This window comes from Nuphar pumila, chromosome 12, assembly GCF_984573655.1.
Source record: "Nuphar pumila chromosome 12, dmNupPumi1.hap1.1, whole genome shotgun sequence".
Taxonomy (NCBI): Eukaryota; Viridiplantae; Streptophyta; class Magnoliopsida; order Nymphaeales; family Nymphaeaceae; genus Nuphar; species Nuphar pumila.
Genome location: NC_143260.1, coordinates 2,895,751 through 3,000,411, shown reverse-complemented (window position 1 = coordinate 3,000,411; position 104,661 = coordinate 2,895,751). Strand labels below are relative to the sequence as shown.

Genomic DNA, 104,661 nt, shown 5'->3' with positions numbered 1-104,661 from the left:
GCTGCTGTAAAATACAAATAACATTAGCATTAATATGCTGGGTTTTATGAAAAGAAATTCCAACTGCATAAGTAAATTTAACAACATTAATGTTAACAAGCTAGGTTTTATAGGTTTTGTAAAATAAAATAAAAAATCCAACTGCAAATAGTTCAAGCTGATGAAATCAAAATCATCGTCAACTACTGGGTTTATGAGAAATAATTCTAAATCAAAATCAATGTCAGCTGTGGTGTTTTATGAAAAAAAAAATATTTCCAATGGTAGCATGACAGATTCCCTACTTAAAAATGAAGCACCCAACATTCCATTTACAATAACTATACCAATAATTACCCATGAAAACTAAAGAAATGCAAATCCTTAAGGCCATAACCAGTTTCAAGAAAATTCCGTTTTTAGCAACATGCTTAACCACAATCTAGAACAAAACACCAATAACAACTTAAACTACACATGGTACTACCTAAGAGAGCGGAGGAAAAAAGACCTATCGATTTTCCTAAAACATCAAGAAAAATTCTGAGTTTTCGCTGCAACCTCACGAAATTTTCAATCCACATGAGCTCTGCATGGTTCCTGCTTCCACCAGCGTCTCTCACACTGTCCAAACAACAACAATCTCGCCCCTCTATGATTGTGGATTCATACAAATCTTCCACACTTTTTGGTTTTCAAACGTGAGGAAGGAGAAGAATAGGCGGTGGCTCGATCTCAGCTAAAAAAAAATTGGCATAGATGAGGAGAGAATGGGAGAAGAACCCGAAGAAGGTAAGGTGAGAAAAAAGATAGAAGGAAAAAAAAAGGTTGTGTGCTTAGTGAAAACTAGAGAAGAGAGAGGGAGAGCTGGTCATAAGGCTTTTTAAACACTAAGTCGTCTGTGTCACGGGCCTATTTTCTTCAATAGGCCAGCGCAGCGTGACAATCCTTTCTTACCGTTGCAAGCCTACTTGTCAGCTCGCTTGCCAGTCGCGGAAGCTTATAATCAGAGTGCAAGAGAGAATGGAAGAAGAAAAATTACAATCACAACGAAGGTGAACAAACTAAAAAGTTCAACGCATTTAATTCATTCACAATTTTGCCCGAGGGCTATTACAGTTCAAGTATACGGGCTGTCCCTCCGGGGTTTTGATTCACCTTAATCGGGCAGCTTACATCAGACTTAATAAAAGCAAAACAGACTCTAAGCGCAACTTTATAATGTAAGTCGCAAGAGAACATGCTCCCCCCTTCAAATCATGCATTGTTCTCGGCGACATCTGTTTCATGGTAAGCCCTGATTTCAATCGGGTAGTGGTTGTTCATTTGGAATGCAGACTCCCACGTTGGTTCCATTGTTTCCTCCCACTGCACTAGATATTTCTTCGCTTCACCCAAGTAGTTGACCTTGTGACGAAGGATCTTACTGAGGTGCTTCTCGGCCCGTTGTGTTGTCGGGGCCCTCTGCATGATGAGAGCGCATTGTATCACACTGTGTTTCGGGTCTCTATCGTCAGGATGGAGCTACTTGAGGTTGCACACGTGGAACACCTGATGCACCTTGAAGTTTGGAAGCAACACTAGCTTGTACGCCAGCTTGCTCACCTTCTTTGTGATGGTGAAGGGTCCTTCATACTTTCTGAGTAGTCCACGATGTCGCCTACCGAAGATGCTTGTGCACCCTGGATATAACTTCACCAACACTTGGAACTCAGCGGCCCGACGATGCTTGTCCGCCCACTTCTTCATTCTCTTTACCACCTTGTGTAAGAATGTCTTCGCCAACTCATTCTGCTCGTGTCAATCGCGAACAAACTGATAGGCGAAGGATGAATTTTCCTTTTCTTGTGCGGCAAGAGTGTGCGAGATCAGTGACTGCTGCCCCGTGGCTATCTCAAACGAGGTATAGCCTGAAAACTCACTTTTCTAAAGATTGTAACAAAACTATGCCACATCAAAGAGCTTCACCCAATTTTTTTGATTGGCACCAACAAAGTGCCTAAGGTACTGCTCAAGTATCTCGTTGATGCGCTATGTCTGCGGATGGAAGCTTGTTAAAAATAACAAATCAGAGTCAAGTAGTCGAAATACTTTACGTAAGAACTTGCACATGAAGCGAGTATCATGATCGCTCACAATGCTCCTTAGTATGCCCCAGTGTTTCACCACATGCTTTACAAACAACTCTATAGGGCACTCCTTCGAAACTGAGATGAAGGTGACATACTTTGAGAAATGATCTACCATAACCAGGATGGAACTGAGGCCCTCTACATTTGGCAAACCAACAATGAAGCTCATGGAGATGCTGTCCCAAGAAAGATTTGGAATTGATAGAGGCTCAAAGAGACCGACAACCTTCTGGTTTGTCCCCTTATCTAGCTGGCAGATGAGGCATGTTTGCACATACCCCTCCATGTCGTCCTTCATCTGAGGCCAATAGTAGCCGCGCTCAAGGAGTGCTAAGGTCCGCTCCTAACCAGGATGGCCGGCCCATAGTGTATCATAGCACTCCTTAAGCAATTCTCGATGGAGGCTTCCTCACCGCGGTACGAAGATGCATCCCCCTTTTATCACGAGGAGGTCATCCTGTAGCCAAAATCGCTGAGTCTTCCCTGCATGCGCTAGAGAAATAAGGTGTTATGTTGTCGGATCCTGCTGCGTCCCTTCGCGGATGTGGCTCAACAATGCGCTATCCAAATACACTTCAGAAGGCTCTGCGTACGCAGCTACCAGTTCAGTCTTGCGGCTCAAGGCATCCGCAACAGCGTTGGTCTTTCCAACCTTATACTCCAAGGCAAAGTTGAACTCAGCCAAAAATATCTGCCACCGAGCTTGTTTAAGCGTCAGCTTCTTCTGTGTCTAAAAATAGCTTATGGCCACATTGTCTGTCTTGACGACGAACTCGACACCCAAAGGTAGTGCTGCCAGGTCCTAAGGTAATACACGATGACAGTCATCTCACGTTCGTGCACCGTGTAATGTCTCTCTGCATCCTTCAGCTTCCGACTCTCATATGCAATCGGATGACCCTCATGCATAATAACTCCGCTGATGGCAAAGTCTGAGGCGTCTGTGTGGTCCTCAAAGGGTTTTGAGTGATCAGGCAGTCACAACACTGACTCCCTCACTAAGGCTTTCTTTAAGCCATCGAAGGCATCTTGGCACACACCTGTCCAGAGTCATACTCGATTCTTCTTTAACAAATCTGTGAGAGGCACAACAATAAGGGAACAAACTTTGATGAAACACCAATAATAGTTTGCCAAACCAAGGAATGACTGCAACTCTGACACTTTGCTTGACGGAACCCATTCCTGTATGGCCCTTATCTTCTGCCTATCCATATGCAACACATCATGCCCCACAACGTGGCCAAGGAAGTTGATATCCTCCTGCTCGAAGAGACACTTCTCTCGTTTGACACAGAGGTCATTCTCCTTTAGCACCTGAAACACTATTCACAAGTGCCCAACATATTCCTCCATGTTGTTGTTATAGATCACGATATCATCAAGGTAAACTACCACAAACTTGTCTAAGTAAGGGTAAAAGATCTGGTTCATTAAAGTCGTGAATGTGGCTGGGGCATTTGTCAACCCGAATGACATTACTAAGAATTTGTAAGCACAATACCGGGTGACGCAAGTTATCTTCGGCTCATCACCTTCAGCAATCCTCACCTGCCAGTAACCTAATCGCAGATCTAACTTAGAAAAGATACGAGCACTGCCTAGCTGATTGAACAAATCCGTTATCAGTGACAATGGGTACTTATTCTTCACTATGACAGTGTTCAAAGCACGATAATCCCCACATAACTGTTTGGAGCTGTCATATTTTATCTAAAAAATGACTTGGGCGTCAAATGGGGCTTTCGATAGACAAACAATGTCTGCATCCAATATCTCATCTAGCTGCCTGCGCAGCTCCTTCAGCTCAACTGACCCCATGCGGTATGAAACCATTGCGGGAGGCTTTGCTCCCAAGGTCAACTCAATCTTGTGGTCGACCTCACATCTTGGTAGAAGATGCTTTGACAATTCCGGAGGCATCACCCCCCAAAACTCCTCCAACAGTGGGGCTAGGGCTGGCGGCACTACTGCTTCTACCTTCCCTTCTTCTACACACAACAACTAAGAATGTCTGCTCTCTATGCTTGACACCCTTCTTCAGTTGCATCGTCAATAACACTGAAGACTTATTTTTTTGCGTAAGACACTACACTGTGTGGGACAAGTTTGGTCTCATAATCATCAATGTGCTAAACTTTGACAACATCATAACATTTTAGCTCCGCAGAAAATTCATACCCAGAATCATCTTGAAATCGTCTAGGGGCACCACAAAAAAGTTGGCTTTGTCGGCCCAACTCTCCACTTGGATAGCCACATCTCTTGCTTCACCAAGGACGGGCTTGGCCTCAGAGTTTACTGTTTTGATGGTCCTCTGCTTTAGCCCGAGCTTCAAGCCCAATTGCTTTGTCTTTTTCTGTGAGACAAAGTTGTGTGTGGCCCTAGAGTCTACCATAGCTGAAGTAGACTTTTCATTTGTAATGACTTCGAGATACATCAGTTCTTTGCTAATCTGCATGTTCTCAATTGTGCAACTTCTAGCTACGTTGATTAATCGTATGGCTCTCATCCACGGTTGCATAGCCTCAGTATCGCTACATTCTGCCTGCGCAGTGTTGGCTTGCTCGTCGTCCTTCACGAGCAGCACTTTGGGCACTGCCTGGCGATATGTCTATCTCCACAGAACCAGCATGCCACAACTGCACTCTTGTTGTTCTTGTTGTTATACTTTGGGTAGTTTTGTTTCTTGTTGGATTGATGGCGTGTCGATGCTTCACCTTTGTCATCGCGTTGCTCGTCCTTCTTGCCTCCGTGGTCAGGCTTCTTCTCAACTTTGATTGATGGGGTGAAAGGCTTGCGTTGAGTGTCAACTAAGCGCTCGGTTGTCACATATGCATCTTCCAAAATACGGGGGTTGCTCATTTTCACTTCAGAATGTGCCCATGACTGAAATCTCATAATGAACCAGTTGAGCTTGTCGTCTTCTGACATGTTAGGCACCTCCAGCATAAGCTTCTAGAACGTTCTGACATAGTCTTACAACGAACCAGTATGTTTAAGTTTGCGAACCATCTGGTACGTCTGTCTCTACGCATTCTTCAACATGAAGTAGTTGTGCAGCTTCATTTTGAAGTCGTCAAAGGTGTCTATCACGCATTGACCCCTCTTCATGTCACTGCGCTTCCGCCTCCACCAAGTGATAACATCTTCATCGAGTAGAGTTGCTGCAACTTTAATCCTCAGATCTTCAATAATCACATTTTGGATATCCAAGTAGTCTTCTACTTGGAACAAGAAGTTGTCAATGGCCTTGCTGTCACGAGAACCATTGAATTTTCTGGGTCTTGACACATCAATCCTTGATGACCTCTCACATTTTCGTCATTCAGGATCACTGTCCGCTGCAACGTGCGGTTCTCCAACTGAAGCTCCCCTACTTTAGTTTGCAAGTCGGTCACTATTGTCGTCAACGAAGTGACTTGTTTTACCAACAAGTTTACCTGCTCTTGCAGGCTCACCACCACATCATTCAGTCCACCGAATGATTCAATTGCGCATGAAATCGCTTGTTCGTGCGAAGTCACATCCTCCACCAACCTGTTGACAGTTGCAGCCAACTCCTCTTGGCCCTGAGGTGAACCCATCTCCTCACCTTCGGCAATTGCCTTGCCTTTGGTGTTGTGCAAGTTTTGATAAGGTGTCACGATGTCTTGCTCACAAATCGCAGTCTGTCGGCGAGTTTGTCAACACTGACTCTGGGGTTCCTTCCCCAACACTAGAACGGGCTCTGGTACCACTTGTCACGAGCCTATTTCCTTAAATAGGCCAACATTGCGTAACGATCCTTCCTTACCGCTACCGCCGCAAGCCTACTGGTCAACTCGCTTGCCAGTCGTGGAAGCTTGTAATCAGAGTACAAAAGAGTAAGTGAGAATGAAGAGAAAAGAATTGCAATCACAAGAAACAATTACAACAAGAGTGAACAAAAGAAAACTCAATGCATTTAATTCATTCACAATTTTGCTTGAGGGCTATTACAGTTCAAGTATACAAGTTCAAGTATACAGGCTGCCACTTCGAAGTATTGATTTACTTGAACCAGACTCAAAAAAACCAAAACAAACTCTAAATGCAACTTTATAATGTAAGTCAAGATTTTTTTTTAAACTTTAGGTGGTTATTTCCACTTTTAACAAAGGTTTAAAAAGGGGCATAGGTTGCGCCAGCTGGCCTTACCCAAAAGATGATAATGCCCTTCACAAACCTCAATTTCCATATTACCCATTTATACCCATTTTGACCTTAATAAATTTAAAATTTTCGATACTATCCTAAATCCCAAAAAAACACCTCATATATATAAATTAAAAGCTTATAATTCTTACAAAATTACAAGGGTGTTACAAATCCCATATCGGAATTATCGTCTCGGATGTACGGTCAAACTCGCCGAGTTTCGATTCATAAACTATGATCCTTATTTTCCAAGGGAATTCCTTGGGGGTCACTAGTCGATACGATTAGAAGTCTTTCGAGAAAACCCATCTCAGAATGAGCGTCTCGGATGGATGGTACTCGATGGAAATGGTGATGGCTATGAGGAGGAGGTAGATGACGATGTTGGTGATGATTGGGTGACATTTTTCTGTTTGGTTTTTTCCCTTCGTCACGTGATCTCTGTACTCCGGTGACAGGTGCAACAATTCGGGGTTTGGTTAGATTTTGGGGGGAATCTGCGATTTTGGGTGGTGATGACGATTTCAGGGGCTTTCAAATCAATTGGATCCCAGAAACGGCGCAGGCGTGGTGAGAAGAAGGAAAACACGGTTTTGGGTGACGGTGGCAATGACGATGGTGGCGACGAACTCACGCTCGCCAAGTTTTTTGAGGGACGAAAGCTCGAGAAATCGTGGGGAAATGGCTCTACTGTTGGGATTTCTCGAGTTTCTAGGGAAGATAAGCTTGAAAATGGGAGTAAGAAAATGGAAGTTAGCGGTTCAAACGGTGGTGATGGTGATGATGACGATGATGACGATGATGATGATGATAGGTTGCCACTTTCCCAAGTTTGTGCAGAACTCGGGTTCAAGAGGAGGCGTGAAACTAGTCTGAATCGTAGCGTTTCGAGTGAGAAAAAGAAAATTAAGGTCTTGAATAACCAAGAAGAAGGTGGTGGTAGAGATTACGATGGATTTTCGGTTTCTCAAGTTTCCTTTGAACCGGATGGGGAAAAGAAGATGAGGGAGTTTGATCTCAACTGTGTATTTGAGGATGAGGAAGTTGGTGTTCTTTCTCAAAATTTTGCAGACTCTGGATGCGAAGAAGTGCAGGGGCATAGTTTGGAGCCTCTGGTTTCGCGTGAGGAAATTAGTCTTCCAGGGGAAACGAAGAAGAAGAAGAAGAAAAGGAAGAAGGAAAACGAATATGTGGTTCCTGGAGGGACCCATAATTGCGCGGCATCTACGGAGAAGCCGGACGCGGAAGATGGATTGGTCATGAAGGTAAAGCAAAATTTTGCATGTATGAATTGGAAGAAGAGATATGCTTCTGCATATGCTCATGGTGAGGTTTTAGGAAATAAGAAGAAAGAGAGCGATTATGGTATGCTGAGACTCAGGCCAGGTGATGTTGTTTGGGCAAATTTATCATCATCAACATGGTGGCCTGGTTGGATTTGTAAGATACACAGATTTAGGATCTTGGTCTCCTTTTTCGGCAGGGATAATGTTTACTGGCTACGCATCTCTGAAGTTCTTCTGTTCAAAGAGAATTACGTCGAGAAGTCGAAAAATGCGAGGGGTCAATTGAAGGCTGCAATTGAGGGCGCTTTGGAAGAGTTGGGCAGGAGGGCAGCATTAGGTTTGACGTGTTGGTGTGAGGGATTGGTCAAGTTTACTGAAGATGAGAAATATGCTGTTGTTGATGTTCCTGGGTACAGCAAGCCTGGTCATTATACACATGAGCAAATAATCAGTGCAAGAGGTGAGTTTCTGCCTCTGGAGATGCTCAGTTTTCTTCAGAAGATCGCTGTTTCTGTTTTCATCGAAGAATCGGAAACTGTTGGCGCAACCAGAGCAATTGCTCAGGCTAATGCGTACAGGCGTTTTGTGTCAAATGCTCCGGATTGGATTCACAGGGAGACAATGAAGCTTGCAGAACCAGACTATGTTGATGAAGATAATGAAGGTAACTTGAGAAGCACACTGGATGAACTCTTTGGTTGCATAAGTTTGATAGTTTCATGGTGATCTTTTATGTGGAATACTAGTTCTTTTGTTGCTGCTTTACTGTTTCTTGTTTCCCCAAATCGATTTTTCTCCGCGATTTATTAACAACATCTTTCTGGGTTTATCTTTGTTTGTATTTGTTGTGGATTTTATTCTCTATATTGAATTCGTTATTTTGTTGCCCTGAAAAATAGTAATATAAGATCTACGAAATTGCTGTATGAAGTTACTTGGTTAAATTTGTTTTATCAGGTGAGTTGGAAGACCCACATGCTAACAGTCCGGCAGAAAGGGAAATTTGTTGCAAGGCTCAAGAAAGTCGCAATAATCTGATGGTCGAAGAAGTAGCTGAAGAAGAGGAAAAAGACACGGAGGAGGAGGAAGAACACGAAGAAGAAGAAGAAGAAGGAACTAAGAACAGTTTGATGGTTGAAGAGGAGGAGGAAAGAGACATGGAGGAGCAGGAGGAAGAAGGAACTAAGAACACTTTGATGGTCGACGAAGAAAGGGAAGAAGAGAAGGATGAAGTAGAAGACAGACCCCTGCATGAGGAAGAATTTCACTTACCTGATTTATATGCAAAATCAAATGTTGGTTTGTGTATGGAAGAGCCTTATGCAAAAACAAGCAAAAATACAACTTTGCACGAAGAGATTGAAGGCATTGGAGAAAACATAGAGCAAGATCAATTGGATTTGGATATCTGTATCACAAATGAAATGGAATTTAGCATGATTTGCGTGGATCATGAATGCGAGCCTCAAGATTCTGGAGGACTTGAACGCACTGATGTAGATGTTAAATCAAATTCAGGTGATGGGGAGTCTGATTTTGAGCATAGGACCAATGTTGCATCCCATACAGCTAATGAGTTCGCATTAAACTGTCAGGACTACATTTCCGTTGAGGCCAGCATGCCATCTCTTCTTGAAACATTAACGCATTTGCGTTGCCTTGCATTGGACCCTTCCTCTGGGGCAGAGAGTGCTGAATTTGTATTCAAAGCATTTTTGACGCACAGAGCTGTAACTTTTCTGAATATTTCCAATTTGAAAAGCTTGGTTGGCACCTCAGGTCGTCATTGTAGATTTGTTGACAGTTTAGCCCAAAAGACCAGTGTGGTCCCTTCAGCACCTGTTTCAGACCCAGGAAATGATACCACCAATGTTCATAGTGATAAGGAAGATGGCATTGACACTGGTAGAATTTCTCATGAAAGAGACAAAGTCAACAGTCTTTCCAGTTATGCTGTTCCTAATGATGACATGGGAAGCAGATTTGGTCAGCATAGGACCAGTGTGGCATCCCATACAGCTAGTGAGTTGACATTAAATCCTCAAGACTGCATTTCTGCTGAGACCAGCATGCCATCTCTACATGAGGCTTTATCACATTTATGCTGCCTTGCTTTGGACACTTCCTACGGGGCAGAGATTGTGGGTTTTGTATTCAAAGCATTCATGAGGCACAGAGCTGCAACTTTTCTGAATATTTCTAATTTGAAAATCTTGGTAGGCACCTCGGATCGTCATTGTAGATTTGTTGACAGTGCTGCCCAAAAGACCAGTGCGGTCCCTTCAGCATCCGTTTCAGACCCAGGAAATGATACCACCAATGTTCGTTTTGATAAGGAAGATAGCATTGGCATCAGTAGAATTCCTCATGAAAGAGACAAAGTCAAAAGTGTTTCCAGTTCTAATGTTCCTAACAATGACTTGGTAAGCAGATTTGGTCAGCGTAGGACAAATGTGGCATCCCATTCGGGTAAGGAGTTGACATTAAATCCTCAGGACAGTGTTTCTGTTGAGACCAGCATGCCATCCCTACATGAGACATTGACACGTTTGCGCTGCCTTGCATTGGACCCTTTCCATGGGGCAGCGACTGCAACTTTTGAACTCAAAGCATTCTTGAGGCACAGAGATCTAACTTTTCTGAATATTTCCAATCTGAAATCCTTAGAAGGCAGCTTGGATCATCATTGTACATTTGGCAACAGTTCAGACCGAAAGGCCACTGTGGTCCCTCCAGTGTCTGGTTCAGTCTCACAAAATGGTACCACCAATATTATTCATCACGATAAGAGAAATAGTGTTGGCGTTGGTAAAATTCCTTGTGAAAGATCTGAAGTTAAAAGTGTTGCCAGTTCTACTGTTCCTTGCCATGAGTTGGATCAGCATTTGCTGTCCAGTCTTTCTTGTGACTCACAGAAGACTCAGGCTTTTGTATCTTCAATCAAACACATGGAAGATCCTTCACTGTCAAGCAATTCATTCACCACCATCAATAGGAAGCAAATTTCAGCATCCAATGAGGTGCATGTAGCAAATACTGCTTTAAATTGGAAGCCTGCTGTGGGAGATGATGATAGAGTAAAAGATGATATTGATCAGGGTCTGCCAGGGGAAATGAATTGCGGGACTTCAGCAGAACCAGAACACACTGCTGGCTTTTCTCTGGAAGAATCAGGTGTAGACGGAAGTACCAATTTCATCTCCCCTGTGATAACTGCTTCTGCTGTGACTTCCAGCATAGTATTGTTTCATGCTACAACGTATACTCATCAACTGGTGGATGAAGTCACCCAAGATGACTGCTCGAAGATTAAACATAAAGATACAAGTGCAGACAGTGGATTGACAATAGTGTCAGCTGATCAGCGTGACTTTGATGATGCCAATGGAAGGTGTAAATTAAGATCAAGTGCTCAAAGGCAACCTTGCAGTTCTATCTTGGTGACACCTCTTGGTGAAATGTTCAAGTTCTTATGTTGCCTTGCGTGTGATCCATTTTATGGTGGACAGCATTTAAATTCTGTGAGACGAGCTTTCTTGAGGTATAGAGTAGCTTCATACCACAATGTCAATGTTTTGGATTCTGTAGATTATAGATGTGGGATAGGCAACAATCATGACGACTCACTGTCTCAGACATCATTGAAAAAACTTCGGCATGATGGTGCTGGTGCTACAGATAGAGTTCCAGATAAGAGCCACAGAGCAAGAAATAAACCTCCAGAAGATGTCATCAACTTGGGAAACCAAGGCTCCTCTAGTCTAATGACTTCTCCAAATCTCCAAGCTAATGATTCTAGATGTATGCAGGTTGTGAGTGTCATCAACCAGTCCTTATCTCACACTGATTTAATGGCCAGGGACTGTTCTGGGAACAGCTTTCCCCAAAAGAGGAAAGCTGATGAAATCTCCCCAGACAATCCATTGTTGGCACCTCTTGATGAAATGTTCAAGTTCTTGTGTTGCCTTGCACGTGATCCATTTAATGGTGGACAGCGTTTAAATTCTGTGAGACGAGCTTTCTTGAGGTATAGAGTAGCTTCATACCACAATATCAATGTTTTGGATTCTGTAGATTATAGATGTGGGATAGGCAACAGTCATGACAACTCACTGTCTCAGATGTCATTGAAAAAACTTCGGCATGACGGTGCTGGTGCTACAGATAGAGTTCGAGATAAGAGCCACAGGGAAAGAAATAAGCCTCCAGAAGATTTCATCAACTTGGGCAACCAAGGCTCCTCTAGTCAAATCACTTCTCCAGATCCCCAAGCTAATGATTCTAGATGTATGCAGGGCGTGAGTGTCATCAACCAGTCCATATCTCATACTGATTTAATGGCCAGGGATCGTTCTGGGAACAGCTTTCCCCCAAAGAAGAAAGTTGATGAAATCTCCCCAGGCAATCCATTGTCGAAGCTTAAAAAGCCTGATGATTTATGTTCATTAGGTAAGTGGTACGCAAGTCCCTTGACAATGGAGGGTGCAGGCAGAAGTGCTAATGCTGTGAAGATATTGGTGGGAGATCGACATAAAAGCACCATTAATGAGAAGCAATCTTCTAGGTCTCCTGAAAGTCAGCAACATGGTTCTCCCTTGACGATGGACAGTTCAGGCAGAAGCATTAATGCTGTGAAGATACTGGTGGAAGATCAAAATAAGATCACTATTAATGAGAAGCATTCTTCTAGGTCTCCGAAAAGTCAGGAACTTGGTTCTCCCTTGACAATGGATGGTTCAAGAAGAAATGCTAATGCTGTGACGACATTGGTGGGAGATCAAAAGAAAAACACCATTAATGAGAAGCAATCTTCTAGGTCTCCTCAAAGTCAGGAACATGGTTCATGGCTGCATATGAAATTTCCGAAGAATTTTAAGCTTCCTTCTAAAGAGGAGTTGATGAAGACATTCAGAAGATTTAGGCCGTTGGATTGTTCACAAACCAGGGTTTTTTTTTATACAGGTTCTGGCCAGGTGTTTTTTCGAAGACATGCTGATGCTGAAGCTGCTTATCAATTTGCGAGGAATAAAGTCTTGTTTGGTCAGGCCAGTGTTAGATTCTGGATCAGTAGGTCTGTAAAACGAGTACATGAAGCTCAAGCATCAAACTGCGTTGATAGTATCAGAAAGCCTGAGCGCAGGGAAAATGGGAATGGTGCTCTAAATTCATATATAAGCAGGCTACAGTCAAGAGGTTATGATAATGTCTATGGGCTGCAATCGACACCTAATTCCAATCTCAAATCATGTCTGAGAAAGCTCAATGGACAGGACCAGAAGGATCAGAGGAAACCTTCAAAAGTGTCATTCTCAGTGATGAATAAAACCTGCTCACCAGCAGAAAATATTGTGAACAATGACGCATCCTTTACATTACCTAGTAATCAGGTTATGACAAAGGAGGCCGATATTTATCAGCAAATGTTAGTGCTTCTTTTGAAGGAATGTGAGCAACTAACGAGCAGAATAAGAGACTCTTTGGGACCCGAGTCATATTATGGACTCCTTATCCATGAACTCAGAAGCTCCTTCCAAAGGCCTGATGAATAATTTCTTAAGCATTGATAAGATGCTTCAAGGTATGACGCCCATCTCTTTTACATGGCATTTCGTGAATATGGCCTATTTCTGCGCAATCATAAGTTCATCATACTAACCAATCGATGGAGCAAGATTTTTATACGAGTCAAAGCAGATTTTAACCAATTGTTCAAGTGATGTCTGTATTTCTTCCAACAAGCAGAAAACGTACTTCTGCTGAAACATGACCTTAAGAGAGGGACAGGGGGACAACCATGGCACTTGAGTTGTCAATGGACAGGATAAGGGTGGATTTGGACGGCCATCATATGGGTTGATGCTCGTGGTGATTATGTTCAATTTTTGTAACTGATTGATTCCATCTTGCTTTTTTCCTTTTTCCTGGATCTCATGTACCATTTACTATTTGAGGGATGATGCCCATATATACCATATCACTAAACTGCCTTCATTGAAGAATTCAAGGAAAATTGCTGAGTTGGTGATAGAGAAAGATTGGTCACATGAACTATGTTTAGCTTGAGAAAAATTTTTACAGGTCCTTGGTGCATGTGGAACTAGATACTTTGTGCTATTTTCTCTTTAAGATCACATAGAACAGCAGCATTTTTTCGCATTGGCAGGTCTCCAGTTGGTAAAACCCTTAAAGTCCTGCCTGCCTACTGAGGAGTGCACTCAGCTTTGACTCTGCGGCAAGCACACCCTCTGTGTTTTCGAACTCATGATGTCCCTTCAGCTTGGTTCACAGATCAACCCTACAAGATGAGTGGAACCTCTTGTGGGCAGCACAGCTGCATTTTTACTGTGCCCTGAACCAGTATAAGAAATCTCTCAGCAGTTTTAAAAGGTTTTAAAACCGTCCGTTCTTTGGCCGTTGTTCTAACCATGATCAAATATATGATTGCACACAGTTGAGTAAAATGAATAATTTCCATCTTATTCTTCACCAGAATTATTCCATGATGGTGAAATCATAGCAACCCCCTCATCTTTGATCTGAGCTGGAGCTTGGCTCGATTCTCCGCTCAATTGAATTACTGGTTCATGCATGAATTGCTCAAAGTTTTCATCTTTAGCTGTGGGGTTGAAGTGGGTCAGGCTGGGTCCAAGTCACCAGTGTACTGGATCCAAGCTGATTTTAATTAGGCAAGGTCTCTCTCTCTCTCCAACGTATTTCGCAGAGACACTGTTATAGGACACGATATGATAGACACACTATGACATGTTTAAACATTATTTTATAATTTTGATAACCTTTAATAATATATTAAATGCACGTTTATATATTAGAATATAATAAATGTTTTTATTAGACTACCAAAAAAAGTTAAATTAATGAAAAACTTAATTCTTCTTGTCCTAATTTTTTTAAAAGTTTGGTTTGTCTTGTTCTCACATCAACTCATTTGGGTACGGATTTTAATCGGAACTTGGGTTTGGTATGAAATTTCACAAATCATATCCGGCTTTATATAATCATGAGACCTTTTGGGTCCGACCCAGATTCTAAGAACCTTTTTATCACCAAACCCTGACTCTATAAGGTTTGGTATGGGTCAGGTTTGGGTCAAACCCGTCTCATTGACAACCTAACCGTTGGGCTTTATGGGTGGGCGGAATTGGGTTGGTTCCTAGGATCGATCAGATCGGGTCTGTGCACCTACTTTGTCCAACTGAGCCCGAGAATGTTGTTGGCATGTGCTGTTTCTCGGCATGTGCCTGTAGTTCCAACTTCTTCTGGAGCATAAGAGGTCAGCGTTCTGGAACCTTCGAGTCCTTTCCTCTTCTGTGAAAACTTTTATAAGGGGAGCCTTCGGACCAACTTTCCCAATCGGTTGTAATCCTCTCCCTGAGTTGTTGCTTTGTTCGGTTGCTTGAGAGATGAGGTATGTCCCATATCCATTCTTGAATGCCCATTTGCTTTCTTGCACCAATGGATTCATTCTGGTGCCTGTGTTCATTTCTTATACATAGGCTTGTTATTAGAATGATCTTGCTCGGGTCGTTAACAATAGCTTGATTGATGTCGGTGTTTGAGTTTCTCTCTGTATCAAACTTTTTTTTGTGAAATTTGTAGTTTAGCTTCTTTTTTGAGGTGGGTCGTCTAGTTTTGTTTTGTTCTCTTCAGTGTTGATGGTGGACTTCTGTTCAGATTCATAATATTGGTTTAGCCTGTAAAATCTTTTTCTGCACATTGAGTCGAAAGTTTATGGTCAGAAAGTGGTTCTTCTTCTCTCTTCCTTTTTCTTTGTTAGACCTGTTCTTGGGAGTTTCGTTATGCTATTATTCATGCTTACTTTTAGGTTTCTTCTAGATTCTCTTCTTTTTGTCCCCTGCCCAAAAATGGTGATCTTCCACAAGAAATCGTGGACTGTCTCTGGATAACCCAAATGAGACCTCAAGAAGTCGTGGACTCTCTCTCTGGATAACCCAAATGAGACTTCACTTATTCAGACCAAATCAGGACACTTATAAATCTACCGAATATTTGTTAATTATCGATTTTGATAAGAACTATCAAAAACGATAATTGATGATTATCTTAGTTGTTTTGTAACAATGTATTATCAACAATTGTATATATATGATTATAAATAGAATACTCAACCTCTCGGTGAACAAGAGACCAAAATCTCGAGTTTATTATCCTGTTGGCTATTCTTTCTTGGTATCAAGCCTACGTTGTTACAACGAGTTTTCAATGGCTTCCTCATTACCCCTTTATTCCTCTATGACCCAGTGGAATGCTATTGTCAGTCTTGTCTCGATAAAACTAAATCGGGAAATCTACTTGTTGTGGAGATTTCAGTTCGAATAGGTCATGATCAGTCAGGACTTCCTCAAGTTTGTCGACGGCTCCTCTCCTCAATCAGATTCTTTCATTACTGCGACAGATGGATGTAAGATAGAGAATCCAAATTATCCTATTTGGATTTGCTTCGATCAGCGGGATCAAAGCTACTCTATCTGAAACTATTCTCAGTCAAATCATACGAACAAAAACAGCTTGTGAAGCCTAGCTTGTTCTAGAAAAATCATATGGGTTTCAATCCCTTTTGAGACTCATGATTCTGAAGAAAGACTTGACCTTTATTAAGAAAAAAAAAGTATGGATATGTTGTCTTATCTTGATTGCATAAAGTTTTTAGCCAACTCACTTTTAGTCGTCAATCACCCCGTAGAAGATGAAAAATTAGTTCAAATTACTTTAAACGGTCTTCTTCTCGAATACAAAAGCTTTGTGACCTCAGGCACCACTAATTCGGTACTATATACCTTCACATATTTATATGATCTACTTATTAATCAGGAAAAACGTGTGCTTCTAACTCATATCAAGCTTCCTGAAACATCAAAACTCCAGTAAACTGCCTTCAGGGGTTGAGGTCGTGGCTGCAGTTTTAATCGAGTCTGTGATAGGGGATAAGGAAGAAATTCCTCTCCAAATACGTTTAATAGTAACCCTGCATCCCAACCTCAAGGTGGTCGTGGGGTAGTTACTTGTCAATATTGCGAAAAACGTGGACATACAGCTAAAACGTGTTGGGATATGTCTAAAGCTATTTCTGTCATGTCTCTTCAGCAATCCATTGATGACTATTGGTATCCTGACACTGGTGCTACGAATCATCTTACCATGGATGACCAACAATTCTCTCAAAAATCACAATATCATGAGAGTGAACAAATTATGGTGGGTAATGGTAAGATGATTCATATCTCCCACACTGGTAATCTTATTCTGAATTCTCAAGGCTCTGCCTTTGATTTAAAAAATGTTCTTCATGTTTTTGCTATTATGAAGAACTTTTTGTCTGTGGGCAAATTTACTGAAGATAATGATTATATTTTTTAATTCACTCCTTTTGAATTTCTTGTCAAGGATCGTCAGATAGACAAGATTCATCTACAGGGACCAAAATCCAACGCGGGAATCTAGCCAATTAAATTGGATGCCCATATGCAAGTGGCAGCATATGTAGACAAAGTGGCTTCTTTTGATGCTTGATACAAACGTCTTGGACATGCAAATAAGAAGAGTGTTTCTTACAACTTTAGTCATGCTATTTCTGTTAATAAAAATAACAAAATAAAGGTGTGTGAAAGTTGTCTTGTTGGCAAAGCTCACAAGCTTCCTTTTGAACACTCTTTTTTCTCTATGACATCTCTACTTGAACTTCTCCGTGCTGATGTCTGGGGCGCTAGGATTTCACATTTATCTTCTCATAATGGATGATTTTTCTTGTTTCTCATGGCTCTTTCCATTGCATACTAAATCTTAAGTGTTTGAGTGTTTTAAAGTTTTAAAGCATGTCAACCACAACTCTTCATCTACATTTTTCAATTTGATAATGGAGGCAAATTTACCAGTTGTGAATTTGAAATTTTTTTACAGGACCAAGGAATACTTTTATCGGTTTTTGTGCCTGCATACTCCGGAACAGAATGGGCTCGTTGAACGCAAACATCGCCATGTTGTTGAAACCGGGCTCAGTCTCCTACATACTTCCTCTTTGCCATATTCTTTTTGGGTAGATGCCTTTCGCATTACAGTTTACATCATTAATCACCTTTCAACTCTAGTACTTAATCGTAAGTCTCCCTACGAGCTTCTTTTTCACAAACCGGTCGACTATCATCATCTCCGTGTCTTTGGTGCCCGCTAACACTCTATCGTACCTTAAAATTTCAACCCAAGACTAATCCATGTACCTTTCTTGGCTATGCCTCTCGCCATAAGGGTTATCTTTGCTTTGACCCGTCTCACAATCGCACCTATATTTCTTGTCATGTTTACTTTGACGAATCTATTCTTGGAACCATATCTTCGTCTGCTTGTACTTCCTCACTCAATCTTTTCAAATGGGGTCTCTCTCTCACCGTCGTCCTACCTCCTCCGGATTCACCTCATCCGCTTCCTTCCAATTCGTCAGCTCTACCTGATATTCTCATATCTCCTGCCTGCACCTTCCCTTACTATAAATCCAGTCTCCGTTGTTGGCCCACCAGATTCTTCTTCACCACTGCCCTCTTCCTCCGCTCTTCCTGATTTCGTCATAAATCGCATGTCTGACAATAGCCCACCCCATGATCACTCTCTATGACCAACTCTCTTAAACCCCGTGCATTCACCACTATCTGCTATCCTCTCTCTCTTGCCTAATTTAGCTCTTTTTTACTCACACCCGAACCTACATCGTTTAAACAGGCTAATGTCGACCCCAAGTGGCGCACGGCCATGCAAGATGAGTTTAATGTATTCCAACTTAATCACACTTGGCACCTTGTTCCTCCTCTTCCTCACTACAATATCATTAGCTCCAAATGAGTTTCAGATTAAACAACATTGTAGCTCGCTACAAAGCTCGCCTCTTTGCTAAGGGCTTTCACCAAGAAGAAGGCATCGATTTTTTTCAGACTTTTAGTCTAGTTGTGAAACCTACTACCATCCACGTGGTTCTTGCTCTTGCGGTTTCATATGATTGGCTGATACATCAATTGTATTTTAATAATACCTTTTGAAATTGTCTCATTTCTGAAGATATTTATATGGCACAACCTTCAGGTTTTGAAGACCATTCTCATCCCAATCATGTATGCAAGTTGGATTGAGCCTTGTATGGTCTCAAACAGGCTCCGCGTGCCTGGTACCAACGTCTCAGCTCTTATCTTCAATCTCGAGGATTTCAGATCTCTCTCTCTCTGATATATCATTATTTATTTTTCAGGATCGCGGCTTGGTTTTTTATGTACTGGTTTATGTTGATGATATCATCATCACAGGCAGCTCCAAACTTGCCATCAAGCAGTTGATTCAGCATCTTAGTCTTGCTTTCTCCATTAAAGATCTCGGGCGCCTAAACTATTTCTTGGGTATTGAAGTTCATTATGCTTCCTCAGGTCTTTTCCTTTGTCAGCGCACTTATGCACTCAATCTACTTCGTCGTGCATCTATGGCTAATGCGAAGCCGATCTCCACTCCTCTGAGCTCCACCACTCAGCTATCTAAGGATGATGCTCCTTTCCATGACTCTACTCTATATCGAAGTATCATGGGCGGTCTTCAATACCTCACCATCACAAGGCCTGACATTGCCTTTGCAGTCAATAAAGTTTGTCAATTCATGCATCAACCCCCAGTTACCCACTGGTCTGCCATCAAACACACCCTTCTCTATCTCAAGGACACCATTCAGCATGGACTGTTTTTCTCACGGTCTTCATCTCTTCAGCTCAACGCCTTCTCTGATGTTGATTCGGCCGGTAACTTGATGACCGCAAGTCTACAAGTGGCTTTGTTGTCTTTCTGAGTTCTAATTTGGTTTCTTGGTCTTCTCACAAGCAACGGACCGTAGCTTGATCCAGCACTGAAGCCGAGTACAAGTCTCTCGCCTGCACCCGTCTGATCTTCTTTGGCTCAAGTCTCTTCTAACTAAACTTGGCTTTGTTCCCTCTTCACCTACTCTTTGGTGTGATAATATTTGTACTTTATATCTTGCAGTAAATCTGGTTTTTCATGCTCGCACCAAACACATTGAAATTGGTTTTCATTTTGTCTGGTACCATGTGCAAAAAGGTCATCTTCAAGTTCAATTCGTTGCCTCATCTGACCAGCTGGTTGATGGGCTCATTAAGCTTTTTTCATTTTTGCGGTTTATTTTTATTCGTGACAAGCTCAACGTCGTTGACCCCACGTTGAGCTTGCAGGGGCATGATAAGAATATGGTTATGACTTCCACAAGAAATCGTGGACTCTCTCTGGATAACCCAAATGGGACCTCAAGAAGTCGTGGACTCTCTGGATAACCCAAATGAGACTTCACGTATTCAGACTAAATCAAGACACTTATGAATCTATCGAATATTTGTTAATTATCGTTTTTTATAAGAACTATCGAAAACGATAATCCGATGTTATCGTTTTTGGTAATTCTACCAAAAACGATAATTGATTATTATCTTAGCTGAGGGTTAGCTTAGTTGTTTTGTAACTGTGTATTATCAACAATTGTACATATATGATTATAAATAGAATACTCGACCTCTCGGTGAATAAGAAAGCAAAATCTCGAGTTTATGAATTATGATCCTGTTGGCTATTCTTTCAAATGGTGATATTGGTACAACTAGTCGAGGTTTTGCCTTTTTGTTCACTTGTGTTCTTTCGAGTATGCTTTTGTGGTACCGATTCTTTCAGAATCAATCCATTGTTTGTGTTCAAAATGGTAGTCTCAAGTGTATCTGTTTGACTATAAAAAAAAAGTGTGTATCTGTTTGAGGCCATCTGACAGTTTGAATTAGGAGTTACTGTTTTTTCTTTCTTTCTTCCATTTGTTTGACTGCCTCTTTGTTTTCTTCTTTTGGATTCTCCTTTCCTACTTTTCCATCTCTCTCTCTCTCTCTCTCTCTCTCTCTCTCTCTCTCTCACACACACACACACACACACACACACATAGTGGCAATGGTCCATGTGACATTATTTGTAGCTGTGCTGTATTTTGAAAATATCAGGATTTTTACAGTGCCGAGAAAATATGATATTAAAAAATAGTTTTTGTAATATATATATATATATATATATATATATATGCTGATTTTTTCAAGATTTTTTCTAGAAAAAAAGTTTTTTTTTTCAAAATATTGCAAGAGTTTCTCTTACCAAGATTTTCCTGAGGGCGAGATTTGGGACATTAGTTTGTAGTTGTAACTTTCTTAACCAGAGTATCGAATGATCTAATTATATGCAAGACCATTCCTTTGCGAATTGGATTCCATGAAAAACAACAAAAAAGAAGAAAATGCTGTTCTTAAGTATTATTTAATAATATCTATGAATCATTTCTCTTAGATATGATAAATAACCAGTGTAATTCAGCTGGGACTCTTTAGTAAATATATAAATTGGTCAGACGGAAGTTGTAGCTCTAGATAGAGAGGAATGGAGAAATAGGACTCACAAAATCTGACCCCATATAGTTGGGATAAGGCTTGATGTCAGATGAAAGCTGATTTGGTTGTGATTCTGGTACCATATGTAAGATGATCAGACCTAGAGGTAGTAGACAGGGTGGTGGACAAGGGTAGAAGCCCAAAACAGGTACATCTCAAGAAAATTTGGCAGGACCATCTGCTAAGTGCTAACTAATTCTCAAGGTTGAGCTTATTTTTTGAACTGCTTGCTATGTAAATCTGTGGATTATTCAAGGTGTGACTATCACAATATTTTACATATGATTACTGCATGTTATTATGTTTCTGTTTTGTATAATGTTGTATTCGGGAATATGTTATGAAGAACGGAAAGTTTGACTAGCACGTGTGTTTTTCAGATAACAGGTGATAGAAAATCTACTTATTTTTATCTTTTAATGCAGTCGCCATCCTTCAGTGAAATGGGCACAACGATCTGATAAGATTTATATCAGCTGTTGAGCTGCCTGATGCAAAGGATGTGAAGCTCAAACTTGAACCTGAGGGGAGATTTGTATTTTCTGCCACTAAGGAGAATGTTCCCTATGAAATAGATCTTGAGTTGTTTAACAAAGTGAATGTTGAGGTATAGTGAACATATTTCGCTACCAGTTGCTGTTTTTACACGATTTTCACCTCGATTAGCAATTGCTTGTGTGTGCTATGGAACTTGTTTTTTTTTTTGACATTTGCATGGAGAAACCACCCCCAGGATCAAAGACCTAGCTGCACTGGCTCTGCCTGCCTCCTAGCTGCACTGGCTCTGCCTGCCTTACTTACTATCACTGTTCTTGCAGCATAAGACTCTGTGGGAGTTGCCATGCTTCTGCTTGTGCAAAGGGTGACGCCCATGGGATGCTTAGCGGCTTAGGCCCCATTCCACTACACCAAACCCCTTTGGGGTGCTAGGGAACTTAGGCAGATTGAGATTGTTGTACAGACGAGTTAATAAATTATTGCAGGAAAGCAAGGCCAGTGTTGGCATGAGGAGCATCATCTATGTGATACAGAAGGCTGAGAAGAAATGGTGGAGCAGGCTGATAAAGCAGGAAGGCAAACCGCCTGTGTTCCTCAAAGTGGACTGGGGACAAGTGGATTGATGAAGATGATGAGAAAGGTGTGACTTTCTTGCCTTGATTTCTTATGATTTCTCCTTTTTTTATAAAATTAGTTTTGTTACGTTGCCTGCCATATAATTTTTTCTTTCAGGTGGAGCTGACATTGACTTTGGTGACATGGATTTCTCGGTATGTTCTTGATGCTGATCCTTATCGAATGAAGCATGTAGATCACATCTGTACAGTAAAAAAAAAGAACTAAACTAAACAAGAGAGAGAGAGAGAGAGATGGCATTAATTTAGTTCTTTAATCAGTTAGTTGCCTCTCTCTATCTTTGTGCTGCAGAAGCTGGGCATGGGTGATGACGATTTTGACATGGATCTGCACAAGGATGATGAAGGTACTTGCTTATCCTGACCCTCCATCATCTTCTAATGCAACAGGCTATGTAACACCATCCTAGGGGGTGGGTTCCATCACCTGTGCCCCTTCTCGAAGATGGAAGTGCCAAATATGGTCCTTGTCAGTCCAACGTCTACACCAGTGTGGTTGGAGTTTCATTTGGATTGCATAAATGTATAGGGGCATTTAATTGCAGACAGCAATGTCTGTAGGTTGCTGCTGTCCGCACCCCACACACCCTTCACAAACAACAGATGCGGGGACACTTGGAACCCAGGCATCCCACGGTGTACCACCCTCCCCCCTGGAGCCATGGTGTCTGGAACACCTGGGACGAAAACCAAAAAAAAGTGGACCATTTGAGACAAAAACTCACCTTGTCCAGGACACTTCTCATCCTGACCAGACAGTCCTGACCAGACAGTCCTGACCAGACAGTCCTGTCCATGCAATAAAATAGGCTCTGTAGAAACTACCTGAACTGATTCTTTTCTACAAAAGAGTTTTTCGATTAATTTGATGGTGATATTTGGAGTGCAGAAAAGCAAGCGGAAGACAAGGAGACCAAGCTGGAACCTGTTTCATCGGCTACTGTGGAAGCTAAGGCTTGACTGCTTTGCAGGAAACCAAAGAAAGAGATGATTTTTTTACTTTTTGATGCTTTATACATCTAGGATGCTTGCTATGGTGTAAAGAATCCTGTTATAATTTAAATCCCACCAGGTAGAGCAGTTAAACCGCAGTTGCCTGTTTCTGGAATCCTCAAAAAATTGTGAATGGAAAGTTTACTTTTCTAGCAAGAATTGTACTTCAGTTGAGACAATTTTTCTAAATCCTCACTTCTTGCATCCACTTCTTACTATATTGATTAGAGGATAAAACATTATGAAGCATGAATTTACAAGGTTCATTGAAAAAGGAAAAATCTACAAGGGTCATGAAGGCTACAGAAAGAAAAGTAGCTGTAGCTGTCAGTGGAGATGAGAGCAAGATATAAATAGACCTTTGAGGGAAATTTTACAAGGAAAAACTAGCCAATTCCTAGAGGCGCCTTTGTGATTGACCCTGTTTTGTTAAGCCATTTTCCTCCTGATCCTCGAGCAAACTTTGAGCATGTGGCAGATGATCAACTTACTCCATATAAGTTAGCCTTCTGTTATAGAGTAAATAGACATGAGATTGAAGAAAACGAGCACCATCCATTCACCTCCTTTACATCACTGTGTTGTCACGCTTTTCGCGAGGTTCCGAGGTTGGTCAACGTCAAATCCCCGAAGAACAGTGAGATGGTAAGCTAGTAGCTGCCAGAAAAGATCAGAGATATAAGATGATGTCCAGATAAACACTAAAGCAGAACAAAAATACAAGTAAATGAATGCAAACAGAAATAATAGGTTTATACTTTGAAGCAATGAAAAAGAATGATGAAACCGCATCCAAGAAATAGGCTCATACAATCTAGAAACTGCAACATGATCTAAAGACAATCAAGTCGACCAACACTCTCTTGTTACACCTTGAATTCAACACAAATATGTGTAGACTTTTGTGCTTTGGATGATCTAAATAACTGCAATTATTTGGAAGTATCAACGCACTAACAATCTAAGAAAACTGCAAAAGGTTCCCGAGGAAATTGATTTCTCAAACTAGCTCATAGAAAACGTCTTAACACATCTGCTGAGGTGAAAATCAAGTTACCAGCGCTAGAGAGGGTGATCCACTGTGTGGACATGCACAAGGAGGCAAAATCAAGTTCGAGAACAAGACACTGAACCAGAGCTCAACCACTTTGGGGTATTGAGGTGCTCAAAAAGCATCTCTAACAGGTCCCTTGAAGAACAGACAATGCACACAGAAGAGTTGAAATTTTGCAAGCCATGTTTAAAATGGGTAAAATGTGATCTAGACTTAGCCACAGATACTATGAATGGGATCGCAGCAAATAGTAAACCACCTGACTGGGCAACCATTAATAGCTCTAAAATGTCTAGGTGACGCATGTGTATGCTACAGGTGCAGCCTTGAGAAAGCTTTATCAAATGCGCACACACACACAAGGAGACAGTGGTGGAGGTTTGAAATCAACGGTATCCAGTCGGGGTTCATGTCTAAGTAGATATATAGGTTATAGTTGTAGACTACCAAATACCAAATGCATAGCATCAATCTAGACTCTTGATTCAGTCTCTTGGTTGGGCACATACAGAGCAGGAAAAGGTAGATGATGTGAAAGATAATATAGATTGCAAATAGAATCAAGAAATACCTGCAATGGTATGATATTGACCACAGACTGAAGGCAGTCCTCAACCTCAGGTACTTCAATAATCCTGCATGACCCACTTGGGCACACCAATGAAGCATCTCCCTTAGAGCACATCACTATCAGGCGACCTTTTCGTGCATGAAGTTGTTGGATAACAGACTGCTGCTTGCTGAAGAAGAAAAATAATCAAGCAAATGGAAAAGCACAACTTAATAGAAAGATCTAAAATATTCAGTCATGAAACAAAGTTAAAACATAAGGTAAGCACCACATGTACCAATGATAACTAAATTACTAAAGCAGGAAAAAAAATTGATAATTGTGAATCATAAAAAGAAGTTACGACCTGAAGCAAGCATCGCGTGTGGCGATGACAAATATGGGAAGAGTTTCATCCACTAATGCCAATGGTCCATGTTTCATTTCCCCTGCAAGTATTCCTTCACTGTGCATAAGTGCCACCTCTTTTACTTTGAGAGCACCTTCCAGTGCCGTAGCATAGTTATAGCCCCGGCCAAACAAAAGGAGTGATTGTTCATCAATCAATAACTTTGCAAGGTCCTTCATTTCATCATCTAGTTGCAGCACCTCCTTGACTTTGTCTGTCACCAAGCCAGAAACAGTCAGCTTCAATCACATACTCCAAGTTCTTTGTTGCAACAAACGATCAATTAAGTTAAGGTCTCAGAATTAGACTCTTGCTTTTGACATTTTCTCTTTCCTTTTTTGTAAAGAAAACTCTGGTCTCATTGAGTCACAATTGATCAATACCAAAATACTTCTACTAAGAGGCGGAAGAATCTGACCTGTTCTTGATACCAACTACTGTCCTCTGGTCTTGAATCTTATCCAATTTTTAAAAACAAAACTGAGGATACAGATATCAAGATCTTTGCATAGTGGGATGGGGCCTAGGCCGCTAAGCAGGCGGTCTAGGTTCAAATCCCATGGGCGCCACCCCTTGTGCAAGCCAAAGCACGGCGACTCCCTGGGGGCAAGGAGTAAGCCCACGGAGTTTTACGTTGCCAGGACAGTGATCATTAAGTATGGCAGGCAGAGCCAGCGCGGCTAGGTCTCTGATCCTGGGGCGGTTTCTTCGTGTAAATGTCAAAAAAAGGTATCAAGATCTTTAATATCAAACAAAACCCAAATGATTACTGATGTAATGAAGACTAAAATGATGAGAGAATCTACAGCAACATACTTGGCAAATCAAATAAACCATCAATGATGGCCTCTCTTCTTGGTTTGTTTGATATTGAGTCATCTCCAATTGCTAAAGCCAGCATATTCATTACTACTATCTGGCTGGTGTATGCCTGCTCAGTTGGGTGAAGTAATTAGAGAAACAATTGAAAAAGGACACCACGGTGTGTGCATATCATGAAAAATAAATACCGTAGTGTGTGCTCAGTCTGGCTGGCTGGTGTATGCATATCATGAAAAATAAATACCTTAGTACTAGCGACTCCAATCTCAGCACCAGCATTTATGTGGACACCACAGTGTGTGTTTCTGGCAATGGCACTGCCTACAGTATTTGTTATACCAACACATAGCGCACCATTGTTTTTTGCATAATCAAGTGCAAGGAGTGTGTCTGCAGTTTCCCCTGACTGACTGACAAATACTGCAGTATCCTCTCTATATATTGGACCTTGTCTGTCCAACAGATCACTTGCAATTTCCATGGTAACAGGAACACCTTTTTTACAAGAAAATGCTCAGTTAGCAGAATGAATAGCCCAGAAGAACCATATATGCATGTTTAATAGCAGTAAGCATAAAATTGCCTGAAAGTTCTTCCACAAATGGTCTAGCTGCTAAAGCTGCATTATAGCTTGTACCACAACCAATGAAAACGATGCGGCGGCTCCTCCTAATCGTCTTCAGGTGATCCTTAAGTCCACCCAGAAGAATACCCTTTGCTTTGCCTGACCCTTCTTTTATGAGTCTTCCACGCATTGTGGTATTAAGAGACTCTGGCTGTTCATGAATCTCCTTTTGCATAAAGTGCTCGTAATTCCCCTTTTTTATTTGTTCAACTTCCATTTCGAGAACAGATAGTGCTCTTTCAACTGAAGCAGGTCGAGGAAGGCCACCAGCAACTTTGGCCTTATCAGAGTCATACTTGAGAATGGAAATGCCTCCATCCTGACAATCATGTATATCCAAATGGATTTTCAATCTGTGGTTTAGACATGTAGAAGCAAAATGCAAGGCCACAACAATATACAGGAGAACCAAAATAACACATAAATCAAGTGATGCTCCACATAACTCGGATCATATTATGGTAAGGCTGGTGGGGACGAACAATAAAATATGACAATGATGACAAGATTGATAAGCAGCATCATACCTTGAGATGTAAAACTTCATCATCCTCGATCACCAAAACTTCTTTTGTATGTTCAATCAGAGCATTGGTATCACTTGAGAGAAACAGCTCTTTTGGAATGTCATTCTTTCTAAGGAATTTGGCATCATGGAATGGGGTTCCACTGTTTACATCTTCCTTGAATTCCTGTGGGTGGATATTTGATACAAACACCTATTCGTAATTGGAAAATATATGTTGCACAAAGAAATGACATTTTCTAGAGTGATAACAATTTGATTGAATGGTACATGAAGTTACAATATCTGCAACGAGACAAAATATGTGCCTTTGATGTTGGGGAACTATATGTTTGTCCCCTTTGACATGTTTCATTCACAGACATCCAACACGGAATGGATTTACAATTGAATTATACACAGTGAAGCTTTCTTACAGCTAACCCTAATAGCCTATGTTACAGTAGAAAACAAAGCAACCACAAGAAAATATTGCCACTACGCCAAATACGAAAAATGAACCTATATTTATCAAATTCAATCAGATGTGAGTAAAAGCTACCCTAGAAGTGCCACTCTCGGCCCGAACTTGTGAGTTAACTATCAGAACCAGCAAACTCCAATTTCTGTGAGCACATAGGTCAGAACATCCGCTTCAGCTAATATTCCCGATCTGACTTAAATTGAAACAGTATCATGTGATAAATAAACATTAAAATGCCCCATGATATATATAAAACAACAAAAAGTAAGCATCTTGAGCTGTCATCTGTTTTCTCACAAAGGAAAAACATATGATTAAATAGCTGGATTGGTGGAGTTGCACCGTGTCAACCAAAGGAACTTAGGTTTAAACCCCATAAGGAAATTTCACAGCTTGCATAACTAGACCCAAAATATTACTGTAAAACCACCCGACGAATTCGTCGGGTGGGGAAGGTAAAAAAAAAGGGAAAAGGGGATCCAGTGAAAGAGGAAGATGGTTCCTCAACCGTCTCCCTCTATCACCGTGAACGGTGCGCGGGGGTTGAGGGTTATCCTCACCCACTGTGAGAGCTCTCACGGTGTGCCTCCAGGCCCCCTCAATACACAGAGAGCGAGAGAGAGGGTGAGAAGAAAAAAAATGAGAGACAACATGAGAAAAAGAGAGATTTGCAGAGGAAGTGAGAAGGGCTTACCGGAGCTCGGCGGCGGCGACTACCATAGGTACGCAGTCCCCTTTTTCTCCTTTCTTGTTCGATTAGAAGGCCGGCAGCCATGGTTGTCAGCAAGTTGCAAAAAAAAAAAAACAGAGACAACAAAGCCGATAGCCATGTTGCCAAGAGAGAGAGAGAGAGAGTAGATTCTGGTTGTCGGCCCCTCTGCAGCAGAGAGGGGAAGGTCGGGAAGGAGTTGTGCCCCTTCCACCTTATACCCTGTTACCGATTTGGGTTGGTACCCAGACCGAACCAGGCAGTCTGGATCACACCCAGTTCGAACCAAGTAAAAAAAAAGGGTCGGTCGAACCGGTCTAGACTAAACTGGTCTGACTCGGTCGTACCGAATCGGACTGGGTGTGAACCCAGACTAGGTCGGTTCTGACCAAGACCGACTTGGCCCGATTCAGTCCAAACCAAGTCTGGTCAACTATTTTGGACTCGACTCGGTTGACCGAACCGATTCTGACTAAATCAGACTGAATCGGGTCTGACAGGGTCTCAGTTCCCTGCTTTGATTTGGTAATGATATGAACCAGACTGGATCTTGATCCAGTTCGATCCAATCAGTCTAGACTGATCCAAATTGAATTGTATGGCATTGCATATTATTATTGATGTTGTATATTTGCATGTTTAAAAATGTTTAAAAATGTTTAAAAATGTAGTTCTTGACTGTGAACATGATATGCATAAAATGACCATGCATGATATTATTGTAATGAAATGATTATATACACACGTTAGTCGTGATATATCATGCATATTATAAAGAGATTTTTTTATGATAACATATATATATTATAATCTCCAAATAACATGCATTGTGATGAGATTGTTATTAGCCTTGAGTCCCTTGAATCTGGTCATGTCATGTGAATTTTATATTAAGATTAGCATGCTTAGCCCCTTAAATCCCTAAAGTAATGACCTGTGGAAAGAGCTACCTAGTTCACGACCAGAGTGCAGCCACCATGAAGAGTGGGTCACCGGTGATTTAACGACGTAGAGACTCAACCTCGTTGCATGATTAATATGATACAAAGTGTAAACCATTGAGAATAAGATCAGTCGTGATTATTGTAATGAGATATGCGGAAATACAAATAGTGCAATAAACACTTGCTAGCCAAGTCCACAAAGGGACAACACATACACAAGAGGCAAAAATATAAAAGTCTCTTTATTGAAAGAGAGAGAGCTCTCAAGCATGAAGAAAATACAAAAGGGTTCACCCCTATTTATACAAAAGAAATGAGAGGAAGGGAGGCCACAAGGACTCAAAAGGAGAGCCACAAAAGGGGGCTCCCATGGAGTCGTTGGGGGCCCCAACGACTCTATGGTGGGGCCCCTTAAGTGGCTTAAAGAAATTAAAAAATAAATTAATTATAGAAAATAAAAAAGAAAGAAAAACAAGTACCCCTGTCGAGTACTGTGTGAAATGACCATAATACCCCTATCAGGTATTATGGTGTATTTGAAGAAATACACACACACACACATATATATATATATATATATATATATATATTTATTTATTTAACACCCCCCCATCCTTTACGGGGAGATGACAGAAAGTTTGTTAAGAAGAAACATGAAGCGGGGAGCGGGAAGAGCTTTAGTAAAGAAGTCCGTCAGCTGATATTCCGAAGTGACATATGGAAGAGTAATTGTTCCTCGTAAAAATTTATCCCGAACATAATGACAGTCCATCTCGATATGTTTGGTGCGCTCATGGAAGGTGTGATTGCTTGCAATATATATGGCACTCTTGTTGTCACAACATAACTTTGAAGCTTCAGCAATATCAACCTCCATGTCATTGAGAAGATTGTGAAGTCAAACTAGTTTCATTGTTGTGGTTGTTATAGCCTGATATTCAGCTTCAGTAGAAGATAGTGAGACTTTCTGTTGCTTCTTGCATCTCCAAGCAATTAAGGAATCTCCTAAAAATACACAAAACCGATAGTTGAGATTCTATTATTAGGGTTACCTCCCCAATCTGCATCAGTATAAGCAAGAAGGATTAATGAGGAAGATGAGAATAGAAATAGTTCTTTATTTATAGTGTTTTTGATGTATCAGATGACCCGAAGTACGACGCTCATATGCACAGTTATAAGAGCATGCTGAAATTGACTTGCAGAGTGAACCGCATGAGCGAAGTCTGGTCTGGTGATGGTTAGGTAAGTGAGAGATCCAATGAGTTGTCTGTAGGGTGTGGGATCTTCCAGAAGAACCCCGTCCTCTAACCTTAATTTGGCATTAATAACCTCTGGAGTCTCTACCTTTTTATCATCTGAAATGCCAGACTTGGTATATATATCTGCAGCAAGCTTCATTTGTAACAAAATATATCCTCTATGAGAATATGCAACTTCAATACCAAAAAAATATCTAAGGAAGCCTAAATCAGACATGCCAAAATTAATTTTCCACATGGTTTTAACATCAACAATACTATTTTGATCATTTTCATTGATAATCATGTAATCGACATAAAGCAATAAGATAACAATGCTAGTACATGCACTTTTAACAAAGAGAGCAATGTCAGTATAACATGAGTGAAATCCTAATTTAACCATGATATCACTAAAACGATCATACCAAGTCTTGGGGGCTTGTTTAAGACGATATAAGGCTTTTAAGAGTTTAAGACTTTGACCTTGTCCAATATTAATTCCAGGTGATGGATTCATATATACTTCTTCATTTAAATTCTCATTTAGAAAAGCATTTTTCACGTCAAGTTGATATATAGGTCATTTTTTGGTTGATGTGACAGTTATTAGAGTTCTGACACTAGTCATTCAGGCTACAGGAACAAATGTTTCCTCATAGTCGATTCCATATTCTTGTGAATATCCCATTGCTACGAACCTGACTTTATATCTTTCTAAGGATCCATCGCTTTTAGTTTTAACTTTAAAGACCCAGCGACATTCAATAGGTTTTTTATGCGGAGGGAGTTTGACTATTTCTCAAGTATTAACCTTTTTTTAGCGCATCTAATGCTATTTTCATTGCTTCAACCCAATGTGGTAGAGTTTTAGCTTGATTATGGTGAGCGGGTTCATAATATGAATGTAAGGTTATCAAACATGCTCGATAATTGGGTGCTAAAGACTCATGAGCTACAAACCTATTAGGGGGTATTAATTCTCTAGAAGAGTGCCGAATGGGGGGCTCTTTTGAAGATTCAGAAATTTGAGAGTATTTTTCGAAGGCACTAATAGGCCTTCCTTGATTTCTCCGGGTTTTAACATTAATATTTTCATTACTAGCACCATCACTTGACGGTGACACATCAAGATTGGACACATCACAAGTGTCTTCTATGCTTTCAAGATGATTCATAGAATCATCATTTATGTCATCAATAAGATCATATAAAAACATATAATCACTTTCATTTGATTTTTTCATTTTTTCAAAACCATTCACATCTTCTAAGAAAGTTACATCTTTTGAAACATATAGCTTGTCATTTTTTAAATCAAAACACCTATAGCCTTTTTTATTTTCCCCATAACCTAGAAAAATACATTTAATTGCCTTTAAAAACAACTTATCTCTCTTATGCAAGAGAACGAAGCATTTACAACCAAAAATACGAAGATGATTGAAATCCAGAGAGAATTTAAAAAGTTTTTCATAAGGAAAGGCATTCTTTAATTTTGAGGAAGGCATTCTATTGATTAGGTATGTTGAGGTTAAGACGGCTTCAGCCCAATTTTTTTTTGGAATATTTCTAGAGACAATCAATGTTCTAGTGGTTTCTATAATATGCCTATGTTTTCTTTCCGCTAGTTCGTTTTGTTGTGGAGTTCTATGACATGATTTTTGGTGACAAATTCTATTTTGAGTTAAATAATTTTGGATAAATATTCACCACCGGAATTGGTTCTTAAAGTAGATATATTACTTTGAAATTGATTTTGAATTTTTATATAAAATTCTTTAAAGAAGGAAAACACTTTTGATTTGTGACTAAGAAAATAGATCCAAACATATCGAGTAAAGTCATCGATGAAAGTGATATAGTAGGAGTAACCCCCTTTAGACATGACCGGAGATGGTCCCCAAACATCCGAGTGCACCAATTCAAAGGGTCTTGAAGAGAGAAAAGTTCTAGTTGCAAAAGGAATAGACTTCATTTTTCCAAAAATACAATCTTTGAAATTAATGTCTTTTTCCTTACAAAATTTGTTTTCAAACGGAAAAAGATACATTTTTTAATAGCTTGGATGACCAAGCCTTTTATGCCAAGTTTCAATATTTTTTTCTTGGACATAAGAACAAAAATAGTTTGTAGGAAGGTTTAGATGATCCATATAGTAGAGGTCCCCCTTCATATGGCCTTGCCCAATCCGCTTCCCGGACCGGAGATCCTGCATAAAGCAAACATTAGATGAAAAATATATTTCATATCCATGGTCGGCAATTTGGGAGATCGAAGAAAAGTTTAAATTTAGTTTTGGGACAACTCTAACTTTTAGAACAAAAAGATTTTGAGAATTTTTTGAGTTTAGAGTTCCAGTACTAGAGATTTTCAAAAAAGTTTCATCGGCCGTAGAAACACAAGAGCCTTTTAAATTGGTGCAAACATCGACTAAGGCATTTTTATGAGGGGATATATGAAAAGATGCTCCAGAGTCTAAGATCCAAGAATACGTATCCGGTGATGATGTAGACGCAATGGCCGCACCCAATGTGGAGGAAGTAGCTTTAAGGATTCGTTGAAGAGCCATGGATATTTGACCAAGGGTCTCTTTGAGATCACCATTCTTGCCTTTATCTTCTTTGGTGGTAGATTCTTTAAGAGAAGCCACCTTAGGTTTGAAAGTTCCATTGAGCTTTAGGCAAGCGGGTTTGATGTGACCCGGCTCATAGCAATGATGACAAACAATCATTTTTCTTCCTTCATTGTAGTTTCCTTGTTTACCGAAGTGAGGAGGTTTATAGGTTTTTACATTGTTGTCTGGTTTGGATACGGCAAGCACTTCATCAACATTCTTACTCATGTCAAGTTGTGTTTCTTCTTGAGTGATTTCGGCAATGGCATCTTCTATTGGAGGAAAGATAGATCTATGAAGAAGTAATGACCTCACTTGCTCAAGTTCGGGACGTAACCCAAATAAGAATTGAAACAATCGATTTTGTTCGATTTGCTTTTGTCTTAATTCAACATCTTCCATAGCAACCCATTTTGGCTCTAAAAGAGCCAACTCATCCCATAGTGGATTTAAAACACTATAGTAATCTTGAATACTTAATCACCTTGTTTGGTGGTTCTAATTTTTTCTTGCAAAAAATATGCTCTTGCAAGATCCTTTTGGGTATACATACCCTTCATAAAAAACCAAGCCTCATTGGCCCGGCGAAATTAAGCTATATTAACACATACCTTGAGTTCGACATTGTTCATTAACCAAGCAAGGATTTTTGTGTGATTGTTTTCCCAATCTTCAACTTCTTTTTGATGATTTTTAATGGCTTTGAGGCGAGCATCTCCTTCAAGAACCTTTTCTTGGCCACCTTCGATCTTTGTGAGCTCCAATCTAGGTTCTAGAATAGAACCCATAACGTACCCCCAAAGTTTCTTACCTTTGAGGTTGTTCTCTATAGCCGAAGCCCACATCATGTAGTTCTTTCCATTGAGTTTGAAGGATAAGTCAATTTTTGCTTCCATAATGCCACCAAGAAGTGACAAACGGGAGACAATAGATGAGAAATATACGTACCACGCTTTTTTCTCTAAGAACCGATGGGCTCTGATACCATGTAATGAGATATGCAAAAATACAAAGAGTGCAATAAGCACTTGCAATGTCTTACAATGGACAAACAAAAGAGACAATAGCCAAGTTCACAAAAAGACAACACATTCACAAGCCTTGAGATAGGCAAAAATATAAAAGTCTCTTTATTGAAAGAAAGAGAGCTCTCAAGCATAAAGAAAATACAAAGGGGTTCACCCTTATTTATACTGTAGAAGATGAACCGAACCTGAGAGAGAGAGAGAGAGGGAGAGAGAGAGGGAGAGAGAGAGAGAGAGACGGCTGTGCAAAGAAAACAGAAAACTACAATCCTCATTAGGGCTTCTCTCTATATTAAATAGAGAGAGGCAAAACAAAGAAATTACAACTAAGACCTTATGAAAAAAGTATTTCAGAAAACCTCTAATAAGGAACAACTTAACCTAAAAACCACCTATTCTCAACACTCCCCCTCAAGCTGGAGCATAGATATCTATCATGCTCAGCTTGTCACAGCATCTGGAAAAATTAGGCCTAGCAAGAGGCTTTGTAAACATATCTGCAACTTGGTCTTCAGACTTTAGGTATTTTGTAGTGATATGACCAGCTTGAATCATATCTCTTACATAGTGACAATCAACCTCAATGTGCTTTGTTCTCTCATGAAAGACAGGATTGTTTGCTATATATGTTGCCGCTTTGTTATCACACATCATGGTCATTGGAGAGGAAACCTTCACCTGGAGATCATTAAGAACAGTGCGAACCCATATCAATTCAGCAGTTGTTTGGGCCATAGCCCGATATTCTGATTCTGCACTCGACCTGGAAACCACATTTTGTTTCTTACTTCTCCATGAAATCAAGTTGTCTCCCAGAAACACACAGAATCCTGTGGTAGACTTTCTATCTACTACAGATCAAGCATAGTCAGCATCAGAATAAGCTACTATCTCCAGAGTTCCACCTTTCTTGAACAATAACCCCTTTCCAGGAGAGGATTTTAGATATCTGAGAATCATTATGGCTGCATTCCAGTGTACCTCAGTTGGTTTGTCCATGAACTGGCTAACTTTGCTTACTGCTAAAGCAATATCTGGTATGGTCACAGTTACATATAGTAACTTCCCTACTAGGGAGGGATAGCGTTTGCTATCAACAGGTTTTGACCCTTCTTCAACCAACTGAACTTTATGGTCCATGGGAATATTTGTTGGTTTAGCTTCCAACATGCCTGTTTCCTTTAATAAGTCAAGAACATACTTCCGTTGAGACAGAACCATCCCTTCACGGCTTCTAGCAACTTCTATGCCCAGAAAATACCTGAGTGAACCAAGGTCTTTTGTAACAAAGTGTTTGTGAAGATGAGCTTTTGTGGCTTCAATAGCTTTCACATCATCTCCTGTAAGAATGATGTCATCCACATATACTACCATAACAACGATGCCAGAGCTAGTTTTCTTTATAAAAAGAGTATGATCTGCTGCTGATCTGTTAAAACCAAAGCTTGACATCACTTCAAACAACTTTTGAAACCATGCACGAGGACTTTGTTTCAAGCCATAAATCGCCTTTCTCAATTTGCACACCTTATGACACTCCCCCTCAACCTCAAAACCTGGAGGTTGTTGCATGTAAACGGTCTCGGAGAGATCCCCATAAAGAAATGCATTTTTCACATCTAATTGACACAAGTTCCAGCCATGCTGAACAGCTACTGAGAGAACAAGATGGATGGTACCCATCCGTGCAACAGGAGAAAACGTTTCAAAGAAGTCAATTCCATATGTCTGGGTATATCCTTTCGCGACTAATCTGTCCTTGTACCTTTCAATAGAACCATCAGATTTGTACTTTATTGTATATACCCATTTACAACCAACAATGTCAGCATCTGCTGGGGAATCAACTAGATCCCAAGTATGCTGAGATACCAAAGCCTTCATTTCTTCTTGCATAGCCATCTTCCAGCGATTATCAAGTGCTGCCTGCTGATAGTTCAGAGGAATGGTTTCAGCAGACAAGGCTGAAATAAAAGACTTCATCTTATGTCCAATTCTGGCATGGGGGACAAAATGAGCTATGGGATATAAGGTGCATTGTCTTGTCCCTTTTCGTAGAGCAATAGGCCTGTTATCATCATCCTGAAGAACACTATTGTCAGTAGAACTTACCTCAGGAGAAGAAGAAGATGAAGGCTCTTGCGGAAGTGGAGCTCTACGCACATATACCAATGGAGGATTATTAAATCTGGAAGAGGATGAAGTTTGGTTCGGTAAGGAGGGCACAGATTCCAAAGGAAAAGGAGGTATAGGTAATGGAAAAGACTCAGCTGGATCAACCTGCAGCGGAGAACCGGAACTAGAGTAATATGGAGAGGATTCCAGGAAAGATACGTCTGCACTGACATACTCTCGGCGAGAAATATGATCATAACATCGATAGCCCTTCTGATTTTTCGGATAACCAATAAATATGCATTTTGTAGCTTGAGCTGCTAATTTATCACGGTCAGGGCCAAGTTTATGAACAAAACAGACACATCCAAATGTTTTTGGTGAGAAAGAAAAAAGTGGGGCATTAGGTTTTAGGATATGTAATGGAATTTGATCACCCACAGAAGACGAAGGCATGCGGTTGATCAGATAGCAAGCAGTGGTAATCGCATCACCCCAGTATGACGCAGGAACATTGGATTGAATCATAATGGTCCTTGCAACATCAAGGAGGTGCCGATGTTTTCGCTCAGCCACCCCATTTTGTTGAGATGTATAGGCACAGGAAGTTTGGGGTTGGATGCCATGATCTTGGTAAAATTGTAACAGATCTTTTGATTTAAACTCAAGAGCATTATCAGTGCGAACAATCTTGACACTAGATTCAAACTGAGTTTTTATTTCAAGAATTAGGGATTTGATAAGACTTGGAACATCAGATCGTTCTTTTATTAAAAATACCCATGATAACTTAGAGAAATCATCAACAATAACAAGATAATACCGACACTGAGTCCTAGTGGGAATCTTACTAGGACCCCATACATCTGCATGAAGAAGTTCAAAAACTTTATTACTCGACTGACTCTGACTCAAAGGGAACGAACTTCGATGATGCTTGCCCAACTGACATGCTTCACACTGAAATGATGTGGTGGAAGGAATCTGAGGAAAGACCGACCGAAGCTTTGACAATGAAGGATGACCAAGACGACGATGCCACTGAACAGGGCTGAATGAATGGTCCAATGCAGCATGAACAGAACCCATTGGATGATGTAGGTAGTAAATTCTATTTTCTTCATAGCCTCCACCAATCTTCTTCCCCGTCAGCAAATCCTGAAAATGACAACCCATTGGATCAAATATTACTCTACAATTTTGTTCTTTTATAAGGCAACTAACAGAAAGTAAACTTTGAGGAAAGTTTGGAGCATGAAGTGCATTTTTCAACTGTAATGAGGAGGATATAGAAATATTTCCCTGACCAACAACCGGGGAGGAGCTCCCATCGGCTAATGAGACTCCAAGTTGAGCCTTAATGACCTTTAGATCTGAAAAAACACGAGAATTTCCACACAAATGTCTGGATGCACCAGAGTCAATAACCCACTTACTATCATTCGGATGAAGATGATTCCCAGTTGAATAGGCAATACCAGCTACAGGAGAACTGGAACTCAAAGGTCGGAGAGCAATCAACTCATCATATTCCGCACGACTAAGAGTGATATTATTTTCATTTGCAGTGATATTATCTTGTGCATTAGTTGCCTCAATAGTAGTAACATGAGCTTTAGGATTATATGACTTTGATGCAGAAGAGAGTGGCCGACCATGCTTATCCCAACAACGATCTTCTAAATGACTAGATTTTCCACAGAATGTACATTGAAGCTTTCCTCTGCCTCCCATACCACGTCCACGTCCTCGTCCTCTGATATTCTGAATATTTCCACGGCCATAACTAGATGGGGCAACAAGAGCAGATGTCTGAGTCACAGGCTGAGATTGTGGCAGAGATATCGCAAGTCTACTCAGACGATTGTAAGCGTCAGCAAGAGTGGGAACATCTGAACCAGTCAACATTTGAACTTTTGCAACCGAAAAATCTGAAGAGAGACTTGTAAGAAAACGAGCAACCATGGTTTGTTCTTGATGATCCTTTTGCTTCGAGCAACACAAAGGCCGGTGAGCATTAAGTCTTTCAAACGCAGCTTTGACAGAGGCATAGTACTGGGCCAAGGTCTGATCTCCCTGTTGCAAGTTATATATTTCCTGTTCGACTTGTAGGACACGACTCACATTCGTTTCTTGTGAGTATGTATCACGAAGATTGTCCCACATTAGTTTGGCTGTATTATAGTAGATCAATCCATCTGCAATATGGGGTTCGACACTGTTCATGATCCACGACATAACTATGTCATTATCTTCATCCCAAGTAACATATTTTCCCAATTTCTCAATGGGTTCGCCTTCCAACAAAATATGTTTTCGACGATGTCCAGATACCGACATCATAAAAGTTCTGGACCACCTCGCATAGTTGGTTTCATTCAACCTAACAGAAGAGCCATACGAGAAGGGGTTGGCAAACGCCTTATACTCCCCAATATGTTCCATTTTGGAATCACCTTTCGACGTTTCAGCCATACCAAAAAAAAACTCACTTGAACAACAAGTGTTCAAAAAAAAAATTCTTCAACTCAGCAGGAAACCACTCCTGCTGTTCCACAACATAAAGATCAATCCAGCATGAAATCACATTTGCTATTTTCCATGACAGAAGAGTAACTTCAACACTCGACACAACAGGGAGTTAAAAAAAAATTCAGTTGCTGTAGTTACCACAAAAATTCCGATCCTTGCTGCACCCAAAGACATCACCACACATGATAAAATGCAGTCGCAAGACACACTGTTAACCAAAACTTGCTGTTCTCCAACATATACGACATGACATCCAGTAAATATCACACAAAATCAGCTTCTGCAAGAACTCAACACTTACGGCCACAAAAAAAAATAAATTCTGCTGCTCCCAAACAGCAGGAACACACCTCGACGAGAATTCAGCACTCACGACAACAGAAAAAAAATTCTGTTATTTCCACCCATCAGGAATATCCTTCGACACCTCATGAACCAACACACAACTCGTCATAGCAGCAGGAAGACTCGGCACCACCAGGTCGCAGCAAACTCCCAACAGCGTAGGTATTCACGAGGAGAGAAAACAAAAGAAAACAAGGAGATACGACACCCACAACAGGCATCCACGACGAGCACGAGGAGATACGACCCCCACAGCAGGCATCCACACCCAGCAGATGATACGACACCCACAGCAGATGATACGACACCCACAGCAGGCATCCACGACCAGCAGAATGCCAAAAAAAAATATTTAAAGTGCTGACCTGATTAGATCATTACTCAGCGTGATCGAAGTTTGATCATGATCATGAAAGCCTCCATGAATCGACTGAGATCTGGTACAGCACGATCACACCCACGTCACAGTCGATATCTCGATCACGCTCCCACTTCACAGTCGATCACGTTCCCACGATCGGCTGTGGCTTTGATACCATGTAGAAGATGAACCGAACCTGAGAGAGAGAGAGAGAGAGAGAGAGAGAGAGAGACGGTTGTGCAAAGAAAACAGAAAACTACAATCCTCATTAGGGCTTCTCTCTATATTAAATAGAGAGAGGCAAAACAAAGAAATTACAACTAAGACCTTATGAAAAAAGTATTTCAGAAAACCTCTAATAAGGAACAACTTAACCTAAAAACCACCTATTCTCAACATATACAAAAGAAATGAGAGGAAGGGAGGTCACAGACTCAAAATGAGAGCCACAAAAGGGGGCTCCCATGGAGTCGTTGGGAGCCCCCAACGACTCTATGGTGGGGCCCCTTAAGTGGCTTAAAGAAATTAAAAAATAAAATAATTACAGAAAATAAAAAAGGAAGAAAAACAAGTACCCCTATCGGGTACTGTGTGAAATGACCATAATACCCCTATCAAGTATTGTGGTGTATTTGAAGAAATATATATATATATTAACAATTATTTCACGATAGCACTCGTGGGAGAACGAGTGAAACATGAGTTTGAGACTAAGGTTCAATATAATGTACTTAAAATATAACTGAAGGATTATATTCACACAATATCTGGGACTCTAGATAACCACGGATGGTTGAGAGTTATTATGGTTAGAATGTAGCATGAACCATGCCAAATTTGACTTTAAGCCTGACCTCCTGACGCTAATAAAAATAGCGGAAGCACCAATAATCCAAAGTGAAAGAATGAAACCCTAATCTACAGTGAGAGAAGAGAAGAGAGGGAGAGAGAAATTCTAGATGAAAGGAGGGTTCAGTCCATCGTGACTGCCCTCTCATTCTATTTAAAATAAAGTGTAAACATTAGGGTACGAAAATACCCTTTTACAAAATGATAATTTACAATACATGAACTGGATCTGGACCCGATCCATTATACAAATGGATCGGGTCAGACATACAATGAAGATAATAATGTCTTCTTTTCAGCCTCCCTCAAGTTGTGCATGGTGTTGGACCATGAACAACTTGTTCTTCAAAAACCAAAATCTATCATTTGTTAACCCTTTAGTGAGGATATCAGCAACTTGTTCTTTTGTTGACACATACATGGGCTCAATCTCTTTGTCTTCAACCTTTTTCCTAATAAAATGTTGATCTATTTCAATGTGCTTTGCTCGACTATGGTGAATGGGATTGAATGACATGTTGATGGCACTTTGATTGTCACACAGCAACAGTGATCGAGCAATCGGCTCTCCCATTTCAGTCAGAAGATGTCTTATCCATGTACCCTCGGCCGTGGCAGTGGCCATCGATCTGTATTCGGCCTCAGTGCTCGATCTAGCAACCGCCTTTTGTTTTCTACTGCTCCAGGATACCAAGTTTGGCCCAATGAAGCTGCAATAACCGGATACTGATCGTCGTTCGTCTGGATCCCCCGCCCAATCAACATTAGCATAAGTAATAATCTCATGGCCCCCACCTGGATCTAATTCTTCCTTGCCTTTGTATACCAGCCCATCACCCACTGTACCCTTTAGGTAGCGAAGTATACGTTTGACTGCCTCCATATGTGACACACGAGGTTCATGCATAAATTGGGATACCTGATTAACCGAATATACTATGTCAGGTCTAGTAAAAGTCAGGTATTGCAACATGCCAACTAAACTGCGATACTTAGTGGGATCTCCATATATATCCCCTTCTTGCAAACTCAATTTCTGATGAATGACACTTGGGGTTGTTAACGGCTTACAATCTGTCATGCCTGCTCTGCCGAGAATGTCCAGCGTATATTTGTGTTGAGTAAGGGTAAGTGTATCATTCTTGTTATCAACTTCTACCCCAAGAAAATATCGCAGCTCTCCCAAATCTTTCATCTTAAATCTCTGATTTAATAACTTCTTCACCTGCTCAATGTGGCTTTTACAATTCCCTGTGATGATGATATCATCTACATATATCAACAGAAGAGTAGTAACTCCTTGTTCATTGTGAATGAATAATGAGTAATCCAGAAGAGACCTAGAAAAGCCATGCCGTTGTATTTCTAGAGAAAAACTGTCGAACCAGGAACGAGAAGCTTGTTTCAAACCATAGAGTGCTCTCTTTAATTTGCATACATATTTTTTGGCGTCTCGTTCTGCATACCCAGTGGGTTGTTCCATGTAGACCTCTTCTTTTAAATCCCCGTGCAGAAAAGCATTTTTTACATCCAGCTGACTCAATGTCCATCCATGTTTAATGGCTAGACTCAACACAATACGAATAGTCCCCATCTTAACAACAGGACTAAAAGTTTCATCAAAGTCTTGGCCTTCCTCTTGTGTGAATCCCTTGGCTACAAGTCGAGCCTTGTACCTTTCGATGCTCCCATCTGGTTTATATTTTATCTTGTACACCCATTTTGACCCAACGACATTTCTGTTCAGTGGTCTAGGCACAATCTCCCATGTACCACATTCATGTAAGGCCTCCATTTCTTCATTCATTGCTTCTACCCATCTTCTAGAGCTCGCAGCTTGATAGAACATAAGAGGCTCATCCTCTTTACTTATGGATGTCAAGAATAACTGAAAATCCATTGAAATTTTTTATAACTTACCCACCTGTCAAGCGGATGTCGAATCCGTGAAGATCTTCTGATATCCATTGGCTGCGAAACGGATGATCCAGATGGATCCGTGTTCGTACAAGGAATGAATGAGGGCTATTTCTCTCGCCGAGTGTACACAATTCCCTTATACCTTGTTGGCTCCAAGTCATATGTGACAGTTTCCTTCGTTTGAGTCTCATTGGCTGAATCCTCATATGGCTCATTTTGACTGCAATTTTCTGGACAGTCTACTGTACCGTTGGAGAAGAGTTCTGAATTTAACCATGGGTAGTATACCTCAATGCTGGAGCTTGAGTTATCAGTATCTACCATAGTTGAATTAGTATCCTGATCGGCAAAGTTCATTTCATCGAAAATAACATTCCTTGATATTTTGACACGCTTACTCAGGGGATCATAGCACCTGTACCCTTTGTAATCTTCTGCATATCCTATAAACCTGCATTTCAAAGCCTTATCTTGGAACTTGTGCCTGAGAGAGCTATCAATGTGCACATAACAAACAGACCCAAACACACATAATTCATGATAATCAAGTTGTATGCCAAAAAGCGAGAAGTATGGTGACTTATTTTCTAAGATATTCATGGGCAAGCGATTTATCACATGAACTGTGGAGTGGAAAGCCTCAGTCCATAATGATAATGGGAGATTGCTCCCGTGCATCATGTTCATCGCAGTCTCAACAATATGTCGATGCTTCCTCTCAGCAATCCCATTTTGTTGAGGTGTATGAGGGCAAGACACTCTTCTCTTTATCCCATTATGTTGAAGAAAATTAACAAAATCACTCGAGGAGAATTCACCTCCTCCATCACACTGAAAATTAAGAATGTTGATAGAGAAATGATTTTGAACAAAAGAGTGAAATTTCTGGAACAATCCAAAAACTTCTGATTTGTGCTTCATAAAGAATATCCAAGTGTAACATGAGTAACTATCAATGAAAATAAGATAGTATTTACTGCCAGAAAAAGAAGTAATTGGAGCAGGACCCCAGACATCTGAACAAATGACCTCAAATGGCCTTGAAGCTCTTTTATTAATGGAAGCAAAAGGTAAAACATGACTCTTACATAGATGACAGCTAGAACATTTTGTATCAACGACTTCTGAACTCAGACTGGACTTAGGAATAAGATTATTCATGACAAGTTTTTCAATGAAATGACGACCACAATGGCCAAGACGACTATGCCAAAGTCTTGGCTTATTACTTTCAGAAACATTAAATATAAAATCAGAATCAAAGACTTGACGTTGGTGAGGCTTCAAGGATGAATAGTTGGAATGAATGAATGAAGGATCTTCTTGGAAGATGTACATGTTGCCCCATCGTTGTCCTTCAGCGAATATCCTCCTCGTGCGAAGATCCTTGACATAAACAGAAGAGGGAGTAAATTCAACTAAAGCATTAGCATCATCAACAAGTTTTGAGACAGAAACAATGTTCTTTTGAATATTAGGAGCATGGATGACACTTGGAAGTTTAAGAGAGGATTTTGACATGTGTATAATGGCATTTCCAGTATGTGAGATGGCATGATGGGATCCATCTCCTGTGACTATGCTATTCTTTCCAACATAAGGTGTAAGAGTCAAGAGCTTACCTACATCACCTGTAACATGAGTAGTTGCTCCGGAGTCGACATACCAAATTCCTTTGTCATTTTGCTTCATATTTAATCCTGCCAAAGCTGCCAACAGTAACTCTTTTACTTCTCCATCCCTTTTAGCCTCTGCTTGTGGAGCTTTCCCTTTGTTTTGGGGATTAAACCAACAATTCGCTTTAATGTGCCCTTTCTTGTTGCATAGGAAACAGGTGGGAATGGGTCGTTGTCCCTGGACATTGGGTGTTGAAAGAATGCCACGACCTCCATAGTTATTTCTCCCTTGGCCTCCTTTTCCTCGAAAGGAACTTCCTCTACCTCGACCATAACTCATTCCCATAGCCAGCACATCTTGTGTCCCGGAATTCCCATGGGAGGTTTCAGAGGAACCTTTCAGATTCATCTCATATTGCAATAATTTTGCACGAAGATCTTCAAACTTTGGAAGTTCTGGTAGACATAGTAAGGTTGTCGTCATAACATGATAGTCTGGCCCCAATCCACTCAAGGTTTGTTGTACTTTATCTTTTTCACTGACAAGACACCCAACAACCGCCAACTGATCTGTGATGCCTTTCATTTTATTCAGGTATTCCATAATAGACATGGAATCTTTCTTCAGCATTTGAAATTCTCGCTTAAGAAACATGATTCTTGCCTCAGAAATTTGTGAATATGTTTGAACTAACATATCCCACAGTTCATTTGCCGAACAATCATCAGGAAGAGCAATAAGGACCTCCTGTGAAAGAGTTGAAGTGATGTATGCCACTAGTGATTGATCTCTCTTCATCCAAGCAACATATTCTGGATTCTTGTGAAGAACAACAGATTGTTCTCCTTTATCGTCCGCATTTTCTTGCGAAAGGAATTCTGGAGGCGATAGGACTGATCCATCCAAGTGACCAGAGAGGTCCTGACTCTTTATAAACGGAATAATCTGTCTTTTCCAGGTTAAGAAATTGCAGTTATTCAATTTTTCAGAAACTAGTTGACCAAGAAAACTTGAGGACAGGCATGATTGCACGTGAGTAAATTCCATTTGATGAATATGATTGAACTGACACTTAGGTAAAACAAAGAACTCGGCTAACTTCTTCAGATTAGGAAAGACAGATGGCTGCTAGCAGACAGTTCTCTTTAGAATCAACAAAAGATGCAAAGTAGAAGAAAGAAAATTACAGATTGACAGGGATTAGCAGGTAGCAGGAAAACACATATTCAATGCAGGGAAAATCAGCAAGAAAAACAGCAGGAGGAAATCACAGATCAAGAGAGGTAGATTGGCAATGATTAGCAGAAATTAACTGTAGGAAAAACAACAAGAGAACAGCAGAAATTAACCACGGATAGAGAGATGATCGAATTTTCACAAAGGAAAAGGGGAACCTGATTTTATTAGACACAGATTTTGTTGACAGAAACACACAGATGAAGGTTCCAGAATCACGCTGGGTATTCACGTTGATTCACGACCAGACATTCTCCACTGGGTATTCACGCTGAGTATTCACACCCAGATCCACGCAGATAGCTGATGCAGATCCACGCTGGGTTCTCTTCACACAGACTCACGCAGATGCACGCTGTGCTTTCTTCACGCAGATTCACACAGATCCATGCCCTGCTCTGATACCATGAAAGAATGAAACCCTAATCTACAGTGAGAGAAGAGAAGAGAGGGAGAGAGAAATTCCAGATGAAAGGAGGGTTCAGTCCATCGTGACTGCCCTCTCATTCTATTTAAAATAAAGTGTAAACATTAGGGTACGAAAATACCCTTTTACAAAATGATAATTTACAATACATGAACTGGATCTGGACCCGATCCATTATACAAATGGATCGGGTCAGACATACAATGAAGATAATAATGTCTTCTTTTCACAAAGAACTCTTTAAAAGAGCCAAACAAAGAGCCAAGAACACAAGCACGTAAAGTGCACAAAGAACCCACTAAGGGGTAAAATGCCTAAAAGGCAAAAATGTATTGAAGAGACTCGAGAGAGATAAAGTGGGCTGAAAAATCCTTACCACACAAGAGGGAGAGCCCTCTTTTTATAGAGGAAAAAAGGAGAGAGAGGGACCACTTGGGGCTCCCTTCTAGTCGTTGGGAGCCCCAACGACTAGATGGTGGGGCCCCTAGTGGTCCAATTACAAGGTTTAAAAAAGAAAAAGAAAAAGAAAAAAGATAAAAAGAAAAAAAAGTAAAAGTAAAAAAAGTATAGAATAATTACAAAAATACCTCTATCAGGTATTTGAATGTACAATGAGAAAATAAATAGTATATATGTATATATATACATATATGTATATATATACTTATATACTTTATATATATATATATACACATTTTAACACGCCTCCTCAAACTTTACGGGGAAAAGACCGAAAGTTTGCCAAGAAGAAACATAAAACGCGGAGTTGGAAGTGCTTTGATGAAGAAGTCAGTCAACTGATATTCTGAAGTAACATATGGTAGTGTGATGGTTCCTATGAGAAATTCGTCTTGAACATAGTGGCAATCAATTTCAATATGCTTGGTACGCTCGTGGAATGTATGATTGCTTCGATGTAAATCGCGCTCTTGTTATCACAACACATCTTGGTGGAAGAAGAAATGAGGATGCCCATGTCATAGAGGAAACTTCTAAGCTACACAATTTCCATAGTTGTCATCGTCATGGCCCGATATTCAGCTTCAGTGGATGATAGAGAAACTTTTTGTTGCTTCTTACATCTCTACGAAATAAGGGATTCACCTAAAAAAATGCAAAAACCAGTAGTTGAGATTCGATCATTAGGATTTTCACCCTCTGAATTAGTATAAGCAATTAATTCAAGAGATGAAGAAGAGGATAAGAAAAGCCCTTTGGAGATGGTGTTCTTGATATATCGCAGAATTCGCATCACGACCGCCATGTAAACTGTATTAGGAGCATGCTGAAATTGACTTGCAGCATGAACCGCGTGAGCAATATCCAGACGGGTGATGGATAAGTAAGGGACTCAATCAATTGCCGATAGGGGGTAGGATCCTTAAGAAGAACGTCGTCCTTAAGTCTCAACTTTGCATTTATAACTTTAGGAGTTTCAACTTTCTTTTTATCTGAAACTCCGAATTTGATACAAATGTCTGTTGCTAATTTCATTTGAAATAGAATGTATCCTCGAGGAGAATACGTCACTTCAATACTTAAAAAATATCTCAAAAACCCCAAGTCAGACATATCAAAAGTTTTCTTTAACATAGACTTAACATCATTTACTCCATTTTTGTCACTTCTAGTGATGATCATATCATCAACATACAGAAGTAGAATAACAATGGAGTCACCTGTTTTCTTAACAAAAAGAGCAGTGTCAGTATAACAAGAAATAAAACCCAAATTGATTAATACATTACTAAACTTGTCATACCAAGTTTTGGGAGTTTGCTTAAGACTATATAATGCTTTTTTTAATTTCAAAATTTTACCATTTAAATTCATGCCAGGAGGTGGTTCCATATAAACTTCTTCACCCATATCTCCATTTAAAAAGGCATTCTTGATATCAAGTTGAAAAATGGGCTATTTTTTAATAGAGCCTATTGTAATAAGGGCTCAAACACTAGTCATTCGAGCAACAGGGGCAAAAGTCTCGTCATAATCCACCCCATATTCTGTTAAAATATGATATGCGTATGGATCTGGATCCAGATCCATACGCACGTTATGTTTTAACACATGCACAATGCCATTTCATTAATGGCATTCCTGTAAACTTCATGTTATCTCAGCTATCGTATTTTTTCCCTATTTATAAAGTTTAGGGCTGGGAGGTTGGGTTAACGAGCGCCGCCCCCAGCCATTGTGAATCTCCCTCCTCTCTCTCTCTCTCTCTCTCTCTCTCTCTCTCTCTTCCTATTTTCTGCAGGTTGTTGAACCCTACACAGAATCTTATATGGTATCAGAGCTGCAGGTTGCGGAACCCTACCAGACGTGTGTTCAGCGAGATCTGAAGATTTCTGAAGGAACAGTTTTGATACACCTCTTCGTCCATTCTTCTTCCTTCCTTGGTAAATTATGCACTCGTTCATTCTGATTTCTCTCCTTTTCTGATTCTTATTCATCCACCTTGCCTGATTCTTAACGTCTGCAGCACTCGTTAAATGTGAAAACACGTCTGCAGTTTTCACAGTACTCGTTATTATCACCATTTGTCTCTCCTTTTCTGATTCTTATTCATTCTGATTTTTAACGTCTGCAGCACTCGTTAAATGTGAAAACACGTCTGCAGTTTTCACAGTACTCGTTAAATGTGAAAACACGTCTTCAGTTTTCACATTTAACACCTCTTCGACATCAACGATTGCAGTTTCCCTCTTTGATTGCAGTTTTCTTTTCTATTATTGTTTCATGTTTTCTGTGCGACGCCTATAGGCACGTTATAACAGTCTACAATCTCGACCAAAAAAAAAGGGTTTTATTAGTATCACGGGTGCATCCCTTATTAAAGTTCCATTGATTGATTAAATGATCTTCAATTTTCTTTTCTTTCTCTTCATTCGTCTTGTTCGTTTATTCGTTGTTCCATTGATATGGATTACTCTTCGTCATCCACCTTGTCCTCCGGTCCCTCTGCAAATTTCTTGAGTCAGCTTGTTACAGAAAAACTTACTCACTCTAATTTTTTGACCTGGAAGAGACAAATACTTCCTTTTATACAGAGTCAGGATCTCGATGAACATCTGGATGGTTTGGTTCCTATACCACCACGGTTTATTTTGCAGGAAACCACCAATGAGAAGAGTGACACCATTACCATTTCCTTTAAGAATCCAGAGTATACAGCCTGGAGGAAGCGGGATCAGTCTTTGGTTGCTTATATTACGTCAACACTATCTCAAGAAGTGTTGGTTACTCTTTCAGATGATTGCACTACGGCGGATCTGTGGAGTAAGTTGTCTCAGACATACTCTCAGATATCAGAAACTCGAGTTATGTACTTAAAAAATGAGTTTCAAAGTTTGAAGAAAGGCTCCATGTCTGTCATGGAATACATAGGCCGCTTGAAGAGTATTACTGACCAATTGACGGTTATTGGAAGTGCTATTTCAGATAAAGATAAAGTTCAACAACTCCTCAATGGATTGGGCCCTGATTTTGACATGTTTACCACAGCTTTGTCATGCCTTCCTCACTTGCCTACCTTTGACGATCTTCAAGTGAAACTTCTCCAGCATGAGATGATTATGAAACAAAGAGCAGAAGGAAATGAATCAGTTCGTTCTCATTCAGTTTTGGCCATGGACACTTCTGTCGGTTTTGGATGAGGAAATGGAGGGCATCAAGGAGGTAGAGGCCGCAGACGTTTTGGGCAGGGACGTCGTGGTATTTTGCCTACACCTAATATTTTTGGTGTTTTTAATACAGGGAATCAGAGGAGAGTGCCCACTTGTTTCTTATGTAACAAAAGAGGACATGTGAAAGCTGATTGTTGGTTTAATCTACAAAATAGAGGAAAAATAAACAAAATTGAAAATAAGTTAGTTACTACTGTGGACACGAAAGCGCCACCTACAGATATGCAACAACTTTTGTTATCAACATTGTCACAGATGACGATCAAGCAAAATGAACAAGGCGAGTGGTATGTTGATTCCGGCGCTGCCACTCATGTTACGGGTAATGTCGGTAAGTTATCTCACTTATTGCCTTATTCTGAAAAAGGTAGTATAGTTACGGGAGATGGAACTTATCACTCCATTAGTCATACTGGCAGTGCACATATCCCTATGTCAGAGTCCTCACTTCACTTGTCCAATGTTCTCCTTACGCCTAATATTAAAAAGAACATTGTTTCTGTAGCTAAACTTGTTGACGATATGAATTCTTCCGTCGAATTTACTCCCTCTTCTGTTTATGTTAAGGATCTACGAATGAAGGAGACGTTCGCTAAGGGTGAGCGACAAGGAAACGTGTACGTCTTCAAGGAGATTCCCTCAATGAAGTCGTCCAAGCATTCTTCAGTGTCTTCACCTTCAGCCCCAGTCCTCCAGTTGAAGTCGTCCAAGCATTCTTCAGTGTCTTCACCTTCAGAGTCTTTGTTTTTCCCTTCGTTGGAAGTTTTTAACACATCTCATTGTAATAAGCCAGATATTTGGCACAGTCGTTTGGGCCACTGTAGTCGGGGCTTCGTTGAAAGTCTTGTATATGATGGTCTTCTTCCAGAGTCTAGTTTATGTTCTTTTTTAGATAATAATAAATGTTCCTCATGCGAACTCTGCAAAAGCCATGTTCTTCCATTTCATATTATTAATAAAAGGGCTTCAAAGCCATTTGAGATTATTTGTTCCGACGTTTGGGGACCCGCACCTATTCCTTCTCTTTCCGGTAGTCGTTATTATGTTATCTTTATTGATTCTTATTCCCGTTATACTTGGATATATTTCTTGAAACATAAGCATGAAGTTTTTCAACTATTTCGGGAATTCCATTCGATGGACAAAACAAAGTTTTCCTATGATATTGTGCATTTACAATGTGATGGTGGTGGCGAGTATTCATCAAACGAGTTTATTGCCTTTCTTCGAGATAAAGGAATAAGTCGATAGGTTTCTTGCCCTCATACCCCTCAACAAAATGTGGTTGTGGAAAGGAAACACAGGCATATTGTCGAGAGTGCGATGAGCATGTTACATGATAGCAATGTGCCCGTTAGTCTCTGGACAGAAGTTTTTCATACATCTGTTCATGTCATAAATCGTCTTCCTATGGCACTTCTGGATCAACACTCTCCATATTATACTTTATTTAGGCAACATCTCTCTTATGATGAGTTGCGTGTTTTTTGTTGTGTATGTTATGTACATATTGATTCATCTCTGCGAAATAAGTTTCAGGACAAGGCCGTTAAGTGCAGATTTGTTGGGTATGCGGATGAATACAAAGGCTATCGATGCTATGATCCTACTACAAAACGTATTAGGACCTCTAGGAATGTTGTTTTTGATGAACAAAATTTTCAGGTAAATGACTCTGAAGCGTTGTCATCTCGAGAAGTAGAGGTATATGATCCATGGATGAGCGCAGATCTTTTTGCTAATACAGGAGAAACATGTCAGGTGAATTGTCCTTCTTTTGGCTTGAGCAGGGGGGTTGGATGACTCACAGATGCGTGTTGAACCATCTCCAGTAAAACCAACCCCAATAGAACGCTTCTCTGGACATATATACACTAGACGGGACAAAAATATAAAGCAAAGGAATGTGGAAAGCATCGCTAATGATCCGGCTCAAAGGCCATCACGCATTAGGCATCCTATTCAACGATGGGTGAGTTATGAGACCTTTTCTCTTGATTTCCAGTTGTTTATGTCTCAGCTCACAAAACATGATGAACCCACTTGTTTTAATCAAGCTCTTCAATCTCGTCATTGGACTGAAGCTATGAATGAAGAAATGGAAGCACTTCATGAGTGCCAGACTTGGGAAATAGTACCTCGGCCAGAAGGAAAGAATGTAGTTGGCTCAAAATGGGTTTATAAAACAAAGTATAAGCCTGGCGGAAGTATTGGCAGATATAAAGCGCGACTTGTTGCTCGAGGATTCACACAACAATATGGTGAAGATTACGATGAAACTTTTAGTCTAGTCGTCAAAATGGGTACAATTTGTGTCATCATATCCCTAGCCATCAACCGAGGATGGAGGCTTAGCCAGATGGATGTTCAAAATGCATTCTTGCATGGAACTTTAAAGAAAGAAGTGTATATGGAGCAACCTCCTGGTTATGCCGAAAAGGATCCTACTGCCTGGGTGTGCAAACTAAGAAAATCTCTGTATGGGTTGAAACAGGCGTCCCGTTCTTGGTTTGAAAGTTTCTCTATGCAAATTCAAAGCTATGGTTTTAGAAGATACTTTCTGGACCACTCACTCTTCATTTACCAAAAGACAGGCATCGTTATTCTTCTTATATATGTTGATGACATTATGATCACTAGGAGCTCAGATAATCATGTGCAAGACGTGAAGCAGTTTTTAATGAAAACTTTCAAGATGAAAGATTTAGGGGAGTTGAGGTACTTCCTTGGTGTGGAAGTTGACAGGCAACAAGACACATTGACACTCATGCAACAAAAATACACTTTTGATCTTCTAGAAAGAGCCGGGATGACGAATTGCAAACCAGTCAGCACTCCGAGTGTATTACATCAAAGGCTGAGCTCTGAAGATGGCCATCTTTGTGTCAACCCAACAACGTATAGAAGTCTTGTGGTGATGCTGTAGTACTTGACCTTTACCAGACCTGATATAGTTTATGTTGTCAATCAGGTATCCCAGTTTATGCATGCTCCAACGGAAGGTCATATAGAAGCTGTCAAGCGCATTCTACGATATTTAAAAGGAACTATAGGAGATGGTCTTGTTTATCGCAAGAACAATAACCTGCATAGAGGGCATGAACTCATCACTTATACAGACGCAGATTGGGCAGGGGATCCAGATGAGAGACAATCTGTCTCTGGATATTGTGTATATATTGGACACAATTTAGTGTCCTGGAGCAGCAGAAAACAAAAGGCAGTGGCACGGTCGAGTACAGAGGCTGAATACAGGTCGATGGCTGCAGGCACGGCAGATGCTACATGGATTAGACACTTATTGAGTGATCTTGGAGAGACAATTATTCGATCATTTCTTCTATGTGACAATCAAAGCGCAATAAACATTGCATGTAATCTTATTCAGCATAGCAGAACGAAGCACATTGAGATTGATCAACATTTTATACGGCAGAAAGTCGAGATAAAGGAGATAGAACTACGTCATGTTCGAACAGAAGATCAAGTGGCAGACTTGTTTACCAAGGGGTTAACAGGACATCAATTTTGGCTATTGAAGAGCAAGTTGTACATGCTCCAAGACCACGTACAACTTGAGGAAGGATGTTAAAATATGATATGCGTATGGATCTGGATCCAGATCCATACGCACGTTATGTTTTAACACATGCACAATGCCATTTCATTAATGACATTCTTGTAAATTTCATGTTATCTCAGCTATCGTATTTTTTCCCTATTTATAAAGTTTAGGGCTGGGAGGTTGGGTTAACGAGCGCCGCCCCCAGCCATTGTGAATCTCCCTCCTCTCTCTCTCTTTTCCTATTTTCTGCAAGTTGCTGAACCCTACACAGAATCTTATATATTCTTGGGCATATCCTTTGGCTATTAATCGAGCCTTAAATCTTTCTAAAGAACCATCACTTTTAGTTTTTACTTTGAAAACCCATCTACATCCAATGGCCTTCTTGCCATTAGGGGGATCAATGATTTCCCAAGTTTGTGCTTTATTAAGTGCATTAAGTTCAAGTTTCATTGCTTCATTCCAATGGGCATATTGTTTGGCATCATTATAATGGAATGGTTCAAGGAAAGAATGAAGAGCTAACAAACAAGCTCGAAAATTTGGAGAAAAAGAATCATAAGATACAAATATATTAGGTATTTTACAAATACGATTTGATCTCCTTTGAGAAGATTTTTCTAATGATTTGTTTTGAGAGAATTTTTCAAGGGCACAAGGAAGATTATTTTCATTTCTTCTAGTATAAACTTGTGTATGACTTGTTAGATTTTCATTTAGGTTTTCATGTAGATCATGTTGCTCATCATTTTGAGGTTCAATATGATCCTCAATGGCAGCTTCAGGAGGTTCAATAGTTTCAACATGATTGTATATGCATTTTTTTTGAGGTAACAAATCAAACAAAAAAGAATAATCAACATTTTCATTTAGGTTATGCAAAAAACCATTTTCTTCTTCTAGAAAAGTGATGTCTTTTGAGATATAAAGTTTGTTATTTAATAGGTCAAAACAGCGGTAACCTTTTTGTTTTTTGCCATATCCTAAGAAAATACATTCAATTGCTCTTGAAGAAAGTTTATCGTTTTTGTGAGTTAGAACAAAACACTTACATCAAAAAACTCTTAGTCTTTTATAGTCGTGAGACATATTATAAAGTTTTTCAAACGAAGAAAGATTTTTCAAAGAAGACGATGGTGTTCTATTAATTAAATATGTTGAAGTCAAAACAGCTTCGGCCCAAAAGGATTTTGGAATATTTTTGGAAACTAATAGAGTTATTGTTGTCTCTATTATGTGTCAATGCTTTCTTTTCGCAAGACCATTTTGTTGCGAAGTGTTTGGACAAGAACGTTGATGAAAAATCTCATTTTCTTTCAAATAGCTTTGAAAATCATTGGACATGTATTCACCTCCCGAGTCAGATCTAAGAATGGACAGGTTTCTTAAAAATTGATTTTTAACCATTGCATGAAATTCTTTAAAAAAAAAGAAAACCTCATATTTACGGTTTAGGAAGTAAATCCATGTAAATCGAGTAAAATCGTCAATAAAGACAACGTAATATGAGAAACCTCCTTTAGATACAACAGGAGAGGGACCCCATACATCGAAATGAACAAGTTCGAACGGCCGTGTGAGAACATAATTTCTTTGAGGAAATGGAATAGCTTTAGATTTCCCAAAAATGCAATCTTTACAAGTCATGTATTTGTCTTTACAAGTATTGTCCAAAAAAGAAAAAAGAGACATCTTTAAAAAGTTTGGATGACCAAGTCTTTTATGCCAAACTTCAATACTTTTGACATTTATAAAATTACAAAATAACTTTAGATGGAAGAGTAAAAAAATCTATAAAATAAATATCACCCCGCCTATGGCCTTGCCCAATCAGCTTCCCTAACTGGAGATCCTGCACGGGTGCAATCTTTAGGTGAGAAAGAGACTTGGCAACCATGATCGGTAATTTGAGACACCGAAAAAATATTTAAGTTAACTTTTGGAACAACTCTTACTTTAGGAACAAAAAACTTTTGAGAGGATTTCAAGTCAAGTGTTCCAATACTTTCAATTTTTAAAGATGTCCCATCGGTCGTTGAAACATACAAAGATATAGGGTCAAAAAAAACATTTGAAAGAGAATTTTTATGAGATGTCATATGAAAAGAAGCATCGGAGTCTAGTATCCACATACCTGGAGGTGATGATGAGTAGGCAATGGCGACTCCAGAAGTTGATGTTGAAGAAGTCTTCAGAAGATGTTGGAGGACTTCGAAAATTTGGCAAATAGTTTCTTTGATATCTCCTCCATTGATATTTCTTCTTCCTTCTTTGGAGTGTTTTCTCCAACCGCGACCACCTTTCCTTTAAGCTTTGGACAAACCGGCTTAATATGCCCCGGTTCATTACAATAGTGACAAATCACTCCCTTTTTATACCCATTATTTTTTGAAAAATGGGGCGGTCTATATGCTTTTGCATTGGTTCTCGGCCTAGTAACGACCAAAATTTCATCATTCTTAAGGCTTATGCCAAGACGAGTTTCCTCTTGGCATACTTCGGCAAGAGCATCTTCAATAGGTAAGGCTTTAGTTCTATGAAAAAAAGATGCCCTCACTTGTTCAAATTTCGGCCTAAGCCCATGAAGAAATTGAAAGAAATGCTCTTTTTCAATTTGTTTTCTTCTAAGCTCAATATCTTCTGAGCCACCCACTTGGGCTCAAGAAGAGCGAGTTCATCCCAAAGAGGGGTTAAAGCACTAAAATAATCACGGACACTCATGTCCGCTTGTCTAGTAGATCTAATCTTTTCTTCACAAAAAAATTGTCTAGCTAGATCTTTTTGGATATACATACCTTTAAGGAAAAACCATGCTTCATTGACTCTCCTAAATTTTGCAATATTGGCACAATTTTTAATATCAACATTGTTCATGAACCATGCTAAAATTTTGGCATGGTTACTTTCTCAATCTTCTACCTTGGATTGGTGTTCATCAATGGCTTTGATGCAATCATCTCCATCTAGAGCTCTTTCAACACCTCATTCAATTTTGGTGAGCTTTAAGGTGGGTTCAAGAGTGATGTCCATCACAAAGCCCCACAACTTCTTACCTCTTAGATGATTTTCCATAACCGATGCCCACATAAGATAGTTTGCGCCATTGAGTTTGAAGGAGAGCTCAACTCTTGATTCATGCTCCATTGATGATGGGAAAGATAGAATACGAAGAGCTCCAAAGATCTTTCAAGAATATTGAAAATCCAATGGCTCTGATACCATGTAATGAAAATAACGGAAGCACCAATAATCCAAAGAACTCTTTAAAAGAGTCAAACAAAGAGCCAAGAACACAAGCACCTAAAGTGCACAAATAACCCACTAAGGGATAAAATGCCTAAAAGGCAAAAATGTATTGAAGAGAGAGATAAAGTGGGCTGAAAAACCCTTACCATAAAAGAGGGAAATCCCTATTTTTGTAGAGGAAAAAAGGAGAGAGAGGGACCACTTGGGGCTCCCTTCTAGTTGTTAGGAGCCCCAATGACTAGATGGTGGGGCCCCTAGTGTCCAATTACAAGGTTTAAAAAATAAAAAGATAAAAATAAAATAAAAAAGAAAAAAACCTAAAAGTAAAAAAAGTACAGAATAATTACAAAAATACCCCTATCGGGTATTTGAATGTACAATGAGAAAATAAAGAGTATATATATATACACATTTTAACACCGACTAGCTACCGGTGAATCCCCCCTTGTTGTTTCACTGTCGTGCTTGGTGATCCGAGGATTAATGGGAGTGTATGGTTCATAGTCTGGCCAACAATATAGAATTAGGAAGTTCTACGTGGGTTGTTATGCCTATAGACGGCTATGACCAGTATAACCAACCTAGTGTTATAGTCTATTGTGAGTGAGTGTTTGATTGAGAGAGTTAAAAGGAAAATTTAAAACATACAAACCTTATGTGGTGTGTCAAAAACTAAACTCACGTTAGGCGTTTAGAGCTCACTACAGTTGTAAGTTAAAGTCATTATTTGCTTATAAATATTTTTTATTGAGTTGTACACTCACCCCCTATATAATCACAATTGTAGGTTTCAGGCACACTAGCGCAAGCAGGACGTGATCAGCTACTCCAACTTGCAGCAAAGTACCTGTTAGTTTTTATTTTCTTGTCATTGAACATTCATGTAGTTATTATTTTCACATGTTATGAATGAGGAACTTTATTAAAGAAATTGAGTTTATGAGAAAAAGAAAAAAAATTAGCAATATTTTCTGCTTTCTATGTATGAACTATGTATGCCTTCTCTTTGGGAAGTAACTATGTATGCCTTCTCTTTGGGAAGTAATACCAACCGGACTTTGACTCTCGAGGTCCCAGATTGGTGTGTTACAATTACACAACCTTTCTCAATGGATTATATAGCCACTCAGAGCCTGTTTTTGGAATCTTCGTTTAAATCCAATTGTAGGGAGCTGGAATTTCAGAATAAGCAGAGATGCTGACATTTCCAAGGGTCTATCCTAGACTTTCTACACTCAGATTTACATCTACATATTTCAGTCTATCTGACTATAAGGAATACTTTTGTTCCATGATCTTTGGTCATGGTATGAAATTGTTGTCCAAAAAATAACCTAAAGAGTCAATCTACAGCTGATTCACATCATGGAGGAATAACTTCTGAAATTGTATTTTGAAAGACACATTGTTATGAGTACAGTAGTTAAGAAGTAAAGCTTTTGATATTCACTGAAGTGATCCATCTGCAATTCTGCATGTGTATATGGATGCATGCACAAGGGCATAGACACAGAGAAAGGTGATTTAAGTTCATCTGTCTGTATGTCTCATATGTTATGTAACTGTGTAGGGTAAAGGGTGGGTTGACAATGCACAACTCATTTCCGTACAATAGTCATCCTAACAGAAGTAGAAAAAACATATCATAGTCTAGTTCATGCAAGCAAGTAGATAAATCTCTTTAATAAATGCATCACGAGGAACAGAAAATGGGACAGTGACTGTTTCTAAGCATTCGATGTTTTTATATGAACAACTAAAAGACCCATAAAAAAGAAACAGGCTAAGAAAGATTACTAATAGTATAATACAAAATGTCATTTCAGACATGTACACCAACTTGATACCACAAATAATTGATCATGATGTGGACAAGCAACAAATAAATAGTTGCATACATATGTTAACAGGGAGGCTCACATAGGTGGCAAATTCAAGTAAAAGGGGTAGAAGTCCCATGCTCCTTATAGCTACAATAAATTTTTAAGTAAACATCAAGAAAATAAAAATATTTTTTTTTAGAAACAATATTTCATGATTAATAAAACAATTTTCAAGTATTGAACAATCAGCAGCTTCAGTGTAGATACCAATGTCTTCCCAAATGGTACAAAAAATTACAACTTCCCACATTGTGCCAGAAAAACTTACTTTTAGGCCAAGAAGCAATGGACTCCCACGTTTGCATGCAATCAACTCATTCGGGTAGTGTGGGCTCTTGAATATCAGTGCATATGCTCCCTCGAGCTGCCTCATAACTTCCAAAACAACTTGACTGAAGGTGACTGGCTGGTCACCTGCAAAAAAAGAGTTTAAACTAAAGTATATTCCCATTTTGGGGGAAAGACAAATCAATACTAAAGAGTCAGCAAAAAAAATGACTAGCAAAGAGAATGGAGAGAGAGAGAGGATCTTCTGAAAGGTCAAAGAAAATCACCTTGCTCTGACAACTTGTCAAAGACAAACTTTGCCAGCTTCGGAATAACTTCAGTATCTGTCTCTGATTCAAAATTGAACCCATGACGAACCAACGTTTCCTTCAGAACCTGATGATATAATAATGAAGGCTCAGAATCAAGTGAAAATGGTGCCTTATCTCAATAACATCAGTTTGGGATCGGATAAATGAGATTATTTTGCTTGCTTTATCCATGGTTGGTGATATTCCAGAAGTGTCACAAAGAGAAAGAATTTGAAAAGAACAGAGCTAAAGTGGTACAGGGTGTAATGTGTAAAGACTAGGTGATGTGACATAGGACACGTATCATGATGACACATGTCATAAGTGTGATGTGTCAGATGATGTGGCATGAGAAGTCTTACCCATAATAGGAACCTAGCTGGGATGAGATATAGTCCAACTCAAAGTCTTGTATTTTACAAAAGAGTCCTGATGTAACTGTGTAAAGGAGTCCTGATGTATCACTACTTTACTCCTATAAATACACCTCTAGGGATGTCCCCCCAATAATGAATCTTAGGATGTCACCTAGAGCTTTCTTGTATTCTTTCTTCTTCTCTCTCTTGTAACCTGAGGGTTCAACTCTGCCAAATCTAACATGGTATCAGAGAAGGGCGAGAATAAGCCTATCAACCAGAGGCTGCTGAAAAAGGTTATCTTCTTTATTCCTATTTCCTTCTTTCTTCCTTCTTCCCTTGCTTTATTCTTTTTAGTTTCTTTATTCTCTATTCTTTCAAAGCACGTCCTTCAAAAAAAAGGTTATCACTGTAATGAAGTAAGCAGAATTACAAATAACAAAGTGTAGAATACTTACAAGTCCAAATAATGGACAATTATATTTTATATATGTGTGTATTTGTGTGTGTCAAAAAACGCATGCATACATGTAAACAAAAAATATAAAAAAAAGGAAAAAAGATAAAAAGGGAGACAAAGGACGAAAGAAAAGAAAAGAAGAGTGGAGGGGCGAGATGAAGAAGAAGAAAAAAGAAAAAATAAGAAGGAAAAAAAAGAAAAAGAAAAAAAAAAGGGGGGGAAAGGAAGAAGAAGAAGAAGAGGAAGAGGAAGAAAAAGAGAAGCAGAAGGGGTGAAAGGAGGAGGAAGAAGAAAAATAAATAAAAAGGTAAAAAGGAAAAGCAAAAGAAGAACGAAAAAAAAGGCTTTTGGGGTGAGAGGAAGAAGAAAAAGAATTAAAGAAACAACTAAGTTCTCAATGGAAAATCTCCAAATGCTAAGTTTGTGATTATATATCATCCCAAATTCTGTCTATGGATTCATTGTTTGAGAATATTCTCTCCAATTAATCATTTTTTAACCCCAGTAATTGATGCCAGAATTGCAAACAATAAAGATGGTAATTAGTTACAAGTGGCTAGTTGTGAAGCATGATCATTTTATGCTGAATGTGCTATAAACTTCAGTAAGTATTTGCATTGAAGGTTCTTTACTTCCATAATATGGAAGGCTTCAGAATTGCTATTTTAAAATATGGGTTGAGGCCAAATGCAGTTTTATGTTTTCAATTTCAAACCAAAGAGAAAGGATGTACACCAGGTAAAAATTTATACCAGGTAATTGGTAATGATCCCATTGTGAACAACTAAGAATGCATTCCCTTCTCCTGATGATTGCGGATGACTATTTTGTGGCGATGGTGGGCCATGTGTTGCCCATCGTGTGTGAGCAATACCCGCATGCACTGAAAATGTCTGATCCAATTTCAAATCTGCTGCATCAACCTCTACAAACCCCAGAATTGGAAAAGAAAATGAGATAAATAATTATTGTTTGTAACAGCCACATAAAAGTGAAGTATAAATCACCAGAGAAATAAACAAATGGCCACAGATGCATAAAAAAATCTGACTCCAATCACTTACGACTTTATATATATATATATATATATATAAGAAAAACGGTAGCTGCCTACCGCCTACTGTGAGAGAACAGGTGTTTTTATATTCTTTTTCACAAATCTGACCCTGCAGATGTGTTCAGCATGGTCGATTTGTGAGGAAATGACAATTAGATCATGTTTTTTCGATAAAAAATGATTTTTTAAGCCTTGAATATTTATGAAATTTTTAAAACATCGATTTTTAAACCTTATAAAAACCTACATGTGTTGGAATCGGATGATCACAGGGTCCATTTCTACAAAATCAAGCATGTAGAACATATCTATATGGTCAGATTTAAGGAAAGCATGGAAAACGCTTTCAAAAACCAGGTAGCCTGGTGGTCGGCAGCTATCAACTACTCATATATATATAGGCCCTCTTTTGTCGTTCAACCCGGTTAAGCCCCATAGTTTGAAGTGTTTTATCATAGATCTGAACTGTTAGATGTGTTTAACATGCTCGATTTAGTGGAAATTGACTCTTGGATCATGTTTTTTTTGACGAAAAATGTATTTTTATGAGCCGGAAAAAAATGATCCCTTCATGGCCATTGATTTCGGATCACCGGAAACACCTGTATACAGGTCAGATTCCGGTGATCCAAAAGCCAGTTCTCACTAAACAAAACCTATAGATCACGTCTATAGTGTTCGATGTGAGAAAAAATACCGAAAACTATGATTTTTGAAGAGGCCCAACGGGGCAGAATGAGGGCATATATATATATATATATATATATATATATATATATATATTATTTATTTATTTATTTATGGGGGTTAATCTACCATTAAACCAATTAGGTTTAACATTAGATGGATTCAACCTTATAAAAATAACTAAAATACCCTTAAAATAATGGTATTTTTTAAAATGCAAGGTTACTTTTTTTATGCATTATACCTATTTTGAACTTTGAGGGGATTGAAAAGTCAAACACCTTTTCCAAAAAAGTAACTTTATGAAGCTATCAAAGTTACCTTTTTTACCTCAAAAAGTAACCTTGCATTTTAAACAATGCCATTTTTTAATGTGTTTTAGTCATTTTCATAAGGTTGAATCCATCTAACGTTAAACCTAACTGGTTTAATGGTAGATTAACCCTATATATATATATATATATATATATATATATATATGAAAAGTGATAGCAGCCTACTACAAGCGAATAGGTGTTTTCAAGTTTTTGGCAAATTTGACCTAGCAGATATGTCCAGCATGGTCGATTTGTGAGGAAATGATAATTGGATCACGTTTTTCGATAAAAAAAATTATTTTTAAGCCTTGAATATTTATAAAAATTTTAAGTCATTGATTTTTAAACCTTATAAAAACCTACCCATGGGTTGGAATCGGACAATCCAAGAGTCCATTTCTATAAAATCAAGCATATAGAACACATCTGTATGGTCAAATTTAAGGAAAACATGAAAAATCGTTTCAAAAAATGGGTAGGCTGGTGGTAGATGTTAAATATGTATATGTAAATGAATATATTTCTGTACTGTATTGTACCACTTGTACAGCATACTGTACTGTATTGTACTATTGTACTGTATTGTACTGTATTGTACAGCATACTGTACTGTATTGTACTATTGTACTGTATTGTACAGCATACTGTACTGTATTGTACTATTGTACGGTATTGTACCACTCGTACAACATATAAATATCAATGGAAAGGGGAGAAGACATCATTGCCGCCCAACATTTTTTTCTCTCTTTCCTCTTACCTCTCTCTCTATCTCTTGCTACGATAGTAAGGTGACTCCCACATCTGATTTCTCACATGGTATCAGAGCCAAGGGCGTGGTAATCACGATCATCTAGAAGGCCCCTAAGGACCTTGACGTGCGTTTTTGGGCGTTCTCAAGGAAAGTGTTTTTTTTTTTCATCTTTTCTCTGTTGTTTCTCCGTTGAATCACTATATTTCGACGTCGTTTCTTCATTTCCTCATATCGTGCATCTTTTCCTTCTTATATATTCTGTTATCCCCAATTTTATCAACCCTAATTTCTGTTTTCCCCAAATTTGGGAACCCTCATTTCTCAAAAGTGCCTCTTTTCTCAAACTTCTTGTGATTTCTTATCTATTTCTTGCAATATAGTTGATAAATCGTACATTCTGCACGATTAACTAAAAAATCGTGATTTCCAAAACTCAAAAATTTCTGTCCGTACGGTTCTGTCCGTACAACCTACGAATTTCTGTCGTGCTGTTTGATTCATCTTTGATCTTCTTCCTTATGGATTCTAAAATCAGCCCCGGATTTCTTTCTCAACTTGTTTCTCACAAATTAACTCATGATAACTACTTACTTTGGAAACGCCAAATTCTGCCGTTTATCCGAAGTCATGGTCTTTCAGGGCATCTGGATGGGGGATCACCCGCCCCACCTATGACTATTACGCAAGGTAACTGGTAATGATGGGAAGGTGAGTTGCATTGCTATTCCAAATCCTGCGTATGATGTTTGGTTTCAGAAGGACCAATCTGTGGTTGCCTATTTGACTGCCACGTTATCTGATCGTATATTACAAACTATCTCTGACCATTTTACTGCTGCAGAACTATGGAGACATCTTGCTCACTCTTATTCACAGGTTTCTGAATCACGTGCACTTCAACTGAAATGGCAGTTCCAATCTATGCGAAAGGGAACTAAGACCATTACTGAATTTCTAGGGGATATCAAAATTATCATTGATCAGTTGGCCGCTATTGGATATCCTGTTTCTGACAGAGATGTTGTTCAGCAGGTATTGGGAAGCCTTGGGCCCCAATATCGTATGTTTTGCACTGCATTACAGGTTGCCTCTACACTTTCATGCTTTGAGGATTTACAGGCCAAACTCCTAGAGTATGAAGTTAGTTTGACTCAAGATCATCTTATTGATGATCCTCATCCTATCATGTTTACATCTGGGTCTACCTCATTTCGTCCACCTGCTGCTCATATGGGCCGTGGAGGACTCCTTCCTACTCCTACTGCTCCACCTGCCACTAGAGGTACCCGTGTCCCTACTTGCTTCCATTGCAACAAGCGTGGCCATGTGAAAGCAGATTGTTGGCACAACCCACAGAATCGCAACAAGGCAGGGAGGCCAGGACCAAGAGCTGGACAGATGAATGTTAGACAGTTTCAGGGGCAGCCGCAGGGAAATTTTCGAGCACATCAGGGTACTGATCAGGGACAGAGTGCAGGGTTGCCACATGATGTGCAACAAATTCTGATGACTGCATTTAACAACATGAATTTGCGTCAGAATGATGATGGAGTTTGGTATATTGATTCTGGAGCAGCCGCACATGTTACTTCTGATGCAGGTAAACTTTCCAACATGGTTCCTTATATTGGCACTGGCACTATTGTCACGGGAGATGGTTCCCACCACCCTATTTCTCATACTGGAAATGCATCTCTCTCTTTGTCAAAATCTACACTACCATTGAAAAATGTCTTACTCACTCCTGCCATTGAGAAAAACATTTTATCTGTTTCTAAATTGGTTGATGAAACAAATTCATCCATGGAATTTACTCCGTCTTCTGTTTGTCTTAAGGACCTTCGAACCAAGAAGATGCTCGCTAAGGGTGAACGACGCGGAAACATGTACGTCTTCGAAGCAGCCCCCGGGACTTTGAAGACGTCATCTACCGTGTCTCCATCTTTTCCTGCTTATTTGAGTCAGTCTTCTTCTGTTATGCAATGTAATAAGCCAGTTTCTTGGCATCGTCGGTTAGGTCATTGTAGTCAAGGGTTCCTTGACAAATTGTCTTCTCAGGGTTTTATTCCCAAAGTCAAATTAGATCATAAGTGTCCTAGTTGTAATGTCTGCAAGAGTCATGTACTTCCCTTTCAAAGTATCAATAAAAGAGCTTCCAAGCCATTTGAAATTATTCACTCTGATGTTTGGGGCCCAGCTCCTGTTTCATCTCTATCTGGCTCTCGTTATTATGTGTTATTTCTTGACTCTTTCACTCGTTACACTTGGATTTACTTTATGAAATCTAAATCTGAAGTGTTCAAACTTTTCAAACAATTCCATGCTCTTGTTCAGAACCTTTTCAATTCAAATATCACTTATTTCCAGTGTGATGGTGGTGCAGAATACATATCTCATGATTTTAGTGAATATTTAAAGGACCATGGCATCACACGTAACTCCTCTTGTCCTTACACTCCACAACAGAATGGAGTAGCAGAACGTAAGCATCGGCATATTGTTGAAACCGCGTTAAGTATGATGCACAATATTGATATTTCTTTCTCTCTTTGGACTGAGGCCTTTCACACTGCAGTGCATATCATTAACAGGTTGCCTATGGAATTATTAGGAGATCAGTCTCCTTATTATTTGCTTCACGGTTCTCACCCTTCTTATGATGATTTGCATGCTTTCGGATGCATTTGTTATGTCCATGTGGATCATTCTTTACGTAACAAGTTTCAGGACAGAGCAGTTCAGTGCAGATTTCTGGGATATGCCGATGGGTATAAAGGATATAGATGTTATGATCCTATTTTGGGTAAGATTAAGGTGTCTAGAAATGTTGTTTTTGATGATGACCATTTCAGCACTTGTGATACTTCTCAGGTATATGAGCAAACTACTTATGATCCATGGCTTTGTGATACTTTGCTATATGACTCTATCAGAGATCCTGTTGTTGATGAACCAATTCAGTTTGAAGCAGACAACTCCATCATCCAGGATGCACCTTCACGGTTTTCAGGTTTGGTTTATGCCCGTCGAGGAGCCCCTTCAACTCCATCTCACGAGGCTCCCCCTCTTCGACGATCCACACGTGAAAGGCATCCTATCCATCGTTGGGTTAGTTACAACAATTTTTCTCTTGACTTTCAGTTGTTTCTAACCAATGTAGCCAAAAAGAAAGAGCCGTCTACTTTCCATCAGGCAACCCATTCTCGAGCTTGGGTTGAAGCTATGAACGAAGAAATGGCAGCACTTCATGAATGTCATACATGGGATATTGTTCCTCGACCTGTTGATAGAAATGTTGTTGGTTCCAAATGGGTTTACAAGATCAAGCGTAAACCAGATAGTAGCATTGAAAGATATAAAGCTCGCCTTGTTGCACGCGGATTCACACAACAATATGGGCAAGATTATGAGGAAACTTTTAGCCCTGTTGTCAAAATTGGCACCATTCGTGTGATCCTCACTTTGGCACTTCAGCATGGTTGGTCTCTTAGCCAGTTGGATGTCAAGAATGCGTTCCTACATGGGGACTTGAAGGAAGAGGTGTATATGGAGCAACCTCCTGGATATAGTGAACATGATGCGGCTACATGGGTTTGTAAATTGAGAAGGTCTCTTTATGGTTTAAAACAGGCATCTCGGTCTTGGTTTGAGAGTTTCTCCATGGAAATTTAGCAGCATGGCTTTTCTAAGAGTATACTTGATCATTCTTTATTTATGTATAAGAATGATCATGTTACTACTTGGGTTCTTATATATGTTGATGACATCATTATCACTGGGAGTGATGATGCACATATTGCCTTGGTCAAGTCTTTACTCATGGCCAAATTCAAGATGAAGGACTTAGGCCCATTGCGATACTTCTTGGGAGTTGAAGTCGATAGACAAGATGATCGACTCACTCTAAGTCAACACAAGTATACTCTTGACATTCTTCACACCACTGGTATGATTAATTGTAAACCTCTCAGCACCCCATCTGTCTTAAATCATAAGTTTAGTGCAAAAGAAGGCCAATTATATCATGATTCCACTTTATATCGCCGCATTGTTGGTATGTTGCAATATCTTACATTTACAAGACCTGACATTGCTTATGCTGTAAATCAAGCATCTCAGTTTATGCATGCTCCCACTGATTGTCATATGGAATGTATTAAGCGTATTCTCAGATATCTGAAAGGGACTATTGGAGATGGATTGCTCTATCACAAAGATGAAAGCTTCACTACAGGACACCGTTTACTTACATATTGTGATGCAGATTGGGGTGGGGACCCTGATGAGCGTAGGTCGGTTTCAGGATATTGTGTTTTTATTGGCCCAAATATTGTCACTTGGAGTAGTAAGAAACAAAAGGCCATTGCTAAATCCAGCACTGAGGCAGAGTACAGGGCAATGGCAGCAGGGACAGCTGATGTCACTTGGGTACGGCATCTTCTTCAAGAGTTGAATGAACCTATCTCTTCCTCTCTGCTTTTATGTGATAATCAAAGTGCCATTAATATTTCTTTTAACCCTATTCATCATTGTCGCACGAAGCACATTGAGATTGATCAGCATTTTGTTAGACAAAAGATTGAAACAGAAGAAATTGAGGCTTCGTATGTCAGATCAGAAGACCAAGTAGCAGACATCTTCACCAAAGGATTGGTTAGTCATCAATTTTGGTTACTTAAGGGCAAGTTGAGCATGATTGAAGATCATCCTCAACTTGAGGGAGGCTGTTAAATATGTATATGTAAATGAATATATTTCTGTACTGTATTGTACCACTTGTACAACATACTGTACTGTATTGTACTATTGTACTGTATTGTACTACTGTACTGTATTGTACTGTATTGTACAGCATACTGTACTGTATTGTACTATTGTACTGTATTGTACCACTCGTACAACATATAAATATCAATGGAAAGGGGAGAAGACATCATTGCCGCTAAACATTTTTTTCTCTCTTCCCTCTTACCTCTCTCTCTATCTCTTGCTACGATAGTAAGGTGACTCCCACATCTGATTTCTCACAGTAGACAGCTATTAACAACTCATATAGCTATATATAGTACTAGAACAAGGTGTAAGTTCCTTGAGACGGGAGTAATGTCGAACGAGCGGACACGTGGCCGCGCACTGCATTTCCGCTCATATGGCCTTAAGTGCAATATAATTAAGGTCTTTAACGACAGTCACAACCACCGCTAAAGACCATTTTTGCACCGCGGCCCCTATCTGACGATGGGGCATCCAACGATACTCCTGTCTCATATATATACAGGGTAAATATTGGCTACTAATGAATGTACAGAACTAGTGAGCTACAAATGATAGGTGCAAGTTGTATCGACTCAATCTAACCACACATATGTGTTCAGCATGGTTTTTTTGCTAAGGATCAAGCCTTGGATTGTACTTTTCTGATGTAAAAATGTGATCTTTTGAGTTATGAAATTTTGACACATTGTGGGCCGTTGATTTTTGGAACCTTTAAAAACCTAATTACTTGTTATAATCACATGATTCAAAACAAGTTTCCTACTAAACAAACAATGTAGATCACATCCACAACATTTGAACTACAAAATATCATAAACTTTTTAAGAAAAAGGTGATTTGTAGTCATTAGTTTTGTACCTTCTTTAGTAGCCAATGTTTACTCATATATATATATATATATATAAAACGTCCTAACTGATTTTTACTGTTAACTAGTGTTTAAGTATCATATTGTATCGTATGATACGGTACAATACATATCGTTACTATTGAGGTTCTCGATACAATATACACTCATGCCTTGTATCATGATATGAGTGTGTATTGTACTTGTATTGAGTGTATCATACAATACACCCTTATATTGATCCTGCAATACAGGGCATATCGTACGATACGGTATCGGCACACTTTAAAAGAAGTCGAAACTTACTTTTTAACTTAGGGGTTTTAAATACCTTTTGAGAGCCGACTCCCTCATTTGTGTATAGGTCATTAGAGGAAAAATCAGCACCCTACGAGTCATGAGAGCAATTTGAGGGACGATCACTAGCTCTAGGGAGAGGGCTTTTGCAATTTTCTCAAGAGTGCATTTCCACTATTTTTTTACTCAAGGAACTTGGTTATTTAACACTTAATTGTTCATAAACTTGGTTGTTTTGTTTTTGTTTATGTAATATGAAAGTATGAGTCTTAAGGCATATTTTTAATTGCAAGATATTTAATATTTTGCATTGTTCTTGTGAGATGTGTGAAAATGTCCACAAAGAGACAATACACATCCAAACACTAATACTTTACAAAAGATGTGCTCAAATGTATTCAAGCAACACTTGAACAAATACGGATACAAGCGTAAAATAAACAAACATGCACAAAGGCATGCGTTGAATGCATTAACAAGAAAGAAATGCTTGAGACTCTCAAGCTTATTTTTACAAAGGGGGAGCACCCCTATATATACGCATTCACTCAAGAGGAGCCAACATGGAGGCTCCCAAAGGAGTCGTTGGGGGGCCCCAACGACTCTATTGGGAGGCCCCCAATGTGATTCAAAAACCAAAAACAAAAAATAAAAAGATAAAAAATAAAAAGAGAAAAAGAAAAATAAAGAAAAAATTACAAGCATAATTCCAAAGGGAATATGTGTAAAAGGGAGAATTACAGAAATACCCTTTCGGGTATTATAATAGAATATATATATATATATATTTTATAGAGAGAGATATGTGTGTGTATATATATATATACATGTACATTTTAACACCCCCCCTCAAACTTACGGTGTGATGACCGCAAGTTTGCCAAAAAGAAAGTGAAACCTAGGCGAACAAAGTGCCTTAGTGAAGAAGTCCACCAATTGATATTCAGACGTCACGTACGAGAGATCAATGACCTTCTTCAAATATTCCTCTCGGACATAGTGACAGTCTATTTCTATATGCTTCGCTCATGGAAAGTGTGATTCTTGGCAATATAAATTGCACTTTTATTGTCGCAGCATAACTTTGTTGGTTCTCCAATGTGAACTCCCATATCTTTTAGAAGACGCCGAATCCATACAATTTTCATGGTGGTGGACGCCATGGCTCTATATTCTGCTTCGGTGGAAGACAGAGAGACCTTCTGTTGTTTTTTACATCTTCAGGAAATCAATGATTCTCCTAAGAAAACACAGAAACTGAAGTGACGATTATTAAGGTTACCTCCCCAATTGAGTCAGTATAAGCAATTAACTTTAATTCAGAAGAAAAAAACAAAAATACTCCCTTGTTTACAGTTCCTTTAAGATATCTGATGATGCGAAGAACAACATTCATGTGAACCGTTGTGGGAACATGCTGGAACTGACTGACAATGTGAATCGCATGTGACAAATCAGGCCGAGTGATGCTAAGATACATCAACGAGCCTACCAATTGCATGTAAGGAGTGGGGTCGGTCAGAGGAATCCCGTCATCAATCTTCATTTTTGAGCCCACTGTTTCAGGAGTTTCGCAAATTTTGTCATAAAAAATTCCTAACCTGTCAATAATCTCACAATCAAGTTTAGATTGAGATAAAAAATAACCACGTTGAGAGTAAGCAACCTCAATTCCAAGGAAATATGTCAGAAAACCTAAGTCTGACATTTCAAATTTCGAAGTCAAGACGGATTTAATACCCTTGACTCCTTGAACATCATCACATGTGATTAATATATCGTCAATATAAAGTAATAATATCATAATCCCTGCATCAGATTTTTTAATGAATAATGCAGTATCAATATAAAAGGAAGAAAAACCATTTTCTAACATTACATTGTTAAATCTGTCATACCAGGCTTTCAGAGCCTGTTTCAAACCATAGAGGGCTTTCTGAAGGCGAAGAATTTTATCTTTAAGAATTTTCATGCCTGGTGGGGCATCCATATAAACTTCTTCATTAAGATCACCATTTAGAAAGGCATTTTTTACATTTATTTGAATTTTTTTTCATTTTTTAATAGACGCAATAGTGATAAGACATCTGACTATAACCATTCAAGCTACGAGAGCAAAAGTTTCTCCATAGTCAATGACATATTCTTGGCCATATCCTTTCGCGACTAAGCGAGCCTTATATCAATCCAGAGATTCATCGCTCCTAGTCTTAACTTTAAATACCCAGCGACAACCTATAATTTTCTTTCCAACAGGTAGAGTTTGGAATTCCCATGTCTCAACTTTCCTAAGAGCTTTGAGTTTATTCTCCATAGCTTCTTGTCACTCTACACGTTTTTTGGCTTCCTCGAAGTTTTTTGGTTCAAAGTAAGAGTGAATGGCACTAAGACAAGCCCTATATCTAGGTGAAAAAGAGTCAAAAGAGACAAATTGAGTTGGAGGTCTCCTATTTCTTTCAGATCGTCTATGATCATAAGTAGGAACAGACTCATCATATTGCTTAATAACCCTTCTGAAAGTATCTCGATTTCTGCGAAAATAGGTTATTGGGTTATTTGAGATTCTATCTCCTTGAATATTGGGTGAGTTAAATTCTTCAATATCTACTTCTTTTTCATCATCACTAGACATATCATCGTTACTAGACAGTAAGTCAAATAAGAAAGAATAGTCAACATTTTCGTAGTGAGAATTATCTTTTTCAAAGCCACTCCCATTTTCCAAGAATGTTACATTTCTTGAGACGTATAACTTATCATTTCTAGGATCGTAACATCGAAACCCTTTTTGAGTTTCGGAATATCCAAGAAAAGCGCAGAGAATAGCCTTAGGAGAAAGTTTATCATTCTTATCTGTAAGAATAAAATATTTGCAACCAAAGACTCGTAACCTGTTATAATCAGGTTCCATTTTATATAAAACTTCAAAAGAAGAAATTTTACCCAGATTCCTAGATGGTAAACGATTTATAAGGTACACAGAAGCAAGAGCCACCTCGGCCCAAAAGTTTTTAGGAATGTTTTGGGATATAAGAAGTGTTTGAGTGGTTTCGATGATATGTCTATGTTTTCTTTCGGCCAACCCATTTTGTTGAGGGGTTTTAGGACAAGACCTTTGCTGAACAATACCACTATCTTCAAAGTACTTCTTGAATTCATTGGAGAGATATTGTCCTCCAAAATCACTTCTGAATTTCTTAAGATTATTGTTAAATTGATTCTTAATCACCATATGAAATGATTTAAAACATGAAAAGACTTCATGTTTATGTCTAAGAAAATAAATCCAAGAGTATCTCGAAAAGTCATCCACAAAAATCACATAATAGGAAAATCCTCCTTTCGAAACAATTGGTGCCAGTCCCCAAACATCGAAATGAACGATTTTGAAAGATTTATAAGTAAACATAGATCTTTGTTCAAAAGGCATACTTCTCATTTTTCCAAGAATACAATCATTACAAGAGAATGTATTTTTACAAAGATTTTTAGAAAAATGTAAATAAGATAACTTGGTGATGTTAGTTAGGAAGACCAAGTCTTTTATGCCAAATATTTATATCGTTATGTATGGCAATATTACAAAAAGAATTTTTTGGAACTTGAAGAGAATCCATATAGTATAAGTCTCCCTTCCTAGAGCCTTCCCCAATCAATTTCCCGAACCGATAATCTTGTATTAAACATTTATCAGAAGAAAATTTAATATCGTATCCATGGTCCGAGAGTTGAGAAACAGAGAGAAGGTTCAAGTTTAATTTAGGTATAAATATAATTTTTGGAATACAAAAATCTTGAGTTTCAAAGTTACCTATGCCTTTTATTTAAAGAGAAGTCTCATCCGCAGTAGAAACGAAAGATGGGGAAATATTTTTTGAATAATCGGAAAGAGAATACATGTTTGAAGACATATGAAAAGACGCACCTAAATCCAAAAGCCAAGAAACATTACCTGGAGGGAAAACGGTAGACACGGCGGCACCGGAGGTGGCTCCCTTGAGGAGAAGTTGTAGAGCTTCCACTATTTGATTTAGTGAAAGAGATCCATTTGAAGATGTCTCCTCCTTTTGCGGTATACCAGTGGTCGCCATGGCTAGAAGTTTTTTCCACTTAGGGCATATGTGTTTGACATGCCCCGGTTCTTTACAAAAATGGCAAATAATCTTGCTATAGTCCTTTCTTCCTCCTTGTCCACTATTTCCCCCTTGATTTTGAGTTTTAAAATGAGGAGGACGATAGGTTCTTATATTATTTTTGGGCTAAGACACCGCATTGACCCCATCATTGTCTTCATAGTTAGAAGGGACTGCAAGCACATTTGACCCTTGCTTACTTATACCCATACGGGTTTCTTCACCACTTAAATTGGTGAGAACATCCTCAAGAGAAGGAGTGAAAAATGACAAAAGAGAAGACCTTATTTGCTCAAATTCGGGCCTTAGCCCATTCAAAAAATTGAAGAATCGATCTTCTTCTAGTTGTTTGTAACGAAGTTCAATCGCTTTTCCACTCCACTTTGGTTTGAGCATGGCAAGCTCCTCATAAATGGAAGAAAGATCGACGAAGTATTCTCTAACGGTCATGTCACCTTGGAAAAGAGTAAGAGCCTTCTTTTGAAGGTAGTATTTATGGGATAAATCCCTTGACGTATACATTTTTTCAAGATAATGCCAAGCTTCTGAAGCTTTCTTGAACTTAATAATATCAGCATTAATCTTGGTTTCAACCGATGAAAAAATCCAAGAAAGAATCTTGAAATTTTTCATTTCACATTCATCGTGCTTCTTAGAATAATCCTCAAGAGCTTTGGTTCTTTCGTCCCCTTTGTTGAAAAACTGTACGAGGTAGTCTCGTAATTATTTAATAACTTGGGTATATCGTATTTCCTCATTATAGCTAAGGGTATTTTTGTGCATGTTTATTTTTGCCTAATCTCTCTATTTAAGTGAGATTAGACCTAATGGGCATTAAAACACTAAAGGCACGCTTGTTGAAGCACTCAAAAAACAAAGAATTGTTAGAACATCAGTTTCCTCCTGGGCTGATCTGCAAAAGAGGGAAAAGTGAGAAGAAAAAGATAGAAAGAAGAAGAGACGCTGAGTCGTTTTTACTCCACACAGGCTCACGACTTTTTCAATCAGTTATCGTGGCCTGGTTTAATGTATTTAAGCATTAGGTATTAGGTTACAACTTAACAAGTTACAATATTATATCTGTGCCCCAGTAAACACGTCAATAGGATTTCCCAGCTTAAGTTTGGGTCAAACCCAAACTGGATCCAGACCTAAACTGGGTCCAGCACTACACGACACTTAATACTCTCCCTGAAGTTGTGCATGGTCTTGAACCATGGACAACTTGTTCTTCAGGAACCAAAATCTATTTTTTGTCAAACCCTTTGTAAACAAATCCACCACCTGGTCTTCTGTAGGAATGAAATGAGGCTCAATCTCTTTGTCTTCAACCTTCTGTCGAATGAAATGTTGATCTATCTCAATGTGCTTTGCCTTATTGTGGAAAATAGGATTAAAGGATATGTTAATGGCACTTTGATTGTCACACAATGAAATAGACTTAGAAATTTGTTCCTCCAATTCATTCAACAAATGCCTTGTCCAAGTAGCTTCAGCAGTTGCAGCGGCCATTGATCGATATTCAGCCTCAGTACTTGATCTAGCTACTGCTTTTTGTTTTCTACTGCTCCAGGATGCTAGGTTTTCCCCAAGAAAGATGCAATATCCGAAAACCGACCTCCTTTCACCAGGATCTCCTGCCCAGTTCGCATCACTGTAGACCATGACATCATGCATGCTTCCTCTTTTCCAACTTTTCTGATACACCAACCCATCTCCAATAGTACATTTTAAGTATCTCAACACCCTCTTGACTGCATCCATATGCCCTGTTCGTGGCTCATGCATGAACTGCGACACTTGATTGACAGAATAAACAATGTCAGGGCGAGTAAAGGTAAGATATTGAAGCATGCCGACTACACTTCGATATCTTGTAGGATCCGGGTACAAATCTCCATCCTGTGAATTAAGTTTTTGATGCAAGACACTCGGTATAGACAAAGGCTTGCAGTCTTGCATACCAAATTTCTTTAATAAATCTAGTGTGTATTTATGCTGTGTAAAGGTCAGGTAACCATCCTTCCTATCTACCTCGACCCCAAGGAAATAACGAAAATCTCCCAAATCTTTCATCTTAAACCTTTGACTTAATAGTCCTTTTATTTCTTCAATGTGATTCATGGAATTCCCTGTAATTATAATATCATCAACGTATATCAACAACAAGGTGGTTATGCCTTTATCCTTGAAGATGAATAAGGAGTGGTCTAAGAGAGATCTACAGAACCTATGCCTCTATATTTCTAAGGAGAAACTCTCAAACCACGAGCGTGAGGCCTGCTTCAAACCATATATGGCTCTTTTTAGTCTGCATACATATGTACTCGGGTCTCCCTTAGCATATCCTGGAGGTTGTTCCATGTAAACTTCTTCCTTCAAGTCTCCATGAAGAAACACATTTTTGACATCTAACTGACTCAATGTCCATTCATGTTTGACGGCTAAAGACAATATCTTATTGTTCCCATTTTGACCACGGGACTGAAAGTCTCATCATAGTTCTGACCATATTCCTGTGTAAACTCCCTTGCAACAAGTCTTGCTTTGTATCGTTCTATAGTGTCATCCCACTTGGAATCAACAACATTTCTGTTAGGAGGTCTGACAACAATTTCCCATGTCTGACATTCATGAAGCGCTTCCACTTCTTCATTCATGGCCTCAATTCATTTGTTTGGTTTCACAGCATGATGAAACGCTATGGGTTCATCATGCTTATCAACCTGAGACAGAAAAAGTTGAAGATCCATAGAAAAATTATTGTAGTTGACCCATCTGTCAATAGGATGTTTGATTCTATTCGAACTCCTCAGGTTTCCAACAGGCATATAAGTATTTGATCCAATGTGAGGAGTAGGGGGAGTACCTTTTTCTCTTCGCACATACACATACCCTTTAAATTTGTCAATAGGATGTGATTGTGGGTCTGCCCCTTCTTCAATGTGTGAAGCTCCACCGACCTGATCACCAGATTGAGGTAAGCATGCTTGGCCTGAGTCAATATTATTTTGGTCAGCCGAGTTTGTTTCTTGAGTACACTGAGGTGAGCAATCACCATAAGTATCTGCAAATAATTCTGCATTCATCCACAAATGATAAACTTCTTCTCTGGGAATCCTTTGACAAGTATTAAATTATACATCTCCAAGATTATTCTCATCAAACACAACATTCCTGGAAATCTTAATACGCTTAGTCATGGGGTCATAGCACCGATAACCTTTATAATCATCAGCATATCCCATAAATCTACACTTGGAAGCCTTTGGTTGGAATTTGTTCCTGAGAGAATCATCAATATGAACATAACAAATGCATCCAAAGTCCAAACACACGCAGAGCATTATAATCGAGTTGAATGCCGAAAAGAGAACAGAATGGTGAACTATTTTGCAAAATTGTCATAGGCAGACGATTTATAATATAGACAGCTGAATGGAATGCTTCTGTCCACAGACTAATGGGAAGATTATTGTCGTGCATCATGTTCATGGTCGTTTCAACAATATGCCTATGCTTTCTCTCAGCGACCCCATTTTGTTGTGGCATATGTGGACAAGACACTCTACGCTTTATTCCATTACTTTGGAAAAAATCAGTAAAATCCTTCGATGTATACTCACCACCTCTATCACAATGAAAATGCAAAATATTGGTAGAGAAATGGTTTCGAACAAAGGCATGAAAGTTGCGAAATATGAAAAAGGTTTCAGACTTATGCTTCATAAAGAATATCCAAGTATAACGAGAATAGTTGTCAATAAAGATGAGATAATATATGTTGCCAGAAGAAGAGCATACGGGCGCAGGGCCCCAAACATCTGAATAAACAATTTCAAAGGATCTTGAAGCTCTTTTATTTATAGAATCAAAAGAAAGTACATGACTCTTACGCATCTGACAACTGGGACACCTTTTATTACTGATCTCAAGAGCTAAGCTTGATTTAGGAATTAATTTGCTTGATACAAGTTTCTCAAGAAAAGAATAACTGCAATGACCAAGACGATCATGCCAAAGACTTGGCTTATTACATTTGGAAAGACTAAAAACAGACTCAGGACCTGACTTAGATAACTCAGACTGAAAAGACTTAGACTTCAATAAGGGCTTCAAGACGGGACTGGTACGCGCAAATGGATCTTCCTTGAAGATGTACATATTTCCTTTTCGCTCCCCTTCAGCGAATGTCTCCCTCGTTTGAAGATCCTTGACATACACAGAAGAGGGAGTGAATTCAACATAAGAATGTGTATCATCAACAAGTTTAGACACAGAGATGATGATCTTTTTTATGTTATGAGCATGAACAACATTTGACAAATTGAGAGATGATTTTGACAGAGGAACGATTGCATTACCAATGTGAGAAATGTGATGGTGAGATCCATCTCCAGTAACAATACTATTTTTACCAAAGTAAGAAACCGAGTTCGAGAGCTTACCAACATCGCCTGTAACATGGGTCGCTGCTCCTGAATCAACATACCATGATCCTATTAAAAATAAAATTGTATCCAAATACCCAATAAGGGTATTTTTGTCTTTTATCATATAGTACAGTCCACTAGAGACTTAAATGTAATTTAACATTATAAATAAATAAATAAACTGTCATACAGTCAACGGTCATATTTATTATTGTTGTGCACAACAGTCAAAATATGACTGTTGGGCACAACAGTCAAAAATATGATTGTTGGACACAGCAGTCAAAAATATGACTGTTGTGCACAACAGTCAAAAATATGACTGTTGGAAGGCAGTCCAAAGAGCTGGACTGCCTCCCATGTGTTGGAGTGAGGCTCTATAAATAGAGCCTCACTCCCTTGTTATTCCTCAATGCTTTTAGAAGCATTTGAGGGTTTTCTCTAGAGTTTTTTCCCATCTTATAGGCTTGTATGCCTCTTGTGTTGTTTGGTATTTTATCTCTTATGAGATTGTATTTGGTCCATTAGTGACCAACTTTAAGTGAGTTTATTAAAGCCCTTTGTTGGCATTGTGTTTGTTTCCCTATTGTTCTATTGTACCTTGTTTCATTACATGGTATCAGAGCATTTTTCCAAGTATACAATCTTCACATACAAAATTTTTATCTTTACAATTTTTTTCCAAAAATGGAAAAAGAGATAATTTGGATATACTTGGGTGTCCTAATCTTTTATGCCAAAGATCTATATTAATGTCTTTGACATGATTACAAAACGAGTATTTTGGTAAACACAGGAAATCCATGTAGTAAAGGTCTCCTCGTCTATGGCCTTGCCCAATCAGCTTCCCTGACTGGAGATCCTGCACCCAACACGCCTTAGATGAGAAGAATACTTTACAACCATAGTCAACAATTTGAGAGATCGAAAAAAAATTCAAATCCAGTTTGGGAATGACTCTCACTTTTGGAACAAAGAATTTTTTTGAAATATCATCAAGGTTTCCTAAGCTTTTGACTTTTAAAGAGGTACCATCGGCAGTTGACACGCATGAAAAATATGATTTAGTGCAATCAGATAATAGAGACTCATTATGAGTCATGTGGAAAGAAGCACCTGAGTCTAGAATCCAAGAAGTCTTACCTGGAGGAGACGAGGAAGAGATGGCAGCTCCGGATGTAGAAGGTGCAGCCTTAAGAAGTTGTGAGACGGCTTTTGCTATTTGAGCAAGATTTAATTCATTAAAGCTACCCCCTTTTCTTGATTCTTAAGGTTCTTCACTTAAGACGGCCACCTTTTTAAATTTGGGACATTCCGGCCTTATATGTCCGGGTTCCTTACAATGATGACAAATAATTTTTCCTTTGTATCCTCCTCCATTGTGTCCTTCTCCATTGAACTTTTTCTCAAAGTGAGGTGGTTTATATGTTTTCACAAAATTTCCGGGCCTTGCCATGGCAAGGACCTCATCATTAGACTTGTGCATTCCAAGTCTTGTCTCTTCTTGACAAATTTGAGCAAGGGCCTCACTTATAGAAGGAGAAGTGGTCCTATGAAGTAAGGAAGATCTTACTTGCTCAAATTCCGGTCGGAGGCCATAAAGAAAGGAGAAAAGATTTTCTCTTTCGATTTGGGTCCTTCTCATATCAATAGCCGAACCTTCCCATTTTGGTTCCAACATGGCTAATTCATCTCAAATAGGAGATAAAATACCGTAAAAATCTCTTACACTTTTATCTCCTTGTTTTGAATTACGTACCTTATCTTGGAGATAATAAAGTCTATCCATATCCTTTTGGATAAAAGTACTTCTTAGAAAGCTCCATGCGTCACATGCCTTCTTGAATTTGATGATATTGGTGGCGATCTTGAACTCGATGGTATTCATAAACCATGAGAGTATTTGTGCATTGATTGCCTCCCAATCTTCCAATTTATTTTGAAATTCTTCTAAGGCTTTTTCTTTTTCTTCTTCGGATAAGGCTTTGACTTGATCTCCTTCTCTTCTAGTCAATTTGAGTTGTGGTTCATTAGTAGAACCACTAACAAAACCCCACAATTTTTTTCCTTTGATATGATTCTCCATAGCCGTCGCCCACATCAAATAGTTGTTTTCATTGAGTTTGTAGGTGATGACGGTGGCAAACTCTCTTTCTCCCATAATGAATACTTGAGTTTAGACTAGAGAAGATAGGGAATGATCAATGATCGAAGAACACTTCCTTCACGAGATTCTCCTTCTTTCAAGGGTCTCTTGAGAGATATAAAGCAAGACTTGTTGCAAAAGGATATTCTCAAGAATATGGTATAGATTATGAAGAAACCTTTGCCCCAGTAGCTCGTATGACTACAGTTAGAACTCTAGTTGCTATAGCATCCATTCAAAAATGGCCGATATATAAGTTAGATGTTAAAAATGCATTTTTGAACAGAAACTTAAATGAAGAAGTATATATGGATCCTCCCCCTGGTCTGTCTATTGAAAAAGGCATGGTCCTTCGTCTTCAAAAAGCCCTATACGGGCTTAAACAAGCCCCTAAAGCATGGTATGATCGGTTCAGTGGTACGATATTAAAACTTGGATTTAAATCTTGTTACACTGACACTGCTCTTTTTGTGAGATCTACAGATACCTCATTGATCATTCTTCTTTTGTATGTTGATGATATGATATCACAGGGAATGATCAAAAGAAAATTGAATATATTAAAATTTTGCTTAAAAAATCTTTTGATATGACTGATCTTGGTTTTTTGAGATTTTTTTTAGGAATTGAAGTAGCATACTCACCAAGAGGATATATTTTATCTCAAATCAAGTTTGCAGCTGATATTGTTGAGCGTTCAGGAATCACGGACACAAAATATGCTGATACTCCTGAAGTAATAAATGCGAAAATGCGAGCTAAAGATGGAGTATTATTAGATGATCCAACCCCTTATCGACAACTTATTGGATCGTTGATGTACCTGTCCATTACAAGGCCAGATATTGCGCATGCCGTACATTCTGCAAGTCAATTTCAACATACGCCCACAACCGTCCACATGAGTGCAGTATTAAGAATAGTTTGATATATCAAGAAAACTATATCTAAAGGACTATTCTTATCCTCTTCCTCATCTTTAAGTCTTATTTCTTACACTGATTCTGACTGGGGAGGAGATCCCAATAACCGTCACTCAACTACTGGCTTTTGTGTATTTTTAGGTGATTCTCTCATTTCTTGGCGATGCAAAAAACAACAGAAAGTGTCTTTATCCTCTACGGAAGCTGAGTACAGGGCAATGGCTACCACAACCACTGAAGTTGTGTGGATGAGAGCACTACTTTCCGATATGGGTGTTGATGTCTCAGAACCTTCAAAGCTATGTTGTGATAATAAAAGTGTCATCTATATAGCCAGCAATCACACATTTCACGAGCGAACAAAACACATTGAGATGGATTGTCACTATGTTCGCGAAGAATATTTGAAGGGGACCATTACATTGCCATATGTCCAGTCCGAATTTCAGATTGCAGACTTCTTCACCAAAGCTCTTCCACTACCTCAATTTTTGTATCTTCTTAGCAAACTTTCGGTGATTTCCCCATAAGTTTGAGGAGGAGTGTTAAAAATAAAATTGTATCCAAATACCCAATAAGGGTATTTTTGTCTTTTATCATATAGTACAGTCCACTAGGGACTGAAATGTAATTTAACATTATAAATAAATAAATAAATTGTCATACAGTCAACAGTCATATTTATGACTGTTGTGCACAACAGTCAAAAATATGACTGTTGTGCACAATAGTCAAAATATGACTGTTGGGCACAACAGTCAAAAATATGACTGTTGGGCAGCAGTCCAACTAGACGTTGGACTGCCACCCAACAGTCATAATAATGACTGTTGGAAGGCAGTCCAAAGAGCTGAACTGCCTCCCATGTGTTAGAGTGAGGCTCTATAAATAGAGCCTCACTCTCTTGTTATTCCTCAATGCTTTTAGAAGCATTTGAGGGTTTTCTCTAGAGTTTTTTCCCATCTTATAGGCTTGTATGCCTCTTGTGTTGTTTGGTATTTTATCTCTTTTGAGATTGTATTTGGTCCATTAGTGACCAACTTTAAGTGAGTTTATTAAAGCCCTTTGTTGGCATTGTGTTTGTTTCCCTATTGTTCTATTGTACCTTGTTTCATTACAGATCCTTGATCATTTTTTTTCAAGTGTAACCCAAACAGTGCGGCCAGCAAAAGTTGTTTCACCTCCCCATCAGACTTGGTAACATTATCTTCCTTCTTGCTCTCAATGTTTTGCAATTTGCTTTTATTTTGAGGATTAAACCAGCAATTTGCCTTAATATGTCCCTTTTTATTGCACAGGTAACATGTCGGGACAACTCTTTGAGTTTGGTTCTTCGCATTAGAGTTGAACGACATATTGGGTATGGGAAGCAAACCTGGACCTGCAAATCTACCACGACCTCTTCCTCGTCTGAAGCCATTTCCTCCACGACCACGACCAAAGGAGAACCCAGTGGCTAAGACATCTTGGGAGTCAGATTGAGCACCAGAATCTTCAGCGATGCCTTTCAATGACATTTCGTATTGTAGAAGTTTTGCTCGGAGGTCTTCAAATGCGGGAAGCACGGGCAAGCACAATAATGATGTCACCAATACATGATAATCTGGGCCTAAACCATTCAATGTTTGTTGCACTTTATCCTTGTCTGGCACTTCACATCCAATAATGGCTAATTGATCTGTAATAGTCTTCATCTTATTCAAGTAATCCATGATAGATAGACCCCCTTTCTTAAGAAGCTGGAATTCTCGCTTGAGGAATAAAACTCTTGCTTCAGATGTCTGAGAGTATGTCTGTGTCAACCTGTTCCACAATTCCATCGTTGTGCAGTCATCGGGGATAGCAACTAGTACTTCTTGAGACAAGGTAGACGTGATGTAGGCAATTAATGCCTGATCTTTTCTCATCCAAGAGACATAATCCGGGTTGCGAACAAGGTGAGTAGATGCAACCTCATGAGCGTTTGTTTCCTCCTTTGCAATGAACTCTAGTGGGACTGAAATTGATCCATCCACATAACCAAAGAGATCTTGGCTCCTAATAAAATGAACTATTTGTCTCTTCCAAGTCAGGAAATTGGAGTTATTTAATTTTTCAGAAATGAGTTGACTAAGGAAGTTTGAAGACAAACCAGACTGGGATGGAAAGGAATCCATGGTTACGAGACACGCGAATATAAAATGGAAAGCACTCTAAGAAAAAAGCAATCAAATGACTACTTAAAACTCAAGATAATGTGACTGTTTAAAATCAGCCCAGAAGAGAAGTCGCTATAACAGAACTCGGATCTGCCTTTTTTTATATATCAGTTCACGAGAATACTCAAATTATCAACTCAATATTTATGAATCAAGCCAAAGCACAATTAATCAACGTTGTGCATATTCAAGTTATCGGATCACGTGAACAAGTGTCAGATCACGTTGATTAACTGAGTTTTCAGATTAATCAACGATGAATATGCAGATAAAGGAATGAGAAAACAGATCCAACAGAAAGAAAAGAAAAGAAAGCACAAGCGACGATTCAAGAGATGTTGATTGATCGTATTTTCAGATTAATCAGCAATAAAAGAATGAGAAAACAAATTTTAGAGAAGTAAGAAAGAAGAAATCGTGTTTTCAGATGAAGGAAGAAAGAGGAAATCACGAGTTTCAAGATAGGGTTTCAGATGAAAACACGAAAGTGATTTCAAGAAAAGAAAATCTGGATGAGAAGAAGAGATCATTGGTTTGAGAGAAAATACGATAACACAGATTGTGGAAGAGGGAAAGTTTCCTGGCCGAAATCAGATGATCTCTAAGGTCATACCTTTTGGAATCAATACCGAGCCCTAGGTCCAACCACGCTCTGATACCATGTTAGAACATCAGTTTCCTCCTGGGCTGATCTGCAAAAGAGGGAAAAGTGAGAAGAAAAAGATAGAAAGAAGATGAGACACTGAGTTGTTTTTACTCCACACAGGCTCACGACTTTTTCAATCAGTTATCATGGCCTGGTTTAATGTATTTAAGCATTAGGTATTAGGTTACAACTTAACAAGTTACAATATTACATCCGTGCCCCAGTAAACACGTCAATAGGATTTCCTAGCTTGGGTCTGGGTCAGACCCAAACTGGGTCCAGCACTATACGACACTTAATAAGAATCCCATGATCTTCTATCTTCAACCAAGCTTTGATACCATATGAAAATGTCCACGAAGAGACAATACACCTCCAAAAACTAATACTTTACAAAAGATGTGTTCAAATGTATTTAAGCAACACTTGAACAAATACGCATACAAGCGTAAAATAAACAAACATGCACAAAGGCATGCGTTGAATGCATTAACAAGAAGGAAATGCTTGAGACTCTCAAGCTTATTTTTACAAAGGGGGAGCACCCCTATATATACACATCCACTCAAGAGGAGCCAACATGGGGGGCCAACGACTCTATTGGGAGCCCCCCAATGTAGTTCAAAAACCAAAAACAAAAAATAAAAAGATAAAAAATAACAAGAGAAAAAGAAAAAGAAAAATAAAGAAAAAATTACAAGCATAATTCCAAAGGGAATATGCGTAAAAGGGAGAATTACAGAAATACCCTTTCAGGTATTATAATAGAATAAATATATATATAGAGAGAGAGAGAGAGAGACATATACATACATACATGGTCTCTCTCTCTCTCTCTCTCTCTCTCTCTCTCTCTCTCTCTCTCTCTCTCTCTATATATATATATATATATATATATATATATATATATATAAACTCCGCCTGTGTATAACTGTTTAGTTATACACCGCCGGTCCCAAGCCCGGATAAAGGAGGAGGGTTGCGGTAGGCCTGTGACAGCCAGCATAAAAACTTTGTCATACCCTATGAAAATGAACCAATATGAGAATTTCGTTGGGGCGTTCCCTATTGAGCGACGCGCTGTACTCTCTAGGCCCGGAGGCAGTGATAAATGGGCAAGGGTTGCTAGGTCGTCGCCCAGAAGCGACGCGTCACACCGGCGCCCGGGTGTGGTGTCAAATAGGCAAGGGTTCCCTCACTTTGTTGGACGGGTGGGGGTAAAGAAGTTAGTCCAAGACCATAAAATTAGGTTAGCCACTTGGAACATAGGGTCTTTAACTGGTAAGTTGGTAGAGTTAGTAGATGTTATGTGTAGGAGAAAGATTGATATTTTATGTCTTCAAGAGACCAAATGGGTAGGTGAGAAAGCAAAAGTGATAGAACCTTGGGGATATAAGATTTGGTATACAGGAATAAATAGGAATAGGAATGGAGTAGGGATTGTTATGAGTCGTCAGTTTATAGATAATGTAGTTGAGGTCCGTAGGAAGGGTGATAGAATTTTACTTATTAAATTAGTATTAGGTACGGATATTATTAATATTATTAGTGTTTATGCACCTCAAGTAGGTTTAGATGATTCCATTAAGCATTAATTTTGGGAAGATTTAGATGGAGTAGTACAAGGGATATCTTATGGAGAAAAGTTTTTCATCGGCGGTGACCTTAATGGACATGTAGGCACTAGTAGGGATGGATTTGAGAGTATCCATGGAGGCTATGGTATAGGAGAAAGAAATGAAAGTGGAGAAAGGATTTTAGATTTTTGTTTGTCCTATGATATGATCTTAGCAAACACTTGGTTTAGGAAGAGGGAGTCTCACCTAGTAACATTTAAAAGTAGGGTTAATACGAGTCAGATAGATTTTTTCCTACTTAGAAAGAGAGATAGGGGTTGTTGCATCGATTGTAAGGTTATACCAGGAGAAAGTGTAGCTACACAACATAGAGTCTTAATTTTAGATCTTAGAATTAAACAATGTCGCAAAAGGGATAGACATAGGATAGATCCTAGAATTAAGTGGTGGGCACTGAAAGGAGCTAAACAAGGAATGTTTGTAGAGCAGGTAGTTAAGGAAGTTGATTGGTGTCTGGAGGAGGATTCAGAATCAATGTGGAATAAGATAGCGGGTGGCATGAGAAAAGTGGCTAAGGAGGTATTGGGTGAGTCTAAAGGCGGTGCACCACTAGGTAAAGATACATCATGGTGGAACGAGGATGTCAAATTAGCTATTAAGGTTAAAAGAGAGTGTTATAGAAATCTAAGTAAGAGTCGGGATAATGAGAATTTGGAGAAGTATATGATAGCAAAGAAGGAAGCTAAAAAAGTTGTTCGAAACGCGAGGGATAAGGTATATAAGGAGGTTTATGACAAGTTGGATACCAAAGAGGGAGAGAAGGATATTTATAGGCTTGCAAAGATGAGAGATAGGAAATCGAGGGATTTGGGTATGATTAGATGTATCAAAGATGAAACACAAAGGGTTTTAGTCAAAGATGAGGAGATTAAGGAGAGATGGAAAGATTATTTTGATAAGCTATTTAATGGAAGTCATGCCCAGGATCTTGGAGACTTGTCCATTCCTTTTCATGAGATGAATCATGACTTCATGCGCAAGATTCAAAAGAAAGAAATTGTAGAGGCTTTGAAGAAAATGAAATCAAGAAGGGCAGTTGGCCCAGATGGTATACCTATCGAGGCTTGGAAATGCTTGGGAGAGAAAGGTTTAGAATGGTTGACAAATCTTTTTAACAAGATTTGGCGGACAAATAAGATGCCTAATGAGTGGAGGAAGAGTACTTTGGTGCCTCTATATAAGAATAAGGGTGATATACAAGATTGCACAAACTATCGTGGTATAAAACTCATGAGTCATACTATGAAACTTTGGGAGAGGGTGATTGAGTCTAGGTTGAGGAAGGTTGTCACGATATTGGAGAATCAATTTGGTTTTATGCCTGGAAGATCAACTATGGAAGCTATACACCTTCTTAGACAACTTATTGAAAGATATAGAGAGAGGAACAAAGATTTGCATATGGTTTTTATTGATTTAGAGAAGGCATACGATAGAGTACCTAGGAACGTTCTCTGGTGGACAATGATGAAGAAAGGTGTTTCTCTCAAGTACATTAGTATAATTAAAGATATGTATGAAGGAGTAGTAACCAATGTCCGCACTTGTGGAGGGGTGACAACCAATTTTCCGATAACGGTTGGGTTACATCAAGGATCTGCTTTAAGCGCTTTCCTATTTGCGATAGTGATGGATGAGCTTACGAGATCAATTCAAGAAAATGTACCGTGGTGTATGTTGTTTGCTGATGATATTGTTTTGATTGATGAGTCTAGAGCTGGGGTTAATGCTAAGTTAGAATTATGGAGACAAACATTGGAAGCTAGAGGTTTTAAGTTGAGTAAGAGTAAGACTGAATATATGGAATGTCGGTTTAGTAAGCAACGAAGTAGTGATGGGAGTGTAGTGAAGCTTGGTGAGCAAGAAATACCGGTGAATGATTATTTCAAATATTTGGGATCCATTATTCAAAAGTATGGAGAAATTGATGGAGATGTAAATCATAGGATAAAGGTTGGGTGGATGAAATGGAAAAGTGCAACTGGAGTGTTGTGCGATCGTAGAATGCCATTGCGGTTGAAGGGAAAGTTTTATAGGATGACTATTAGACCGGCTTTACTATATGGTACGGAATGTTGGGCTGCCAAGAGACATCATATTCAAAAAATGAGTGTAGCTGAGATGCGGATGCTTAGATGGATGTGTGGAAATACAATAAAAGATAAGATTCGGAACGAGGAGATACGTAAGAAGGTAGGTGTTGCACCCATTGAAAATAAGATGCGAGAGAATCGTTTACGGTGGTTTGGACATATTCGGCGAAGGCCTAATGATGCTCCAGTTAGAAGGTTGGAGAAATGGGAAAATATATTAGTTAAAAGAGGTCGGGGTAGGCCTAGGAAGACTTGGATGGAGATGATAGGAAAGGATATGAATGCTTTGAACCTCACCGAGGACATGGCATTGGATAGAAATGATTGGAGGAAAAGGATTCATGTGGAAGACCCAAAATGAATTTCTTTTTTGGTTCATATCGCTGACCCCAATTGTTTTGGGATGAAGGCGTAGTTGTTGTTGTTTGTTGTATATATATATATATATATATATATATATATATATATACATACATACATTTTAACAATATGCATGCAATATTATCTATAATTCTATGTTAGTTGATGTTTAATGATGTCTTATGCAGCGCATAGAGACATAAATGCTTCATATGTGATTTTATGGTTATATTTTGTGAAATTCATCATTGTTTCATGTGATATGATTTTTTTTGCTATTTTTTCTGTTTTTTAATTAAAAATTAAGATATTTTACTAGAAGATAGGGTCTTAATTCGGGCCTGACCGATAGCAATAAAGATACGATACTTATAACCTTGCTGCTAACAATAAAAAAACATAGTTTCAAGTGTTGTTTGCTTAATCTGAACCCGCAGATATGTTTATCATAATGTGATGAAAAAAACTTGATTTTTTATCATGAAACTTTAGTGTAATATGAACCTTTAATTTTTTAATTTATGTGAAAACACATCCAACCATGTAAAACACAGTACCCAATCTAATACATGTTTTTTATTAAGCTATGGAGAATTACAACTGAAAATTCAGATTAGGTAAAGAACTGCAAAATGTGCTTTTTGAAACCGGTTAAGATGGCAGAAGATTAAATTGGTTAGGACATGGAACTTTTTAAGGCTCAAAGATTTCCCAGAATATTGCAAGGATGCGAAAATGCTGAAACAAAAAAAAAGATCACAATAATAACCGGATCATCAATCTGACAAATAACAAGTGACGAAAACCGAAGCCCCAAAACTTATTTCCTTCACTGCAACTTCCGATCCCAACGGTTAAATAACTAAAATTAAGCAAGCAAACGCCACAAAACCGCAAATGGAAATTAAACCGAAACAATCAACCGAAAGAAACAAGAACCGCGAACTCAGAGTGCATCTGGGGTGCCGAACCTTCGTAAACGCAGCGAACGAGCTGATCGATCTTTCCTTCCTGCCGGAATACGAGGGGGGTCAGAGAACTGGCCGGAAAATCAGCGCCAAGATCGGCGTTCGGGAAGAAATCTGAGTCGATCGAGATGCCGGCAGAGTCGTAGCCTCGGTACTCAAGGCGGCGGAGGCCATTGAAGAGGAGCTCGAGGATGTACCTCCGCTCGCGGGGGACGTTGTAGTTGAGGTAGGCGAAGATCCCGCACATTGTGCTCCTCCGATCGGAGAACACCGAAATTGAGGATCTCTCGGAAGAAGAGAGAAATTAGGGTTCTTCGTTTTCTTCTTCGATGGGAAGGGAGGGAGGAGAGGAGAGTTGCCCGTTCTCTTCGCCTCTTTCTTCGAAGGCATGCTTCCTACTAAACGGAGGGCGACTATAAATTTTTTAAATCTTTACAGGGAGGCCTTTGGCTTTTTCGAAAATATCGTTAATCCTGTTTTACTTTTATCGGATGATAAATTTGATATAAGGAAAATTTTCATTTAGGGGCCAACTTTTTTCCTCTAATTTCAAATATAATACGCATTTTTAAAATTTCAGATATGAGGCCTTTATTTTTTTTTAGAAACTGCCGAACAAGATCTTGCATTTTCTTTTATCAGGAACCCTCGCAGAAGCAAGGAAATCCTCGGGTGAGAGAGACCGCAGGATCAGGTGCCATCACATGGCACACTTTGAAGTGTGGCGTTGCACCTGATGCCCTTCATCTTTGGTTGATAGTCTGTCAGCTGTCGGCCCAAAAGCAGATGGAGGGCAATCAGGTGCAGAGGCACACTCAAAGTCTGCCATGTGATGGCACCTGATCCTGGCTCGACCACCATGTCTTTTGTGAAATAAAGGTCTGCATTTATTATTGAGTGTATCATGCCAGAGCAGCATCTGCGGTTTACTATCAAATGTCACCCGGATGCAGGAGCGGACCAGAAACTTTACTGGTAGCTCAAACATAAACAAGGTATTTCATTTTTCTTAGGAGGACCTAGAATTTTTTTGTGTGTACGTTGGGAGCAGCCAGGCAAGGGCTCCAATGGGAGTTTTAAATTCTTGGAAAGGGGGGCCGTCCCCGCCCCGCCCCGCCCTGCCCTAAATATAGGCCCCCCTCATCTCTTAAATGTGTCCCACGTTTTTTTTTCAGAGCCATTGATGTTTTAGATGAACGGACGAGGGGTTTTCCCCCTTGAATTATCCAAAAAAAATTACTTTATTTTATAAAAATGAGCCCAACTATCCCCTTCTTAGTCCTAAAGTTTCACCCTCACTTTTTTCAGATCCGATTGTGGTAAAAATGTACCATTGTCCTCATGAGATGGCCTATGATAATGATAATTCATGGAGGCGGCATAGCTTAGGTGGGGTACAACAAATGAATAATGGAAAGTGATGCAATTGGTCAACCATTTTGAGAATGAAAGCCATCATGTCCATTAAAAAAAAATCAACTATGCGCTGTTCCCGTTGCGTGCTCTGTCTGATATATAGAAGACATGTGAATGCAGAAAAACGTGGACGTATTATTGGGAGTTGTCCACTTGCAGGCATAGTGCCAAAAAAATCTCAGCCGTCCTTTTTACTGCTCTGTAAAACGCCATTTTACTAGCATTTACGCCTGTTGTCAATTAACCTGAACCACGTGACAAGTAGATCCGTTAGAAAAATCGATTACCCTTTTTTTTTATTCAAAATTTTCCGCCTATCTGGATGGATGAATCTTTGGATGGACGGCATGGAGAACGCGTTGACCGGGCGAAGGTCGGTGGCTAAGGGAAGACCAAGTCCAGATGGTAAGAAGTAAGAACCAGAACGGAGCTAATAAGACGAACTTTCTTTGTCAAAATAGCGAAATTTACATATAGCCACTTAAGGTTTGATGATTTTATGTTTAATGACCTTTACTACAAATAAATTCAAGAATAACTGCTCAACCTATGTAGAAATTGCTCAAATGGGCGCCTAGGTTTAGTTATGACAATTTAATCGTGTTTGGTAGTTATATTTTTTTTTATGATGAGGAACCCTCACCGAAGCGGTGGGCTCCCATGACCACCCTGCCTTATGTGGCTCACCTCTGAAAGCCACTGACACACCCATGCGCGCCAGTGGGATTTGATTTTGTGCCTTCATCTAACACCGTCATAACCACCCCACTGGCCATGCGGGTGACCGGTGGTGGTGGTTTGGTAGTTATCATTAAGTAACTAAACATTTGCCTCTTTTTCATTTCAAAAAATATGATACCTCTCTCTCATGGGAGAGGGGCGATGGATGTTTTTTTTCAACCCATCACTAATGGTAGATTTAGAACTCCATGATTGTGAGTGCTTTCTCCTTTGCCATGAGAGATAGAGAGAGAATTAGGTCATTTTAATGAACATAAGGGAGAGAAAATTAGGGATTTCTTGAGTTACATAAGAATATTGAATAAGTTCAAGCACCCATTTTGAAAAATTGGAATATTTAAACCAGCAAAATATGTAAACTAGTATGAACTCAGATTTTTATAAGATTTTTTTTTTGCAAATCTAACCCTACATAGTCCATTTGCTTAGAATTAAATATTGGATTATCATAATCAGATCAATAAATATGATTTTGTACGCTTGAATATTTACAAAAATTCTGAGCCATTATTTTTCAAGCCTTAAGCATAACATTTTACATATTTTGCAGGTTTACATATTCCAATTGCCTACCTATTTGAGTAATTTTTACATAAGTTAGGCATTTATTTATTTATAATCTTTATAGTACATGCATTGAAAAACAGAGCTAAATGTAAATTCCTCTTTAAAATGTTAAATCAATATATAAACTAACATAGTCTTAATATTGTTTATGAATGGCAAGAGTAATTTAGTCATCACATAGTAAATTTATTGTATCCTTGGGTCCTGTTCTCAAAACCAATCCTGTGAATCCGTTGTGTGGATTATGATATATAAACTGCAGTAGAAACACAAGGTGCACTTTTCTAAAAAAAATTGAAATAAAAGAGACTTGGTAATCTAATATCTATTATCTTATGGGCAGGAGGGACTTGAGGGCTTTAGCGACCGGAGGCTAGCCAATGTGCAGTAAGCAATAGGAGGTTTTCTCCAGGACTATAAACAAAAAATCTAATATTTATTAATATTATGATAAAAACATAATGTGCACTAATTCTATGAAAAGGAAATTCTGTGTACTAAATGCGTTGTGCAATAATTATGAATTTGATTACACAATTGTTTTCCATTGTTTAATTGTATTTTATATATGGCACAACATACTACACATTTTGATCCCATGTACGCATAGTAAATGAGTATTTCAAGCTTACAAACGCAGGAAAGCCAATTTAAAGTCAACGATGAGGGTGTTTTATATAGGACTACTATTAAAAAAAACAATATATGTTAATGTTATGATCAAAATAGAATATGCACTAAAATACTAATTAAAAACATCATTATATATTCATTATACATGATGAACAATCCAGTAAAATATAGATCTAGTTATTCACATGATTCTTGTTTTTTAAGGTTTTGAAACAAGTATTTTTCAAATCGTTTTTTCAAAACCAATCTTTCAAAAATACCATTTTAGGTTTAAAAAAAAAATCATGTAGATCTAACAACGTAAATGTTTTAGACATAGATTACATGCATATCTAAGTTCTTGATCAAAAATATAGTAGACTAATGCATTCTGAAATCGAACATCATGAAAGTAGAGATTTTCTATCAAAAACATGTTTCTCACAATGATACTGTCATATTTTCCTCCACACACAATTCATTTCGGGCTGATTTATACCTTCACCAAGGTATTTGTAGGTCTTTAATGAAGATCTGAACTACTTCTATGTTTGGAAGAAAGATGTAGATGTGAGGAAGAAGAGAGAAATAGATACACTTCAATTGGGAGAGAGAATTAACATTGTTATTCCTTAGGAAGAATACCTCTATTTATAGATGAGCTTAGGCAAGAGTCTCATTTATATTATAAGAGGTTAGTATATATTATTTTTCTTTATTAATAAAATAAGTATATAAATTATGAGTCTTCACTTATTAAATTTTAAAATTAATTAAGTTAGAGATTAAAGGTAGAGTCTCCTTACCTTAGCTTAAGCTTTAATGACATGGTAACCTTCTAAGAGACCTATAGACCCCAAAACTCAACAGAATTCGATATTTAAATAATTAATTTGATAGCCCTCAAAATGTAGATCGTCATGGTAGTCTTATATTTAATAGTATGCACACGAATCAACAAAAAAATTTAGTGAACGCCAAAAAATATTGATTTTTGATCTACAATTATGCATGAAATTCGTTTGATGATAAATTGCTCAAATCAATACCAATTTGGGCGTATAGATTGCCGATTTCAATACTCTCAGAATGAGGAATGTCAAGGTCGACTCTAATTTAATAGGTGACTCACATATCAACTTAAATTTTTGTCAAAACAATAATGACATTTTTGGAGCATTTGACCCTATGAGTCCAATTAAATGAGAGATTGAATGCAAATATTATAAATTATATCAAACTTAATTCATCCCAAATTAAATCCAAATGTCATGGATTATATCCAAACTAATTGGGTTGGATCCAAAATACAATCTAACCAATTTTAAACAATCAAATTATGAACCTTATCTAAGTCAAAAAACCCAAAATGAGAGAGCCAATTTTAAAAATCATATTTTTTGAACCAACCCGTAATTGAAATCATCAAATCTGATATCATATAAGATCTACAGTTCATAGTGGACCTAACTAGAGTCTTGAATTTTACCTAAATTTAACTTGATTTTAATCTGAATTTTGCTTGAATTTCATTCAAATATAAAAGTTAAAATAAACAAAATTCAAGCAACTTTTGAGTATATCAACATTTCAAGCATCTTTTGAGGTTGGCTAAGAGAGACTAATATCGGGTGGGCAGGAGGGACCTCAAGGGTTTTACCAACATGAGGGTAGCCAATGTGCAATCAAAGATGAGGGTGTTTTCTTAGGATTATTGAAAAAAACTAATATCTATTAATATTATGATCAAAATAGAATGTGCACTAATCTTATGAAAAGGCAAATTTGGATAAGAAATGCATTAGGGACAATAATTATGAATTTGATTACGTGATTTATTTTCTTTGATAATTAATTGATTACATTATTTTTTTCCATTGTTTAATGTATTTTATTTATGGCACAAGGTTTCCCTCCAACAACATACTACACATTTTGATGCATATACGCTGGGTATACCATAAAGTGTGAGTATATGAGTACTTCAATCCTAAATTACGTCCAGGCTGGTTTAGATAGGGAAAAAAATTATAGTCCTTTCCTCATTAGAGAGGAGAGAGAGAGGTCACATTGTAGCAAGAAAAGAGTTTGCATCCCTTATGCCATCCTCTATCATTATACCCCTCTTAAGTGTTATGATGACTATAGTTGGATTCAATATGGTTGATTTAATAATAATTGACTCAGACCATATTTGCTCAACTAAAAAAATATAATTTTGTAAACAAAAAATTATCGTACTGTACTACTAATTTGACACATTTTTCTAAATGTTTTATAATTTTTGCTATTATTCTCATGTTCAAAATCACAAATATCTATATTTGAAAAGATATTTTTACCCGTCACATATGCAAACTTTTTATATATGCAAAATTCTACATAAATATATGATTTTTTTGTATAAGAGTCTTTTTTCTCATATCTATATCTCTTTGATCCGATGTTGAAAACTTGTGTTTTTATAATCGTTTAAAAGATGAGACACTGAACTATAACTTCATGTTTTAAGTCAAAATCGAAAACCATATAGGGTTTTCGTTTATGAATTCTAAAACCGAAATAGAAACATACTTTAGAGGCTGAAATAACTGAATAATCTATCTTCATAGGATTTTTTGACCAATAAAATGAAGGATTATAAAAAAAAATTTCAGATAAAAATACTTTTCAAACAACACCTGATTCACTGAAAAAACAATAAATGAGTGGTGAGATATAACCCCAACAATATTCCTAAAATAAGAAATGAACAAAAGCGACTATACATTTTTTGCCTGTTTTATGATATTTTATGGCCTCCTAACTGAAAATCTGAAAAATAACAAAAGGAAAAAAAAGACAAGTCGAGACATTATCATTTATGGTCACCCGATTCCTCGATAAAATGCAAATGTTTTTATAGTGTTTAGCTAGAAGTACAAACATTTGTGCATATAAGGAAGCTCGGGCTCATACCGGGAGTGTGGCCCACAACCACCTTGCCTTATGTGGCCCACCTGATACACACTTGTCATTGGTGGGGTTTGATTTAGTGTCTTCGTATCAAGACCCTCACAGCCACCCTGCTGGCCACGCAGGTGAACCCCTGCAGTGGTGTTTAGCAGCCGTATGAAGGCTTACATAGGCACGATGATCAGCTGGTGTTCCAATGCTAGTCTGAACTGAATTCTACGTAGATCTATGTAACATACTTGAATTCGAATCCGGGCCAGTTTGGGAACATAGAGGATTGCGTCTACTCTGGCCCGTGTTGGAATAATACACTGTACTCGTTTAGCCTGGATCTGCGGTAACGGGATCTGACCAATCCATTTTGCCTTTCTCAAGGACAAAACAATAGCTTTTCCCCATTTTTTCATCCAATCCAGCCCCACAGTGACTCGGATCAGATCCGTAACTAAGGGCATGTTCGATACGCGGGATACATTCGTTAGGGGACCAACTGGTCCCTGCCCGGATGCTGTCCTGCATTTGATACGCAGGTGTGCATGGTGTTCAGGACATGACACACCACGTCCTATGTAGGCCCCTTATAAAGTGTTGCGCAGGACGCGCCAGTCCTGGGCAAACACCATGAGTTCGGTCTGTGTGGCGTTTGTGCTGGGATGCAAACACTGTCTAAGAGACTCCATTATATGAATGGAATCATATACGGACCCGTAACCTGATCCGTTAAGCTGTTAACCTGTTACGCAAGTTCGGATATACTATATTGGGTCAAGCATGACCCAACCAATATCTGATCCATCTTCACTTGCATTAACTAGGCAGTCGAAGGGCCCAAATAGGGGTGTCAATGGGTCAGGTTTGACCCGAACCCGAGCAGTACCAAACCCTATAGGGTTAGGGTTTGGTAATAAACAAGGAGGTCCAAGTAGAATCTGAGTCAAATTAAAAGGATCCAATTAATATATAGAGCCCAGTATGGTTTATGAAATTTTACACCAGACCCAGTCCCGACACGAGTTTTGACTAAGATCTGCAACTTTTAAATGTAAAAAACATAAAAATTATTATTTTATCGGATATGATCTGGGTCTGATTCATGCAATCCTAATAAGATCCAGGTATGGTTTCTCTTTGGTAGGTCCGATTAAACCTGAGTCCAGACCCGGTACCAGCATCTCAAATCAAATATGGGTTTGGTCTCACTTGGATCCGAACCAAACCCGTCCTGTTGACACCACCGAGGCGCACGTGTAAGACATCGGTGCGCACGAGCTTGCTGAAGATCACACGAGCGACCACACATGTGGACTCACTTAGCCCAGCGGCACCGTCCTCCAATAAATACCGCTCCCTCCGTTCTGTTACTCTGGAAAGCCGAGCGACTCCATCCATGGCGGGGAAACGCTTCTCGTTTCCAAACCCTAAGAACTCCCCGTTCTACCTATCCACTAGACCCTCCATTCTCATTTACGCCCTCACCGTCGCCATTCTCGTCATCACCTCCTTCATCATCTACTCCTACACTCGCTCACAAAGCCCTAGATTCGCCGCCGTCAGACCCTACACTCGGAACACCGTCCCGGAATACTCCTTCGTCGCCTCCCTTGAGAAATTCCTGAAAACTAGGTCGCCGTTGCCGGGATCCGCTACGGAATCCAGCGGAGACACTGCCGGCAAACTCGTGAAGCTCGTGGACGATCTGGTTTTCGACGAGGGAGCTTTCGATCCGTCGGTGCTCAGGATTTATGTTTACGATATGCCGTCGAAATTCACGTATGATCTTTTGTGGCTGTTCAGGAATTCATATAGAGAGACCGAGAATCTGACGTCGAATGGTAGCCCCGTTCACAGATTGATTGAACAGGTGAGATCTTCGATCTCGACTTATATTGACTTCATTCCAGTAAGAATCGCTGGGATCTGTTGGTTTTTGGTGTTCGTTGCTTATCTTATTTCGAGTTAGAGCTAAATCTGACAAGTTGTTTTCTAATTGCGGTGATCACTTGGAATCAGTAATTGGTTAACAATTTGATCTATTTATTTATTTAAACCACAACACTTCAAAGAAAATGGTTTACGTTCATTGAATCAATGATAAATTGTGGTTTTCATATTCTTTTTGATAGTTTATTTGGCGATGGCCGCGTCTTAGTTCCTTTCCTTGCCGAGCAATAATGTACTTACTTAGTTTTAGCCTTTTAGGTACCTGTACCGATACGTATTATACATGAACATATCCATTTTCGGTGTTACAGTGATTAGTTTGTTTAAATAATTCCATGTTTACCTTTCAATTTGAACTAAACCGGGAAATTAGCCCAGGTTCAGTCAAACGGCCTCAAACCTTCGCTTCTATTTCATTTGGTAGTTTTTTGACATTAGTACCATGCTGGAAGATACACGTTCCTCTTTCTGTATAATCTTTAAATTAGCACGAATTCTATGGAATGTGTTTTCTAAGTATGATGATATGTGATACGACTTGTTCTCTATTGCAGCATTCAATTGATTATTGGCTGTGGGCGGATTTGATTGCTCCTGAGTCTTCGAGGCTGTTGAAGAATGTGATGAGGGTTCATCGTCAAGAGGATGCGGATCTGTTCTACATTCCATTTTTCACGACTATTAGCTTCTTTTTGATGGAGAAACAGCAATGCAAGAGACTATACAGGGTGTGGGCTGCCTGTCAAAGGTTTATGTTTGGTGATATAATTTTATTGGTCAAGTGATATGGGATGCTATGCTTATGACTTTGAGATAATGTGTTGAAAAAGTGGCATTGCCAGTAATATGGTCTTGACCGAATGTGGCTCGTGTCAGCCCTTTAAGTTTTGGTAAATGATAGGAAGTAGATAAGCCAAACCAGCTTACAAGTCAGTTCTTCATGGCATTGCTGAACAATTGTTATTCACGTATGAATTTGTGCTATTTATCTTTTGTATTGCCGCTGTTGTAAATGGAACACCCGCTATTCCCTATCTGCATTCTAAGATTTAGGGCCATGCTATGTCATTTGCACACTTCAATTAGCTTCACAATACACGTGCTCATATTGCATTACATCAATGCCAACACTGGCACTGACACTGAATCCACCGTTGCACCTCATGAACATGGATGATGCCATTTCCATGTCTTCTTATTGTTACTTTAATGTTCTTGTCTCATTTGTTTTGATTATATTGCTAATTTCTGTTTCCTGTCAGTGGGATTCCTTATTGTTTTGGAACTGTGACGTGGTACTTTGTAATTGTCCAATTACAACGTGGACTCTCGTACACGCATATGTGTGTGCCCCTTTGTCCTAGTTTTCATAATTTGTCATGTCTTTGATTTCTATCCGTGTCCCTACTGGTTACATGCATGTGTACTCATGGATTGATGTGTATGCCTCCTCTCTTGGCCAACTTTTTGTAACTTGTTCATGTCTTTGAATTGTATTCACGTGGATCTGCACTGGTTGCAGTGTCTCTGTTTACAAAGGTAGTTCATATATGCCAGCGTAGAGGCCAGATCATCACTCTTATGTTGAATTTCATATGCTCTTTTCTGGAGTTTTGGGCATGTCTCTATGGACATCGGTTTGTTAAGAATAATATAGAGTATTGACCAATTGTTTTTGAAATGGTTGATCAACATATAGCAAATGTCTGAACTTTGCCTGTCATGTTACTGAAAATATCAGAGAGGAAAATACTCAACTATGATCTGAGCATTTTAAACTAAGAAAATAATACAATGGTTTGTGCATGTAGGAGGCATTGAAATGGGTCACAGACCAGCCATCCTGGAAGCGATCTGAAGGGAGGGATCATATACTGCCCGTTCACCATCCTTGGTCTTTCAAATCAGTTAGGAGATTTATGAAAAATGCTATTTGGCTTCTACCTGATATGGACTCTACGGGGAACTGGTCATATTTTCTCTTTTCTTTTGTGTCTTATGTTGGATTGGGTCTTTCTTCTAGCAAGTACCGTTGACTTCTGAAATTAATGATGTTTCATATATATATATATATATATATATATATATATATATATATATATATATATATCTGCACTCATGCAGGTATAAGCCTGGTGAAGTCTATCTGGAAAAGGATGTGATTCTTCCATATGTTCCTAATGTGGATGTTTGTGATGCCAATTGCTTATCGAAAAGTGAATCTCAAAGAAAGACCCTGCTGTTCTTCCGTGGAAGGCTGAAAAGGAATGCTGTATGGCTCTCTGTCCATTGCATTTATATTTGTTGAGGCTTTGGTTTCTTGCTAGCTGATTCCAAGCTACCATATTCATGATACAAAGCTGTTAGTGGGTGCACTGGGATGAACATGTTAGGCAACCAAATATTATTGATGTGGATGGTTGTGATAATTTTTCCCTTTGAAGTCATCCTGCCTACTGCTGATAAATCTCAGTATTTTTTTCCCACTTTGTGGATAATATGCTCATTAAGGGTGTGTTTGATAACACAAAAGAATTAGTGCTGACTTTTTATCCGTGGAGCTCAAGTCACTTCTTCTCTGTAAAAATGGGGAGAAAGACTCCCCTAAAATGTGCTCCGTGTGGCAATATACATAAGTTCTGTTGATAGATTTACAACTGGTGCAGTGGAATTCACATCTGCTTTGCATTTAGGTTACTGCTTTGACCCCAGCCTCCACTGTCTTGGCAATAAGCAACAACTTTTATTAGATTAACCTGCTTGAGATTTTTAAGCCAAGCTTTACTCTAGCTTGAGCTTACTCTAGGCTATTCCAAGCTGAGCTCTAATACTCTAGACTTGAGCTTCGAGCTCAGGTTGGCTTATGTAGCCTTATCATTCTCTGTCAAAAAGATCTGTTTGTATCAGGTTTGACTTATATAGTTATATAGTTGCTAATTCCTACATTTCTCGACTTTAGGGAGGAAAAATTCGTGCCAAACTTGTGGATGAACTTGTCAACAAGGAGGGTGTCGTTATTGAGGAGGGAACTATTGGGGTGGCAGGGAAAGCAGCTGCTCAGAATGGCATGCACACGTAATTTTTATTGTCTTGTGCTTTAGTTTTCTTCCTTTTTAACCATAATGTTGTCATAACTTATGCGTATTTGACAGAAGGTTTTCCTTTTTCTTTGGTGTACTCTAGATCCATTTTCTGCTTAAGCCCTGCTGGGGATACTCCATCATCAGCTAGGTTATTTGATGCTATTGTTAGTGGATGCGTCCCTGTTATCATCAGTGATGAGCTGGAGCTCCCATTTGAGGGAATTCTTAATTATCATAAGGTACAAATTTCACACACAATGCAGCCTAAAAATTCCATCTGAATGTAGATAAAACATGTGAGATGGAGCATTTTTTTCTTTGTTCTAGAAATGCACATAAATGGTATGTACTTTGCTAAACACAAGTTCTGCCATTGTTACTTGTTGCTCTCTCTCTCTCTCTCTCTCTCTCTCTTTGAGTCATTTTTTTCGTCCTTTATTTACTTGTTTCTGTTCAGTTACATGTTCGGTCTGCCGGTCTAGATGCGGTAGACTATAATGATCGTAATAAGTTTATCCCTTTATGCTTTCCTCCACTCTTATCTACAGATCAAATCTTTCCATTGTTTGATGTAATTCAACAACCTTCAAGGTTTTGTAACATGGGAGAGCCTTGTCTGGTTCTTTTAGGCATATGGCCCTATGTCACATGGGTATGGATGGTATGACATGGTTGTTTCCAAAGAAAAGGGTGGGCGGACACATCTGAAAGGAAACAAGGTCCTCCGAAGATAGTTTGCCAAATCAACAAAGTGGACACTCAAAGTGTTTCACCAAAGCACCAAAAGAACATACACAAGCCACAAAATGGGCTCATATACAAACACCCACTAAAGGGGCAAAAACAAGGGATAAAAAATTTATTTTATTAATCAACGTACATGCAAGAAGCATGCATTATAGAGCGGAGCCATCCCCTATTTATACACAGCCAAGGGACCCTATAGAGAAGTTGGGAGAGACCCAACAACTCTATTTAGAGCCGTTGGGGTCTCTCCCAATGGCTCTATAGGTGTTGAATTCAAACTAGTCAACAATGTTGACTAGTTGCCTTTTAACAATCCCAAGACTTAGTAGTTACCATACATGTAATGTATGTACATATATTTACATTTTTAACTCTCCCCTCAGACTTACGGTTGGATAACTGAAAATTTGCGTAGGAGAAAATGAAATCTAGAAGCAACAAAAGGTTTGGTGATGAAATCTTCCAATTGATATTCGAAAGTGACATATGGTAGATCAATATTGCTAAGGTACTCCTCTCATACATTGTGACAATCTATCTCTATATGCTTGATACGTTCATAAAAGGTTTGGTTGCTGACTGTAACGACCCTAAATTATACCCTTTGAAAATGCGAAATAAATTTTTTTCAATGCGGAAACCTTCCCAGAGATCCAGGGTCCTCACAGTTCCAATTTTCATTGGATAGCCCAATCACCACAAACGAACTTGCAACCATCATCCATAAGAACCAAAACAATTTCTTTATTTATGAGTAAGAGTAAATTGTAGAGACAATGTTTTATTCGACTGAAAGTAAAGTAACAACTGAAAAAGCAAGAAGAACTGAAACAAAAGAAAGAGCCACTCTGTCCCCTGCTGAAGCTGACAAGCCCAAGTATGACTTTCATCCCTTCCTAGTAGCCAGTCCAACCTCATTGTTCATCATATCCTGTGAAAAACCAACAAAGTAGGGTGTCAGAACCGAAATTCTGAGCACAACTACTTCTAAAGAAACCAGGTGAGACAAAGAACATGGATAAGATTTTATGTAATGATTTGAGTGAGTGCAGATATAAGATTTGCAGAATTTAAGTAACCATACATGCAACCAATTACATATACTCACCAGTCGAGAACGGTAAAGCACTACCATATATCAAGAACTAAATAACCAAACCTTGCAGCATGCTTTCAAGAAGTAAATTATATACTACCACCATATCATGTCATGATATATAGAACAATTCAAATATGCATGATCTAATGCATAATAGGAAAATGCATGATTATGTGTAATGCATGATTCCTTTTGTTATCTTTCATTTAAGTTCTATCTTTCCATATGCATGCCCTATTAAATGCACACAACTTTAAGTTCCTATTTTTAATTACCGTTGCCCGCGGATACACCAAACGGGTATAATCCCAGAGGTCAAGTAGGTTCCCAGGGTAGCTTAACACACAATTTGTATTTTATTACTGGGTTTCAACTTAGCCCTCGACCGAATTACCTTCGGAACATTAGACTTCCACATCTAATGTCGGGGACACCCCACGCCCACAAGTGTCACTTCCTTGATACCATAAACAACAGTTGTGTCAAACATACCACTGCCGGGTAAAGTTGCAGACTCTCCCTAAAACCGTGGCCAGGAGAAAGAACTTCAATATCGGGTTCAGGGGACAAAATTACAGCACACGGAGTTTTTGTATCCTCACAGTCTCCCCAAGACCGGATCTTTAAGATTCTCATACTCCTGATGAGATATCCCAGAACGTATATTACACTGTTCTTATTCATTATATTTTTATTAAAGGTTAATTCTTTAAGTTTGCAACACCATATGCAAAAGTAAAGTGAAAACCCGCATTTTCCTTTGCGGGGACCCTTACGGGACTCCAGCCCGTTAGAACAACCAGAACAGTGTAGTAGTGTGTCATACCAACTTATGTGGTTTAAGTGATGCAGTTCAAAATATATATGAAAGAAACCCAACCCACGGCTCTCCAGGCCGATGATGGTCCATTTAGGCCATCGATGCATCACATAACAAAATAAAAGTAGTGTTTTATTTATAACACTAGGCCAAAATGCCAAAAGCATGTGTACTCATGCAAACATAACCCAACCATATGCATGTAATTACTCAATCATATGCATTTTCACTACGTGTGGTAACTACATCATATACGTGTATTAACCAATGCACATTTCCTTTGAGTGTGTGAGAGTACATGTAAAGTTTCATATATCCATAAAGCATACATGCTCAAGAAGAAACATTAACTGAGTCATACTTACAATCAAGTGAAGTCAATTCCTACTGTTTCAAGAAAATCAGAGCTGTGAAAGCAATTCGTAATGGTGCAATAAAAATCAGTACGGTGAAAGCAGGTCATACTGTTGCAATACAGCTCAACTATGTCTAATCAGAGGATAGCAGGGTACGCTAGTATAATAGGGTATGATAATCAGAATATCACAGAGTATACAATTTCTATTAACTGTTCAGCATACACCAAGGTATTCAATTGACACAAACTGTTTAGAGGCATGCTATTAACATTAAAAGAGTATTCAATTAACACTAATTGTTCAACACATAATAGTGTAGTCAATTAACACTAACCGATATTCATTTTAGCAAGTATACTTCTAATGATTACTCAATTTTGAACCTAACACTATACATGATTAAGTCACAGATGTTCATTCCTTTGTATTAAGAGTTTACAAACCATTGAGTAATTGCATAAATAGGTAGTACAAAGTTCAAATGTGCAGATTCAATGTTTTTCATATTAAACCTATATATATATTAAAGCTCTTTGTGCTATAAAATGAAAACAAAATGTGAAACCTACACCAAGCAACAAGGAACTTGTCGTTCATACTGTCTTGCACAAGCCTGGGGTATGGCCAAGATTCCCCTCTGACTATGTTTCACAAATGAAGAAGACAGTTGCAAGATAAAAATGTTTTCTGCAAACAATATGATATACTTGCCACTTTTCTGGAATGGGCAGTAAAATCCCAGACACATTTCATCTAGTGCACTTACTGACTCCTACAACTAGCACGCTCTATCGTTCATCTTGCAATCCAATAATCATGTGCATACTCATGGGAAAGTATATCCGCACTACAGCAAACATGCAATGCCAATGTGCAAAAGCATTGACATGGATCCAAGTGTCCATAGTATACAAGCATCCTTGTCTTGCCTGAACAATGAAATAGCATTCGAGTACCACACAACAACCAAACAATTTAAAAACCAATATAACAACATGGTATACGAAAAATGCATGGCACATTATTTAAACATGAAAGGTAAACTCTTATCAGAAACATTAACTAATCAATTAATTAAAAATAGAAAAAAGGCTGGATGAAACACGTGTAGATTGCCTAGATGGGCTAGCCATTGGGTAAGCATACAAAGCATGAAATGAACCTTAGCATTTTGAACTATGATCGACATCTCAAACCTTTAATTAACATAGGAATTATACGGAGGCAACCTTTCTTTTTGTTTTTGTTTTTCTTTTCCTTTTTTTTTTCATGACAGTCGAAACCATAGCAAAAATCGAAACCCTTCCCCTTTTCCAGAAATCCAACAAAAACAAAAAAAACCCCTCATAAGGAAAATACGAAACCCCCAAATCATAGATTTGGGGTTTTAGGTTTAGGGTTGACAGAACCCCAAATCCTCCCCTTAGTGTGGATTTCCAGCAACCACTCATCCGGAATAAAAAAAATAAAACCCCCAAAACAAAAATTTTGGTTTGCTACTCACGGTAACCCCCCCCCCCACACACACATAGAATCTAACCCCTATTCGATCCCTCACCCCATTTCCAAGAAGACCCGTACCTTTTAGAAGATTTTCCGGCGATCGGAGGCTGGAGACGCGAGTACAGAGCCGCGGCTGACGCTTCTCGTGACGGGGCTGCTCGCTATGGCCTTCAATGGCAGCTGGTAGCCCCAGTTATCTGGCGTGCGCACACTGAGACAGAGAGAGAGAGAGAGAGAGAGAGAGAGAGAGAGAGAGAGAGAGAGAGAGAGAGAGAGAGAGAGAGAGAGAGAGAGAGAGGGCCGAGTGAAGAGGGTGAAACCCTCTCCACCCCCTCCTTATATCCTACCGAACCCCCACCCTTCTCCTCCAAGAAGCACGGGGTTCGGTTACGCTCTGCGTAACCCCATCCCCGCCCCTTTCTGTTTCGGATTCTTGAAAGCAAGAATTCCTGTTTTAACGCCCCCTTTCTTTTTTTAAATTGGACTCGGGTCTGGGTCCAAGCCCGCGACCCGCAACGCTGGGTCCATTATTAAAATGGACCCGGTTTGCCTGTGAATGACGGATCCTCAGTTGGATCTGTTTGGATCCAACTGTGGGTCCGACCCTATGTACCAAAATTTATTTATTTTTTTCTTATAAATACTATTAATTATTTATTTAATTAAAAATTTATATTATAAGTTTAATTTAACACCCCATTGTGGGTTATTTACGAATTCTTTTATGGATCCGATAACGGTAACAGTTCTGAGGCCCAAATTGCATATTTCGTAATATTTACAAAATTTATTAGCGAAAATTTTTGGTTTTTACACTGATAATGTAGATGAAACTTTTGCTGTCACAACACATTTGCTATGCTCCTTTAATTCGAACTCTCATGTCTGCCAACAATTTCCTTAGCCAGACCACTTCGATAGTGGTTGTAGCCATAGCTCGGTATTCTGCTTCAGTCGAAGAGAGAAAAACTTTATGTTGCTTCTTACACTTCTATGAAATTAAAGAGTCACCTAAAAATACACAAAAACCATTGGTTGAATGTCGGTTATTGAGATCACCTCCTAGTCAGTATCGGTAGAATAAACTAAATCTAATGATGAAGAATCAAACAAGAAAAGTCATAAAAAAACAGAAGTTTTAATATATCTAATAATACGCAAAACTGCTCTAATATGGACAGTGGTGGGAG

General features: G+C 38.9%; 3 protein-coding genes across 4 annotated transcripts in view; 2 read left to right on the top strand and 1 right to left on the bottom strand.

Moving 5' to 3' along the window:
- The first annotated feature begins 6,671 nt into the window (after positions 1 to 6,671).
- LOC149819656 (uncharacterized) lies at positions 6,672 to 13,267 on the top strand. Its single transcript, XM_089983857.1, has 2 exons — positions 6,672 to 8,240; positions 8,534 to 13,267. The coding sequence occupies exons 1-2, from the start codon at positions 6,806 to 6,808 to the stop codon at positions 13,123 to 13,125; spliced, it is 6,027 nt and encodes a 2,008-aa protein (XP_089839983.1). The 5' UTR covers positions 6,672 to 6,805; the 3' UTR covers positions 13,126 to 13,267.
- A 10,104-nt stretch (positions 13,268 to 23,371) lies between these two features.
- On the bottom strand, positions 23,372 to 88,025 carry LOC149819655 (glutamine--fructose-6-phosphate aminotransferase [isomerizing] 1-like). 2 transcript variants are annotated; one of them, XM_089983855.1, is made up of 11 exons: positions 87,632 to 88,025; positions 60,109 to 60,281; positions 58,517 to 58,625; positions 58,231 to 58,376; positions 27,180 to 27,344; positions 26,611 to 26,971; positions 26,272 to 26,522; positions 26,022 to 26,136; positions 25,164 to 25,419; positions 24,818 to 24,986; positions 23,372 to 23,849 (listed from the first exon to the last, which is right to left on the bottom strand). In XM_089983855.1, the coding sequence occupies exons 1-11, from the start codon at positions 87,873 to 87,875 to the stop codon at positions 23,766 to 23,768; spliced, it is 2,073 nt and encodes a 690-aa protein (XP_089839981.1). In that variant the 5' UTR covers positions 87,876 to 88,025; the 3' UTR covers positions 23,372 to 23,765. The 2 variants fall into 2 exon arrangements, with proteins under 2 accessions (XP_089839981.1, XP_089839982.1); XM_089983856.1 differs by lacking the exon at positions 27,180 to 27,344 and having other exon boundaries at positions 87,632 to 88,019.
- Positions 88,026 to 95,290: 7,265 nt separating this feature from the next.
- Positions 95,291 to 104,661, top strand: part of LOC149819654 (putative arabinosyltransferase ARAD1) — a 14,504-nt gene continuing 5,133 nt past the window's right edge. The window contains exons 1-6 of the mRNA XM_089982823.1: positions 95,291 to 95,780; positions 96,415 to 96,588; positions 97,672 to 97,829; positions 97,985 to 98,132; positions 98,820 to 98,935; positions 99,044 to 99,182. Of these exons, the coding sequence (XP_089838949.1) occupies positions 95,307 to 95,780; positions 96,415 to 96,588; positions 97,672 to 97,829; positions 97,985 to 98,132; positions 98,820 to 98,935; positions 99,044 to 99,182 (1,209 nt within the window). The 5' untranslated portion in view covers positions 95,291 to 95,306. The remainder of the gene's footprint in view (positions 95,781 to 96,414; positions 96,589 to 97,671; positions 97,830 to 97,984; positions 98,133 to 98,819; positions 98,936 to 99,043; positions 99,183 to 104,661) is intronic.

Coding starts and splice junctions, on each gene's coding strand:
- LOC149819656 (XM_089983857.1), top strand. CDS start 6,806: ATGACGATTTCAGGGGCTTTCAAATCAATTGGATCCCAGAAACGGCGC. Junction 8,241..8,533: donor TGTTGATGAAGATAATGAAG/GTAACTTGAGAA, acceptor TTGTTTTATCAG/GTGAGTTGGAAGACCCACAT.
- LOC149819655 (XM_089983855.1), bottom strand. CDS start 87,875: ATGTGCGGGATCTTCGCCTACCTCAACTACAACGTCCCCCGCGAGCGG. Junction 60,282..87,631: donor CGTTCGCTGCGTTTACGAAG/GTTCGGCACCCC, acceptor TGGGGTTTGTAG/AGGTTGATGCAGCAGATTTG. Junction 58,377..58,516: donor TGACAAGTTGTCAGAGCAAG/GTGATTTTCTTT, acceptor CTTTTTTTGCAG/GTGACCAGCCAGTCACCTTC.